The sequence below is a fragment of the Meleagris gallopavo genome, chromosome 2 (assembly GCF_905368555.1).
Source record: "Meleagris gallopavo chromosome 2, MGAL_WU_HG_1.1, whole genome shotgun sequence".
NCBI classification, from domain to species: Eukaryota; Metazoa; Chordata; class Aves; order Galliformes; family Phasianidae; genus Meleagris; species Meleagris gallopavo.
Genome location: NC_139405.1, coordinates 56,597,360 through 56,736,229, shown reverse-complemented (window position 1 = coordinate 56,736,229; position 138,870 = coordinate 56,597,360). Strand labels below are relative to the sequence as shown.

The 138,870-nt window shown below is 39.4% G+C and overlaps 2 protein-coding genes across 4 annotated transcripts; one reads left to right on the top strand and one right to left on the bottom strand.

Moving 5' to 3' along the window:
• The first annotated feature begins 18,557 nt into the window (after positions 1 to 18,557).
• Positions 18,558 to 94,963, top strand: AKAP7 (A-kinase anchoring protein 7). Of its 3 annotated transcripts, none has more exons than XM_085217290.1 (8): positions 18,558 to 19,185; positions 22,957 to 23,112; positions 24,082 to 24,227; positions 27,603 to 27,739; positions 31,406 to 31,566; positions 42,234 to 42,346; positions 52,241 to 52,385; positions 53,792 to 61,701. In XM_085217290.1, the coding sequence occupies exons 1-8, from the start codon at positions 18,612 to 18,614 to the stop codon at positions 53,839 to 53,841; spliced, it is 1,482 nt and encodes a 493-aa protein (XP_085073416.1). In that variant the 5' UTR covers positions 18,558 to 18,611; the 3' UTR covers positions 53,842 to 61,701. The 3 variants fall into 3 exon arrangements, with proteins under 3 accessions (XP_085073416.1, XP_085073414.1, XP_085073413.1); XM_085217288.1 differs by lacking the exon at positions 53,792 to 61,701 and adding an exon at positions 92,739 to 93,799 and having other exon boundaries at positions 18,560 to 19,185; XM_085217287.1 differs by lacking the exon at positions 53,792 to 61,701 and adding an exon at positions 93,672 to 94,963 and having other exon boundaries at positions 18,569 to 19,185.
• On the bottom strand, positions 46,724 to 49,621 carry MSH5 (mutS homolog 5). The gene is made up of 2 exons (XM_085218498.1): positions 49,611 to 49,621; positions 46,724 to 49,154 (listed from the first exon to the last, which is right to left on the bottom strand). Exons 1-2 carry the CDS (start codon positions 49,619 to 49,621, stop codon positions 46,724 to 46,726), a joined length of 2,442 nt encoding a protein of 813 aa, XP_085074624.1.
• Positions 94,964 to 138,870: the final 43,907 nt, after the last annotated feature.

Genomic DNA, 138,870 nt, shown 5'->3' with positions numbered 1-138,870 from the left:
AGGCCGTTTTTTGGCATAAAATAATCCCACCATGTGTAGTAATGACCTTGCTGAGACGTCTGTTATATCTTGCATCAAAAATAATGAACACTTTAATTTTCAGTGAATTTAAAATCTGCTTGATATAAAGTCAGAAGTCTCATACTCTTTTATTTTCCAATATGATTTATTTGTTCTGTTTCTCAAAAGAAAGAAATGTCACCTAATATCAATACTGGGCCCAGTTATTCAGGTTCAAATTCTTTAATGTTGCACTTTTATAGTATTTAATTAGAATAGTTACTGTAATAATATTTTGTCATGACACTAATTTTGATTATTATCTATGTTACATTTAGCACTATTTAAGTTTCATACAAGTTAAAGCACCCTTCATTGTTGACGTGGGATTGAGTGCACCCTATTAGTACAAGCTGAGTGATAAGGATAGAGTACGGCTCTGCTGAAAAGAACTTGGGAGTAATGGTGGATGGCAGCTGGACATGAGCCAGAAATGTGCCCTCCCAGCCCAGAAAGCCAACCATATCCTGGACTGCACCAAAACAAGTGTGGCCAGCATGGTGAAGGAGGTGATCCTGCTCCTCTGCTTTACACTGATAAGGCCTCACATGGAGTACTGCATCCAAATGTGGAGTCCACAGTAGAAGAGGGACATAGACCTCTTGGAGAGCATCCAAAGGAGGGCCACAAAAATGTTCCAGGGGATGGAACACCTCTCCTATGAGGACAGGCAGAGAGAGCTGGGGCTGTTCAGTCTGGAGAAAAAAAGGCTCTGGGGAGACCTGAGAGCAGTCCTTCAGTATTTGAAGGGGGGTTTTAAGAAAGAAGGAGACAGACTGTTTAGCAGGATCTGTGGTGACAGGACAATGGGAAATGGTTTCAAACTAAAGGAGAGGAGATTTAGACTGGATATAAGGAAGAAGTTTTTTACAGTAAGGGTGATGAGGCACTGGCACTGGTTTCCCAGAGATATGATGGATGCCCCATCCCTGGAAACATTCAAGGTCAGGATTGATGGGGCTCTGAGCAGCCTGATTGAGCTGTAGGTGTACTTGTTCATTGCAGGGGGGTTGGACTGGGTGTCCTTTAAGAGTCCCTTCCAAATGAAACAATTTTATGATGCTATGATTCTAAAAACTGATGTGCCTAGTTTGATCGTTAGTGGGAGATATGGTCACCCTGTATGCAGCTTCAGATGCTCCTGGCAGGGACTCTTCCTGTTGAGAAGAGAGCAGGTGAGCTCACAGTGAGGTGCAGCCCTGGGGCAAGGGATTCTCCTTGGATGCCCTCCTGGTCCTTAATCCACAAAATCAACTAATCTGCACTGGAGCCACCCTGCATTATTGTGGATTAGTGAAGTTCTGCTATATCATATAACATATCTGAGCATTGTTTGCAGAGCCTATGGAATATAATCCATGTTAAGCATTACAGACCATAACCTCATGTGCTGTTAACTTTCTTTAGTACAGGTATAAAAAATACAGGTGTGAAAATAGGTATCTACTGCTTTACAGCAGAGTTTTACATAGCCTACTGCATGCATACCTTTCTGCCAACATTTTTCATAAGCTTGCAAAAGGAAGACCCAGTGTCTCATGGCATATTCATCTGTAGATTTGCATGCTGGCAACCTCTCACAAATTGAATGGGAGGTGCTCAGGGACTTGCCTAGTGTCCCCTTTATCCTCTTCTAGTTTCTTGGCACCAACTGAGCAAGGTGAGTCATTCTGTCTCTTTGAACAAGACCAGTAAGTCTCTGTTCTACAGGAGACTTGGCAGTTTTTGCTTCCTCTCCTCAGGCTTCAGTCACCTTGGTTTTATAAGATCTACAAATTGTCCTGCGTCAAGTGTGGCTGTTAACAGGTAGCCCTGACTAATCCTGATTGGATGACAAGGTCCCATGGAATGGGAGAGCACCTATGCCTTGGAAAAAGGGTAACTAAACTGGTAACAACATGTTGAGACACACGCAAATTGTTCTGTGTGAGTTGTGAACACTTGTATCATAAATCTTCCTAAGTTCTCCTCCCTTAAGAGGAGAAAATATTAAAACGGGTGTTGTTGGGGGAGAACACATCCATCTGCTCTTCTGGGGCCCAACCAGGGCACCCACCCCTATGAAACTCTGTTCCCATTACACTTGCTCAGAGTCACCTACCCCATCTGAAGCTTTTGCCTTTTGAAGTCATTGTACTTGTTGAAGCATTTTTGCTGTTGACTTGAAGTAATCTCAGAGAGGCTTCTGTGACTTGCAACTCTAAATAAACAGCCTGTTAAATTTTGTACTGGTGTTTCTGAGTAAATACCCAACAAATGGAACTGTAAATCAGCTGCAAGTATGACTATGGCATACTCTAAAAATCATAGACTACTTCAGAAGCATAGCAAGATCTCTTCACAAAACGCACAGAGAATTACGATGTGAACAGACTATGTATCTTTGACATGTTAGCTCAATAACCCAAACTTCCCTCAGGCAAGTTGCCTGTGTGTCCGAACAGCACACATCTGTTCTTTTCCACAGCTTGTTTACATGTCCTTCTTTCTCATGTGCATGTGCCATTGTCATTCTTAAGAAAAAACGGTTTTTATATTTCTAATGCATAACTCACAAATGCATGCTGCAACAGCAGTACGTGCTGAATGCTGTTATTTTACAATTTATGACCTAATGTTTGTTTTTCAATATTCTAGTGTATATTAGGAATAACTTTGTGAAGTCATTCAAGGTTAAAATCAAGCCTTCTGGCTGCAGCTGACTGGGCAGCAGCATGAAATACTGCATTGCATGGTAATGTAACTAATGAATCTACAATGATATATAGAATCATAGAATCATAGAATCACAGGGTTGGAAAGGACCTACAAGATCATCCAGTCCAACTGTCTTTCCATTACCATTGCTACCGCAAGCCACTAAACCATATGTCATAGCTCCTCCTGTGATGCAGCGCAAGTGATTTAGGATAGGAGAAAAAATTTACTGAAGTTATCAGTTTAACAGTGGCATCCAAAAGATTATCTTGTTTTTACTGAGCATACTAAGAGGAAGAGTACATATTGAATCAAAAAGATACATTGTTATTTTAAAAATAATGACTATATCTGCAGTTTTCTATTCTCAAATGTTAGACAGTCTGATTCCCAAAAATCGGTTCAGTAATACTGAAAAAATAATCCTGAATCGGTAAGATCTGTGAAGGCTACCATCTTTGCCATATTAGTACAATGTTGTGCAAATATTAGGACAATTAAGATGCTCACTTTTCCCTAAGGTTCAAGTAAAACATTGCTGCTGTTTGAAAATTGATGGTAGAGCATTCCAGTTCTAAGAAAGGGATTACGAATCTTCCTGCTTCACATGATTGTGTGTTTTGTCTTTACTATTTGAAGTGTTCTACAATTAATAAGCCAGAAAAGCTGAAGTGGATTGTTTGTTCCTCTACTGAAATGACAATCAGTGCTATCAAAACAAAGCACTCCCCATAGCACTTGTTTACATGATTTGTCTGCTTGCTTATCGTATTTGAGTGCTGCCTCAGTCTCTTTCTCCAGTCTCAATTGACAGCCTGGAGCACCCTGTGGTTTCTCATAAAAGCCTGATAAAAGCAAAACCAAAGAGAAAAGTTCTTTTTTTCTACTACTTTTAATATAGAAATTACAAGAATAAAGCTTTTGAAAAAAGCTCATGAAAGTCCATGACATTAGGAATGGGCACATCTGACATCTTATTTTTGTGAAATGCATCCAATAGTTTAACAGTGCATTGTTCAGAGAGGAAACCAAGTGTTTTCAAGGTATAAAAACATTCCCCAAAATATGCCAGTATATGGATTTGATATAGGAAATAAGTTTATGCTGATTCATCTGTTGAATTGAGAAAATCTTAAACTTGGCAGAAGATTGGTATGGAATTAAAAATCAAACACTAAGAAACTCATTGAGATAATTAGTCTACTTCTTAGGCTCCTTTTCTCTTTGTGGAGTAACTCAGCTGTGCATATTTCCCTCCTTTTTGTAATAGTCCTAGAGAAGCAAAAATCTTTATGTAGGTTTCTATATACACTATTGCATAAGCTTATGTTGATCTCCGATAATTGTAAAAGGAATTAGTTCCTCTGGATAAAACCTTCTGTTCATTAGCACTGAATGGTATTTATCAGCCCTTTTCCTGTTTAGATCATTTGTTCAGTGTTTATATGTTTAAAAACACTCAATTGGTTGGAATCGTATCTGCCGCTTCCCATCAAAAGAGTGATGGCAGTAGCTGTGGGTCTAAATCTCAAAGCACCAATCTGTAGACTTCCTAAGTGATTAGTACAGCGTATTATCGCTCTCCGCCATCTGGCTATCTAATATGGAAACGATATTAAAGGAATCAGAAGACTTACAGATGCTTCAACACTTTGGGCTTAAAGTGCTTCACAGCAAAAAGGCATTTAAAACAAGAGATACTCTTAAACATAAAATATTTATTCCTATTTGCAGAGAAACTGCCGTCCTTCAGCTTAATAACTTCCAAGTACATACAGCCATACATACACAAGCCAAGATAATACAGCTTAGCATATAGGTGCAGGCAGCATGTTTAACATGCTGGCAGTGAAATCTGTTTAAATTAAGAGTCTCACCATGTTTTCGATGCCACTACAATTACTTGATGTGTTGGATGGATTTTGAGGCTTTGATTCGTCTGTGCTTTAAAGGTTTTGAAGTTAAAAGCTTTGCATAAAGCTACATTATAGAATGGCAACAAATTTCTACGTTAAATCCTCACAATTCAAAACATAAAAAACTCTTGTAATTCACTGTACTGTATATCTTTGTGTATAAAAATATCCCTTTATAAGGAAGAACAAAAGATACGCTTCTCCACTCCAGGAACATTACATGGAATAAAGAGCCTCTGAAAACCTCCGAAGCACAGAATGCAAGCTTGTGCTGCCAGACAAAAGTGAAAGCCTATCCTGTTTTCTCTCTCCCTGATGTAGTTGCTGTGTCAGATGAGGGCATCAGGGCAGATTCAAAAGTCAGAATGAAAAAGGGAACCAGCGCAGAGAGAGGATGAAGAGTGGAGAATTCAGCTCTGAGAACACCTAGGTTTTCCTTTTGCAAGCTTGGCTTTAGGCTTTCGAATTCCTTTGTTTTGCAGAACTGCAAATAAAGGAGGTAATTAAAAATAGGCTATCATGTTCCATCCATTCATAGGTGTTGTGCTCCAGGGTATTGGGAGCCTGATATCCGCTGAAGAGGGAAGCAGAAAAAGGAGAGTTCTTTTCTCCTGTTTCCTGCAAGCTATTTAGGAAATTATTTCTCAATTTCTTTTTCAATTGCTTTATTTTGACCTCATAATGAAAACCGAATAGATTCTTGGCATTGCCAGAGAATTCTGAGCTAGTGAGCTCTCGGTTGTATGTCAGAAAAGCTCAGTAGCTGCTAATGGGAGAACAACGAACACTGCTGAGCAGCACAAGCAATAGATCCTGGTCCAGTAAAGACCTGCGTCTTTTGTTCCCTAAAGCTGCTTCCCTGCTGCAGTGATCTCGAGTCCCCTCTGGGAGGGGGACACAGGCTGTGGATAACTGGGGAATGGAGGCAGCTGACTTCTGCCCACCTTCCCCCCTGCTGGAAAATCATTCCCCTTTCTCCTCTAACCAAGTGGTTTTGTTGTGTTTGTTGGTTTTTGTTGTTGTTGTTGTTGTTTTTTGTAGTTGTTGTTTTGCAAAGCTTGTAAGACGTTAATTGTCTTTAAGATCACTATCCTCTTGCACATATGGCTGAAATTTGTCACTGACTTCAAAAGCTAAAGGGCGATGGCTGGCAGTTCAGTGACAGAAGCCTAAGGAAACTGGGCGAATAAACCCCTTCCAATGTGTGGGTTTTTTATATCTTATATTCTCAGCACTTTTGACCTCAGAACATCCACAATTCTCTGATGTTGCCCAGAATAGACAAGGAGTGTAATAAGTGAAAAGCTAACAAGCACCATCTCCTTACCCAAAATGTCCCCCTCTCTTACTTCTCAATATACCATGAGAAGAATACAGCATTTTTTTCCCATTGTGTACAAGCAACATTACACATGAAGTCTGTGGATCCATGTACTATTGCCTTTGGGCAGTAAAGACAGCTCCAATCAAGATAATTTATCTGCTCCATTCAACATGCCTGCTCCTGATCTGATCAGCTCCACCCTGTGTTTTGCATCCACATCAGCTCTGTCAACAGATGTGGCTGCAGAACCTGGTGCCAGGTGGCTTGCTGAAATTACCAGAACTGGAAAAAATGAAATTAAAAAAAATAAATCCTTTAACGTATTGTTAATCTAAATTATTCCAGTGTTCTCCCACTCATCTCTTCAGTGGTTTAGAGACAAACCTGCATAGCTGCAGTGTGGAAAGGAGGTAGGAGATCAGCTTTAAACTGAGTCTGCCACCAAAAGGCAAGTAATTCTGAGATATCCCTGAAGTGTGAAATTCCGTCCTGGCTTGAAGATACTAGAAAGTTTGTCTTGAATTGCCAAACAGATAGAATTTCATCTTGTGCAGCCACAGGGCAAGGGCAAGAATCCAGGCCTTACCGACATCAGGAGTGAAATATCCAATGAATTCAACATCTTGGCACTGATTAAACTCTAAGATCTGTGACTCTTTTTGTGCTAGAGTAGCAGCAAAACCTGGGAAACATTATCCGTGAGCAATATCTCTCCTGCCACCACAAATTCCAATCATAACTAAGCAAAAAGGATTATTAAAGCACAAAAATACAAATTTAATATTGCCCCAGACTTAGTTGTCCTGAACTTGTAGAAAATGACTAAGGATACAAATGACTTTTAATTTTACTGTACCTACACTTCCACTCATAGTTTATACAACTATTTTATGTAAATATTTAAATTTTTATTCTGAGATTTTTTTTAAACCAGTGTTAATGAACACAGGTTGTGATCTGCTTTACGAAATTTTAATATTAAAAGTGCAGAGAGGTAAGAAAACTATAATTTCATCCAGTTTGGCAGTATTACAAATATAATTTTCAGATATCTGAGAAAGAAGAGGAGGATCTGGGAGAATATACAGAGAGAGAGAAGGATAATTGTCAGCCTCAGTGCTCAGTGTTCAGCCAGTTCCCACTGACCTTCCGTGTGCCAGTTCATAATGTACAGGACCTGTTCATCAAGTCCTTATTCTGACAAAAATTCCTCTTCCCTGAGAAAGTACACCATGAGCAATCAGTTGCCATGAAAACTTGGTAACAGTGTAAATGCAGTGTAATGTAAAAGCTAGCGTAATACAGCTTTTGATAAGGAAAAATACATTTTCCTAACAATGTATTTCGTCATTTTGTCTTCTGATTTATAAGCAGACATGAAGACAAGAAACTATAATAAGCTGAGTTAAATGCATTTGTGCTAAACATCTATTTATTGCTGGATACATACAGTATATGGCTGAAAGCAGGAACACAGCAGCAACAATGTTTTTCTTTTTCTTTTTCTTTTTCTTTTTCTTTTTCTTTTTCTTTTTCTTTTTCTTTTTCTTTTTCTTTTTCTTTTTCTTTTTCTTTTTCTTTTTCTTTTTTTTTTCTTTTTCTTTTTTTTCTATCGTAAGGGGATGGTATTTTTGGCTATTCCAAAAGCTGCCATGTCTGCTCACTGTGCTAGTAGTGTTCCTCAGAGGAACACTTCAGCAAGAAGCAAGGGCATTTAACTATCTTTTTCCAGCAAGAAGAGAATCACAGAAAAATATTTGTGCCCAACAGAATCACTGTCAGCGTACGCCCCTTTGATCTTCAAAGAACTGATTAAGTATTCCAGTGTACTCACAGTACAGGGAATAGACACATTTTCTTTCTTTGTTTTTTTTTTTTTTTAATGGTAGAAATCAGAAAAAGAATATAAAATTGTTGCTTTCAAAAAAGCAAACTCAAAGAAAATAAAAAAGATATTATTTATATAATACCTTCTGATATATATAATATTACATATATATTTCATATAGCATTTCATCCTGGGCTTCCACTAACATAGCTGTCATCCAAGGTGTTATCTTGTGCAATTAAACAATATAATTCTTATCACTACAAGATGCAATGATTCACTCAGAAATCAATATTAGCAAATATAACACAGAAAATTTCTCAGGTAATAATAATTTTAAAGATTCAGAAACCTGCTTTTTTAGAAATATGTGCATTTTGTGACAAAATCAGATTCTTGCAGATTCTTTTTGAAGTGCTGTAATAATAATTTAAAATTAGATTTTAAAATGGATTTTTACACAATGATATTATCTTTTCTGTCAAGTCTTGAACAGATGGTAACTATCACATGAGAAGTTTCTTGTCCATCTCTTTCATTTCGTTTCAGAGTTTTGGAGTTTTCATTTTATTTTTAAAGCAAACAAACTCCATCTGAGATAGACCAGGACATATACAGGCAAGCTGTAAGACAAGTGTTAAACAGCTTAGAAGATTGTCTTAGTATTACTAGCTCAGCAGTTGTAAGGATTATTGTTGCTGTTGTTCAGGTTTGTTTTTTTGTTGGTGGTGTTTTTTTTTTCTTTTTTCTTTTTCTGGTGACATCAATAGCAAATAACAGTTTAAAGGAGAACAGCAAAGTAGTTTTGCTGTTTTTGGCAGCAAAGTTTTCCAGTATGTAAGAGGGAACATATTTGTACCCTGCGAGGAACCACAATACATTCATCCAGATGTACAGATGCAATAACCCAGCTGTGCAACTTCCAGCACCCAATGCCAGTTGTTAAGATCTAGGCTGTATTTCTCATGAGTTATACATGTGTTACTGGAAAGTCTTGTCCAGAAATTAACTTCCAACCATTTCAGAAAAAGAAATCAACCTTCTCAGTATTAAAAAAAAGATAATTAATGTAAGTGTCAAACATCAGAAGTGAAAATTACAACACCCAAGTCTCATTTGCTAAAATACGGATGAGTAAACTGTGTATATATCTAAAAAGATAGGTGATATCTAAAAAGATAGATGACATTACTGATGTTGAAATTCTAAAAGAAATACCTTTCTGAAGACTTTCTAGATGACTACAAAGGGGAATTAAATTGCATTTGCCATGGCAATAAAGATTTTGCACCACTATTGACACATAAATTGAAGATCTGGATGAGAATTTAAACAATAAGTAGTACAATACTTATACAATACTACTACAATTGTAGTGTACAATAACAAGACTCTCTTAGGTAAAATGTTAATTTCTGCATAACACATCCTACAACACAGATTGATGTGAAAGCTTTGAGAGAGAGTCTTGAGACAAACATGTTGCCTATTTGTTAGGAACTAACTGACGGGCAAAAAACTGTGGCCCTGGTGGTTGGGAAAAAATAAGAGTATAAGGAGGGTGGAAGAACTAACTCTCTTTAATAATGTTGCACGCGGGCTGAAAGCCAGACATCAACAGGCAGGTGTCAAAGACAGGCTGAGACCTCAATTTGATCCTTTGTTTTCTTCCTTAGAAAGAAACAAAACACGTGAAGAAGCAAAGGACTGGGGAGTGACTTCAATAACAATGGTAACTTGTGCTTTAGATGAAGGAAGGCAAGGGTGAAGGGTAGACAGAAAGGTACAGATGAGTAAGATAAATCCCCCAAAGGTAATGCTGAAAAAAAGTGGGGAATTGTGAGTGAATGTTGCTGTGAAAAGCAAGAGAGACAAGACTTCAGCAGGAGAAGTCTGGCTGCATGATTTGAAAGGAGTCGGCAAGCCACTGAGGATAATGATTGGGTCTTGTCTCTGGAACTTGGGTCATTTGAGAACTGGGTGAAAACGTTTTCAGCCATATGGCAGAAACTGAACTGTACAACATGCAATTTTAGCAAAATTCAGATGGTGAATGTAAACAGCATGTTAGCTGAGACCAGAGCTGAATGAGTAAAACACATCTAGCAACACAAAAACACATTGACTTATTATCAAAGGGACAAAGACCCTGAGGCTAAGGGTTCTCACAGGAAGTCAGTAGGCTGTATTCACTTGCTCTCTCTTGCTCTGAAAACTCCCAATTTATCCTTCTAATGACATAGATATGACAAGTCAACTGTCATTAGTGGTAATTCCCATGAGTCTCTGGAGTCTTCCAAATACAGCACATAATCGGGAACATATGCTCTATATCCACACGTAGATTTCACCAATGCACAACTCAACTTTTCCTTTGTTAGTTCAGCTTGCCTTTTTCCCTCCATGTTCTTCTAATGGTCCTGCTCTTCTTCACATGAAGGAACAGGTCCTGGCTGTACTATGCCTCAACAGAAAACAAGACTTCTTCTACTGAATGGTCCTCAAGTGAGGGATCCCATCATTGCTTCCAAATTGCCCCGAAAGTATAATGCAATTTTTTCTAGGTAGATTTTACTCACTTTGCAAATTTCCATGCAGCAGACATGTCTCAGCCAGCCACAGTGTGAGGAATAGTCTTCCTAATACTGTAGGCACTGTTTATACTGGTTTTGGATGGCACAGTTAATTTTTTTTTCAGAGTAGCTCACATAGTGCTATGTATTGCATTTGTGATGAGAAATAGTGTTGATAACACACCAGTGTTTTATTTGTTGCTAACACAGAGCCAAGGTCTTTGCTGCTTCCCACTGCTCTGCCAGCGATGAGGCTCAGAGCACAGAAGCGCTGGAAAAGGGACACAGCAAGAACCAAAGGGACATTCCCTATCGTGTGATGTGCTTCACGAGAAAAGCTGGGGGAAAGGAAGATGGGAATGAGGGGACTTTCAGAGTGATGTGTCTTCCTAGTAATGGCTAGGCCTGATGGGTCCTGCTTTCCTTGGAGTGACTGAACCCCCACCTGCTGATAGGGAGTAAAGAATGAATTCCTTACCTTGCTTTGTTTGTGTGTGCAGCTTTGCTTTACCTGGTAAACTGTCTTCATCCCAGTCTATGAGTTTTCTCACTTTTACCTTTCTGGTACTCTCTTCCATCCCACATGCGGAAAGTGAGTGAGTGGTTTTGTGGTGCTGAGCTGCCTGATGGAGTTAAACCATAGTGCTGTTGCACCAGGACACAACAGAGAGACAACTTCTTGTTACACAGTATTATTTGTTTGCTATTTTCAATGTTCATATTATTTGCAACATTGATGCTAATCTGTTTTGCTCAAAATGATTATAAAGCTTTCAGGAAACAACAGAAATCAGAGAGAGAGCAGCCATATTGCAATGCTTTCTTGTATGGTGATTTATCATACATTTGATCAAAACTGAATGGATGCATAGCTCATATGGAAATATGTTGAGCTGAGTACAAATTATGTGTGAGATTGCATTGTTTCTCCGGCTATCCTCCAAAGGCAGAGGTCTTGACAGGATGCATTTTAATGTATGCTTGAGCTCTTGCCTTTCAGTATTCAAAATAGATTTGAATTATTTTTAAGTTGTACATTGATTTTCATGCATAGAATTGAGTTTGGCAAATTCTGCTCTTGAAATGAAACTGATTAAAATAAGGCTTTCTTTTCCTTCTTCATGGGTGCAAGTTCTTGTAATATGACCAAATAGCTGTTGTGATCAGACTAGAGGAAATACAGCTTTTAAGGAGACTGAGGAGATATTTTTCCTCATACTCTCTTCACCTGATACTAACTCTATCAAACATTTGTGAACTCACTTTCACAGACACATGCAAAAGGACGCAGTACTGACTTATGGGTTGAGATTGTATACCTGATAAAGTGACCCAGATCTGGTCCTGGGCAGAGACATGCTGAAAATACTGCTCCAGTTTGGACTCAAAGCCAGATTTACCAGAGAAAATTTGATGTTTTCTATACATTTTCAGATCTTGCAATGCATTTTAGTATGGTCAATAAGAATTCAAAATCGCTCAGCAAAGGCTGTAGGATTTAACAAGATTGTAGGAGATTTAATGCACAAGGTGGAAAATTAAAATCCATTTCTTCCCATTAACTAGAATGCATCTAGGTGTTTGGGTTTGTTTGTTGTTTTTTTTCCTTAAATGTTTTTCAGGCCTTTTCATAACACTAGATGAGTTAAGTCTTTCACTTAAGCTAAGTTAAAATAATGACTGTAAAATGTGGGAGTTTTGAATTGGTTCACCTTTGTGACTTGTGCATTAAACCTTAAGCCTCCTGTAGAGGATCAGTAACTCTCATCATTAGTAAAGAGCTGGCAGTCACCTGGGGAGCAGTACATCCAGTAACTGCAAGGGAGTTCAGTGACAGAAACTGGATGCCAGGTCCAGGTGTGAGTGGCAGCTAAAACAACGTTAGAACTGAGCCCTCTCACTTCTTAGGTCAGGGATCCTTTTCTCTTTCTGACAGTAAGTTACTGTTTCCCTGAATAGCTCACAGGAAAGGTATTTTGAACAACAGTTGTTTTGTGGTTTTTTTTTCTTTTTTTTTCTTTTTTCTTTTTTGTTTTATTCATCTAGTTAAATATAAACAAACATCTTAAGAGACTGCTGATGTGAAAGCAGTGGGTGGGATTTTTTTGTGCAGCTAGCCTCAGCCACACCAGGGGTAAATCAACTTCAAAATTCACATGAAACACAAAACAACACTACTCAATTATTTCTTCCTACATAGGCTCTGACTTGGAGGAGTCCCAAAGCCTACACTGCCTCAAGTTTTCAGAGTGCTTGAGCTTTGCAACATTGGCAGTAGTCTTCATTGGGTTCTTCCAAACGAGCCTGGCTTAGTGTCACATCCCAAAAACATTTGCTTTGACATGAGTGTTTCCACTTAGAAAGTAAATGCTGAATTTAATTGTCTCCAAGAGGCTTTGCCAGAAACTGAAATACTAAGTCAAAGCACAAAGATTTTTTCCTAATTCTAAACCAGCTTATCACAAAATGTACGTCTGGATTCATTACACCCAACTCGTGCCTTTTAACTGATATGCTCAGCAGGATGCCTGCCTAGTTGTTCTGGCCATCTGTGCCATCTGTGGAGAAAGAAGAGTGTCTCTAGAACAGCTCTTAGGCATGCACCAGAAATGCCTCTGGACTAAGAGTGATGATCTCTATGTCACAAGGGGCTGCACTATGCGCTGGCAACAAGAAACTCATTTTTTTTAATTGGACTTTGTGCTCAGTAAACATGCATGAAAGCTACTGCCTCTATTCCACAGAATACCTTACAAAAAGTCTACAGATAAAAAGGGAAAAAAAGATACAATGCCACTCACAAAGCCTGCACAGTGGTGACAAATACATAGGGTGTTTGTGTAATACTTGGAGCCTGGGAAGGTAAGGAAGTCAGGGATGAAAGAGAAGTTTGTGGCTGAGGAGAGGGACAGACAGATGAGCAAGAAGGGAGTAGAGAGAAAGAAACACAATAGATAGGCAGCTGAGAATCAAGATTTTTCAGTTTAGTCAGTAAATACATATTTCCCCCACCCACATTAGGAATAATATGCATTTTGGATTCAGAACTGCATTCTTTACTTGCCTAAGACTCCCAGTAAAGTGTCTTTTGCTCAAGGAATGCAGGATCTAGTGTCTCGGCTGTGTGACTTCCTCATGGCTTTTGGCAATATTCACTGCATTTAAAATCAAACTTTTAAAACAATGGGCAGTGTCTTCTTTTTAGATTAAACACTTTCTGTCTGCACACTTTTCTTAAGTTTCTATTTCAGTCAGAAAATAAGAGCAACTCCAGAGACTTTGGACCAAACTTAACTTGACCTCTTGAGCTAAAAAGTCCACTAGGTTTATTAAAGGCTCCAAAAGAGAAATGTGTTTTTATTTCAATGTATACATCTGTGGAAGTTTCCTATCAAACTGAATATTGTCTTCACTTTGCAGACTGTCATTAGTGGTCTCCATTGCACAAAACCTTTTGCATAAATCTGAATGAAGAGTAAGAGAAACAAGATTGTACCTATCAAATCATTTATTTTCTGATTTGCAGTTACATCTGTGTGTGCATAAATATTTAATGATAGTAAAATATAAATCAGTAGACGCATTCCATAACATTATTTGTATTATGGTTACCTTGTATTTTTGAAACTAAACTTCTGTATATCTAATTGTGTGATAGAATTTGTATTTCTGAGACAGATAAAGAAAAGAATAGCTTCTTTTAATCTGATGCTGGAGCAACACAGGGAAAACTGGTTTTGTCAGTAATAGCATGACAGGTCTGCTGCAGAATGAGAATTTACTCAGATGACTTCTTGTGGATTTTATTTTGGGCTGAGGAGTGAAAGAAGAATTAGATTAGGAAAGCATGCTCTGTACCCTCTGCTTCAAGTATTTAAGAGGAAACATTAAAACTAGCCAGTGAGATACAATGAGCAAGGCAATTGGATAAACAACTGACTTTTTTTTTTTCAGGGAACAATATACAAAAATACAACTTTATTTTTTTTCAGGGAACAAGAGCTGTAGAAGGAACAAGGATAACTAGAATTGCTTAGCAACTGGTAGCCTTTTAACAGGGGCTATTAGTCTTCTCTGCATCCCTACCCAATTCCCCATCCATGAAGGAATGCAATTTATAAGCGAACTGAAAATGATGTAGTAGAACCCTGAAAGAGATCTGTAAGATATCTGTGTCCACGAGAGGTTAGGTATGTCCTAAGCCAGTCTCTCTGCACTCAGTACAACTAATGGGAAATGGTTCTAAGTTGAGGGAGGGAAGATTTAGGTTGGATGTCAGGGGGAAGTTCTTTCCTATGAGAGTGGTGAGGTGCTGGAACAGGCTGCCCAGAGAGGTTGTGGATGCCCCGTCCCTGGAGGTGTTAAAGGCCAGATTGGATGGGGCCCTGGGCAGCCTGGTCTAGTATTAAATGGGAAGGTTGGAGATTCATGATCCTTGAGGTCTCTTCCGACCTTTGCTATTCTGTGGTTCTGTGATTCTGTAATCCAGGAGTTAAGTCTAGCTCTCTCAGAGGTGTGTATCTTCTTCCACTTGCACTAAGGGGTATATGTCTTCCTGCAAATATGACCTTGTCATTTCAGTCTGATCCAGCGAAGCAAAATTAAATGAATATTTTAGTCAGCTCCTAAATAGACACATCTAATACAAATTTATTTTTGCTTCTTGGAGATGTTCTTCCTGCTGCTTTTGTTATTGTAAAGCCCTAAAGGCCTCAGAAGGATTTCCTCTCTTTTGGCTGTTTGGAGCTGTGCTAAAAGAAGGCTGGGAAGATGTGCAGGCAAGTACAACACTGCAATCTTTATACAGAAAAAGGGTTTGATTGAAGTTGTAAAGAAATTTTGTGTAAGACTAAATCTATAAAGCATAGCTACTTTCAGAAATACACTACAGCAAGGCAATCTGGTTGAAGTTCAGGCTAGAGTTTACACCCTAATAATAATGTTCAGTGTGAAGCTCATCCAAGTGTGTAAAAAATGTCAGGGACCTAAACTAATGCAGAAATGCATCCGGATGCTTTTGCCAGAAACATCTGACCTAGATGCAAGATTTTACATTTGTCCTCGTTTAACTTCAAGAAGCACCTGTTGTCCCACTTCTCCAGCCAGCTGAGGTCCTCCCAAATGTGTGCCAGACCTCCAGCTGGTCTCTCTCAGCTCTGAGTGCTAGAGCTTCACACACACTGGTTTCTCGGGCAGAAAGGGACAGCCTTCGCCACCACACCGTCCTGCATGTTCTATCCCACCATCTATCACCACTCTCTGCCAGTACATCTGGGACAATTCTCTCCCAGTTTATATCTTTCAGTAACCCAGTCTAAAGCCCTCCTTAGGTGGCCAGCAAACCTGCTGGCAAAGGCATTCATGCCCCACTTTGATAGGTGAATCCTCTGTTTGCTCAACATTGATGCTCAGAGTCCTGCCATCATAAAAGCCTAGAGGTACCTGCAAGTGCTCAGAACAATACATCAACATTAATAGCACTTGAGTGTGTCGATTGACCTTTACCAGGTGATTCTCTTAACAGGTCACCACCCAGATGGTAACAAGTAAGGAACTGCAGATCTAGATAATCAGCTGATTTTTCATCTGATTCTGTTCCCTTCTCTAATAACGTACATAAACTACCATGTCAACAGATCATGCAAATATCCATATATGTAACTTTGATATTAATCTTCATGTTATATGTAAAACGTAGTTTCTATTCATTAAGTGCATAAGTACACAACATCACTGTGGTTTTCATCCTTTTGTTCAGTTATTGATGTAACTCTAGCATTTTGCTTTTTGATCTTTCCATTAAGTTACTTTAATCCAGGCACTTTTGTCCATCTATCATTTTCCAGTATCTGTAGTTCTGCAACTTATGTTTTTCTTTGTTCCTATGGAAAGTCTCTTTATTACTATTAGATCACAGTCTGTTCTTCACTTGTGAGAAAACAAGTTGCTCTATCAGCAGTGGCTGTAACAAAACCTTGTTTCATATCAGTTACGTCCTCCCATCTTATCACAATAGCCAAAGCTTCCCCTATAGTCTTGATGCCCTCCCATTACAATATTCTCAACTCCCTCCCACATCCTATACAATATCTCAATATCCTCTTTCAATATTTAGGCCTCCCTGAAATGCATTTTGTTCCTACCCCTTTATTTCCTAACCTCCCACAAGTGAATCACATCCTGAATACTCATGGCTCCCACATCTCTCTTGTTTGACTAAGATAAGAGATTATATGTGCAGATAAAATGTGCTGTGACCTATCATCTCATGGCCAAGCTGTCACTGTTTCAGGGAAAAACATATGCAGAGCACTATCTCTTCATTTGGGATCTAAATGAAGCTCTTTTCTCCCAGAACACTCATTTTCAGGAAAGGTGTGGGAATATCACGCCTCTGAATCTTCTTACTCTCTACTAAATTTGATTTAAATTAAATGATGGATTAAGAGACAGACAGGTGAGAGGCTAATAGGTACAGGCAGTGTGGCTGTACACAAATCCATCTGTAGAACTGCCTGTGCGTCCTCTTTCCGCTAACATCACTCAGCTGTCATATGAGTTCTGATTTTCTCTCCTCAAGGGGACAACTGTGCCACTGTGAGGTTAATTAGAAACTCTCCTTAATAAAGACAAGGCCACAGAAAACTGATAAAACTTTGGCATTAGCCCAAACCTAAGCATTTGCAACAACATACATATTGGCTTGCGTCAGATGGGCACCAGGTCAGTGACAACTACGTAACTTTTGTTGTCTTTAGTCAGGCAGAAAAATCAGCTTTCTAGTCCTCTCTTGAACATCTTCCTTCAAACCACTTTTATGACTTGTAGGGATGATTTATGATATCAGCTAATCTTACAGCCCCTAGTAAATGCATTTTTAATTTTTCACTTCCCCGCAACCTGTATACTCGGGCACACCATGAACCTAAAGAATACATCTCCATAATAGTACTAGGCTGGTGGCTAGAGAACAGATATAATTTTAGGTTCATCCACAGTAAATTGTTTTATATTGTTATGACGACTGCTAAATATTTATTTATCTAGTATTGCATAAGATTCTTCTGTCAACTGTACAAACAAATCTTGTATCTCGCTGAAGATTTCTTCAAACCACCTAATGAGTTGACTGGGAGCTGCTTCAGATCAAACATTATTGTGTTTTACATTCACATTTCTACACATACATGTAATTAAAAACAAACAAACAAAAAAATCCCTCTCTTCGTATTTGATCTGTAACCTTATGCAAATTTTTATTTTAAGTATTTCACTCATTAGTGCTAAACACACCAGAAAGAGGTGACCATGTATGTATTGAGACTTCTTAATGACAGCTGATACTCAGACAAAACACATAGCAAAAAACAGTGCCAGTAGCCTTATGCTCAGACTTCCCCCAGATTCCTCAGGACTTGGATTTCTGTGTCACATGAAATGGCCACAAGCTGTACTAGAGGAGGTTTAGATTAGACATAAGGAAAAACTTCTTCTCTCAGAGAGTATCCAGACACTGGAATGGCCTACCCAGGGAGGTGGTGGAGTCACCATCCCTGGTAGTGTTCAAGAGGCGTCTGGATGAGGAGCTACAAAATATGGTTTAGTAGCTTGTGGTAGCAATAGTAGTGGGAGGATGGTTGGACTAGATGATCTTGCAGGTCCTTTCCAACCTTGTGATTCTATGATTCTATGACATCCAGTCTGTGGTTTCCATAAGACTATGCAGACCTAACAAAAATACTGTGTGAAAGACGTTAAGGACAAACACAGCGTGAAATGGGTCAAAACAGTTGTAAAGCATTTTCAAGCAGATTTTATCTGCGATGAAGAAAAGGTACAGACAGGTCGAGTACAGAAATCCACGCAACTTTCACCAGTCTCTCATCTTCGAATCTCCCACACATCTCTCTGTGCTACTTCCTTCCTGCTATGGCCATCTTTTTGTTTTCCCTCTCCTCCACCCACACTCCCTTCAAAAGTGAAAGTAAGAACCTGTATTTACATATACACAGTATGACATACATACACAGTCAGTCTCTCCAAATCCTGTCTGTATACACAGACATAACTGCAATAAATACAAGGCAGGATTTGGTTTGGCATCATCCACAGAATATAGCGCCAGAGTTTTGTTCCCAAGGGGCAAAAAGTCTTTATTCAAGCAGGAAAATAGAGCCATACACTGCTCACTTCAGAGGAGCAGCCTCCCACCTATGCCCCAGAGGCAGATTCCCAGCAGGAGGCTGTGCAGTCGCAGCTGGGGCATTATTGCCCCAGTAAGAGTGCTCTGCTGTCTCATAAAAAAAAACGAACAGCTGCTTACAGCAAGACTACAGCTAATAGACAGAAAATTATCCATCCGCACAGTGCAGGCCGAAGGCACAGACGATGGTTCGAACAGCACCAGCCCCGCCCGCCTCCCGCCATGCCTCGGGCCGGCCGTGCGGTGCGCGTTGGGAGCTGTAGTCCCGCGCCTGCGGCCCCGTGCCCCCTCGCTCGTCGGGCCGAAGGGCGCGGAGCCTGCTTCCGGGCCGCGGTGTCCCGGCGGGCAGCCTCGCTCGTCCCACCCGGAGATGCAGCGTGCGCTGCGCCGGCTGCTCCCCTCGCTCTGCTCGGCGTGGCCTGCGGCTCTCCTCGCCCCGCGCCCTCTCCTCGCCCCGCGCCCTCTCCTCGCCCCGCGCCCCCTTCTCGCCCCGCGCGCGGGTCCCATGGCGCTTCCGCCGGCGGCAGCAGAGGCGGGGGGCGGCGAGGAGCCCGCCATCGCAGCCGACTCGACTCCAAAGCACGGTGAGGGGACCGGGCCCTGGGGGGGCCGGGCAGCGGGCGGGGCCGAGCAAGCGCGCCGCGGGGGCGGGCGAGCGGGCGCGCGGCAGCTGCGGTCACGGGGCAACGGTGAGCGGTTTTGTGAGCGCTCAGTGTAAGCCTAATCGGGCTTGCGCTTTCTGGCTGTGCGAAGTGCTACACCTGTCCCTTTCTGGCTTGTTATTTAAAGGAGATTTCTTTAGCTGGGTCAGTTCGAGGCTGACCCTGTTTAATAATATATTTATTGACGATCTGAACGAGGGAATTGAATGCACCCTCAGTAAATTTGCAGGTGTCAACAAGTTGGAAGGAAGTGTCAATCTATCTGGGGGTAGGAAGGCCTTACAAAGGGGTGTGGACAGACTGGATCACTGGGCTGAGGCCACTGAGATGAAGTTTGGGAAGACAAAGTGCTGTTTCCCACACTTTGGGTGGAGCAATCCCCTGCAACATTACAGTCTTGGGGCAGAGTGGCTGAAAGACTGTGTGGAGGAAATGGACCTGGGGGTGTTGATCGATGCTGAATATGAGCCAGCAGTGTGCCCAGGTGGCCAAGAAGGCCAATGGCATCCTGGCTTGTACCAGAAATAGCGCAGCCAGCAGGAGCAGGGAGGTGATCGTCCCCTGTACTCAGCACTGGTGAGGCCGCACCTCAAGTAGTGTTCAGTTTTGGACCCCTCACTATAATAAAAGTCATCAAGGTCCTGGAGCACGTCCAGAGAGGGTCAAGGTGAGTGGTCTGAAGCACAAGGGTTATGGGGAGTGGTTGAGAGAACTGGAATTGTTTAGTCTGGAGAAGAGGAGGCTCAGGGAAGACCTGAGAATCATATAATGGCTTGGATTGGAAGGGACCTCAAGCATCAAGTTCCAACCCTCCTGTTATATGCAGAATTGCCAACCTCTAGATGAAGTACTAGATCAAGTTGCCAAAGGCCCTATCCAGCCTGACCTTAAACATTTCCAGGGATGAGGCACCCAGAACCTCTCTAGGCAGTGCGTTCCAGCGCCTCACCACTCTCTCCATGAAAAACTTCCCCCAATGTCTAATCTAAATCTCCCCTCTTTGGTTTCAGACCATTCCCCATTGTCCTATCACTGTCTACTCTTGTAAAAAGTTTATTTCCCTCGTGTTTATAAACTCCCTTTAAAAATTGGAAGGCCACAATCAGGTCTCCCCCGCAGCCTACTCTTTTCCAGGCTGAACAAGCTCAGTTCCTTCAGCTTATCTTCATTGAATAGGTGCTCCCGCCCTTGGATCATCCTGTATAGACCTTGTTGCTCTCTACAACTATTTGAAGGGAAGTTGTGGTGAAGTGAGGGTTGGCCTCTTCTCCTGTGAAACTAGAAATTGAACTAGAGAGAATGGCCTCAAGTTGCACCATGGGAGGTTCAGACTGAAGATTAGGAATTATTTAAGAGTGGTCAAGTGCTGGAACAGGCTGCCCAGCGAAGTGGTGCAGTTACTGTTTCTGGAGGTGTTCAAGAAATGTGTAAATACAGTACTTTCAAACCTGTTAGTGGGCATAGTGGTTATGGGTTGATGGTTAGACTAGATGATCTTAGTGGTCATTTCCAACCTTTCTGATTCTACAGTTCTCTGGGTATGTGAAGCTTGTGCCAGTAGTAGGGGCTCAGAAAGCCTAGAGAGCCATTTCCACAGCAGCAATAGATTCAGCCCAGGTTGGATGGGGTTTTAAAGCCTATCCAGTTCCAACCCCAATCATTATTTGTTACTATTCATGGAAAACAGCAGCCACAGACCTAGTCTTGAGTGGTTTTTGATGTTCAGGTGTAAAATAATCGAAAACTGTTTCTCCTGCAACTAAGCGTGAAGAGAGGAGGCCTGAGAAAGGAGTACAATGAGAGTGTTTTTCCTTACTTTTGTGTTCTCTATGACATGTAGCTTATTTTGTTTTGTTTTCTTCTTTTTTTCTGCAGGAACAGGTGGCTCATCTTCATGAACAGCAGTGACTGCTTAATGATAGCTCAGTAATCGCTCTAGGGCAAATATAGGAATAGCATAGATGCCTTTTCATATATGAAATTCATGCAGTTAAGAATAAAGTTTATCCTTCAGTAGTTTAGTGTTTAGTGGACAAGGAGTTGCTGTGGAAGCTCTTCCAGTTACATAGGTCTCAGATTATCAACATTTTGCCAGGAAGTTGGAAAGTCCTGTTTTCACGTTACTTTAGTGACTAGGATACAAATCTTGGATTTTGTTGGTGATTTCCTTAATGTTTAATTCAGGAAAAGGTGGGATAGAGTTTTTGATCGGGATCTCGATATGCAGAGTTGAGAAGCAGTGCCTGTGTTTGGGAAGGGATGTCGCTAATAGGCTGTGCCCCTGCTCTGCCCACCTGCTGCTGTTCAGCACATACTGTGCTTTGTGTCTACAGCGCAGAAGGAGGGCATAATCTGCAATACACACTCCTCAGATTTAGGTGAATCCTTGTTCCGCAGCTGATGCTACCGTACCAAATTCCTCTTGCTCTTAATGGTTTTGCATTTCTGAATCTTGTTGACAACTTTTCTGCCCCAGCTGTCCTTGTTTGTCAGATTCATGGGTTTTTGTTTTGTCCTTTTGTGACCATTTTAAAACGTGAAAATGTTATGTTCTGTATGCTGGTGGATCACCAGCACATAAGCTTAACTCTAAATGTTAGGTAATAAATTTATTGTTGCTTTAACATCTCTTTGTCATACATAGTTCTTTATTGTCTACGGAAGGAACAAGCAGCCACTCCAAACAGTTTGTTTCTTTTTATTAGCCTTTGGCATAAACGTAGGTGTCAGACCACAACCACATAGTGATTTACACCTCCCAGCCTTAGGCTGGAGTTAGCATGTAACCAGATTCTTCTTTTGCTTATCATCCCAATAGCCCAGACTGGCTCTATACTGTTGATTTTACACATGTAGCATAGCTTTGCATGCCACAGTAGCATAATATGCACTTGTGCTGCCAGTTTTTCCCCTTGGGCCAGATTTGGACTATCTGTACTGGTCACAAGAGAAGCTTTCAAAGTGTGTTGTCTGTCATAATGAGCTGTCCTGGGATAAACTGCAATTCTGACACAAGGCTTCTTCCACTACAGTAATCCCATTGTGGAGCTGTCCCAAGAGAATATTTCTGGATGTCTAGTTGTGTGTACATTCTCTGTAGCTAGAGGAGATACTGATGTTTCATTTTTTACGGTGTAGTTTAATACACATATTACACTGTGTGGGAGATGCAGGACTAGAATAATCATCTCGCTCCTGCATGATGAAGTCAGCTGAGATCTCTTTGTTTTATGTGAATTTGTAGGATTCCCTTTCTGCTCCTTCATGCCACATTTTCAGCGTGTTTGTTTACATTGGAAATAATTTTCTAGTGTTTATCTGCACAGAATTTCACATACCATTACTCTTATCCAGAGTGAACTGTACGTGATATATGAAGACTTGTATCGTTTTATACTTGGTCAGAACTGTCCTTTTTGCTTCTAACTGCATTTACTTAGAATGGATCAAAACCATAACTTATTAAATGTAGAAGGCTAGACTCTCTTTTTATGCTGTTTCACATAAAGTGTTGAAGTATTTTTACTGATCTGTTATCAAGGAAGAAGAGTAGCATTCTTAAAAGAGATTCATGTCATTATTTATTTGCTGAGAAGTAGATAAATTTATGCTTTGTATATTGCTTATGTATAATGTCATGTAGGTCTTTATACTGAAAACTCATACCCAGTGTGTTATTTAAATATATTACAGATGGGCTGGAAAATATGCAGCAAAAGAAGAAAATTATTAAAGGAAATAAAAAAAGGACACAAGAGGGAAAAAAGCCATGTCCTCCTGCTGACTCAGTAGATTCTCTGATGGCAGAAATGCCATTTGCTGATACAGATATTGAAGATGAATTTGCTAGTAAGTGTATTTAAATGGAAATAGTGTAAAAGAATAGACATATTCTGCACACAGCTCCTGATCCTATCTGTTGGAATGCACAGGTAGGCTGGGCATGTGGAGTACAGTCTCCCTGCAAACAGAACCAAGTCCAGCAGTTTATTAGTCCTCAGTCCTGTAGATATTTGAGCGTTTTAAAAATATGTTTTGTGATTAATTGAAGCAATGAGCCACAACGTAATGATGTCTCATATACGTCTATTCACATTACTATATATGAGCTGCCAAAGTGATGGCTTCTATGAGCTGTCTTCCAGATGTGTATTTTCCCAGCAGGTGGCTAGAAGTGCACTTGTTATTGAACAGTGGGGAGGGGCTGCAAACGAAATAAGCTGCAAGAAGAGTAATTCATGATACACACAAAAACTGAGAATATGCACTTTTTTTTTTCTTAAATGTTGGAAGGGGTCTTTGAGAAGGGAAAAGATGAGAGACTAGACTTAAATTTTCTTCTGTCTGGGTTTGGTCCACAAACTGTGGGTTGGCCACTCCTAGTCTACCACAACCTTCTCCTTTAATAATCCCACATATCTTGTTTTATATTGTAAAATGCAGTATGTGGGGAATTGCTCTGAACTCACGTCCATGCTGAAGTTGCTGGCCTAGTGCACTGCAACAATTTGGCTAAATGAAACACAGCTGTAGTTTGGAAGCCATGTATGTATGTTAACAGCTTATAAACCCTGCGTGGATGTACTGTTAGTTCAAGTATGGTACTCCACTTGTGTGGCTGTGTTAATGGAGGCTGGAGTAGGATCCCAGACGGACAGTTCAGTGCACGAGCAGATCAGATGCCTGGGAAGATGTGGTCCAGTCAGCTGACTGAAGTGATATTAAGGATTACTGGGTATGATATTAACTATATCTTTGTTCTGATTTGTCTATATGCTGAAAGTATTTTCTATTTTCTTTTTTTTTTTTTTTTTGCAGTGCATACAACCTCTGAAATAAACATGGAAAAGAAAAGGAAGAGGATTACTGGAAAGGAAGTTCCAGAAGACAGGGAGAGAAAGAAGAAAAAGAAAAAACAGTACCAGCCAAATTATTTCATTTCTCTTCCAATTACTAATCCAGAGGTGATATTCTTTATTACAGTAATTCGGTATAACTAGAATTATTTCAGCAGCTGCATGTGTTTGTAAGAAGAGCAGTGTTTGAGCTTGAACAAGCTCATTTTTTCAGGTATTTTTAGAAGAACATTAGCAGCCTATTCTATCAGTTAATGTTTTTAACTAACATCTTTGTGAATAAAATTACTCATCTGGGAAAGACTAAAGAAAGGTTATCTTTTTATTCTCTCTTGCAAAACTCATATTATTTTGATTGAAACTGCCTTAATTTCTCCCTCTGCACTGTTTCAGTGTTGCTTATTTTGTCATTCACATGGAATAAGGAAGAAAGACGTTCCATTTAATAGGAAAATCACTGCAATATTTCTAGCTCTCCATATACACGGGATTTTAAATTTGGATCTGTTGCTGTTTTAATTTTACATTTTGAAGTTTTTAAAGTTTCCCATAAAACTGATTACCTTGTTTAAAATTCAGACAAGCTACTGCTTTAGTAAGCTGTTGAAATGGATTCAAGAAGTGCAGCAAAGTCTTCAAAACTTATTCTCCTGCAATTAGTACGTGTTTAATTTAACAGTAACATACCTCTCAGGTGAATTTTAACTCATTTTACATCTGTCTGTTTTCGTGAAAGTCAAAAATGGAGAGAATCTGCAATGAAAATAATGTAAGCTAGTTTTGGAAATTACAGTGCAGTCTTTGATTCTTCAGAAAATGTTATGTGGAGATGGCAGAAACCCTCCCTTTTCAGGATAGTTTTACGATAGCCTGACAACCATTGCTGATCTTTTATGCCATCCTGCTCTGAAATATCTTTTCTTCCTGTCTCTTCCATGATTTAACAACAACAATTAATGTAGGAGTTATATAATCTGATAATTGAGAACTACTGCTCACAGTTGTTACTGAATTGCTGATGGAGTGGAAAAATCTTAACTAAACATGCTTCTTTCTTAATATGCTGTCTATTTGATCTTCTTTCATTTACGGAGGTAATGGGACAAATGTATTAGATCTCAGAGCATTTAGGAATTCCAAGACTCTACTAGAAAGTTTTGTTAACACTTGCCTCGGATGTAGAGTTGTTATCAAAGTAGAAAATACATGTTGGAATTTGTTTAGGCAACAGTAGCCAAAATTCAGACTTCAGACATCTGGTTTCTTGATAGCTGGCGGGGATCTGGTAATTACTAGTAGTATTTCAGTTAGCAATCAGAGGTCTTCCTTTTGTGAGAATTTAATTTTATTCCAGTGAAGTGTTTTAGGCATAATTGCTCTTTCTTCATATTTTATATAGTATTTTGAACTTTACACAAAGAACCATTTTGTAGTAAGGGTTGTTTCTGAAACACGTAATGAACTGTTCTCTCAGAAGTCAAACATTTTCCTTGCTTTCATTTTAATGAAGTAAAACGTGCTGTTCCATTCATTTTGGATTTATATTGAATTCGTATTTTTAACTGTGCAAAAAATGGTTAAATAGATGATTATTGTACCTGATAAAACTTATCTTTCACCTGATGCGTTAGCACTGGCTAGATTAATCCCTGAGGGTCTTTTAGTCTTGATTATAATGGCAATAAGCTGTTAAGTTTTTAAAGCTACTTCCCAGTAGTGCTCAGTAAACAAAACTAAGTTACTTTATTACTCTTTGGAATAAGGTATTCTAAGTAATGGGAGAGGCTACATTGAAATCAATATTTGAGTCCTTATTCAGAGGGAATTTTTAAAAATAATTTGAGAGGGGAACAGTTGGGACAGACACCTCTTTAAGTTGGGAAATCTCAAGTTACATGAAATTGTCAGTGTGGTATGATAGCTAAAGGGGGAACTGGTGGTAGTGCAAGGAGAGTTAAGGACATAAGCAGGAAAGGACTGGGATGCACTACTCAGAAAACAATACAGGTGAGGCAGAGTGAGGTTTTGCCTTCTAATCCGAATGCTGAACAGTGCTGATCTTCATCAGCGCTAGGGTATGGCTTAAATTTCTCCTGCATCTGAAACTACAATAAGTGTGTCATATAGCTAGGATAAGTTCTGACACACGAAAGAAATGATCTTATTACAACATGATATATAATCGGAGTGTTGGTGTGATTTTATTCAATGTGTTACGCTACTAAAAACACTTCTGGTTTTGTAGATTCTGAATATCACTTTTTTCCTGGCAAATGGTTTTTACTTTTCTTTATCGTTACCATTCTCCCTAGAGTTGATCCCATTCAGTTATAATTTTTTTTTTCTTTTAATGGGTATGGTGCTTTATGTTCTAAATACATAAATAAAGAAGGAGCTACTAAATGTATTAGGTTAAACTACTGCATGGCAAAACCTACCTTAACAATGTGAGTCACAAAAGTACTGCTTGTTCCCATTACATTTTGCTGTTTCAGGAAATGTATATGTTCATTATAACTAAATACAGCTATTTTAAGCCTCATAGCTACTTCTGCTCATTATAAAAGTCAATACATATAGTATGTTTGTTAAACGTTCACCAGCGAGTTTCAAATAAAAATCAGATTGATGGTTTCTACATGCTTCTTTTAGACTATGTACACCAAAGCTGATTTGTCTTTGCTTACTGTGGCTTAAAGAAATAACTCATTTTGCCAGTTAGTCAAGGTTATTGGATTTGATTTACTCATAGACTCAAGCATTCCTGCATGTTTTTTTAAATTACTGCAATACAACAGCTATCTTAATTGCAAGCACAGTAAACAATTTGGATACAATTTATAAAGCATAGATTTTTCACTGGAGAAAAATACAAATCAGATACTTTTAAAGAAGACTGATGGTGTTAGACCTGCCGAAATGTTACAGAAATTCATTGAAATTTTTGAAGAAAATATGTACACTGTACTTTCTTTTGGACATGAAGATCAGAATTATAAGTTGGGTATCTCCACACACACAAATATACATATCAGAATATTCTCTGTTTAAAATAGGCCTGATCCTCCAGAGACCTCTTCCACTTTCCAGATGCTTGTCTGTACGTAGCACATACACACTCAACAGACAGTAGAGAAATTCACTAAAGAAGTCTCTGATCTGGGCCACTGTCAGTGTACAACAATCTGCATGACCTCAAGCTGCTCTAGGAATCTTAGGGAAACCAGGTTCTATTCTGATGTGATGGGGAGTGTCCACTTCTTTGTTAATCACTGCATTTGTATTTGCTTTGAGCTTACTCAGATCAGCTTGCATAGCTTTGTTGCAGGATAAAAGTTCCTTCTGCAAGAATGATTTCTACATAAACATTTGACTTCAGTTTGTGTGCTTTCTTGTTCAGCTGCATTATTTCTTGTTCAGCTGCATTATGGGATGCAGTAACTGTATTGGCTAACCATTGTTTCTATGTCTCTGTCTTCCCAGATTGCTGGCAACGTTCGGGCTGTCCAAGATGCAATAATACAGAAGGATGACAGGCTTTCCAAAGCAATGGTTCACTGTGGTTCATTGCATGTCACAATGTTAGTGATGCATTTATCCAGCAAAGAAGAAATTAGCATGTAGGTATTTTGGAAATGTAGTTTTGTTGGTGGAGTTTGCAAATAGAAAGAATAATGGATGCATTTTGTAAGCCCTAAGTTACTGGAGTTACTGAACATTTAATTCATGTTGCTCTTAAATTGCTAATTTAATATTAGTTATTTGCATACCATGCTCCTTCATGAGCTCTGCCCAAAGTACACCTTTTCCTTGAATTTTTCCACAGCATATGCTGAACTTATATGCAAAAATCTCATGTTTGTTAAAGTAGTTATTTCAAAACTGTGTTTTGGTTGTAGGGAATTTTGAACAGATTAACAGGAGCTTTCAGATTTTCATAGCTCAGGAAGTGTTACAGGCCAAGTTAGTAATAGTCAATGAAAAACTGCAATGAAATAAGCCTTAGCTGCAAGGTACAGTCTCATGCAGTTAGTTTTTTATGCCTCTAAATGCCTCCAGAATATATTCACACTGAAAGAGAGGTGTTTATATTGCCTTATATTCCTTCAGGTAAATAGCTGAATGTTTGATCATATAGAAGGCATAAAAGTTGTGGAAAAGCATGTGTATAATACAAAGACATATGTATGTAAGTGTTATATGCGACTTTGCTGTATGAAAATGGAATTGTTTGGTTTGGCGGCATTTGCTCTTATCAGATGTTGTATAGCTCTCAGGCAAGCCTACTTCAAGGTACAAGTTCAGTGGTTAGTGTGAAGTTCTTAATATGAATACGACTCAAGTCAATACAGCTGTAATTTACAAATGTTTAGAATAGTATTTTGCGTGTCTAGCTGTAATTGTGACTTGAAATGAAAATGTGTTTCACAGTCCTGCTTTGCATGGACTTTTTTGGCAGCTTCTACATAGACGTGGTGTCTAGTAGCTTACATATATATGCTGTCTCTATATATGCACACCGTATTTGCAAAAATAAAATAGCTGACAACTGATGTTAATTAAAATGTGATAAATAGCCTGCTGGTATTATACAAACATCTGGGAATCCTTCAGAGTTTACATATCAATGTTGTGAATCACTCATGAATCAAAATTCATTATAGTCTTATAATTCTGTTAGAAAAAAAAAAAGCCCCACTTTTTCCATCTCCCCAAGAGGAGGTCTTTCAGGGAGCTTCCATCATCTATATATCTTAATCATCTTAAAAGCCATGCAGTCCATACACTGAATTATCTGGATCAGTAACTAACAAGTGCAGTGAGATATTGCTTGAGTTACGGTAACACAATTACTAAACAATATGTCTATTAAGTGTGTGTGGTAAATCACTTTTATCCCCAAAAGATTTTGCTTTTGAAGTACAGATGGCTCATGAGAAAGAATTCAAGGTAGAAAGTGACAGCAAGTAGTGGACTGTATTTTGCTGAAAACACAATGCTTACAAATAATGAGATACCAGTGTGTCTAAATCAGTTGCCCTGCTTGTTTTTCACCCTTGTTTCCTTGAGTGCTGTAATACTAAATCCTTGAAGCCTCCATGTTCTTACCTCTCCTCTTGTGAAGTTATCTGTTTGTAGCCTTCCTCCTTCAACACTCTGAAAAGAGAGAGGTAGCTAACCAGGAGCAGAAAGGAAAGCAAAGTATCCTAGATCTGCTGGACTCCTCCTCCATGTTCCTTTTGTCTCCTGGAGTAGATACACCTGCTCTGGTTGATGAGGAAACTGTGGTGGCACCTGAGAACTGTTGAAAACAGTGAGAACAAGGTTATTATTGAAGGCATTTAAGTATGAACTTTTTAAAAAAGGAGCATGAGAGGTTATCTCAAAGGCAAATATACTTTGTCATTAATAATTTTTTACAGTCCTAAACTGTATATTAAAACAAATATTGCCAAACTCAGTATCCTTAGCCACACCTTGAACTCCTCTCAGCTGTCTGATAGCCACCTGGGCACTTGCTTATGGAGTTCTTTTCTGCCTCTCCCAGCAGAACTCCACAGTCCAGGAACACAGGATCTGTTCTCTAGTCAGCAGCTTCCCCAGTGATTCTCCCCTTTCCTGTCCAGGTGCTTCCTGCAGCTATCTAGCTCAGCTGTCCTCAGGTATTCTAGGTTGCATTTTCTATTGTATGGGATTCTTATTTTTTCTTGTAACTGATGTTTTCTTTTTAACAATCTGTGAGGACTTGGAGACAGAAAAGTTGCATTTTCTTTTCATCACCAATTTTTATACCACATTACTGGAAAGAAATCAAGATCTAGACTGGCAAAAGAACCTGTGTGTAATATTGAGTGACAGTAATAACTCAAACTGCAACTAGTGATCTGGGCAGCTAAGAGTTCACAGATCCATAAGTTTGGATCCATTAAGTTATTCAGATCTCTACGCTATCATGTATTGCCTCAGTCTATACAGAAATGAAATGTGTTGAATGCTACTTGAAGTCCAAATGTAAGACTGTTCTAAACATAACATTCAATTGAGCATGACATGGAAATGGAAGATCTGTATTTTAAGCTTCTCTTTGTACAGGAATCCAGACCTGCAATTTGCATAGGAGCTTTCTAACAGATATGGAGGCCAAATTGCAGCCTAAATACACTTTACATTTAAGACTGTATAAAACCAAGAACGTGAGATTTAAAATAATGTAAAGAAAGCAAGCACTCCCTATTACATGACAAAAAATCCTTGATTGAAATCAAGTAACTTTCTTAACCTGGCCTTTGTTTCAATTAATTGCATAGTTCTCAATACTCCATCTTATTAAGCACACTGGAAAAAGTGTGTAGAAATGCTTGTATAGTTTGTACAGGCATAAAAAATACAGACATGTCAGAAATCATGCTGATGCCTTTCATCCAGCTGCTGTAAAAAGAGTAAAATAAAGTCTTGAGAGTTTTTATCCTGTTACTGCCATCTAGCGTTTATAAAGCCAACACTGGTTTAGTGAAAACTTCCAATTCTAGAACTAAAGAGCACAAGAGATCTTTAGAAGACATTAAGAATATAGGGTTCTTCTTGATTGTGAATAATTTCAAAACAGAAGCGATTCAAAACAAATATTTCATGTTCTCATACAAGTACCTAATAGGGCTCATTAAAATGATTAGAAGGTTGAGTGTTGCTGCTGTTAAATTACATGTGGCTTATTTGTGCATGCTACTTCTGTCTTTTAAAGTAAGCATTGGTTTTGGTGATACTTATTTTCCTGTCTGCTCTAGTGAGCTTAATAGTAATTTCCATATAATTTTATATTACATATAAAATGTCACTAACATCTGTTTATACTTTTAAGTAACATTCTGTAGCAAGTTTGAAGGAATCAGAATCTAAGAGTGTCCCATTCAGATAGCAGGGCATGAACAAAAGTAAATTACTTCAAGAATAGAAAACAACATGCTTCTCAATCATCTTAAATGCAATGCATAGAATAATAGAGACACTGTCATCTTAATATCTAGTCATTCAGGTGAATTCTGTTCAGGAATTACACCTGTGGCTGCCTGCCTTACTGTTTCTACAGTTTTACAGCAGGATGTGTGAACTAGTTTGCCATTACAAAATAGTGAGAACGCTGACTGCACTGATAGTAAGTAGTGCAGAAATATCTGAATAAATAGTACATTAGTACTAAAAATGCTTTTGATATTTTTGTATAGAGATTAATAATATATAAACAATATTAAAATATTTGACTATGACATTTTCTTTCCCCTTGACAGAGCAATTGGTGCTCTTTCTGACAGCAAGGATTTTGTAGAAGACCTCCTAAAAGGAAGAACTGTGGATTTGTCTTTTCAAGGAATTGATCATTTCAAAAATGAAGTTGGATTTGTGCAGTTGGCAGAAAATGATCATACAGCTATACTTTCAGAAATAGCAGGTACAACTTGTGAATATAATCTTAAGTGCTTTAAGGACTTTCTAGCAACCTTATGAAGCGAGCCTTACCTAGATTGTAGCAGAGCACAAATGTGAGTAAGCTGGTACTAATTTAGTCAATAGCGACTTACCTTTAACTGCTATTCTTACACAATTGATTTCTCAACATATCTGAAAGGGACTTTATTTACTGTGCCATTCTCTGACATCTTTTTACTTAGCATATATAAAAAGCACAGCACAAGTTTATAGATGGATAAAGACTCTACCTTGTTTTGGTTCAAACACTGCGTTGTTTCTCAGCTGATATGCACTTTATCTGACTTGCAAAGTTGCATAGTTGTCTTTAGTGTTCATGCTGAACAGTACTGAGAGTTGGTGGTATTTGTTCCTCTTCTATGGTCTGGGAGTCTTTAAGTTTTGTGTTTCCTCTGTGCAATATGTATCACTCTTAAATCTCACTATGTGCTTGTGTATAACTGCACGTACACACAGAATTGTATACATACTTACATATATTTATATAGAAGTATATACATAAAATCGAGACTTTCTCTCCACCTCTGGAGGATAAAGGGAAATCAGAACATGATTGATCTACCAAAGGAATCAAATTAGAGTCCATGCAGCTTTAGCCTGAGGTTTTTTTTTTGGAGGGCTTGTGGAACCAGTCTGTGGCTCGTTCAGTGTTAACTGCCTTTGTGTAACAATTATGAAATTACTGAAAAATGTTGCAGGCACACACTATTACACACGTGTACCTGCACGAGCAATTCAAGAGCATAACTCTCAGTTAACAGTAGAACTAAGGCCACTGTCTTTGTCAGACTCAAACATATCTAAAATAGAGTTCTCAAGTCAGCAGGAATATACAAATTAAAAGTCATAACTGTCAGCTAAGAAACAGCAAAGAAAATAAGGTACAGTGGAGATTTTTTTCTGTCTACAAGGCTATACTTAAACTATGTTGTTTACAGATACTAAATAAAAATTCTCAGCAAACATTACTAATTCATCAGTGTCCTTTAAAGCACTTTAAAACAATCCCAGCAATTCCAGCTATTCCCTGAAAAGACACTTTTTAAAAGAGTTCTGCAGTATTGATGAATTATCTTTTGTGCTTTGAGGAATCTGAAGTCATTCTACTTTCTTAATGATGCAAAAACCCATATGGAACATTTTGCAGAACAGCAAAGACTGCTGCTGTCACAAAATCTCTTGTGTAGTCCAGAATGAATAAAAAATAGAGAAAGTCTTTATTAATACAGCGCTTTCTCTAGCAACTCATTAATTCATTTCTTATATGCCTTAACAAAATGTTTAGCATTTTTTATGTTTTTTTCATCACATCGACAAATAATAAGAAAGTTGAAATACCGGTCATCAAAACTGCAGCTCTCGTGTTCAGTGGCTCACTGACATAATCTTTTATTTGCAAATAATAAAATGCTTCCCTTATCATCAGAATTGTGTTCTGGTGCATCCTGGCACATTTTTGAGTTTGGAATATTTAGAACACAATCTTTTGAATTAAAATTGAGTACATTTCACATTTTCCAAATTTCTGTTTAATGTTTTTCTACGCTTTCTTGACCCTGATATCTTTTGTTTGAGAGCATCATATTTTTGGAATATGTTCTTTCCCTCTCTAGTATGGTCACTGTATTCCAGTCAATTATTGACCTTCAGCTGGTATCATATCCATTAAAAAGAACAGATGAGTATTTTGCTTACATTAACTTCTGGAAATGATTATAGTACCTTTCATCACTTTGGTTGTGTTGGATGCTTCACCTAACAAGTTGCATGGTGAAGTTTTCAAAGTGCCTTTTGATGCTCAGATTATCAACAAAATTAAAGTTGGAAAAAAAAGTTGAATTAAAATGATCACATTTCATCTATTGTTGTTTTCTCTGTATGGTGGAGATAAATTTTGGTGCACTCCTCCACTCAGATACCATGTAGTAGTTTCTGGACTGTACTTGAAACAATAACCATACCTTCTAATACAAAGAAGCGTTTTAGCAGAAATACACGTTGAGTTTTTCCATAATAAGTCTCATATATACATTCAAAAATAAGCTGTATGTCAAAAATATGCCTTGTATGCCTGCTCTGTGGATGGTATCCTGAGTATACAATTTAGGAAGACAGCTGCAAGAGAAAATACTGGGAACTCTTTGCTGGACTTCTGTGACTCAGAATCTGTACATGTATACTGTTGTGCAGCTACACATTTGACATAAGACAACTGTTGAAAATGAATTTTTCAATTTTTGAGAGCTGCATTCTCTCCAAACATAGCTTGTCTGTAATACAAGTTGGGTCTCTGCTTTCCCTTACTTGAAAAAGAGAAGGCACTAGAGAGACCTCATTGCAGCCTTCCAGTACTTGAAGAGAGCATATAAACAGGAGGGAGAATGGCTGTTTACAAGGGGGGATTGTGATAGGACAAGGGGGAATGGTCTTAAACTGAGACAAAGGAGGTTTAGGTTAAATCTTAGGAGGAAGTTTTTCACAGAGAGGGTGGTGATACACTGGAACAGGTTGCCCAAGGAGGTTGTGGATGCCCCATCCCTGGAGGCATTCAAGGCCAGGCTGGATGTGGCTCTGGGCAGCCTGGTCTGCTGGTTGGCAACCCTGCATATAGCAGGGGGGTTGAAACTAGATAATCATAGTGGTCCTTTTCAACCCAGGCCATTCTATGATTCCCTGGAAATAGCTTTAAAACTGAAGCTTGCAAAAACAACAACAACAACAACTTCCATTGTTGTTTGAAGAATGTTAATGATTCTGTTGTTGTCTGTGGAAGAGTAAACTTCTGCAGCTGGTTTGATTTCTGGCAAGATCTAAGCTTAGTTTCTTACAGAGTTACTGTTGTGTTCCTTCCAAGTTGTATGTGGTTTCTACTGCACTCTTAAGGTGAACTCTGATTTCACCTGTTATTTTGTATTCTCGAAGATGTTGAAAGAGGATTATCAATAACAACAGAAAATGCATTAAGTTCACATTAGCTTCCTTTAAGACACTGTTCCATAAATTACAGTGAAGTTTAATACTAATAACATCTGAATATACTGAAGTACCATTATGGCAAGTTCCATGTCTAGTAACACTAATGTAAACAGAAGTTTAGTAGAGAAAAAAGTTTATAGTAAAGTTTATAAAAAGTTTTTAGTATACAGTTTATAGGTTTATAGTTTCACGTTTACGGATAAATGGTGTCAGTTGCATTCTGGTCACCAGAGGGAGCCTGAATTCCATCGACAAGAATTACTGATGTTTTTGCAGTTGACTGTTTCTATTGCTTTTGATCCTTTGTTTTTCAAAGAAATGTTGAATTATCCTAATTACATTAAAATGTTTAATCCAATGTTTTAGAACTTTTTAATGTAATTAGACTAGGAAAACAAGTAGTATGCCTAACTACTCTAACTTTAGTTTCCTAAAAATGACATTTAGTCTAATTTCTCTATGCTAGTTTTTATAACATTCACCACTAGAGAGAGGAATGGAAAGGCAGTCACAGTCTGTTTCTCTAAGTGCATTGCAGCTTTACTCAAGCATAACATAGCATTACAACTGTGCCAAAGCAGTCTGGCTCCCTGCTGTGCTGTGGGATTCTGCAATCACACAGTGAATTCAGCTGTGATTAAACCAACCTTTTTTTCCTTTGCCAGGTAATTTTAACCTTTACAATTTGGCAGTGTAGTTTGCTGAAATGCTACATGACTGTCAGCACAAAGGACAGGAGTGGTGGCTGACCTGGGGCTAGAGAGCAGGAGCCTCTTTAAAGATTATGTAACCACATATTTGTCATCTGTCTTAGGGTGATTTACATTGCCCTGACTTCAGAGAGCCTAAAGAAATACTTCAATTCAGTTAATTTGGTTCACTTAGCTTCCAGATGGATGAAGCTAAGATAAATACATTTTGTCTCTTGTCAGTTATTTTTAAACCACGCTGTATGATGTAAAAATCATGAACTCGAAACTGTTGTAGTTTTTCATTAAAATAACAATTTGTAAAAAGTAAACAAAAAGCTGCTAGTTCAAATCCCTAAGAACTCTATTTAAGATACACTACTGGGGTAGGTTAGGCTTTTCTTCCAGTCCCTGTATCTGTGTTAGTTACTGTTCCTATGAATGCATGTGCTTCCAATCATTGTTTTTCCACAAACTCATAAGAGGTAAACAACAAGGAAGAAAAACAAACAAAAAGGAATAAATCTGGGATGTTGTTGGCCTGTGTAGAAACTTGGCTCATGCACAGCACAAAGAAAAGCATGCTCTAAAGTTCAAATTAACTGGCAGATTGATCTTTCTTTTTTTCTTAAAAAATATAAAGTATGTATGTATTGGCTGATATAGATTATAATGTGATTAGTACACCCATCAGAAAAAAAAAAATGGTTTTGCTGATTTCCTTGCAAGAGCCAAGATACCTGGTAGTAGACTTGAGCATTGTTCATGTCTTTTGATGTGATGTAGCTTTCTGCATGCAGCCTTTTCTAATTAAGCCTTTTGGTACTACTAGTTTTCATTTTAGGCCCTTTGAGTAAACAAATGCTGTCAAAAGAGGCAAACATTTTAATGAAAATAAACAATAACTATTAAAGCTTAGCACCAGTTAATTTTTTGAGTTTGTACTCCAGTAGGTAATCGTTATTGAACACTAACAAAGTATCATGCTCAAGATCTTACTATTCATTAGTGAATGTTTAATGCTGTGACCAGCAAAAGAGGCTAAAGGGGATATGAGGAGCACTGGACTGGGATGGGGGCCTGGCTTTGTACTGCAGTGCCTCTCACCCTTCAATTCACTGCACTTACACTCAGGTGGGGTCTTAAAATTCAGGACCAGCTGCATGGCAGGAGACAGAATAGAAAAAAAAACATCTAGACTGCTGAGAAAAATGCAAAAATATGATTTGACTCTATAATGAGGGCATTTTCAGGGAAGTACAGAGAGGGCAGATGTAAGGGATTCTTTTGTCATGGTGACAAACATTTAGGAAGTAATGGGATGAATTAAAAGCACTATAGGAACTAAGTTCCCTCAAGAACTCATGTTGAACCTTCACATTATTGTTGTCTTATCAGGCTTACCTTATATACTGCATCTGTGCACAAAGTGTGGATTTCTTGATCCAGGTGCTCTCTTGATCTTAATGAATGAACACATTTGTCTCATATATGTGTGTGGGTAATGATGGAGACAGAACAACCCACAGTTACTACCGATACATGTCCGAAATAACTATATAGCTCACTGCTGCATGATAGCAGTGTGGTGGCAGCTCACTGTGGAAAAGCATAAGTAACCATGAAAGAACTGTTGGGAAATAACCTAGACTATGTCTTGCCTGCTGGTACAGTGCAAAGCTGCCTATATTGTAGAGAAATGCTGAGCATTGTGAGGGTGACAGAGCACTGGAACAGGCTGCCCAGGGAGGTTGTGGAGTCTCCTTCTCTGGAGATATTCAAGTCTCGCCTGGACGCCTACCTGTGCGACCTGGTGTAGGGAACCTGCTTTGGCAGGGGGGTTGGTTTCGATGATCTCTAGAGGTCCCTTCCAACCCCTACAATTCTGTGATTTTGTGATGTCATGCTCGATACTATTGTGAAAGTAAGGATGACATGAAGACCTTATCTGTAACACCCAAACCTTTGCTAAGTGGTAGCCAACAAAATATTTTCCTAAAATAACAACTAGGAACTTAAGAAAAATTTACATTACTTTCTGTTAAATTTATAATTGTAAGTGTAATTTAACAATTCTCAGCTTTTCATGTCTTCAGTCTTAAGTGGATAATCAAGAATACTTCTACTAAATCTTCTAATTTGGGGAATGTGGTTTAGAAAAAAGCAGAAATTAATAAACTGGAACAAAATCTATGTACATGTTTTATGTATTCAGTAAAATATTGGAAAAGAAGAAGGCTATTATGGATTATTATTCAATATACAATTGTAGCAATCAGACAGATCAATACAATGGGAAAGGTGTTACATCAAAGGTGTGATGGTAAAAGGACCTGCATGTTAGAAAGGTGCTATAAGAAAAGAAGATTACTTACCTGCATCAGAAGATTCCAGGATCACAGGAGAAAGCTTCACCAAGAAAGGATCTCCAAGAAGAAATCCTTCCACCATGGCAGTCAGCCCTTAAATGAGGTCTAAGAGAGGTGCAGCCAGTCTCCACTCCTTCCAGTCACACAGGTGAATTGCCTTCACCTGTGCTCCCAGGGCTGACCAGGTCCTTTCCCCACGTGATCAATCAGTGGTTCAGGCTGTGACCCAACAGTTCAGATACAACAGTTTTTCTGTGAATCATTCTGTATCGATCTAGCTGTGGATTTTTTGAGCCTTTCCAGTTTATAGCTGTTCTGGACATGTTTCATGTATCGCATTTCAGGTATAATTATGGGAAAACAGTTGTCTAATGAATTCGGCTACATCCAATATAAAAGGCACAGATGATATTCAGTAATTTTGACATTGTAAAAATAACGCACAAAATGATATTGCAGAGTACTTCAAACTGCATGAAAGATGGTCTGAAAGCTGTCCAAAAATTTGTTCTAGGAAGTCACTGAGCTTGCAAATATAGCCTTTACCTTTTGAGGGTATACTTTGAAGCTGCAAATACTGGTCACCCTGAAATTAATAAGGGAAAATACAGATCCTCTTAGTTTTTCAGTCCAGCTAGTAATGGCATGTATGAGGGAAAGATGGTAGATGCTCAGACCCATGTGCTTTGTCTGTCTATCATTCTTGTCACTGACCTCTGCTTGCTTTCAGTTCAGGCAATCCTCATCATGAAGTTTAACCTTCACATACTTGTTCATTCTTCAAATCCCCTTCCATAAAGTCCCTTAAGCCTGGAATTTTTTCTGCCCACAACATCCATGCTTCCTTTCCCCATTCTTTTAAAACCCTCCTTATGATCACTTCTTCAGAGGGCCGCATAGATATTAGTAACATTACATTATCTTCTACTCTTCCTGTGCTCTCAGAATCACATTTTGCTTTGTTTCTTTCTTTCCCCTCCATCTCCTCAGATTTCTTTCTATTTTCATTATCTTTGAGGAAAGGAACATTATGGTAATGATATTTGTAAGTCACTTTCACCTGTAAAATGTCAAAGTGTACTGCAAAACCATACAACTGAAGTTATTTGTAGTGCCAATAAGTGTGGCCAATCTCTTGAGCCTGTAATAGTTATATAATGATCTATCCCACAGCAAAGCTGTGTGAGGAGGTTATGTCTGATCACCGAGGGAACACGTATGGGCACACACATACACATGTAATGTAAATAGATCAAATTTAAAACTGCAGTCTCTCTCCAAAGTTGTTTTCTACTTTACAGCAGTTTTTCTTTGTGTTTTTTTCTTTTTTAGAATCGCTAGATAGGAAAAAAAGATGATTTTGAAAAGATTATTAGAAACAAAATTATAAATATGTTTATTTAGCACAAAATGAAGACACCCATGCTATGTGGCTGCTGTTTGGCATTATAAAGTGTAGGTTCCTTACTGTCCCACTGTAACACACATTTATAGTACCATCATAATCATTCTACCTTGTTGAAAACACCGTGTTTTAAATCCCACGATTGGCTAAACCACTGCTGTGACACTGTGCTCTTAGAGGAGTTAGGGACATATCTCTGTAGGTGCACATCTTCATCACCACAGATCTTAATTGCACAGAGGAGGGATAAGACATGGTGGCAGAAGAGTTGAGCTTCATAGGAGAAAAAAAAAGACTACAATCCATGAGACTATCACAGGGTAGCATGAACTTGTTTTTAATAAGACTAATCCTTTGCTGGAGTATCAAAGTCAAGGAGTCCCCAGATGATGCTGTTCAGAGAACCAAATAAAGGAAGCAGAAAATGGGTTTGTTACCAACCATTTCAGTTTTAAATTAGTCTAACACTTTACTCAGCATTTACTCAGCTTACCAACATCAGAAAATAAGCTGGCCATTGGAAGCCAAGAAATACATGCACAGCATTAATAAATGACTTAATTTGAACTTCTGCATCTCAATTTGAATAAGCAGGAAACATTTATTTAGTCATCTGTTTTGATATGTTAATCTGTTGTTCATGAATTCTTGTGTGCACAGCTGCATAATAGCTTAGCAGGGATTCAGGGCAAACATAGAACTGTTTCCCACAGGCAGAAAACAATACAGGTAGGTAAGCTGATTTTGTGTATAGCCTCATATCTAAAGCTATCGACAGATAGTAGATGCATAGATCTATAGTTTATTTGTAGCTCTGTATGGAAGTTATGCCTGTGGATACATACGTGCACACATTTGGATGGAGAGAGAGGGAAGAGTGGAGGAAGGGGATGGAAGGAAATAGGAACAAACTGAAATGTAGGAGATTTGGTCTGAATGTGGGAAAACACTTCTCTACTGAGCACTGTCACAGGATGTCCAGAGAGGCTGTGGAACCTCCTCCTTGGCAATGTGGACCTGGGCAGCCTGCTCTGGGTGGCCCTGCTTGAGGGGTCAGACCAGTTGGGCCCAGAGGTCCCTGCCAACCTCAGCCATTCTATGACTCTGTAATGTTTGCATATATACGTATATATACACACACATGCACTTTTATATAATCTTCTCATGTAACTAGAGGAATTAAATGAGAAAAGCATAGTGATTGTCCAACATAATACCATGAGTTTGTTTCACTTGTGGGAAGGAAGTCTAGAACAGATTTTTGTACCTCATCTCTTGGGCTGCATCATACCTCCACCTCCTCCTCTATTTACATGCAGCATGTGAATACATCCTGCAGAAAGAGAGATTTTGAAACCCTGGCACTTACTTTAAAATTAAATTTTGTTGCCTTTCTCATCTCTGTTTTCTCAATGTTTATTACCAAAGTTGTAATTAAAAATGTTTGCTTTACTCCATTGGCTGAGTAGTATTGTAGTAATTGCAAGAAATAAATTTAGATGGTAAATAAGTGGAGATTCAAAAACCACAGTGAAACCAAATTTAAGTTTACTGACTACCACAGGGCAAGTGACTGTTTATACCGATTGTTACCTGTGTTTTGAACAGTGTACTGTTGATTTGCATGAATTTATTTGGCTATGGACAAAAGCGGCTTCAGTACTGACAATTCACATTGTTGCCCAGCCAAATCTTCTCTCCAGCTGTCCAGTTTTCCACCAGAGATCCAATTCTAGCTTCAACAAAAAACTAAAGAACTTCATGGGGTCTCTAGAACCTTTTGTCTCTGTTCAAATGAAATATGTCAGCCTTCCAGTTTTAAGACATCTTATACAGAACTGTATTTTTAGAACTCTTCTAATGTGAAGTCATGCACAAGCTTGTAAAATCTCTTCTTCTATGTGATTTCAAAGTACCTCACAAATATTTACTATAGCAAACAATCAGAAAGGTAAGAGTAACTATTAGAAGAATGTGTGAACTGGCAGACTCGTGCTAGCCAGCTTTATATGCCTCAATTTTGGTTTGTTGGGCCTTTCCTTTTTTCATCTAGCCTTGCTTTTCACTTCCCAGTGTAATGCATTTCCTTCCAAGGAGAAGAATAATGCACTGGATCTTTCTGATACAGCTTAAGCATTTCACCAAGAAGTAATTCACGTTACTTCAAATACATGATTATATTAAGAGTAGATGAAATTCAGCTGATAGAATTTTTTTTTTCCTATTTTGATTTTAGCTCAAGGATAGAGTGTGTCATCTAGATTTACAGCAAGTGAAAAATTTGAAGTTGTATTTGCAAAGAAAAAAAAATGTTAGCAGTTTTTCTGTTTTTCAGTAATAAGAATATTCTGTTTGCCAGTATTATTTTTTTTTTGCCACAGGTTTTATCTATTTCATCTGAACTTTCAAAATTACAACAGATATTTTTCATTTCTACAATGAAATCTATCATCTACAATTCTGTGATTCTGTGATTGATAGTATTTCAGTTTAAAAATAAAGCCTAATTCAAAAATTACACTGAAATTTATTTCCAGGAAACAAAACATTATATTGGGCAGATTAGCTGTGATATGGTAAGCTAGGTCTGTGTAGTAGAGCTGCTTTGACCTTTGTGGTAGACAAATGTGATTAGGAAAAGAACTTCAGAGACAACAGTGAAGCCTAAAAAAGTAGAATAATAAGAATGTAACTTCAGTATACTTAGCATGTCTTCTAGCTCTGCCACATAAATTCAGTGACAGACTTTATAGCTTCCAACTTCAGGATTCCTTTAGTCTAAGAGGGATATTACCCAAATAGAGGAAATAGGACTTATCACAGAAAAATGTTTTTAAAGACAGAAAATTTTGTTCTTTGTTTATAGTCTTCCTGGAGTTTGCAAAACTTTTCATTGAGAACTCCTGGACTGTTTTAATCTGATGCCAAAAGAAAGCAGCACTGATTGCTATTTAATTGCCATTATCTTACTAATGCCAAATTTGCGGCCCATATTAATTGCAAATGCAAGAAGATTTTCATATGAAACAGTGAATATCTTTGAAGTTGTGTAGAAACCTCTCTGCCTTTTGGTACTTTTTTTTTTTTTTTAATATTGGCAAGGTTGTGACTCATACTACAGTTGGAAACACACTTTTAAGCATTCTGTGGTTTAATTTCTGAGTTGCTCTACATTTTCTTCCCCCCTCAGAAACTATGAGGAAGATATTTCAAGAAAAGGGCATCTTGGCAGGAGAAGAAAGAGCTTTTAAGCCCCATCTGACCTTTATGAAGTTGTCAAAATCAACACAGCTACGTAAGCAGGTGAGCTCACATTTCAGATAGCTCAGCAGCAATCTAGAAAGTTTAATTTGTAGATGAACGAAGGAGTTGTTTATGCTATAGCATCATAGTTTTACATCTTTGTAGCTGGCTGAAGAGGTAAGACTTCAAAATACTGGTATGTTAGAAGGAATAATTAGTACATCTACTGTGTAAAAAGTAGTCCTATATTGTACTGTAGGTTAATACTCTTGATATTTGTATTACAGTAAACTCATAGCCTGTTTTCTTTTGTGAAACTATGCAAAGCAAAAAGATGGAATTATTTGTTCAAAATTACAGAATTAGTTCTAGGGTGTAGATCACATAGTTGGAAATGCTGTCACAGTATTTATATGCTGCTTCTGTGGATATTGTTTGGTTACTCTGTGGGAGAAAATAAGTAAATAAGGGAATTTATATGTTGATTTTGCATGATATGCAGGCTTGCATTTCTTTTGATTGAATATGTTTTGCTGAATTTTACAGTAGTGATAACATGCAGCATTATATTCTCTTGCAGGTATCTATTTCTTGCCCATTTATTAGCTTTTTGACAAGAAAAAATAGACAAATATAGAAGTAAGCTACAATAGATATAATGAGAAATATAGAGAAGCAATAATAGGATATCTAGCTTTTTATTGCACACTAACTTAACAGTAATTTGTTATTAAGATAAGATGTATTTCCATAAAATTTCTTTGCTGGCATTGCAGTAAAATGCTTTATGTAACCTTTCAATATTGACTCGGAAAGTAATTTTCAGAAGAAATATTTTCTAAAAATAAGGATCAAAGTACATAGTATAATTATTGTCTGTTGATTTAGCAAGCATTAAAGTATTTTATTCCTTAGAAAAAAACCTATAAAATCTGAAAGGTGAAGATCTTAATTAAGGAATATTCTGAAATCAGCTGGAAGATGGAATGAGTTCTGAGATGCATTAAGTAGCTTCAGGGCCATAATGCATAGTTGCTCTGAAGCGAGATAAGGACTTGTCTGCAGGTTGTAGGTGGTGTGTTGTAACTCATAAAATTGTAGGCTGAAGCTTTTGCTTGTATTAACAGCTGCTTTTTAAAACATTCTAAAAATCCACAGCTTTGGCAGAATATCAGCTATTCATCAATGTAACTGTTTTGTTAAAACATCTCAGATAATCAAGGTGCTTTTTTGCCAGTCTGCTTTTTTGTTTTTGTTTTTTTTTTAATACATTCATCTACCTTGCATGAAGTATTGGCCAGGATACATATTTTCTGTGTTCTGATATTCACAGCTACTGACAGAACCGGGTCGGTGTCATTTCAAATCATCTTCCTTAGTCCTCCATAATACTGGATAATACACATAGTATTCTAAAGATGCACTGTTTAGAAAGATATTATGTATTAAAGATCTGTAAATTATCAGGAATTTTTGTCAGTCAATCCACTGTCTGGCATTAGCATCAGTCTTCTCTATCATTTTTAGTTTAATTGTGTCCATATATTTAGTAAGATAGTTTCACTGCATTTCCTGACAACAATAAATAACAACATGAAACACAGAAATTCTATCTATTTTGTAGTACTTCTTAACATAATGCTTGATTGCATTTTCAGATCATATAACAGCATGAAAAACAAGAAATGGAGAGTAGATGACGATGGCATGAGAAAGCATATAAAAGAGTAAACAGAACAAAGTAGTTGACTTTAGTTCACAGCTACAGCTTCAAAAATATATTAATATTTTTTAAAATGTGAGATTTCTAATTTGAATCAGTAGTTTAAACCATTCTCCATATGACATCTAAATTCCACCAACATTTCCTTTTATAAAAATAATTTTAAATATCTTTTTACATTTTGTGACTTATGTATCTTCTGAGAAGATTTGAACTTTCCAAAGTTGTCACAGGTATTTACAATTTAAAAAAGCTGGTGAGTTCAAAATGAAGAAAAATCTCAAGAAAACAGCTTTCCACTTTGAAGTCACAACATTAAGCTAAAAATAGACAAAATGATAAATGTTAAATGTTTGAAAAAAACAAAAAAACCCAAAACCACAACCTTGGAAATAGAAATTAGAAAAGGATAACATTCCAGATAGAGTGGATAATGAAAGAGCTGTCTGAGTGCCCTCTCAGCTTCTCAGGTTAAAGAACCTTCTTAACTGCTCAGAAGTGGAGAAGCTCATTCTTCATATTCAGCTTGACAATACTGAAATCAAATGTGCCATGGAAAACTTCCCCCGATTAAGCAGACACAATGTGTCTTTGGGTGCCCTTTGGAATGAGACAAAGGGAGATAATTTACTTGCATGTGCCTAGTTGTTTTCACAGCTGACTTGGATGGTAAGAATACTGGGTTAGTATCATTATCTTCTGTACAAAGAACAACTGAAACACAGTGAAAGGAGTGACTGAGTTTTGCACTTAAAAATAACATTTCTATTCCTGCTCCCCTCACCATCCTGCTACATTGCTGTCGGTCAGTCACAACCCCTCTGTTTTTCTTTCATCTGCTATTTATTTCAGGGAGCGTTGTGAGGCGCACCTGATAAATGCTGTATAATATTCAGAGATCCTTTAGTACATACTGCTGCCTGAACTGCAAATATGATGAAATGAATTTTGTTAGTGGATGACTGAAAATTACATTGCTCAGATAGCATCTGCTTAATTAAAAAGCTGTATATCCTTAGTCCAGGCATAGGTTGACAGGAAAGTATTCCAAAACTATAATTTAAGAGTATCTGATATGTGATTTTCCTCTATGCAGCACATATTTTGAATGCAATATATATAATTAATAAAAGAGAATGTATTTGTGAGAAAAATCTGTAAACAACACTTGTAAGTATAGTACGTGGCCTGTTCACTGCTATCATTCAACTTCAGTGTAATACCTCCAAGATGTTAGATATTATTTTGCAGGCAGTATTATTATGATTATACTGAAAGTAGCCGCAACCGCACAGTTTGGTCATTTACTCTTGTATTTTTAATGTAATTTTTGTTAAACTTTTGTCACTATCCTAGTTTCATTTTGTAGTTTTTATTTTGTAGTATCATAAATGCACATCATAAAAAGCGGAAATTCTGCACTGAGCCTGCACTGAACCATCTCTGATTTCAGATCTTTTTGGTGAACACTCACGTTCACCTTCTTGCTGTCGTCAGTGAAAATACCAAACAGATAAAATGTTCAGTATCTATGTTTAGTACCTAAATGTTAGTAATTATGAATATAACTTTTTTCCGCATATAATTTTTTTCTCTTGGATTACTGATAGTGGAATCTCAGCTTCCTGAAATCAAGAGCTGAAGAGAGATCCAATATATCTGCTGATTCTCTCTGATTAGCAATACTGTTAGCGGTTACAGACAATCAGTTATCTAATGTATTTTCTGTCTTAGATAACTTAGAAAAGGCAATTTTATGCTATTGCAGAGAAGGTTATTACTTCTGTGGTAGTTACATATCATGGCTCCTCTTTATTCACTTGTTCATGTATATGTGTTGCATACTCAGTGATCAGATGCTGGGTTCAGAGTCGATCCTTGGCACTGACAGAAGTGAAATGGACTTCCTTTGCTCTGGTATTAATCTTTTAAGTTTTACTCAATAGTTGAAAAAAATGCTGCTCCTGTCTTATATGCCTAGTATATTTTACCATTTCCTGGACTTGTCATTTTGTTTTTGTACTCACAAAGCATAGTTATGTACTCTTACTCTGCAGGAGAGTGATTATGAATAAAACCAAAGCGTTTCCCCTCTAGTTAGATCCCATTGATTCTGATTCCCATTCTTTTCATATCAGCTCTTGGAATCTCCCTGCCTTTATGGCCAGAAATTCGGCTTTATTAAATGTCACAGAGCTCATTAAATCCCTCTATATTTCCATTAACCAGTGTCTACTTTAGTGGTTTGTACTGTAACAATGTGATCTGTTGATCTGGGAGTCCAAGGCACATACTTTTATGTGATCCTTTGATGATGATCCTAAAATGACTGAAATGATTACTTCAACAGTACACAAAACAATAAACACTTTGTTTTTATAGTGCCATGAGACCAGCAGAACTATTTTGATTTTTCTACAGTATTTTTTCAGCCTGAGAATCTAACAGTAAGGGCTCAAAATGCATGATCCAACAGTTGGAAGAGGTTCTTAAATTGTCCTCTTTCAGTCTTCCTGCTTTCATATCATGCACCATACAGGGATATATAACTTCCATACTGACTTTAAACAAGAATAAGAAATGACATACACTACAGTTATTAAAAGTGAAATGTAGTGTGAGGCATTAGTCACAGTCATTATTGTTGAAATTACAAAACCACCCTACTGAACATGACAGATACCTTGTAATATATGCTTTTAGACATAGCCATGCTATAGAATTGAGGCTGCAGAGGGCAACACCTCTTTATGCATGAACTCTTCTAAGTTCACATTAGGATCATCAAGGTCTAGGCTAAGAAACTTTTCAACAACAGCCTTGCATTTTTCCATCTGGTCTCCTTTTGAAGGATGATCAATACGTTTGATAGCTTTTCCATTGCGAATCAGTTCTGATACTTCCAGTCCTCTTTCAATAATTTTGGCAGGCATTCCAGCTAGTGCAGCAATGTTGGCAGCATGACTAACAGTGGATACTCCTTGTTTGATCTGATAGAAAAACACCAACTCATCTCCATCTTGGTGAGTCTCCATGGTCAGGTATTCCAGAAGAGGTGTGTCAGGCAAAAGTTCCAGCTGCATTAAGCTGTGAAAATTAGTGGACACAAAGACCTGCGGACACTGGGTTCCTTGATTGATCCAGTACTTCAGCACAGCAGCCAGAAGGGCCAGGCCGTCCAGTGTGTTGGTCCCTTTGCCAAACTCATCAATAAGTACCAACGACCTCTCTGTGGCATTGTTTACTGCCTTGGCAACCTGGTTAAGATCAATCATGAATGTGGAGAGTCCTACAGAAACTGATTCCCTAGTGTGGATTCTTGTGTAAATCCCATCGATTGCTCCGATCTCTGCCTCTGCTGCAGGCACGTAACTGCCGATTAGACCCATAAATATTATAAGACCTACTTGCTTTAAGTAGACGCTCTTTCCAGATGAGTTGGGCCCAGTGATTATCTTTATTCGTCTGGTAGCCTCACCACTGTTCACAGGATTAGCCACAAAAGTCTTTGCACATAGTTCCATCAGTGGATGTCTTCCGTCCTTGATGTGGAAGCCATGGCGCTGAGTAAAGCGTGGCCGGCAGTAGGAGTTCTCCCGGGCCATCACTGCCAAAGCCAACAGCACATCCAGGTGTGCAGTATACTCAATCACGCTGTTAAGCACTTCAGACCTCTCCAAGATCTTTGCCTGCAGCTGGTGCATAATAAGTGTTTCTTGGTCTCTTATCTCACAGTGCAAGTCACCCAGTAGGCTGTCTAGCTCCTTAGTTCTAGCACTTCTGTAGTGCAGTTTATCCTCTGACAAGAACATAAAGTCCAAGCCTTCAATTTCAAAGTCACTTTTATCCACCATACTCGGTAGCCGTGGAATGGAGAGAAGGAACCCAATCAAAGGAATGTAGATCACACAACAGGAAGGAATATGGTTGTCCAACGTTTCCAGTTCTTTTTGTGCCACTTCTGTAAGAAAGTCTGATAGACCCATTAGCCTTCGCTTCTTTTCATCAATGGTGGGATCCACGTTGGGTCTAACAGTGAAGCGATTTTGTGAGATGCTGCCTTCAAAGTCCACCACTTTGCTGATGAGACTAGCAATGTATTGCAGATCATCAGTGAAGACGCGTGAAATAATCTGAAAGAGTTCAATACTATGGGGCAGAGAGCGACATGTGTCTCTAAGGCACAGTGCATTGCACACTGTCTTATAGAGTGCTTGCCAGTCACTAACTTTTGTATGGGATAGAGTCATTCTTTTTAGAATAAGAGGCACATTTTTTATATTCCTGAGGCAATCTTGAAGGGTAAGGACTGTTTCATGGTTCTGAGCCAACAGGAAGAAGTGGATAACATCCAGCCGTTTGTTTAGCTCTGTCAAGTTCCGAGTAGGTCGCGTAAGCCATAGCCTCAAAAGTTTTTCTCCCCGTTTGCACCTACAGCGATTTAAAATTCCAAATAAACTGAATCCTTCTTTTAATCCACTAGAAAGCTTATACACTGAAGGATGGATATCACTTTTAAAAATCTGTAGAACACTGTAAGTGTCTTGGTCTATATTCACAGTTTCTGACAGCACAAACTTTCTAAAGGCCAAAACAGGAACTGCAATACCACTTTCTTCCAGTTCAACTCCAACCCTTCTCCTGTCCAGGTACTTAAGGAGCCCCCCTAGTGCTCTTATCATGAGTGGGCTCTCAAAAGGGATGACTGAGGACAAATAAAGAATTTTTTCTGTTGCAGTCATATGAGATGGGATAAATGGAAATTGTCTAGATAGGATTCGTTGCTTGCTGACTTCTAGGCCAAAATCTATGTTAGGAAACAGGACAATTTCTATTTTTCCTTTATCGCTATCACTGTCTGCTAGGTTGGTCAGGAAATTGGCAATATTCTGATCCTGTTTTGCACTTGTCACTATGCATTTAGGATGAACTTCCCCAGTCACTTTTTGCAGTAGCTCGAGGCCTTCACTATCAGGTGTGTCAGGCATGAAGTAAACTGAGCAATCTTCTGTATCATAGTAAGTAACTGCAAACTCCCCTGCATACCACAAGACAGACATATGTATCTCAGAACACTCTTGCTCCTCTTGTTCAGGCACAAGCAGTGGTGGCAAGGGGCAACTCATGGCTGATGTGGCACTCATTCTGTTGGAGAACAAAATCCCTGACTGGATGCAGTCCAGTGCAACCTGCTGCAGGCTACTGCTTTGAGCCACGGGGCAGACGGGTGATTGCTAGAGGTCCTACCCAACCTCAGCAACTCAGACCTGCACCCAGCATTTCTGTGAAGTGAGCCGTACAGCTTTACCGTATGTAAGCACAGATGCCCATAAATACAGTAGCGTACTTGTGTGTATGTACATGCATACAAAACCATCTGCCCGCAGAGGTACAGGAGGCCCACCCCGCTGACCACAGCGCCTTGCAAAGACACAGCCACATAGACTGGTCAGCTGGGCCTACTTGGTATTTATGCACCTCCTTCTTCACACAGTGCCAATTTCTGTGCCAGCAGATGAATGTTTGCTGTCAGGGTCAGCCAGTCTCCCCTACAGAAGCCACAGTAACAGCCAACTCTCTGCCTCCAGTTCCTCTCCTTACCCTCCAGTCATCCCCCTCGCTCACTGGTGGACAGCTCGCTGCGGCCGTGCGAAGGCCGCGACTTCCACCTCGGCCCCCTTCCTCCTTCCCTTCGCCGGGCAGGAGCCTGGCTCCCGGCCTGTCAGGGAGGCCCTGCGCCGGGGCCGAACCCCTCCACCCAGCCCGCAGCGCCGCCTCTGACCGCCGCGATGCCAGCCCGGCCCTCGGCCGGCGGCGGTCTGTGCTGTGGGCCCTTCGTACGGCCGCGTGCCCCACCAGCCTCAACTCACTGTGGCACTGCTTCAGGGGCCGGGTGTTTTCTTCTTCCCCACCCAGCATCCAAGTATAGCATGTCTTCGTAATCGAGTGTCTGTAGCTTTCCCATGTGGGAACAGCTCCTCTTCTCCACTGCTCCAGACACGTTTGTATAAATGAGCCGTGACCTTCCCATGTACCTGCATTGTTTCATCCTTTTGCCATTAGCGCCTCATTGCAGCTATCACAGGCAGGGCTCCATCAACTGCTCCAACTTACTACAAATATCATTCAGTTTTCCAAATATCTTCCAGGAGTGTGTCAACAGCAAAACTCAATTCCTGACCATTTAGCATTTGATTCACTCATGACTAATCTGTTTTTGACAAGCACCATCCCAGCCCCTTTTGAATGCTGTTTCTTACTGGAGCATGATGATCTTGATCTCTGCCCTGGATCCCTCCCTCATTTTCTTCACCAAATACTTGAGGCTTCACATTTTGACTAGCATTCTCCTGGCTGAAAAGGTCTTGCTTTAAATTACTGATGGGAGACTAAGTGTATTTCAAAGAACTGTCAGCCAGAGAACACCGACTGATGATTTAGTTTCAAAATAATCTTAGTACCTAAGAAGTAATTTAGCCATAGAATATAGTATCTTAAATAATGAGTGAGTTTGGAATACACTTATACTTGCAAGGAGATTGTGTACCTTAGATAGAAAACATCCACCACTAGATGTCATCATTTCAGAGATTAAGGAACTGGAAAGACATTTTTTACCTGGTTGAACAAGACTTAACAATGATAGAACCAAATGTGCAGGTACTTAGAGAAACAAGGTTCTTCTGAAGTGAATCTTTATCGAAGTAAAAACTCAGTAGAAATGCCTCCAGTGAGCACATATTGCATGCGAGTAGCTGTGAAGGAATCACAAGAAATGAGTATGTGCATTGCTTAGACAAACAGATGTTGTATAAAGGTATGTGGAGGGAGAGAGCATCTATCTTTTTGGGGGCATCTGATGGAGGACCTTTTTAGTGTGGATGGGGATAATAAGAAAAGGAGGAAGCCAAAAACAGTGGCATATGGAGACACATGCCTGACTAACGTGATTAAGGAGACAGCAACAAGAGTTAAACCTAGTCAGTCAGAGTGATTGCTATGAGCGTGTGGAGTGTGGGAATGCTTATTTCCATCAGATTGTCAAGTGGGGTGATAAGGGGAAGAGGGAAGCCATAAACAAAATGTGTAGAGATACAAAGCTGTCAGGCAAATGTAACACAGGCAAAACCAAGAAACAAATCTTGCCAATGACACTAATTGGTGGACTGCTGGGGAAGTACAGGCAAAATAGGACATTGCAACTCTTGGTTTGTGTAAACCTTGAGGGTCCAGGATGTTAAAGGGGTTGGTGAGACTACAAACTAATGGAGGAACGTACTGGGAAAAGGGATATTGGAGAAACAAAGGAGAGACAAAATAGAGTGTAAAAAATCATGTAAAACAGCACTTGCTTGACCACTGGAGGCTGTCCTGTTTTATTAAATCCCCTCTTAACCAGCTGTCTGCATAATCTCACTCCCAGTCCTGTGTGTGTGCTGCAAGGATAAGGGGCCAGCTACTGGGGGAACTGGTGTGTGTGAATTTGGAGTTAGGGCAGTGTGTGAGTTCCTCAGGCCTGCTGTGTCAGTGGCTGAAGCCAGTGGAGTCTCAGTGCCAGATGCTGAGGTGACTGGGGTCTGTTTGCTGTCTCCCCTATCTGTGGGTACCGTTGCACTAGTGTCTGCTGGGGCACTCTCAGTGACCAGTCACGTGTATGTCCTCTATACTTCTGCCTGTGTCTGGCAGTACGTGCTCAGCTTTCCTATGAGTGGCACCTGCACAGAGGACAGCAGCAAGTACATCCATCACAGAGCCTGTGTCCCCATAGCGCCGATCTGTTAGAAAACAAAACAAAACAACAGAAAAAACAGTACATATTTTCCCGTTTGATGACTTTGAAAACAAAAAAACTGCTCTTGACAAACATTTGAGATTTTTCTCTGTAATAACTTGCCTGTCGCTGATATGTACAGTTAAGTATTCCATGAAGACTCTTGCAAACCATTTGAAATTAAAGCACTTGCAGAGTTGTGTATGTTACATGACTGAAGAAGAATGAGTAGAAAGGAGGTGTAATGACATTTTTAATCCTTTGTTTAAGTTCGGCAGTAGATAACTGCTTAGCTGAAACAGAATATTTGGCATAGCATTGTTTCAGTACTCTTTTTTCATTTTGAAGCAAATTTCCATTCTAACAATACCTCTGGTTAAAATGACAACTATAGGCATTAAATGTGAAAGTTCAGTCTTCTAGCAGAATCTGTAATTGAACTTTATATTGATATTTAAAGGTGAAAAAAATTGACTCAAGTCTTTACGAAGATTATAAAAGCCATTATTTTGGAAATGAAATCCTGCATCGCTTCGATCTTTGCTCTATGTTGAAAAAAAAGCAACCCAGTGGCTATTACTATTGTGAGTCCTCTGTTTTTCTTGGTAAGTACATCTTCATTTTTCTCTTTTATTAATGATGTCTATAATTTATCTATATGAAAAGCCATTATTTCTGCAGTGTATGTTAGGAAATTTTTGTAATAATATGCATGGAGTCTGACAGAAGTCTGTCCTTCAAGTCTTGGCTCTCCAGGTATACTGTATAGTGCTTCTTGATGACAGCTAAAGCTCGTGGTTAACTATCCATCCCCAATTCCATTTCTTATTCTAAAATGAGCGAGAGCTCATCTCTCTTTTGACTACAAAGGCAGCGTGTATTACCAAATTTGATTAGACACAGTCATTATAGATGATTAATGATAAGTGAAATGTCTCTGGTATGGGAGAGATGTGACTTCACTTATTCATATATAGAGAGAATTTAAATGGTGTAACAGATTTAATAACTTCTCAGAGTATCATCAACTCTTCTGACGTTGTACAGATACCTTGTGTAGAACATTACAGTGCCAGAAATTAAATTTGTGTACTCCTGCTTTATTTGAACTTTCACTCAGTAGTTATTCTAGGCTTGACTTCTAATTTTTGCCACAAATCATATATAGCTGGCATTTCAGATGGTATGCACAGAAGGTCTATGCACTGAGAGTCTATGGGATAAAGGCTCTATCATAAACCCACTTAATTCCCACTAGCTGATGGTAGAGATGGTTGAGACTACTGTTAGTCATATTAAGAACATGAATTAAAATAGACTTTAGTGGAATATTTTAAAAATTTTTAGGATATTTACTTAAATACAGTCAACCCTTTTAACCTGGGTATGTATTGTGTAATTTATTATCTTGAAAGACACCATTCCCAAAGTTCAGAGATCTTTAATGGGATGACAGGCTAGTAGTCATACAGTAAAATTAAAATTTTTAATATTAATTGTAATTTTTTTTCCCTTTCCTAATTAGGCAGGATCTTTATATGTGCTGTGTCAGAAGTGAATCTTAAAAGAGGTTTATAACAGGGAACAGATCATGGTATTAGAAGGTCAACTTATGTTTTTTCTTTGTACACCTTTGATTTTATATTTTGGGTCATGTCAATTTTAATGTAGTGGTGTTGGAAGACATGGGATACTGATATTCATGCCAAAAGCTCATGTGAAGACTTAACTTTGGATTTTTCCTTTAGAAATAGAAATTCAGAAATGGAGCAAAACTTTGTTTTGCATGTTGTTAATGAGCAGTGGTTCCTTTTCAACAAGAATATGGACAGTCTTAAATGTTAATAAATTAAAGTCTTCACTTTGACATACTCAAGGAAAAAGAGAACATCTGTTCTTGTGTGGTTCCTCTAACAAGAAGAAAGAAATATAAAAAATCTTTTACAGGTGTCCTCAGCAACAAAATGCTTACTTAAAGACTATGATAAACTAATTCTCGTATACATTACAGCATTTTCCACAGTTCTCATAATAAGCAGAAATATTCTTAACAAAAATTGACCAGAGGGATATCAACAAGCAAGTCAGTGGGTATAACCTTTCCAACTTAAAAGAATCCTAGCTTTATTAATAAAAATATTCATGACCAAGGAATGATGGAATCCTCAGAAAGAGAGAATAAAACGTACTTCAGGGAAGTCTTTCAAGACCATTGTCATCCCTTCTAGCTCACTAGAAACATCTTCATTTTAGACAGTTTTAAAGGAGAGTCATGACTTAATCTTTAAGGACTCAGAAATCTTAAAAAGAAGAAAAATTCTACTTATTCTGAAGATGCATCCTGAAAGACTAAGAAATCACAAAAAGATGGGAACTTCACAAAGGTAATGTGTCCATTCATCCTCAAATTCTGCAAAATCCTAAAAGGCACGATGAGCAAAAAATAAAAGGAAAACTGCTGACACAGGCATCTTTTCTGTCTGAGCTGATTTCAGTGGAAAGCTACAACATTCTAAGGCTTGAAATGGACAGAAATACATGGGATTAATTCATTATACTCCATTTTTTTCCCTAACAAATACTATTCTTTCATCATCATAAAAACTACACTGGGTTTGTATGCCTCATCTGCTGTTTGTCACCTATTCTTCAACATCTGAAGTTGTTCATACTTAATGCTATGTCAAAACTAACTGTAGTGGAGAAGACAAAGGGTGTTTATGAGCAGTTACTACCATCTCTTAAGTTTCTGTTGTTTGGAGCAGATTTGCATAAACACTGCTACTAAAAGGTAGTGTTGTTTCCAGTACCCTATGTAAGGTGTAGGGGGTAACTTGCTTTGTGCCTTGTGGTACCTTGTTTTCCTATTCTCCAACACTGATGGTGGGAGTGCTTACTGGACCTCAGATCTGTTTTGAGGAATTATTATTAAATACTTACACAGTACTTTCAGCATGCCAGTCACTTTCCAAATGCTAAATATTATTTTGTGTTAATGGTTTTGTTTGCATTTAGGCCATCTTTATTTAGATTTACTGTTACAAAACAAATAGAAAATACTGCCTGTGGTACAGATTAAAAAAAAATAGGATGGCTCTTTAAATTAGTGACAACATTACTGCAAAATCCAGATCAGTCAAAACCAAAATTAGATTTATTTATACATTTCTCTTTCTCTCTTAATATATATAATATTTTTTACTTGTCTTGTGGATGTTTTATAGCTATATCTATGTGTATATATATCTCTAATATCTGCACATATGTTTGCACATCCAATTAGGTACTTATATATATTCAAATACTTAGAAAAAGAGAAAGTAAAGATTATTTACCATTGTACAACATTTTTCATTTGGATTAAAATAAGGCTCAACTACTCTCAAATATACTTCAGAATGTTTTGGAATATGTATCTGATTAAGGAATGTGGTAAATGGCTCATTACAGATAAAAGCTCTTTAGAAGTATATTTGGTAGATATTGACAATATTATTTTGGAGCATTTATTTAAATCTCTGTGCTTCTTGAACTTTTTGTGTTAGCAGCATTTGAGAATGCTAAAATGAGATAGACTTTCAGCTTTTGAGTGTGAGTCCCATTAAATGTTTTTTAACAGTCATCAATCAACTGATATTCAAAGCAAGAATCAGATGCTTCTTTGGCTGTAGTAACTGAATTGTGGTGTGATAATGCAAAAGAATTTATGGGAAGTGTAATTTTCACAGTCTGAACAGAATTCTCTGAATTGTTGTTATATGAATACTACATCTAGCTTTCTCTAGCCGTCATATTTGGATAGATGTTCTTCAATGACATGACATTAAGAAAATGGAGCTTTCTGATCCCCATTTTCCTCAGACCCTCAGAGGGTCAGTACATCTTTCCAAAATGTATGCATCTTGTTTTTCTAGTTTTATGTACATTCTAAAGGCAATAGTAGAGGAAAAACAGCTATATTTGAACAGAGTTTAAATTCTTTGTTGTTTAATTTCAGGGAAGGAGAAACTATTTTAATGAAATTTGAAAAACTCAATATTTTGAATATTTTTAAATGTTTTAAAATATTATTTGAATAGGGGCTTTAGTAAACACAGCTAGCTACAGCATTCAAGTGAACATGGGAGGGAGTCAATGCAGTTCTATCAATACATCAGAAAGAGAAAAAATAAAAAATTACTTATTACAGACAAGAGTTGTACCCAGCCCTAATTCTTCCTGTGTATGGGCACTCAAGCACAAGTTTTTCCTCAAAGTGCTCAGAAAATACAAAGGCAGTATTTACTTTTTGCTACTTAGAGTTCGGCCAAATTTCAAGTTTACTCATCTAATAAGATGAAAAGATCTAAAAAAAGGTCAGATGTAATGCTAGAAGAGAAACACAAATCGATACACAAATAAGGGCTGCATACTGGCATTGCTATTGCTACAAAATGCCACAACACGTACCAGCTTGGTAGCTGCACATTTTAAAAATGTTTAAAAATAGAGGAAGCATTAAAGCTTGATATAGATAAAGACAGAGGTGGAACACCTGCTGAGATGTAACAATATGCACAGCAGGTGAACAAGCTTTGGTGGTGTGTTACAGAGAAACATCCAATATCTTTAGCGTAGCCTATAGATACATGCACCAGATTTCTCTGCATCTGCATGCCAGCCCCACAGGGTATGTATTCAGAAGTTAGAATTTGACATAACAGTAACAACTGGGTTGAAGCTTCATTCTCAAAGCAGAGATCAGTTTAGTGTTTAAAGCAAATAAAACAACAAGCCAACAAAAAGTGCTTCTTCAGACAACTCACTGTGACACCTGTTGTACGTCACCATATCTGAAAGAACAGTGAATGTTGGAATGAGGTGAGCTTCTCAATATGTACTCCCGTAGCTGAATGATGGGTCAGTTCTTTATGTCACAGTAGAGATGTTCAGTAGACCATCTGGCTATCAAAGGGATCATTATTAAATTTTCTTATGTTAAACATGACTTTGATGTTAAGTATCCTGCTTAAATATTTTTCAGGATCTGTATATTAAGATTTTTTGTAGATTTTTGTTTTAAAGAAAATGTATTTATAGTAATAAAAAATAAAATTGAATTATATATACATCAAAGGAAGCTTTCACATGCCAGGCTGTATTTATCCTGTAAACTGTGGCAAGGTTCTCCTGAGTGGCTGGTAATAAGGTTAAATATGAGACTTCCTATGTGTTATCTTTGAGACAGAAGATCCTCAACAGTAGTCTGTTCTTTGGTGGAAACCACTCAGCTCTTACTTTCTGCCCAACTAGAACACATGTTGGGACTGTGGTTAAAGTACTGTTAGGGCTCTGCTTAACCCTTGAAATCTAGCAGTAGCAATCCGGAAAGTGAAATAGCAGACGACAACCATTTAGTTGTTGTAGATAAAAGTGTAAGAATATGGTAAAAGAATGCTCTGTTCTCAAATAATTCTTCCAACAGGTGGGTTTTTAAACAGCAGAGCATTGGTGTGTCAGTCTCCATTTCTCTGGAACTTACGTACAAGGCAGGTGTGCACTCTGCTTTCTGCAGTCTCTCTGAAGTGGGAGACACCTGCAGACAGTCATTCATCCCATCCTAAAATGCACGTCAGATAGGCAAGAGCTAATAGGTATCTAATATAGGTAAGAAGTGGATCTACGATAACCCCATTTAAACAGTTGTTAGTATTTGTTAATTAGTTTGCTTGTTAATTATATAGATACAAAAATAGATTCTCAACTAAAGGATGCATTATATTTGTAAGGTTTGTGTTTGAGGGAGATCAATAACCTTACAAGCAGAACACGTTACAAACAAAACATATTCTTGCAGACTGCTGTTCTTAGGCTATCGGAATTGTTTAAGTAACTTTTTTAATAGCCTCGATTTAGGATGTAGTGGTGCACCTTATGCTTCCATATTACATTTTACAGTGCTAGCCAGGCAGCTGGTTTGACCTGACTGTGAATGATTTTATTCATATAGCAATTAAACATTTTCTCACATTGGAAACAGCAGTGGTAAACAAGTAAATGTTGGTTTGATCATCCAGATCCTACATCCTTTAAAACGATGCATGTCTTTTGTTGATTTCTTTTACTCTCCATAATTGCATGGCATTGAATCACTTCTAAAATTCTGAATCATTCTTTGAATTTGCCTGTTATCTGTCCTACTCCTTGTTCTATAATTTCAGAATATTCCTATTCATATTGTTTCACTTTTTAATTTTTCTTTCCTTGATGATCTATTTATAGGCTAGCTTCTAATTTCTCTACGGTATTAGGATGTGATTAACCATTCTTGTGTTTCTTGCATATCTCTGGCACACTTCCTAAATTTTAATTAGTAGCAACAGTCATGGATAAAAATATCTTGGGCAGCTTCACAGGGGCTATTTCTTAACATTTGTAATTAGTAATTCATTCACTGTTTGTGATGAGTTCATCCACAGCTGCTACAGTTTTATGCATACAATATGCTAAATAGCTCTTTGCCTACATATAAAGCAACAGCTACTGTGGGTTAATCTGTAAAGTCTTTCTTAAAAGCACTATTTGTTTGCAGTGTCATGTCATCAAATACTGATGTATAAGAGGGATTCCTTTAAATGTGGCAGAGAAACACTCACATTTCAGTTTATAACCTAAAAGCCAGGTTCTTTATGGACAGTGGATAGAAAGTGGTGATCCAGTAGTTTCATACACATCAGATATTTTCTGTTCATTGCTGAGAATGGAGCGGTCCCCTAGTCATTCATTTTTTCTTGTCTTACATTAAAACTTGATGTATGCTCCCTTTAGGTTTAGTGATATATGTCATACACTGTACAGTTACTCCTTTATTGATAACTTTATGCTATTGAAAATAAATTTAATCATTAGCACGGCATTTTTCATAATGATAGAGCACTTTTATGTTAACTTTTTGATACCAGTTATAAATTAAAAGCTATAGTGATAAATACTCTGTGTAAATAGAGAAGGTAGCAAGTTGGCTGAAATGAAATTAATCATTGTAAATATGATTTGAAAAGATTTTCATTTCAGAATGACATTTAATTGCTTCAAGGGCAACTTCTAATGTCCCAACTTTCAGCTCTAACACTGGCAAATGTGTAAGAAACTTCTCATTAGAAAGTGACAGAGAGTCTTAAATACAGGAGTGTGATGCTTGGTGTTCAATCATGCATTTCCTAATACTCAAAGTAAGTAAAACCTCATCATCTTCCATGATTGTTATTTGTGAATCCATGATTACATATTATTTACTTTGTATGGAGCAGTTTTTGCAATTTTCTTTTAAAGATATTGAATTAAAATTCTAGGGCTGTCTGAAGTCTAAATGCTGGTATTTGTCCTTCTATTTTCCAACAAAAAGATGTTTGAAGTAGAGATGTTTCATGCTAGTGCTGTTATCAGCAGTCGAAGCAGCAAAAATAAGATTTCCCACAAATAGCTTTCAAAATTATCTGCAGACAAAGGAAGAAAATTGATGAAGTAAACCTGAAGGAAAGTACAAAAGTGTATTTCAGATCAATGAGAATGTGACTCATAGTGAAAATTTTGTTGAGTAAATAAATAGAAGGCAACTGATTTTTCATCACATAGGCTAACATGCTGTAAAGTACAATTTAAAACTACCGATCATCTTTTTTGTATGTTAACTATTTTTACTTTACAGACATTTTTCCTTAGGCAGACGTTGGTTTCCAAACAGCTGATTTATTCTTAAATTTAATGCATTTTAAATAGATTGCAAATATGTAACATATTAAAGTCAAGATATGTTAAATGCCTGCAATAAATAAACTGCCTAAGTTGTGAGGAGTAAATAAAATATTTAGCATTCTTTCATTGAATATACCATTAGAAAATAATAATTTTTTACTATTACAGTTTTCCAAGCTAGAAAATCACATCTTGTTCATTCACATTTATTCTATAGTTGTAACATCAGTAGGAAGCTATATTTGACTTACTGTTATTTAATTAAGCTCTTCTGCAATACCTGCATGGAGTGCTTTTTACTAATTCAAAGGGCGTACATTAAGAGGGAAAACAGTATTCTGTTCTTACAGTGTCAGTATTTTTCAATTGTTCTGACTAACTGTCCACAGCCTACTAATTATAGCAGAAAGTACTTGCTGACCAAAGACTGTTTAAAAAACTTTGTAATTTTAAAATCACTTATTCAGGGAAACAGTGGAAATGCATTTTAATACCCAGTTAGTGTTTTCATAGCTTGTTGATTTATTTAAAGATGTTTAAGTCAGAATGCCTACATACTGAGCTTTGTTGCTTTAATCAAGAGAACAAACAAAAGTCTTCTTTACATATAAAACTGTTCCTGATTAAATACACATGGAAAATGGGTCAAGCTGAACAGGAACAAAGCACTCTTATTCCAAAATAAGAGTGTTCACATATGGAATTGACCAGAAATGGCACTCTGTATTTTAAAATGCCCAACCAGTGTTAATCTGTCTTATCTATCAAATGCAGGAAAGCTCTGTATACTTTTCCTTCTGCGTTTTTATCTATCGTATTGGAAACACAAAGCACTGCATGTTAAAATTTACATCACTTAATTAGGACATATACAACCCTTGGCAGAAAAGGAGACATATTGGTACATATTTATTATTAGAAATGTTATTTTTAATACTGTATTGCAGTTGTATGGGATCAATGTGAAGAAATCATTTCCAGGATAAAATCTTTGCTTTTTATAGGTTTTTATAGGTTATTTGTGAAGAGATATATGGCTATTCTTTGGTGAAAAAAAAAAGAAGTATACTAGAAGCATAAATATAAAATTAAAGAGACAAACAAAAACTTATGATTGTTACGATGTGACCATATAAACACATAAAAGCAAGTGAAAGTAATAATTATTTTACATGGCAAATATAGCTGCTTCTCATAGGTGTACTTTTTTAGAAGCAAAGTTGAATTCTTTGTAGTCTTTATCGCTAGTCAATTCAGTTTTTTCAGTATTGCAATTATCTTCTCTGACAAGTTAGCCAAGATGCGTAGATGTTAATCTCCAAATCTCTCAACTGCTCTCCATAATCTGGATTAGCTGTTACCTCAGTCATTTCTATCATCTAATTCTTTTGCAGTCATCTAGTTATCTAGTCTCAGCTTCTCATGTGATTCTGTTTCTATGTGTATTTTTTTCCTTTTGAGACATATGCAGAACACCTTGATAATCTTTCTTTGTAATTCATTACTTGGATTGGTTTGAATGTAGATAAGTACACTGGTATATTGGTTATATATTTTTGTTAACTAGGATGTTTTCTTAACTAGGATAGTTTTTCTTAACTAGGAAGGTCATGAAGAGATTTTTTTTCTCCAAATGGGATTTAAAATATTATAACACATTTTTTTCTATATAGACAGCACAAACCTATTTCAAAGTAAACCTAACTATGTAATTTGAAATACAGATGTGTAAATACCAAGGCTTTGTTTAGTTTTAAATTTGTAAATATGTTCCTGCTGAAGGACAGTCTGAATTTTTGTTGCTTCTCTGTATTATCATGCCTTATTTTTTTATTTACATTACCAATTTGTGCAGTGAAGCTGTGATTATTCAAGTTGCTTATTAGGAAAAAAGATTTTTTTAAAAACTGAGTTCTTTCTGATTTTTCATGTCCTTTCATTTCTAAACTCTTCAATCACTTTCTGTCCTTTTTTCCCCATGTCTTTCACATTTTGGGATTTCATGTGGTACAAGGCCAGTAATGGTGAGGCATACATAATGAAATTTCAGGAAAATAATTATTTTGGGAAAAAAAAACTCTGTAGTACAGTAGAGTTGAAGGTCAAAATTACAGAGTACAGTGCAGTAGTCAAGTAAAAATATTTCTGAAAGTTTCGATCCTACTTAGCATCCCTCTTTATTAGATGAGTTGCAGCTCTTAAATGCATGAAATTAATCAGCTGCTGATATTTAGTAAGTTCACTTTTTATGGATGTAACTATTATGACAATTGCTTTTTTATTTGAGCTCTTTAGTTTTTTGTTGATTACTTTAACGGAAGAATTAATTTAATTTAATGGAAGGTGTTGCATTCTGTCATACACATACATTCTTCAGTGTACAATTACATAGAGCCAGACTAATCATGGAGACCTTCAACATCAGGCTGGACAGGGCTCTGTGCAACCTGATCAAGCTGTAGGTATCCCTGTTCACTTGGGGGAGTTGGACTAGATGGCCTTTAAAGGTCCCTCCCAACTCAAACAATTTTATGAAATTCAAATTCAATGGTCCACCAGTGCAACTATATTAAAAACTTTGTGCTATTAGTGCACTTATATTAGCAATTCTCTCTGCAGACTCTATCTTAAGGGCTGTTCTCCAAACAGATTTTCATTCCTGGTCCAGTCTTGCGTGCAATGAAATATAACCCATGGACTGAATGAATGTTATCGACTCGACTGAAGTGTGCATTTGATAGGTGTGTTATGTTGATAAGTCCTGTTACTCTGTGTTATAGAAGAAGTGTGTTATATGTCTATGTATAAACAAAATTTACAGTTCAAAGAAAGGAATATCTTTTGCAGACATTTGGTCCCAAAATGAGATGCTTCCATTTCTAGGCTGTTCAAAATGAACATGAGTATATTACCACACGAGTGCTTGACTATAGTAGTATGTACATATTTTTATTCTATTTGCAGACATATCAGTCAAAATGCTCTGTTTGGTCTTCTCTAATTTTAGTGGTATTCATTCATTAAAGACAAATTATCAACATATAAGGTTGATGAGTGTGTGTATGTGTGTGTATTCCCATATTTGTGTATGTGCACATGCATGCATGTCTATATACCATAATGCAGCTATTTATTTAACTAAAATTGCCTTTAAGCAGCTCTTTTCTCTCTAGAAACCTTTTAACCAACTGAGCCTCCAAATTGGTGTGTTCGTATGGAGAGAGTTACAAAAAGCACAAAAGAAATGCATTTGAATAAGCGTGCAGTTTTATGCATTCTTTGACTGTTGGACTGTTATGGTCCTTGACATACCAAAGCTGCTTCCTACAATTGCATGGATTACAGATTACCCACTACATGCAGGCTTCGGACTGAGTAAAGCCCAGATGTTCTTTCTCACATGTACAGTTAGTACATGATTCATTAAAATGTTCTTGAAATTGAAAACAGTTCAGAGCTTCCTAGACTGTCATGTTTGTGAATGTCCATTTAAAAAATTATCTTTTGTATGTGAGCTTACTTTTTAAGCTATGCTTTATTTTGCATTCTTGCTTAAAAGCTTCTTTAGCACATTAATGAAAAGTTCATGTTTAGCATTGTAAGTAAAATAAATACATAAATCCTATCAATTAGTGCAGAACAGTATTTTTAAAATAAATATCAATACCAAAGGTGTAACCAGTGATCTCCTCCACAAGATTTTTGTTTCTAGGATAAATGCAGTTTTAGTTTCTACAGTACACAAAAAATTTATGCAAATAAATAGTATCCAGAGCAAAGGAAACCACTTTAGTTTTTATAAAGCTTGACTACATTTTATAAAGAAGTATTTTCAATAGACTGAGGGAGAAGAGATTTGTTATTTTGCTTAATGGATATTGTATGTTCTTGTTTTGACAGTAAGTACAGAATCCCTTTCCTTTTTTTCTTATCTTTATAAATACCACTGTGTTATTTGAGTGAAGAAATATGTAGGAATGTCTGCTCGGTTGCTTATAATGTCTATATAGGTGTCTCAGTCACAGCTCCCAGTGCTTGAATTCTTTTTTAAGAATTAAGATATTTTTCTCAAAATTACATCATTTTTCTACAAATAAAATAGGTGTGTATGAAAGTGTACGTCCAAATGACCTCTAGAGGTCCCTTCCAATCTCAGCCATTCTGCAGTTCTGTAATTTGGTGATAACAGGAATCTGCCTATGACTAACCAAAAGGAGTTCCATTCGCAGCTACCCAAGAAAGCAAAAGCTAGCTGGCTTTCCGAGATCTCCTTTGCTTTCTATTCAGAGTGAATTTTCTGCTTTGGTGTCAAAGAAACTATGGAGCAGAATATCATAAGAAATGAGTTGGTGTTACTGCCTCTCTGGATCTTTTACCAGAGACTATCTCGCACATTTCTTTGTGATAATGAATCCAATAGATTAACACACAGGCAGTGTGACAACTGCAGTACTCTCGCAGTGCAGTAAAAAGACATTTTGCCTGCAGGCAGTAGTCAAAGCCCTGGCAGTGGTGGAGGTCTGGTTGTTGGGAAGATGAAGCTGCTTTCTCCCTCACTGGTGTGGAGGAAGCTAGAACTCAGCTGAGAACATTCAGAAGTTGAGACTTCTTTTTTGGAAAACCATGAGATGAAAGGTCTTACATGTTTCAAAGGAAGGGGTGTCAAAGGTTAATCCTTTCTTTTCCAAATATTTCTTTCTTTATACTCTGAACAGATTAAGGTGTGCAGTTTACTAAAGTTTACAGCTGTTAGATTTCAGTGAACTCGTATTGTCTAATTTCATAGACTTGTACACATTGAGTCTCATGAGGGAGTCACATGAATCTCATGTGACTTGCTCTGCCCTTAAAGCGGGAGGGATTTGCTCCCCCTACCCCCAGCTAGGCGTTCAGGGACATGAAAGTTGTCAGAAGCCTGACTGCCAGTGAAATCTGAAGCAAAGAGCTTGCTGAGTTCATCAGTCTGTTGAAATCAGTTCTCCCTTCTTATTTATCAGAGGGGCTACACTTTTCTCGGTCTGTCTCTTCTGACCAGTGAACTTGTAGGACCTGTTGTTATTTTTTACATCCTTTGCCAAGTTCAGTTCCACCTGCACTTTGGTTTTCCTGATCCCATTCCCGCATGTTCAGACATCGTCGCTGTATTCTTCCCAGGGTGCATGTCTCTGCTTCCACCAATTGTACATCTCCTTCTTTTCCCTCAGTTTGACCAGCAGGTCAAACTCAGCTATGCTGGTTTCCTGCCTCCTCTGCTTGATTTCTTCTGCTGGGGGACGGAGAGCTCCTGTGCTCTCAGAAAGGTGTCTTTTAAAGAGCTACCAGCTCTGTTCCATTTCTGTTCCCTAAGGACAATTTCCCAGGGGATCTTATCCAGTAATTCCTTAAACAGCCTGAAGGTTCTCTGCGGAAGCTCAGGGTCCTGACTGCTCTTTGCCAGGCCCATGTTCCTCAAAATCACAAATTTGACCAGGGTATGGTAACTACAGTTCAAACTGCCTCCAATCTTAACTTCTTTAATGATCTCCTCTGCAGTGGTGAGCACGGGTTCAGTAATACTCTGGTAGTCTGCCCATTACCTGGGACCAGGAAGTTATCCTCAACACACTCTAGGAGTCTGCTGGATTGTTTGCACTGTGCCATGTTGCTTTCCTAGCAGATATCTGGGTTGTGTGAAATCCCTCATCAGGATGAGAGTTTGTGATCACGATGCCCTCTTGTAGCTGAAGCAAGAAGGCCTTGTCAATGCAGCAGAGAACATCACACTGTGCCATGTTGATACTGCATTTTATTTTGAATGTGGAAAGTTGGCATGTTTGAATGCAGTCAAGATAAGGAAATTCAAGAGCATCTAACAACTTGGTAGCCAAGTTTTCCTGTTCATTAAAATATGTATTTTTAAATGCTAAATGTAATCAGGAAAACAACGCAAATACTCAAAACACCATTTGGACAAAAAAAAAAAAAAAAATCAGAACTCCTCTAAAAAAATACAATGTTAATTTGTTGGAAATGAAGGTGTACTAGTTTAGATATTCGAATATAGTCATTTAGAATCTCACCACTGTTTTTTAAATTTGTTTAATTTCTACTCACAGAAGAAAAAAATCTTTTTACTTTACTAAGATATGTTAAAAGGAAGGGAACATTTTTATTTTCTCCTTAATTTTTTTTAGTATGCTCACAGTCAGGTTAACTCCTAGTTAACCATCAGTGAACAATGATAGCTGTCTCTACTTACTGCTAGGTAAGGTATACCACTTACTCCCTTATTATCCTCAGCTGTGTTAGAAGGAAAAAGTTCACAGGTGCAAGCATTTTTGCCCTAAATTAAATTTCAGTGTTGTTTCACATTGCATTTGGTAATTTTTATTAAGCTAAAAGATTCAATTTTTTGTTTGTTTGTTTGTTGTGGTTTTGGTGTTTTTTTTCTGTGTCTGTAACTAGTGTATCCTTCACTCAAATTGAGCCAATAGGAGTTCTGGATTAAAGGAATGCTTGAAAGTACTCAGAGGCTCAGGCCTGTAAAGTGAGCCTTGGAAAGAGCCTGAAGTATGAGGTGTGCCTTCCCCCAGCTTTTCACACTGTCATACTCACAGGGCTTATCTACACATTTCCTTTATCAAGGGGAACATTCACGTATGCTGGAGTTCTCTAGGAAGCCCATCTCATACACCTACCCTCTGCTTAGGCAAAATCACTGCCAGAACTGGTGTGATGCATTAGGGCACGCATCACAGATAGACATGTTCACTGCAAAAAAGAGTGCTGTCTGTACTCCTGAATTTGAGGTTTTCACCCAGAAGAGCTCAAACAAACATGGCTCCAAATGCATTCCTGAGGGTAAGCAATCTGGGCAGTTGGCAGATTTGGTCTTGAGCCTCGCCTTCAGGTTACACTTAAAATAGAAGTCAGGCATATCAGTGGCTGAGTTTTCAGCCTTTGTGGAAAAGGTACAGTATGTTCAGCAAGTCAAAGTCTGAGAAGCAGTAATTTACAGTGAATAAAAGCAAGATTCTCTCTCTAGAAGGCAGTGTTGTAAAACACATATTAGTGGTGAGACTTCCCTGGAAGTATGTATTTTAATGTAGTTTAAAAAAGCAAAGCTAAAATACTTCTATTTTAGAATGCAAATGCCAACACAGTATCTTTTTTTCCCTGTAGCAGATGTTTCTAGGGATATACTTAAACCATAAGAATATGAAAATCAAACACGTTAAAATCAATTTGGTTTAGTCATTTAAGCTTTTTCTCTGTAAAAAAAATCAAATGGAACTATTTTCAGAAGGGCACAATGGAAATTTTGATAGAATTATACACTGCATTATAAACCAAGTGGCAAATAAATGGGAGCATAGTCTGCAGTGTTAAGTGCAGCAGGAAAATGTTTGCATTTCAGGAAGTCCAACAGAAGGCATGTAGTTGTAAAGGCTTCCTCATTTGTTTCTGCTTTTTTCTACTTGACAGAGATTGTAGTCTTGAACTGATAGATGCTCAGAAAACAACTCCTGACAGTGGTAGACCATCTGATACATATACACACGTAGAGAGAGATACCCATGCTTGGGAATAGCTTAGGTTCTGAGTGCAGAAATAGTTTTAAATTCAAATGCTCATCAGCTTTTCTTCCTCAACCGCTTCTTCCGTAATTTGCATGACCTGCATAATCCAAAAAGAAAGCTTTGCTACGTTCCTTCTGGATGAATGTGGACAGTATTCAGAAGCATTAAGAAGGCTGAAATTATCTTTGCCTGGAATTAATACCTTTATATTTTTCTTTGTCTGCTCTGAAAGAGACACTTTCTGAGATAAAAAATCATAATTTCTCATTGGTAAAGGCCAATGCTTGCTGGTTCTCTACCAGCTCAACTTGGCTAGTCTAGGCAGGCATCCTTGTTAAGAGCGGTACCTTGCCATTCCTTGCCTGGAGAAAAGCCACCCATTAGCTACAGCCCCAAGGACCCTCCAGCTTCTCTGCCTCTCAACAGAACAGATACCCGTGTACTGTGGGGCTTGTTTGCTTTTTCTAATGCTGTGGCTGCTCAGGCCTCATGTGACTACAATTGTTATAATTAGATATCCAGTCACATTTCTGTGCCTGTGACAGCTTTATGTATCTCACCAAAATTTCAAGAAGTGTCAAAACAGAATGAACTAAAGCTGGCAAAGCACTGATTTATGATCAGTCACACTTTTGGCAGTGAATATGTGCTCAAATACGTAAACGGACCATACCCAGCTGTGAAGGTGCCTTCACTTCATGGTCCCTGCTCTCACCTGCGCATTGCAGCACCACAGGCTGATCTGGACAGAGCCCTCCTTGAATCCCCTTTCATCAGATGATTTTAAGTGAGATCACACAGCATATGTGGGAAAACCAGGGTATCAGGCCCATGGGTTCACAAAAGGCAGGTCCTGCTTGACCAAGCTGATCTCCTTCTGTGATCAAATGACCTGCCTGATGGATGAAGGGAAGGCTGTTGATGTAGTCTACCTAGACTTCAGCAAACCTTTGACACTGTCTCCCACTGTATTCTCCTGGCAGACTGTGGCTTGGACAAGTACACTCTTTGGTGGGTAAAGAACTAGCTGGAGGGCTGGGCCCAGAGAGTGGCGGTGAATGGAGTTAAATTCACTGATCACGAGTGGTGTTCCCCAGGGATCGGTACTGGGGCCTGTCCTGTTCAGTATCTTTATGGATGACCTGGATGAGGGCATTGAGTTCACCCTCATTAAGTTTGCAGATGACACCAAGTTGTCAATCTGCCTGGGTGTAGGAAGGCTCAACAGAGGGATCTGGATAGGCTCGATCACTGGGCTGAGGCCACTGGTCCTGCACTTTGGCTACAACAAGCTCATGTAACAGTGCAGGCTTGGAGCAGAGTGTCTGGAAGACTGTGTGGAAAAAATGGACCTGGGGGTGTCGGTCAACACTGAGCTGAATATGGACTAGCAGTTTGCCAACATGGCCAAGAAGGCCAAGAGCATCCTGGCTTGTATCAGAAAGCAGGAGCAGGGAGGTGATCATCCCCCTGTACTCAGGTATGGTGAGGCCGCACCTTGAGTACTGTGTTCAGTTTTGGACCCGTCAGTGTAAGAAGGATATTGAGGCCTTAAAGCAGGTTCAGAGAAGGGCAATGAAGCTGGTGAGGAATCTGAAGCACAAGTATTATGGGGAGCAGCTGCGAGAACTGGGATTGTTTAGTCTGGAGAAGAGGAGGCTCAGGGGAGACCTTATTGCTCTCTGCAACTACCTGAAAGGAGCTTGTGGCAAAGGGGGAGTCAGCCTTTTCTTCCAGGTAACTAGCAATAGGACAACAAAGAGTGGCCTCAAGTTCTGCTGGAGAAGGTTCTGTTTGGGTATTAGGAAAAAATTCTTCTCCAAAAGAGTGGTCAGGTGCTATAGAAAAGGCCCAGGAAGACGGCTGAGTTACCATGCCTGGAGGTGTTCAAGAAACATTAAGATGTGGTTTTAAGAGACATGCTTTACTGGGGAAATATTGGTGGTAGATGGACGGTTGGACTACATGATTTCGGAGGTCTTTTTTAACATTGGTGATTCTGTGATTTTGTTATTCTATTTCTTTTCTATATTTGCATTTGTGATTATGTGCTTTGTTAGGTTTGTCTGAAAGATGGCTTATATATGAAAGAGATCTGTCACTAGTTGTGACTGTTCCAAAATTGATATTGTCAACCTAACATCTCTGAATTGCCAGGACTGCTTAGAAAGAGAAGAGCAACCAGAAGAGAACTGGTTGCTACACGTTTTAAGTATTTTATGCTTCATGTGCTGCTTTGTATAACATTATCCAAAAGATGACAGCACCCCAAGTTCTCTATTCATTCAAATATTGCATAGATGAGATGTATAGGAGATTGTGCCTGCATAAAAATGATAAATGTATGCTATTGTTTGCTGTATTACTCAAATGTTTCTGATTTTTTTTTTAACTTTTCCTAATGCAGAAGATTTATTTTCCTGCATAAAATATTGCCTGTGTCCCTGTTTTGATCCTGAACAGTATGGAAGGACCTGCTGGCTCTTAGACATAGCCTCTGTGCTTTGATGACTGGCTTCACGAATGCCCTGTAGTATTCATGTTTAATTCACTTGCATAGCAGAATGTGGGTCATGTTCGTTCTTTCTGCTCTTGATTGGGCTGACAGCATCTCCTCAGATGAGGGCACTGCACAGCTGAAGAGAATTCCTGTGAATGTAGAACTTGCAGTATGAGATGAACTTTCACAAGACGTGGGCATCCGCAGCACTAATGCCCGCAACGCTGTGAATATTTCTCACCTCCGCCCGGGCTCGGGCCGGGGGTGGAGCCGTATGATGGGGGCGGGCCAATGGGCGGAGGCTCCCGCTCCCCGTTCGTCCCTCCGCCCACTCCGTGCCGCGGCCGCCGGCAGCGGGAGCCGAGCGGGCGGGAGGCGGCGGAGCTCTCTTCGGTCCGCGCCCAGTCGAGCTTCGAGGGGCGCGGGGAGCGCTGCGGACTGCTGCCATGGGGCAGCTCTGCTGCTTTCCCTTCTCGAGAGGCGAGGAGAAGATCAGTAAGTGCCGCTGGGCGTGCTGCCGTATCGGAGAGTTTAAAACAGAGGAGAGCCGGCTGGAATTCCGCGGGTGGGATTTGTTCCTTTCTGAATAGGTGTTGACAGATTGGACAGTATTTCTGCTAAGTAGATTATGATTTCTTTGTAATACAGCTGAGTAATTACATCTGATTGTATTCGCGTTCTGGCAAACCATCTCCATAGGCAGAAGCAGTCTAAGTGAACGTTTCAGTATTCCTTGTTAGCAGCATTTAACAAGCGAGGTGCAGAGCAGGACGCAGAGGTCCCACTGCTGCAAGCGTGGCGCAAGGCTGGCGGTGCTCCCCGCACCAGGCGGGCTATTACTGCAGGGCAGGGGACTGATGGCTGGCAGAACCCAACTGTCCTCTTTGTGTGGGTGCTGTGGGAGCCCACACAGCGTTCAGCTGACATACAAGAGGATGGCAGCATAGTGTGTGTCCAGCTAGCACGTCCGAGTGACCAACAGGCACAGCACTTCTTTTTGGTTTTTGGCTGAACAAACCCATGTTGGATAGGAGGAAGTGATTCTGATTGCTTTACCCTAGGCTAATTTGCTGGAGTGTTGTTTCTACTCAATTATGTGCTGGAAATTGTGTTTGTCCTAAGTGTGGTTACAAAATAATATTCTCACTCTTGACTTGCTGTTGGATGAAATATTTGCAACCTTTCTTCTAGAGGATGTAGCCAAATTTCTGTCACGCTTCTCCTGAAATCAGTTTTAACTGAATTCACATAATACATTGGCCATAAGCTAGAGAATCCCCTTTTATAGATCTGGTTTGTATTCATTTTTGTTCCTCAGGAGGCTGTCCAGGCATAAATAAAATCAGAGGAGGTATCATCAGTCAAAATCATGTGTACACCACCGATGCCATATATCTGGAAGGCAGCCTGAAGGAGTCTGCTGTTCATAGGTGTCTTTCCTTTACAGATCATGGAATGAGGATAACTGTTATAAATTTTGCATGGGGAATATGACTGTGAACGTTTTATACTTCAGAACTCTTTTTTATCATATAGCAAGTATAGTTTTCCTTTGTGTGAGAAGCAAGTTGCTAGTGCTCCTCATTTCTAATGCACAGAGTGGAGGGGCACAAACAGCAGTAGCAAGTGTGCTTTGAGGCTGTTGTGCTGACAGAGAACCAAAGATACACGAGGGGTGGGTCCTCCTGCATCCTAGTGCTCTCAATCCTCTCACACTGCCACACTCTGTGCTTTCTCTCAGGCATTCCTTGTCATGCACCAGCTTTCCTCTTATGGGTTCTGTGAGCAGCACACAGTGTGTATAGCACTTAGCATGATATGACCTGAAGCCGCTTGTGATCTGACAGTGGTGTTTGGGGACTGCACTGTGGCAAAATGAGAAGGGCATTGGAAGGGTAGGCTTTGGGCCTGCAGTGTCTTATGTGGGCAGCACGTGGCCAGGGGAGGGGGAAATAGGCATTGTTATAGGGCACAGCTGTGGGGAACTGAAGCAGGGAGGTCTGGTGATGGCTGAGATAAGAGTGTGGTGTCTGATGCGGAGATAAAAACACAGAGGCAGCACCACTCTTTGTGTGGGAAGGAGGTTGGAAAGAGAGGGGTAGCGGAAGTGTTTGACAGGGGTAATAAGTATTGGGCTTTGCCTTCAGCCCAGCACAGCCTGGTAAAGAGGGAGAAGGAAGGAGCCAGAGCTGTCCCTATGTGTGCCAGCACTGATTCTCATGTCCCATGGCTTTGAGCCCAGCGTGCCATGTGTTGCCCTGCCCTCCATAGCTGCTGTGTCAGCGGTTGCTGCCTTGATCACTGCTCTGTGACAGCCCTGCCTGGCACTACAGGCATATGAGGGGAGGGAGGGAATGGCATTCATGTATGTTTGTTATCTTCTGTCTTGCTATTGTGATGGCCTTTAAACTGATTGCACTGGGAAATTAACCTGGGCTTTTTATTGCCCCTGTGACAGTCACAATCGCCTGGTTGTTTCGCACTAGAAACAAGGCACACTCTGACTCAAGGTGAGCTTTGGCAGGAATCAGCCACTCGCCATGCTCCTTGTGTCAGTCACAGAAAAGATGAAAATTCCCAAAATTTGCTGTTGTCTTCCCATCGACTTGTTTCAGCTGTTATTCCTCAGGTTAAACCAGCTGACAAATGCCAGTGATTAAATTGCTATGAGCTGTGTTAGTCAGAGTGTTCTGAGGTATTCACATACGGTATATAGTTCATATCAGTTCTCTTCAAATGCAGATACAGCCTTGCAAAACATTTAGCCAGGGTTACTGGTTACTGTAAGATGTTAAGAATGGCTGTTCTGGCACATCTGAATGGTCCTTCTCCCCAGCATCACAAGCACAGGGAGTCCAGTAAGACCACTGGAAAAGGGCAGGTGCAAGGATGTGCTTCCTCAGAGTCAAGCTCAAGTGCTCTAGTTAGTTATCCTAACAGTTTATTTTGCCTAGTGCTAAATGGGCAGTTTTCCTGCTACACTTGAGAGAAATCAATACACTGAAGGTGCCTGGGGGATCGAAGAGCTATGGTGTTCTTCAGAGGAGTGGAAAAAATGTCTGTCCTCACCACTGGCTGAGGGACAGCAGGACAAGCAAAAGCATGGACTGCTGTAGGTGATGCATGTTGGGCCTGTGCAACCTATTCCTGCCACTGTCTCAGGGAAAAATCTTGTAACCACGGCAAGGCTCAGAGACCCCGTTGGGATGGAGGCATACCACACAGCATCTCCAAATGCTGCCTTCATGTCTACTCTACGCATCCTTTGCTGAGTCCTTTGCCAAACAACTCTTTAAAAATAACTCATGTCCTAGATAGCTTTTCTTACCTTTTAGGTACTTAAAGAGAGGCAGTATTGATACTACTCTCCTGATATGCAGGAGATCCCTCAGGTTCCTCTAAATTTGAAGAAAGCTTGGCTTGTGAATGGAAATAGTCATTTTAGAAATAACGAAATTTTGTATAAAATGTACAAAGAATTTTTTCTAAGTGAGAGTTATTAGGGTGGGAATTAATTCATTTTAAAATCAATCAAATGAAAGCAAGTTATTTCTGCCCTCATTCAACAATGTTAAGTCCGAGTGAGGTTGGTAGGCCATCAAAATTTGGCTTCCTACTCCTAAGAAGAGACTTCTCAAAAAAGTGTAAATTCCAAAAATATACTATGAAGTATATTATATATGTGTGCGTGTGGTCTACAAATTCTTGATATTTCTGTGGTCATGAGGGACTTCCCTCCATGATAACTCTGGAGTTAGACCCGGGATTGGTTTGTCTATGTTAGTGTTAAACGTGTTAGGTTTTTCTGTTTCATTTTCTCTCTATTAATACATGCTTCAGTGTCCATTAGGAATTAACTACAGTAAATGCGTGAAGCTAAAAGTACCACCTCATTGTTTTCAATACATTTATTCCTTTCTTCCTTTGACTGAATTTTACTTGAAGTGTATCTTCAGTACATGCTGAGAAATTACTTAATCGTGTGTTTATTTGATAAGTTCATAAACACACACTACATTCAAAACATATGGTACCGTGGTGGCTATACTGTGGTGGCTCAGGATTACCATACATATGTATGTTTGCATGTGATGCTTTTTTCTGTGTGTGTGGTATAAAAGAGAGCGTTTTATGAAATATGTTAGCTCATTTGCTACCTGGTTTGAGTCTTTCATGAATTAGTATGATTAAAAAAAAAAAAAAAGAGAGACTTGTAAATATTGAATATATACAAAATTAGATATCAGAGAATTAGTGATATGAACATCACAGTAGAATATGAAACTTATTTGCACTGTAAAAGTTGAAATTTGCATCCTGGCAGGGCAGAGCATAACAATTTGAGCATTTGTGTTTTGATTTAACGAGATCAAGCATTTAGTGCATAGTAGCTGTCAAACAGTAAATTGTTACTGATGTAGATGTAGATGGAATATAATACCTCAAAATAGATGTGGAAGTAAGTAAATTAACACAGGGACTGGGGCTGCATACTGTCTAGGCAGGAACAAGGGAAGCTGAAACACACAGCTTGGCCAGCAAAACTCAATCTTGCTCTTTTGGGTTTGACCCAAAACTGCCAAAATACATCAAACTAGGGATTGGTTTTCCAGAGTAAACGAAAGGTCAGTGGACAAAATGCGATCATTTTATTTGAGTAATTTTTGAATTAATTTTGAAAATTCTGAAATTTATGATTGTAAATCAGTGAGTTGACAAAACTTTTAATGTGTTGGAGAGGGGTTGAATTATTTTGTGTTTGTACTATGTCCACATAAAAGATGCATTGTCCAGCCTTCTGTCATGAGAGGCAGGACAGGTTTGCCTACCACAAACACTAAGTCAGTCTTTGTTGTTAAACAGTCCTTGTATGCTTGCCAAGCTGTCTAACTGGTTTCCGATACTAGTATCTGCTTGTCCAGCAGGCACATGTATTGGTGCATGACCTTTTCACTTTATTTTTCTGAGATTTTAACTCCTGGCTGCTCAATGTGATGGCCATTCAGATACCAGGAAGGCCCTACAGTTTTCCTATCTTCTTCCCTATATCTGAAAACACGCACTCATTATCTGAGCTTGGTAAATCTTCCATTCTCCAGTGCTTCTATTCTTTCCGGTCTTGACATTGTTTCTAGGCAATATTGTTTCAACTCCTACATGTCTGTTCACCTGCACACTGAAGATATGTGCAAACAAAGTTATGCATGATGTGGATAAAGAAACAAACAATTCGAAGGAGAGATATGTGTGTTCCTCAAAATGACAGCTTGAATAATAATTAGGTGTTATTAATCTTTTTTTCTCACTCATAGAGTTTCTGAGGTTTCTAACATTACTTCCATTTTCTGCTGGAAGAAAATGGGCACAAGAGACAATGATCCCACAGACTTTCTCAAACAGTAAAGAAATATGGTGCAATGCTGAAAAATGTGTCATGATTGTGTCGTTAGTTCCTTTAGGATTTGGTGGCCCCATCCAAAACTAATTGCTCAATATTTATAAGTCAAAGTTGAAAAGTACACAAATCTCTCCTGCTGCCAGTGATGTTAGGCTTAGTGATCAAGGCAGTAAGCCTAAACAAGGCTTGGTGATATCCAAGACTGTCATTTGTGTTTGTGAAGTATGATTATGGATACTTGTTTGTCAAATCTTGGGATTCACGTTGGTTTAGAAAATAATTCCTGCAGTAATGGAGGAATTGTACTTATCAATGAAGAAAAAGAGAAAGCAGAGATTTAGAGAAAGTCTGGGAGGTAAAGTAGGGGAGTTAATTGTACTGATAAGTTCAGCTTCATTGCAAGGTGTCCCGGAGGGGTTGATAGAAGAACAAGCTTTCAAATAGGAGGAAGCAGACTTGAAAACAAAAAACCCCCCAAAACAAATAAAGCACTAACAACATATATGCCTACTTATGGCCTCAAAAACAGAAAAGTGTAGTTATCTTGAAAAGAATAAAAATAAAGGTGACTGCAAAATTGGGGATTGTAGAATGACATTAGATGTATCCTTATGCCTTTATGCAGGCCTCCCTCAAACTGAAATGTCCCTACATTGTATTCAATTAAAATTATTTATTCCTTTAGAAAGTAGCCCTGCAAGGTACGAACACGTTGCTGAATTTTTTTTTCTAGTATCTATAGTTGTTTCAGCTATATTTGACATTTTATTGGAAAGAGAAAATCTATTTGTTTCTCTCCCTTTATGTTTAATAGAAAGATAAGTAAAAATTTAGTCCTATAAGCATAAGTGTCCTATGGTAAGAAATTGACCTTTTGAATTCAATTTTTGTGTCAATTTTTTATTTGAGAATAAGGAATTCTGGAGCACAGAACTATATTAGTTTCTGAATTAGGCTACATTTTCCTGTTTCATAAAGACACAGCAGACTGTCTTATTTTATAGTGTGTTAGACTGCAGATGTTGGGATCCCTTCCCATTTCTGTCAGGATGTTTTATGTTAAATGAATTACAGCTAGGAATTCTGGACATGAATCAAGTCAAGTGCGATTGCCTTGCTATTGAATTATGTTACTGGGGGTGGAGGGAGGTGGAGCAGCGGTGTTTATTACAGAGTTTATTTAGAAATATGGCAGAAGTGCTGCTTTCCTGAGTGGAAACACGAGCAAAGGCAGGAAGTTCTTAGGTACATAATCTAAAAAAGTCCAGGGTAATTTGTAACTGCTTTTAAATACTTTAAATTATGGATTTGGTTAGAAGTCAAACCTTTCATGTAACATGTACTTACATATCAAATGAAAATGTGTATGAAGCCTAAGGCCTTGTGTGGAAGTGCTTAGGACCACTGTGATCCATTTCTGCTGAACACTGAGAAACTTATCTTTATTAAAGGAGTCATCATATGTATACTAAAGGAGTCCATCAGAAAAGGGGTGGCCAGCAGGGACAGGGAGGTGATTGTCCCCTTCTACTCTGCTCTTGTGAGGCCCCGTCTGGAGTACTGTGTCCAAGTCTAGAGTTCCCAGTACAAGAAAGACAGAGAGCTATTGGAGAGGGTCCAGAGGAGAGCCATGAAGATGATCAGGGGGCTGGAGCACCTCCTCTACGAAGACAGGCTGAGGGAGCTGGGCTTGTTCAGCCTGGAGAAAAGAAGGCTATGGGGTGACTTTATAACAGCCTTTCAATACCTAAAGGGAGCCTACAAACAGGAGGGGAATCAACTCTTTGAAACAGGTAGATAACTGCAGGACAAGGGGAAATGATTCTAAGTTAAGGGAGGGAAGATTTAGGTTGGATGTCAGGGGGATGTTCTTTACAGAGAGAGTGGTGAGGTGCTGGAACAGGCTGCCCAGAGAGGTTGTGGATGACCCATCCTTAGAGGTGTTAAAGGCCAGTTTGGGTGGGGCCCTGGGCAGCCTGGTCTAGTATTGAATGGGGAGGTTGGTGGCCCTGCATGTGACGGGGGTTGGAGATTCATGATCCTTGAGGTCCCTTCCGACCTTGACCATTCTGTGTGATTCTGAGTTAAAGAATTACCTCCAAGAAGTTAGGAAGAGTTTTCTGTTGTAATAAAGAGAAGACCAGTGTGATCTAATTGGTGTAGGTGACTAGTTCAGTGGTGGGACACATACTAACATTTCTCCTTGATCACAATGAGAAGAGATAAAAAAGGATGAAAGTAATAAGAAAATTCAGAAGAACCTGATGGAAAACTTTGAGATAGAGTGCTAAAATGTCATGTTAGTATATTTGAAACTTTTATGAACTCAAGGGTCTAATTTTCAAAAAGTGTATGATCGGAGAATCAACCACCAAGTGACTCAGTAGAGCAAGATGAGACAAGTGCTGAGATCACTGAGTGCCACAATCTGTTACTGCAATACCTTGGTTGTTTCTTTCTTCCATCAACCTCACTGGGAGCCTGCTCCAGAAAATGTCTGTTCTGATGGTGAAGACCCTTTCAAAACTTCCCTTCTGGATTTATTTGTGGCCAGTTTGTTGCAATCTGTTGTACGAGCATTGACCATTAGCTTAAGCATCTAAGGGTAAATAGTTTAATATCATTTTATAATAAGCACAATTGTCAAATCATTGCTGTGAATAAGTGGTCAAAATAAGGACATTTTTGACTTTTGAGTGACGCACATGATTTTGCATAAATCTTTGCATAAATTCCTTGTATAGTGTTGAAATAATATGTTTGATTTCCGTACTGAGGCCAAGAGCCTCTATTTGCAAGCTACTTTTCATGTGAAACCCTCCACAACTGTTAGCTTCCAAAAATCTGTTTAAATTACTGGCAGAGTGGAGTGTAATGTAACGATGCCTTTAATGCTCCCCTTTGTTGTGATTATATTCGTCTTGGCCCAGATGTAGGAATTGTGTGATCCTTGGGATGCCCAAATTTCGGATAAGACCATGGAGTTGAAAACTGGACACATATTTGGTAATCCTGCCAGTGCTTTGTAGTGGATTGCTGGAAGCTGCCTTCTCTTACAGTGAGTTCCAGTAAGAAATACATGGTTATGTGCAGCGCTTATTAACAACACATTTTAATATTGTTGTTACCATTTAATGTTGATAGAAACAAAGCTGTTAGCCTGGCAGTTGTTAAGTAAGCAAACAGTAGTGGCTGTAAGGTCATAAAACCCCATTCTCTTTTAAATTCAGAAGTGCTGACAGAATTGTTTGCTGATCCCATGTGGTTATTGTTGCCAGTATTGTAGATCATACCGTGGTGATGTATGCTGCATATACTGTTCCATAGCAGAGCAGATTATGTGAGCCATCTTTTAAAGCAAAATCACCTCAGTGAAGTAAAATACTTCTCCGTTACTGATCAAAACTAACCCATCTAGTTTTTCTTCAATTGAATTAAGGACTTCTCCAAACCTGTGGGGCAGATGATGGTAAGAACCAGGTAGGTATAACTTCTTCCAGTGTAGGACTGTATCAAGTAAAAAATACCTTTCTGTTACATCAGAAATATATGGGCTCAGTCTTGCAACGTACCTTGCCTCGATCCTTGGTGAACATGTACATACAATAGTGCTGTCATATTGCTGCCGGGAGCGATGTTGGGAGGAACAAGTAGCTGAAACTTTCCTTGCAGGGGAAAGGATTGGAAGTGTAGACATTACGGTCTTTCTTGGTTGACTCGGCAATGTTTGTATTGGTAATCATGTTTAGGTATAACTCCCTTAGCACAATGAAAAGGATTTTACTTTGTCTAAAATACTATGCTTTGCTTCAGTGCAGGCTGATCTGCTAATACTCACAGATAAAATATAAAACTATTAGCTGTGAGGTCTCCTCCTTGGTGATCTTCAGAAGCCACAGGGATGTGTTACTGGGCACGCTGCTCTGGGTGGCCCAGGTAAGCAGGAATTGGACCAGATGGTGCCTGCTGACCTGAAAAGTTCTGTGATTCTGAGATAGGCATCAGATGGGACTCAAATGGAGAGAACAACTGGTTGTAGTCCTAATGCTTTTGGGGAAGTGCAACAAGAATAGTTAGAAGGACAAATCTCTGAGAGGGGTTTGTGGACTGTGCATCTTTCTCTTGCCATTCCTCTCGGTTTTATTGCTTCATGGCTGCTGCCTCAAAAATAAAGTGCTGTACTTCTCCTGGCTTAAAATGTTCTGTAAGGGTATCATACCTGTCTTTCACAAGAAGTTTATCTTCACATTTGTATGCTTCCCCATTTTCTTTGTATCTTCCAAACCATAATTCTCTGAGAATTCCAGAACCGAGTTTATTGAGAAAGAAATCATAGTTATGCTAGTCTGGGAATGTTAAAAGTCATGAAAGAAAAAAGCAGTGAATGAATCAAGTTCATGTAACATTTCTGCCATGAAGAGCATTCTGTGATCCATTTATGTATTTTAAGGTAAAATAATCTATTTCATTATACAAGAACAAGTTCTTCATTGTTTAGTCGTTAGTGCTGCAGTGGATAACTCAATTTTGAGATTTTTTTCATTAGTAAAGATGAGAGATTACATTGACATTGTTTTGTTTATGGGAACTGAGCCTATGATCTGAGTTAGCCAATACAGAGATTACCACTGTTGGAACTACTTAGTGTACCCATCAGCCTAACAGTGGATAGGGGAAAATGAACTATTTATTACATTATAACTGTATAGCTCTTTCTGGGCAGAAATTCAGCATAGTAAGAGACTATGGAGTATTGCTGCACTGTAAAGAACAGGAAAGAGAATCTTCTGTCAAGGAGAAGGACCTTCCCTAATGCTTATTTTACTGCAGGTTGATGCAGTGCATTAATTCTGTCACTTGTTTTCTTGTGTTTGCTCTCTATTTCAAAATTTATGCTCAAGTAATTTTTTAGCACACTTTGCTACAGGGTCAGGCAGTCCAAATGGAGAGGTAATGCACTGGAAACTTGCTTATGTGGAGATATTTCTCACCATGACATTGGACACATGTTTTGTTTATTGTTTCTGGTATTTCATTCAAAGAACTGCACGAATGGAAGAGCAGATTGCAAAATAAAAATAGTGTGTTCTCTGTCTACTGAGCACACTTAGCACTCCTTCAATTAAATTGATTGGCAAGGAGGAAACTTTTGTAGATGCAGAATTGAGCTTTAAATTTCTTTGGTTGAAGATGTCAGTTTAAATTCCATCCACTGTAGGTCACTTCCTTGCCTGGCTGGGCAGCAGGCAGAGAGTGCCTAAGAATATATCCAAAACGTTCTGTATGGCAGTCTAGAGAGAAGGAAGCTTTACAGTAGTTTGCAATGTGAGCAAATTCTGCTGAGGTATATTTCAAGCAGCCCTGGGCATTTCTGTGGGTTAGCAGCTGCCATGGCAGATTACAGCTGGCAATTGCATTTAATATTCCAAATTATGCTGCTGCTTGATTCAAAACACCAGAACAGTAGCACAGACCAAAGAATGGTGAATATCATCTTTCCTGGGGCAAAATCTTTCAACTGCAATTAGTTTGAGTATAGTAGATCTCCCACAAAGTTAGAATAAAAACTTGAATAGAAAATAAATATTTTTTTAATTATACTGGAATGGATAATAGCCTTTCACCAAATAATAAGTTGTTAACCAGTATCTGTCAATTGGCAGGGTAGCATAAATAACAATTCACAGTGCTTTTGCCTGCAAACTTTTGTACAATAAAAATGATAGCTTTTTACTAGTGACAAAATCTCATTAAAAAAATTGCCAATGTACATTAAAATTCCCAGTTAGTTAATAATGATATATTCATTTAAAATAATAATTTCAGTAATATACTATTCAGATATTTCAGTGCTCGGGAGCTGTCTAAGAGGACACTTAGGCTGAAGTATTTCGTTAGAAGCAAGCTAAGTGTTTAGGGGTATTTGCTAAACATGCAAGTGAATCTGTCTCACAAAAGTGAGACAGATTATCTGGGGCGTGAATAAAGTGGTAGTGAAAATGTCAAGTGAAATCCTTGGCAGCTGTAAGTAAGAATAGTGCTGGTTTATACCTATCTAGGACCTGGCCTGCCAAGTGTCATGGCTGTGACAGTCTGCTGGCAGTCCCTGGAGTTAAGGACTGCAGCAAGATGGATGGGAATATCAGCAAGACCATGTAGAAGTGGCCTTCTATAAATAGTATCATGAGGGCTAGTTCAGATGGCAAACCAGCAAAGTGCCAGCTTCATCTGGAATCTACTTCATAGCAAGAAGAGGAGGACAGGTTAAAAATACTGTTCTTTCAGCCTCAGGCAGACAATGTCAGACTCCCTTTGAAGAAGACTGGTGTCCTGCTCACAGCTGCTGGAGGAGACTTCCTGCACAATTTCTTCAAGTGAGAGGCCAGCAAATCTGTAAGGAGAATAAGGCCACTTTAAGTGTTCTGCATATACACTGTCGTCCTTAAGCAGTTTGTTTATTGCTATCCCATATCCTCTTGGGTTTGAAAGGGAATATAAAGGACAGCAAAGTAAACAAATACAAGTATGTTTTAGGTAAACTTCAATAATTGTCCTCTATGCAGGTGTTCCATTTAAGCAGAGAAAGCATTGTGTTGAGTTTCTGGTACTTCAAGTGTGCTGGTCAAACAGTGTTGCTGATCAGTGATAGAATGTGTTCTGTATCTACCACGTATACACTTACATAGGAGATATTCTGTCTTTTAAGCTATTAAGATGATTTTAAGATAATCTTAGTAAGACCAGTGCTGCAACAAAAGGAAGACGAGGCAAGACAGAGTGCTCAGAGCTGTTCTTGCTTCTCACTAATGTATTATTGAATAAAGCAAAGGCTATGACATTATCTTTGTATTGATTTCCCTAAGTGTAAATGAGACACTGTTGCTATCACAGATAGTATTAGAAGCTGCCTTATGTTGCCTGTGAACATAAGACAGCATCCAAATAGCCTCTTCTAAGGGAACTCCCCTTAGTACTGTTTCTCATATTCATATTAATTATCACATACTCCTTTCTCAACTTACTGAGCTGTATGTATGCTCTGGTATGGTGCCTTTCCCCTTGCTGTACAAATTGAAAAAAAGAACTTGTGCCACTTGCAGCTCGCCAAACAAAAGAAGGAGCAGTGTGTTTTCTCAAGTCCTGTCAGACCTGCCCTGAAAAGTAGTGTCAGAGAGCCTCAAGGGATATGAGTGTTATCTCTGTGTTTCCTTGTGTCTGAAGATTAAATCAGAAGTGCTGCAGAAGGATCTCATCATCGTGGAAGAGGAAATTGGCTGTGTTGTACCCGCAGCTTTATTGGAGTCTCAAGCCAAATCCTGTCTCTGTCAGTTGCATTATGAGCTGCTGCTGCACTACATTATGTGTTCTTGGTAATATTGGTTGCTTTTGCTGGTAAATCTGTAGAGTATGCTACAGATTTGGCCCTGGAGGAAAAAACACTTTTGGAAATAACGCATGGCAGTGCCCAGGAGCTTGCATCCTTCAGTCACTGTGGTGGTGTGGGCCCAAGCTGGCTTCTGCTAGCAGGCCTCAGTGCCAGAGAGCAAATGGTGGCACTGTGCGGCTCACCTGTGCCAACACAGTTGTGTGTGTCTGAATCAAACACTGGGATGTGGGAATTATTTTCACGTTGTTCTGATGGTTTGTCTAATAGCAAAGGAGAACCTAAGCTGTATTTTCCTTCTTCGCTCAGAAATGAGATGTGAGCAAACCCAAATTATGGCCAGGCAAGAAATGTGATGTGCTGAACATTGAATACTGTTCTCTCTGATCAGATACAAACAGCTACCTCAATTTGCAAAACTCATTTGCTTCTGCTGTTGTATTGCTATATGACAGGTCATGCTGTAGCCTGGTCCCCACGAGCTCAGGGCGAAGTCAGTCACAGCACACAAATCCTAACATATGGAGAAAAGCATGTGTTGTAGAACACAGCCACACTTGGTAGGGGAAAAGTGTTAAAAGACCATTATGTAGTGGTTGTCTACTCCTTCCTAACCTGATGTCTTAAATGGACTTTTTTTTTTTCCCCATCTTAATTGTAATGCTTAATGCTAGCTAATTGTGTGGTTTGTTTTCTAGTGGAGAGTGGTATTCTTGGAAGCAGCGAGGCGTGCTTTAACCTTTAATCCAGAAAATGTTGAAATATTAAATATTAAAAAAAAAAACTGGTCTGCAGTGTCTCTCTTGAAGATGCCATATAATTAAAAAAGAGAAAACAACTTACTTGCTTCATTTTGGCTTATTAGGAAATATAATCTGGGCAAGTAGTCCAACAGTCAGACTTGACATTTCCATTCTGACCTGGAATGACAGAAAGGCTGTACTCTGCCTTCTTTTGGAAAAAGGTTTCATCCATAGAAAATATTCACCTTTGGAAAGAAAAAAAAAAAAAAAAAAAAAAAGCCCAAAGCTTCTCTTTTTCCCCTTTAGCAAGATAATACATCACTATGCCTACTGCTGCATTTTAGCATAAAAGTAAATGCATGTGGTGCAAATTAAGTCTGCCCTGGGAAGATCAGAATCACTTCTGTCCAGGAAGCTCCAGAGGCACAAAGCAGGACTGAGCAGGGTACCCCTCTGTGTGAGGAGTGCTCACATGGAACAAGTCAGAAGGGTTGCTTTTTCACCAGAAGATAATGCTTCAAAAGCAACATGGCAACCCAAGAGCTTCAATTCCAGAAAATGGCTGGGGAACTGTGGAGCTACAAACCCAGAAGGCAGGAGGAGGTTAATTTGATTAAGCAACTGTTAAGATAGCACAGGATTACTTCTATTACATCATGCATAATAGGAACAAGAGGGAACATTTTGTATATATTTTGGGGAAAGCTTTCTTCCAGTGACAGATGCTGGGCTGCTGAGCAGACTCTACATTTTGCAATATTGTGACTGGGATTTTCAGATGAATGCAGACAAACAAAGCAGACAAGGCAAACAAAGGTCCTTGGTCCAGTGAGGTGGTCCTTTAGATAATACTGGGTTGTTACTTCTTGTTAAACGCTAGGCAAAAGAGAAAATAAGGAATCTTGTAAATTATTGTACTAAGTGTACTGCTGTATTGTTCAGCAGCTAGTCATTATTGGTTTAGTACTATTTCTAATCATTTTTGCTATTCCTAGGATTTGGGTAAAACTGTATTTTCTGTTCCTTTAAGCTTGAATGGTGAAACTAGGAGAAGAAACTGAGATTTAGGGAGAATTCTGGGTGTCGGAGAGGTGTTACGTATGCTCTGGAAGAAAGGGATATGCAGTTACTCTGCATTTATTAAAGGAAAATGGACTGGATGTCACAGGTGTTGTTTAAAATTTACCCTCTACCAAAGGAAATGTTTTGAGTATAGACTAAGTCCCGGGGCCTTTACCTGGAATTGTGACATGTTGATGCATTGATGCACTTGTGGCATTTCCAAACTCTTGCAATGGGTGGTTCTTTTAGACCTGTAGTTCTGATGTTAGCATATACAGCTGAACTTCTGTCAGGCCCATAACCCAGCGTGGAACTCTCATGAACCTTAAGAATGCTGTTTTAAATTGGTATAGAGAAAATTTGCTCCTTATTTTGAATCTTGTCTGGATTCCAATCCCCAAAGTCTCAAAATCCTCCATTAGCTTTATCATTCCTGCTGATGGCTTAATCCCTTTGAATATCTTCCCATCTCAGGTGGAATCCACCTGGCCACTTGCTTCATTTCCTGTGAGTTAAAATACTGAGACATGGATAATTCATTTACTCTCACTGGAGAACTTGTATCCTCTCACTAAGAGAAATGTATTATGTCATGGTCTATTATGGTGTTACTCATTCCGTTTCACATCGTAGCAATAATTTTTTAAATGGCATTTTATTCAATTTTCCACTTTAGTACAAAGCACAAGCATTGAACAAAGCCGTATTAAGTATCAGGCATAGGTTTTGCAGCACTTCTGAGGCTGAGAGGAAACAGCAAATGAGAAACATGTTTTTCTGTCTTTAAAATCCATTACCACTCAGTGTAGACTAATGCAATCATAAAAGTTTCTCTCTCTTCCTCTCTTTTTTCCGCTCTCCCTTTACTTTTCACAAACACATCAGTAATAGAACGCGAGAGGTTTTTTTCAGCACAAAAAAAAGTTCTTGTAGTATAATGTGAGACTGATGTGAGTTCCAGGGATGGAACACCCTTCTCAAGTCTGGGGTTATCTTTTTTGTTACTGAGAAATCTATGAAATGAGAAATATGCATACAGGTGTTGAAAGACCTGATCCTCTGTTTTAGTGAAGTAAATATTACTTTCTGTTGCCTCCGCCTTGTGTGCTCTGTTCACCCGCCATGGGTGTGTGCACTTACAAATGGACTGAAACATAAGGAGACAGGGCCTTGAACAACAAGGACAGAGGGCTTGGTACACCGCAGCCCAGGCTGCCTGGGGCACTGCCTGTAATGCAGTGTGATGAGTAACACTAATACTAACTCTCACAAATGCTTTGAAAGATGAATTTATTTCCCTGGGACCTTTTTTTGAGCCATAATCTCTATACTAGGCCTAAAATAAGAAGAGATTATAGGATCAGATTTTGGATGAAAACTTGTTATGTGGTAAAATGTGTCCAAGTATAAGCTCCCACATCAGTGATGTATCCAAGTGTAAACTTTAACATCAGTGACAGAACAGCTGGATTGTTGTGCTGCTGCACCCAGGCTATGAGGACAGGCTGATCTTCAGGTGCTCTGAACGACTACTACTGGTGCAGGAAATCCCAAAACTGTTCTTAAGGGGAAACATAACCATCTTCTTCCTAATACTCATCTTATGGAAATTCACTTAGCCTTTCTAGTCAAAAATAGATGTGGAAAATACAGAGGCAAAGCGAACTGTTGAAGCAAATGCATTGCTTTACCAGAACTAAAGAAAAAAGTACTGCTTTATTTTTTCAAGGCTAGTTCTGAGTGTAGTGAAGAAAAATGCAAAAACACTTTTTAGGTTGAATATCAAACCCTTATTTCCTTTACCTTGAGTTGGCAGAAGACTATAAAAAACATTGCTTTAAAATAAGAGGAGATGAAGAGGCAAAGATGAAACTCCAGATTAGAACTATTTAACCTGACAGAAATATAGGACCAGGACTAGCGTAAATAAGCAGTTCTCTATTGATGCTAAGAGGGCAAGATTATAATTATTAGGACACTAAAGAGTTGGGAATACTGTGTAGTTAGAGAAAATAAAATTTGAGAATGGACAACAGAGTGGAAAGAGAACAGAATTTTAAGGCATGTTTGTGAGCAACCTGTTGTGGTGCAAAGTGTAAACTGGTAAAAGTTGTGATGGTTAGTTCAGTTTATGTCATTGCTGACGTTTTTTAGATTTCTTTCATAGAAATGCCACTGGGGTAGACTTTGCCTCACTGACTATAAGGAAGTAGAAATATGGGGGAAAGAGAGAGTATTCTTTTGCTGCAGAGTGCATTTTTGGAGCTGTAGTGAAACTTGTGAAGGAAATGTTACTATTATGTTGAGAATATTGATTATATTCTTAAGGTGTTTTATGTTGTTTGACAAAGAAAATGTTTTTACAGCTATCTCATTTTTAGCATTGGGAGGCTGTGAACAGTAAGGCCCTCTGGCTTAAACAAATAATCAAAACTCAGTGATTCTTGATTTTTAACAGTAATACAGACTCTAGAATAAAATCTTGTTTGATTATTAAATGCTTGTTGATGAACTTAAGATATATGTACCATCAAACATAAAAAAAAAAAAAAAAAGTGTTACCTTCTAATACGCTTTTTTTTTTTTTAACTTAATCGGATTGGTTTGTTTGAAAGGTTGATTGCATAAAATTTAGTTTTATGATATAGTAATCTTCCTTTTTTTTTTTTTAAATGAAGTGGTATCTCTACACTATGTTCTGACAACACTTTCTGGATTCTTGTGAATTAGGTTATCTGTTAGCAAACTGTGATCATACCTTAGGATTATTAACTACTAGTTTTTAACTGCAGCAACTCTGATTTTGTATAGCCTTGATGACCGGAACCCTATGACAGATCAATCATTTAAAACCAAATGATTTTCTGAATTATTTGCTTAACAAACTAGACCTTTTTTTTTTTTTTTTTTCCTTTTGGAAAGCTCGTAACTGACATTGTATCTTTCAGTGCTTGCAGGAGAAAGGATAGGTTTAGCAGAGCATGTTCTGTGTTTCTCCACTTGTAAATAGAGGTGGTCAGAAATCTTAGATCACTGAGCTTTGAAGGATTTTGTCTGAAACAAAACAAACTTTTGCCAAGTTAACTAAGCCTCCAAATTGAAGGCAGCCTGCAGATATTCTTGCTTTCATCATAAAAACTGGCAAAAGCATCATATTCCCCGAACAGCTGCAATAGCCTGAATTTCCTCTGCACTTGAAATTCATAATTGTTATGGTTTTATTTTATTGTAGGCTAAATCACATAAATTAACACACTAGAAACCCATGCATTCAGCATGAAGGGTTAGTGTTGCTTTGTTAGGCAGTTTTGTGTATACAGAAAGACATTCTTAAAACCAAACAAGTTTTTACATGTTCAAGGTGAGCTAAACTAGTATATTACACGCTTAGCCTTCTTTATGGGAACATGCAGTAATGCAGTAATCTTACTGCAATGTCATAACAACATTGTAATTTCACCCTTCCTCTCATTGCTTTATTTGTGCCAATTTCTTAAGTGACCACTGGAGACATTTCATGAAAGCCCTTCCTAATTAACCAGGAATTGTTTAGGGTTGCGATTTTCCTGCTGATGATTATTGTGTTGATTAGATATAGGCGTAAGCTCGTTTGTGTTCATTTCTTCAAAACCACGATCTCGACTTTGCTGGATCACTTTCAGTTTGCTACAAGGATAGGAAGCATACAGTCCAGTGAGTGGTACTGTAGCCTGTAATTCAGCTCATTATGGACTGTGGGCTCTGCCTTAGCGGGATGAAGGTGGTGGTATTTTTTTAATGCTGTTGTTCTGTTAGTATATGTGGCCTACCAAATTTATCTGAAAGTCCTCAGCAAAGAGAATGTAAAGCATGTTGGTGTGATACCAAGGACACCGCAGTTCTTTGTGCAAGCATGGGAATCTCATTCCCACTAAAGTCAACGAGATTTACTTTAATTTTGAATTAGATTCTGCAGGCACAAAGGTATATCACAGCAGGAACGAGATACTTCCATGGGTCGTAGCAGGGCTTGGCAGCCTTGCAGTAGTCTACATCTGCCTGGGTACTGTGAGTGTAGATCTTCTGGTAACACAGGGATAGAGAACCATGGTAAAGACACAAACACTGAAGTCACAAACTGTATGGATTCACATGGCTGAAATCTGTCTGACTTTGCCTTTATCGACCTTTTTCTGTTAGCTCCAACCCTGTTATAGAAATCATTGATAGTCATCTGCTGAAGTTCCTTAGTCCATCAGTAATATGGGTGGTTGTCTCTTCCCTTCCAATCTCACCACTGTGTGGTAGCGAATCCTTTGCCTCTGTACCAGGGGAGCGTAATCAATTAACTGATGGTGTGTGATTATTAAGACTTAGAGTGGACTCCTCAGTCATTGCAGGATCGCATGCAGAAAGAGATTCTTTTGCTGAAGTACAAAGTTTTGTGCATATGCAACAGCAACTTGGCTCACTATTTGGGTGTCAGCAAGAGGCATAGTGTAAGTAGAAAAATGGTATTTTCTAGCAGTCAGGAGGAATTTCATAAAGTTTAGTTTTTGAAAGGGTGCCAGAATCCTTTCTGGGTTTTCTTGTTTCCAGATTTTCTAAAGTGTGTTAGAAATTGATGAACTAATGGGAGACACAGGCATTTCTATTACCACAGATGTCCTCAGGGCATTCATTGCCTGTAACCTCTGTTCTCAGAAAACAGACTTTCCAGTTTGTCTCATCCACCTATGTGAATTACCAGCAGTCTCCTTTATAATTTACCCTGTGTTGGCATTATTCTTCTGTGATGAAAGTTTGTTGAAAGCAAAAACAAAATGCGGTGTGTTAAGGCTATAAAGCAAGGACTGCAGAAGTTTGTCTTAGAATGTAGCTGTTTAAAGCCTGTAAAACTGTTTTTTCCTGTAAAATGAAATACACAGCTGGCTCTTTCAGTGAAATGTCCTGCAAAAATGGACAAGATAAACAGGATTGATCCAAGTGACTGTTCTGCCTCTCTCCAAACCTGAAATACTCACTTAGGTAGTATCTAACTCAGGCTGGATCAGGAGTGCAGCATCTGATTTGTTCCAAGGCTATCTTTCAAAATTCAGTTAATGGTCTTGTAAAAATGTCAGGGAGTGTTGAATTGGAGAGTAAACCTAGTCCCACAGAGTTATTCAGCAGTGAGTTTGAATCTACACTTAGATTTCGTTTCAGAACTCCTATTCACGTCCGTAACTGCAGCAGCATGTTGTGGGATCATAAATCTTTTGTTTGAATAATTCTCTGCACTTGATAATTCCCTTTTGAAAAAAAAGTGTGGTCATTTCAGGACAACAGGCTTGCTTCCGTTTTAGTAAATAATAAAAAGGATGCATGCATTGAGTCATATTCACAGACTAAGAATTTGTTTTCATCTTCCAAAAATTATCAAACTCTGGGGTAAAATGGAGGCTTTGTTTCATTTCTATTCTAAGCCATATACAAGATAGGAAACATTTTTTTATTCGTAGGCACAGGAATAAATCAGCGGTATAGTCCATAGTAACAGACGTTAGTATAGATGTAAATACAGTGCACGTGGTATATCTGTTCCCTTTTTCAGATATCTCTCAGATTGGAGATTACAGTCAAAGTAATGCTGAATTTTTAAACCTCCCTTTTGAATCTAAAATGTGCATAAGAGCAATGACTTTTTGCTGATATTCAGAAAATGACAGTCTACACTAAGGAACATTTGCCTGCAAGCAACAAATGCAGCATGGAGAAAAATACATGGAGTAGACTTATACATAAAAATTTAAGTAAATAAAAATGATCAATACCTGTTGTTATTGACTGACCTATTTCATTTTGTTAATGGTCTTGAATAGAAATGCTGCTAGAGTACACAGCTGCCTTGCCAATGAACGTCAGTACTGTGCACACACATACACGAAGTGCTATTTAGGGAATCTGAAAATGTAAAGAGATGAAATGAGTGAATCATATAGCCCCATGTGCCAGGCCACTGAAGTGTCTGGAAGATAAATCTAGGCTTTCTCTTGATACTGGGGTGTGCACACACCATACATCAGCCAGATCTTATGGCAGTCTTCCCAGTGGGAGTGCAGGACTTAAGGAGTACTACAGACTGTTGGTGAGCCATGAGCATCTCAAAATATTAAAAATATATAAAATTTTAAAAGCAGTTCTGTGGCTTTCTAGAGTGTACTTCTAGAAGGCTCATTTTAGGTATTTTAGATCTTTTTACATATTTGAGAAATTACACAGCAAACCATCTACTTGCATCTAGATGCATATATATATATATATAATTATTTGTGAACTCAAAACCTATGTAGAAGTGACAACTGTTCTATAAGAATGCGGGAAATATTTGTGGGAGAGCAGCTCTGTCCATTTCAACAGTGTAGAATTAAATACAAAAAAATACATAACATACTATAAGTAAAATGACTCCGAATAAATGTAATCACAACTGTTTTATGTTATCTGGAGGCCTCCGTTGCTGACTACTCATATTCTGCATATTAAATGCTATTAGGTCAAGTGCCAGGGCTGCTGAGCACCTATTCCCATTGATTTTGTTTATAGAGTTCCTTGGACAGATCATTAGAGCTGTGTGAGTAACAATTTCTGTGATTCAGTGGCAGTTCTGAGAAATAAAAAACTCTTAACTGGAAAGCAGTTTTTTTTTTTCTAGTGAATAAATAGACTGTGACAACCAAAACATTTTGTTTCGGTTCTGAGCATCTTTAATAAAAGCAGAGGAAATTTGAAATCAAAGGGTTGCATTCAGAGGAGCCTGAGGGATCATCTCATAGAAATTGAGAGGAGATGCTGCTTAGTATATCGTAGGTCTCCAAAGAGATAAGAGCCTGAATTAAGTCCCTCCTCTAAGTACGTTAAAGGATAGACTTAAACCCAGGGAATGCAGTTAGTGGAAGAGCATGGTAACTGACGTGCCAGAGGGTACGTAGGCATCGGAGTGGCTTTGGGAAGGGTATCTATGACTCATATGTTAACCTGAAATGTTTCTTCCTGGAACTGCAAAATCTGTTTTTAATGTCTTATTTTTGTTATTTCTCATTTAACTTCTTTTTTTTTTTTTTCCCCCACAGATGCCTTTCTGAATATTTTTTCAGGGTATTTCCCAACTTTTTACAAACCTAATGAAATGTTTTGCACAGATCTAGTCTGATCACTCTTCAGCTCGAGACCCCAGTTCTTTCAGTCCCACTGTAACAGCACCATATTAACTTTATAAACAGAACTGGAGGACATTGGTCTGTCTTGCTGTTCCAGAGCAGGATGTTCATGCTAATAGCTAACAAAGGCTTTGCCTCTGGAAATGGAGGCTTTTGTGTACCTCTCCCTCTCGAATTCCCTTATGAACTGTGTTTTATCACTGAAATTGCTCACAGGTTGTACAGTCCCCTAGCAAGACTAATGAAAGCCTTTTATAACTATAATCTATATGTGCTGGCAAACTTGAATAAATTTACATATCTGAAGGAGAACAAGTTTATGTAATTGAACAGTGCAAAGCTTTGTACTGGGAACATACAATAGTATCTCTTTCACCAGATGCGTGTGACTAAGCAGCCTCTTATTACTGGTTACAGAACGTGTACTCCAGAAAAGGACATTAAAAATATGACTTTTAAATGTACATGCAGGGAAACAGTTGTTTGCCTAGGGCAAGAAATTGCAAAGTGGCAAGTGCAGATTATACAGCCAGTGGAAATTGGACAATAAATTGCATTTCTCCTGGATTTCATTTTTCATCAAAGGAGGATGCTGTAGTAGGCTGCATAAGTCATTAGGAAAATGATTCATGGAAAAGTATAATTTCAAAATACATGTAATATGTAAATCCTCATTATGTGTTCAGTTACATGGTTGTGTGTGTTTACTCCTGTGAACTCAATGTGGGGAAATGCCAGCTTCTTGCTTTTATCAGTAGATACCTATGAATAGAGTTGGCACTTACATCAGCGACAGAACTTTCGATCAGAAGACAGAAGGGTGAACCGAGAGGGGGGAAATGGTTTTACCGTGTTTTGTGCTGGATTTTAAAAGAAAAGTAGTAATAACAGTAGTATCTTCTAACCTGCTCTTAGGCAAATACTTTAATATTCTTTTCCCATGAGAAACTTGCATTTTAAGCAGTGAATTAAAAGGTAGGCATTTTCAAATTTATTAACCAAACTCATGAAACGGGGGCAGCTAGACTTAAGAATTTTACTAAAATGTAAATCAGTTGTGTGCCCAATAGGCCCGTGTTATTACTGACCATAAGAAATGAAATTTGCACACTTCTAAGCTGAGTGGGTGTTGTTAATGTTAGCCAGTGGCTTACAGGACTGTTACAATAAAGATGAGAAATGAAATACTTTTAGTATGAAGTACTTTTAATCTTCATGAAACACTTGATTCAGAGCTCCTGGAGGGGGAAATTATTTTTACAGTCAGGAAGAGGCAGACTTAGAACTGTCTAATAACTTGAAATCTAGATGTCCAGCTCAGCCAGAGGCTCCTCCTGATGCAATTCCAGCTGCTCTTTCCATGGAAATGAATTCCTTCTCTTATCTGTTGTGACACATAGGTGAAAAGCACGCGGCAGAGCCGGATGACGCAGAGCTCGTGAGCCTCAGCAAAAGGCTGGTGGAGAATGCAGTGCTCAAGGCTGTACAGCAGTATTTAGAAGAAACACAAAACAAAGCCAGACAGACTGATGGGAGCCCTTTGAAAGCTGAGGAAGCTGCTAGTGGCACTAAGAATGAGAGCAACAATGACAACAGCAAGTGAGCACTGTGCAAAAGCCTGGGAGCAAGTATCCCACCAAGAATAACAGCAAAAACGTGTCCCAGCTCCCTGCTGAAACTTGCTGAGCGGTGCTGGGTGACAGGCACTCTGCTCTGAGAGGCTCTTATCAGAAGTTTGTTCTAAATCGAGGGACACTGCCTGCTGGTCTAGTAAGCGCTTGCATTGCTGAAAATCTATTGATTGCTGAAAAGGACAAGAATGGTGAAACAGCTCCAGTCTCCATGGGCTCTTAATACCAAGAGTCCCTTCCTTGCTTTTGAAGAGAAACTGAGCTCTCTGTGTTTGCCTTCTGGATCATAAGGAATGGGCACGAAGAGGCCTTTCCACAAGTGGAAACAATGCCCTGTGCACAGCCTGGCACTGCCATAGGGCTGCTCGCTGGATGCAAGAGCACGTGCTGTTGCAAAGTCAGCAGCAGGCATCCCAAGCTAAAAATTACCACTACCAGTACTCGTCGCAGATACTATTACACAGTATGTAACATAGCAGGAGTTTCTCTGAAATGTGACACCTTTCTGTTCTGTATTTTTGGTAACTGTTGTTGATGCAAACAGTGTGTTTTCTCTTGACGGAGTACCTTTTTATTAAAAAAAAATGGGGAAAAAGCACTTAACACTGTCCAAAACAGATACGATTGGTCTCTGTCTCTGTACGTTAATGATTCTAAGTGACATTAGTTATTATAAAATGTTATATTGTTCTTCTTGTCTAGGAAAGAGCCATGAAGCAGACTTTGTAAAGGAAGCTTTGCACAGAGAAACACGGGCCCTGTTATCCAGGCTGAGTCAAATAAAGGAGCTGTTATCCACGCCTGAGGTCCGCATGAAAATTAGAAAAGAACTGTTTGAAGATGGGCACAACCCTAACAATAAATGGAAAGTTATATCAACTCTGGATCTCCAAATGAATGATTGTAAATTGCTGTGCTAGAAGACCCTCATCAGGTTGTTTGAAGATGAAAAATATTTCAAGAAATTTTCCTTTCTCTTTTCATCTTTTTTTTTATAGAAAATACAAATGGGTGTAAATGGCTCATGAAGAATAATGCAGAAGTACTTGCACAGAAGTATTGTAGTTCATCATTAAATACAACCACTCCTCAGCACTGCTTTGAAACACACTTGAATGTGCAGGTATACATTGTGGTTCCAAAGTGGAAAACTACTGGTTTCAAATAAATCTGAACAAACACTGTGCCCTTCCTTTATCATTGCAGATACTTCTGACTTTTCTCATGGATTTTTTTCTCTAGCAATGATATATGGATATTTAAAAAAAATGGATGCTTTTAAATACTTTAAAATGTGTATTTGAAAAAAGGTCTTTTAATTCTCTGCCTTTTATATGTGTACCAACGTTTTGGGTTAGCACTGTCTATTTTTAATTGTTTTTTTAAAAAACAGCACTTGAATATGTGTGTAGATGCTGATATGCTGTTTCTGCAGATGTTTACACTACCACAAGAATGTTTCAAATTTCAGAATAAAATTCAGGCTCCACTAATGTCAATGGGAAAGTGTTGTTGGCTTTAATGGAGTCAGGATGCTGCAATTAAGATCTTCTGAAATTAATAATATTCCTTGATGGTATTTGCCTTTTCTTTTTTAGAACAGTGTTTTATGTATTCGGGTTGTGATGTTTCTTCCATCTCTGCCTTCTGCTGCCTGGGGTTGTGTGTCAGTTTGCTTTTCCTCCCATATACCCTCAAGATTCAGAAGAGCTTTGGATGTACAATGCGGGAGTAGGTCCAATATTTGCATTTTTTATAAACATTGTTTAAAATTGCCTCTGATGATAAAAGCTATTTAATACATGTTGTGATTGGTATTGGTTTTGTGCTGTTAAAACAGCTGTGTGCATATTCTTCATTGATATCAAGCACTGATCATTTATCTCATGTTTCATGGCTTACATTCTTTTCCCTCATTGAGTATATAACAGTGTATTCTGAAATGTCATACATTTCTCAAACCACGCTCACAATAAAGTATTTCTTCCTTTGCACTGTGTATGTTTTCACCTATTTCCAAATAGACTTTAATAAAATGAAGTGCTTTGCAAGTAATGAAAGTGACAGAACCATTGCTCATATGAATCACCTCCACCAAGCTGGCTATGGGTGTTGAGCCAAAACACTGATCTGGAGTCTGAGTGCTGAAATCATGTGAAGAAATTCATGCAGATAAGCTAATCCCAAGTCATTGCTGTTTCAAGAAGACACCAGTTACCACATTGCCTTCCTTTAAATGCTAATTTCATTGAAAAGTTTCCAAGGCAAGATTTTAAATGATAAAACTTTAAAATGGGGTTCAGGTGATGTGGGTTTAGATTTAAGGAGGTACTGCTACAACTTCCTTCAGGTTCACATCCAATCTTCAAAAAGTTAAGTTTGAATTTAACAAGTGGTCTCAAATATAATTTAAAAAAAAAAAAAAAAAAAAAACATTTTGGCATCCTACTGGATATAAAAATCCAAACTTTCACAAGTGAGTCCTATCATTTTCTGCACTGTGCTTCTCTGAGCCCAGCATGTTCTTTTATTCTACAGGATGCCTAAAACTGGAGAGAGAAGCTGTAACTGCTGTATCTCTGTATAAAATCTTCTTGGTCATATCAAACTGATTTGACATCTGATACGTATTGTCAACAACTACTTCATTTGGAGATATCTATTTACTATGGCATCAAGTAATTTAAATACAACTTACGTATGGCAACACAAAGCAGGAAAACAGAAAACTGTATGGTATCTGAGTCTCAGATTGTCAACTCCCTTTCATCCACACAAGTAATTGCCATGAATAAGTGCCTTTTTGTATCATTGTGCACGGCAGACATAATCCACTAATTTCAAGTAAAGCTGTAGAAATTAATGTTTCAGTGAAGCTATGTCCAGACACTTTGATAGGTGATCTGATAGTTAGAGACTCTACACGTTTACAGTACTTAAGGCCATCATCAAGAATAGAAGTTGAAAAAGTAAATCTTAGGGGACTTAATGGCCACCTGGTGTCGTTTGGGGTGCCCTGGTGTAGGGGATATGATAAACGAACTCTGTGGAGATGTGTTCTGGATCAGGAATGGCTGGAGGCCACCCCAGAGCATCTAAGAGACACTGATGTCTATATCAAAGTAACTGGACCCCACCCTTGATTTTCAGGTGTTTTGGCCCATGAAAGTAAACAGGGCTTTTGTTTCAAAAGCATTTCAAAAGCTTTTCCAACCTGAGTGATTCTATGATTCTATGATTGTTTCTTTTAAAATTCTTTCTTTTTGGTTTTGTTTTGTTTTACGAGATTCCACTACTAATTTACTCAAAATTGAGCTTGAAATAGGGTTAAAAACAACAACAACAAAAAAAACCTACATGTTTTGGTTTGATTTCAGAGTTTGTTTTGTTTTGTTTTGTTTGTTTGTTTGACTGGTTGGTTGTGTTTGGTTTTTGTTTGTTTGTTTGTTTTTGTTTGTTTGTTTGTTTTTTGTAGCACTGGCAGTGGAGTGAACACTTTAGAGTGTAGGTGCACAGAGACCGAACCTCGTGTAGAAAGGTGTAAAGCTCTGAGCAGCAGAACAGCATGTGCCAGAAGAAATATGTTGCCTTCCTCCTATATCTTCAGACAACAATTCTGATTTTTATTAAGTGCTTCTTTGGAAGAATGTCTTGAGGTAATGATGCACAGGTGTCTCACTCCAAATTATAGGAGGGAGAGGAGGTTCTTTGATGTCTGTATACCCGGCATGAGATTAAGAAACAACAGTTCAAATGTTGGTCTGACCAGTTTATTACAAATCTTAATCACAGAGATGGGGAAGAGGAGGACAGACACTATTATGAATTAGGGTGATGGGGAAGGGAAGAAGGGTGATAGAAAAGATAGGGAAGAAGCAAGAAGCCTTTATAGGAAGCAAGAGGGAGATAGTCACCTCCATGGATCCAGCGTGGTTTGTAGTTCAGTGATTAATCTTCAGTAGTGGTGGGTTGTCGAGTGTTGGTGTTGCTTTGATGACGACGGTGACCACGGCGATTATAGCAACTTTTCAATGGTAGTACCAACTTATTTATAAGTCCAAAGTAGCTGAGTCAACTCTCTTTGAAGTGACAGCTCAAATCCAAAGTGATTGAGTCAGCTCTCCTTGGAGTGGCAGCTTCTGGCTCTGGGATCTCAGCAGAAATTCCTTTGTTCCCATCTTCCAGGCCTTGCCAGCAGATAAGAGGGAGCAGGAAGGCACTAACTTGCCTTCACAGGATACTATGGTATCACCCCCCAGTCTCCCATAGCAAGCTGGAGTTATTTGGTCACGGGCCAGATCTTCTGCCAGTAAACAGTCCTGAGCACTTTCTTCCAAAGGCAAACAGCTCCAAAGAAATGCTTTCAAATGTAAAATTGTCCACACAGTGATGTTGATTGCCACAGGGCAACACCCATCACTCATCTCCTAGACAAGTCAGTCTTACCACAAGGAATACCTCAGGAAGCAAGCTTTGAGCCAAAACCAAAGAGGGATTCATACAACAGGTTATTCTGGGAAAGTGTTGGCATTAAAAACAGGTGGTGCAAGTGTGTCCACGTTCTGTTTTCAGTTCTAGTTCACGCTCCACACTATTTCTGTACTGCTGGCTATGGAGATGTTTTTGATGGTTCCAAAGCAGCTTCCAAGTCTGTCTGGATCTCTTTGAGTTGCTGTGACCCTCTGAGGAACTGTGTCTGATATCAACGCTTGATCCAAGTAGAAGCCATACTTTTGATATCTCAACAACCCATGCCATAGATTGTCTGCACTGTTGAACTGAGGTGTTAGGGGTTGAAGGAGTAATGAGAGAGATCAGTAAATCAGTAACTCAAATTGGCAAGGGATCCACAAAGATTGTCGTGTCTGACTCCTGAAATCATGTCTAAGTCCTGATAACAGACATGAATTCACTGATGTGGGAGAGAGACTATTTTAGAAAGAATGACTCAAAGCATAGGTGAACATGGCATGAAGATGCTCAGTCTGGAAGGAGACTCACACAGCAGATAATGTGCAGGAAGCTGCTGGGAGACCATTTAGTGGTGCTTTTGTGTTGACAGAGGGTGATGCAAATCTAAACAGGGACTGGAACATCAGGTCAGGCACTGAGTATCCAGATACACAGATGCTGGAATCTACTTTGGATAATACACTGTATCTAGTGGTAGAGTTATTGAACTTTAATGCTTTCAGTGGTAAAAATGCTTCTTAAGGTTATGCAACTTGGGAGTTAGGATCTAAGAGATATCATTTTTTGAATTTATGGACGTTCATTATTTTTGACTGCACACTTCTGTGTATACTATTTCAACCTAAAGGCCACATTGGGTCAGTGAGCAGTCAAGGTGTGTGAGCCACGCTTTGTTCTAGTGACGAGAATGATACCATTCCATTTTTATGTCAATCTAGAGATGTGACGTATGTCTTCTCATTAGAATTCTGATTTTGTGAAGGTCCTGAGGAGATACAACAGATTTCTACAACCAGCCAGCAGGAAAAACAAAAACATTGAAGTCACCACATTGTAAATTGAACTTCAGTAGAAATACACATGCATATTTTAAATTCAGTTGTGCCTAGGAATATGCTGGTGAAATTAAGTTTAAATTGACAGTTTTTCTCTGCAGACGAGACACCAGCTGCAGAGGCAGAGCTGGCCCAATGGAAGCCAGGAGTGGATCCCATGGCCTCAGAGGGAGCCGGGTTGCTGGATACCTGTGGCTGCACTGCTCCTCATTTGAGGTTTTGTTTAGTACGGTCTCCTCAAAGCAGCTCTTTATCTATGCATGCCCCCTGTCTCTCCAGCTTTTAATAACATGTTGTCTGAGTCTTAGAAAAGGAGAAGCTAAACTGGCAATTCCCCTCTGCAGAGGAGGGGAAAAGTGACACTGAAATTCCAAAAAAGTTTGTGTCTTTGCCACTTCCAATCTGGGAGGGGAGCAGAGGAGGCTGTCTGCTGAAGTCTTGCTCTACAGGTGGCTGCTGTTGGATCCTAAGGCAGCAGGGACAGCCTAAAACCACTGGATGAAAACAGCTTCCAAGGGATGCACATCCCAGAAGCCAGCCATAGGTGGTTCAGCTGCTGGTCAGATGAAGCAACGGTTTTTCAGCCTTGTGGAAATTGTTCCCAGCCAGGCTCACCTGGTGGCCTCATATGTGAGCACCTTTTGGAATTTCAGTTCCTCCGTGAGGTTTCATATAATCATAAAGCTTCATGTATGAGCATGGTGGGAACTTTGCTTGCAAAGAACTCCTCATACTAATAGCAAGTATAATGGTTCTTTAGAAATGATTTGTACTTTCAGTTAAGCAAAATCATCAAATTGGCCTGGCTTCAGAGGCCAAGAGTCACACCGTTCCTATGGGAAAGGAAACTAACTGAACTCAGTAAATAAGAGCACATGAATGCTGGTGTGTGTTTAACTCCACCACTCCTTTGATCAATACAATTTCTGGATAAGCAAGTTCTCAGCGTGCACTCATCCTCTCATTTATATTCTCCTTGAGTTAAGTCTTCATAATGAGAACATTTGTGCAGAATGAAAATCAGTCCTGAGAGACAGCCAGGCTGAGAAGTAAAACACACTCATAGTGGATCAGTAATTAGAACAGTATATAGGAAAAACGAAAGGGATATGGCTGCCATTCCTGGCATAGCAAAGGGGGCATGCTGGCATTGATATACAAGTGTTGGCACAGCAAGTCTGACTGCTGGGCCCTGCTTTCCGCTCCCACTGTGTTTGGGTTTTGTTTAACAATTCTCGGATTCAAAATGCAGCAACTGGAATGGGGAACTACCTTTTCCAAGGGCCAGTCTTCATTACTGGAAATTAAAGTCTCCTTTTCAGTTAATCAGAAGTGGAGAATTAAAGTAGTTAAAAGGGGTTGATTAAGAAACAAACAGTGAAGATTTCAGCAGAAGCTTATTTGAAATAAAAGTTTTTCTTTCAGATAAGAAAGGGATGTTTTGAGGTCGGAGCTTACTCTGGAGATTCTGGGTTTTGAGGAAAATTGCAACTGTGAATTAAAGTCACGGAAAGCATTGCACTTCTGGAATCCCTTTTTTATTCTTTTTTATTTAACCACACAGATAACTTCAGACACTGAAACACTCAGAAGAGAAGAAGAAATAACAGATACTGACATGATTTGACTTCAGTCATAACTCAGACAACCAGAATGTAACAGAAAAACAAAGTCAGGATAAAAAGCCATCAGCTGCCAGCAAAAGAGCTGTCAGAGTAAAGGAGCTTTGATGAGTGAAAATGTTCAGAAGAATAAGTGGTGAAATGAAGAAAACTGACAGTGTTCTCTGCATCTGGTCAGCTGAGGGGGGCACACCTGCATTTGTCACTCAGATGCACTGTAGAGGCAAATGTCACTGTTTCTGGTCACGTTTTCCAATCAAGTATATCACAGAGAAAAAGCTAAATGATCACCTTGGTGTGAAATACCTCTCTGGAAGAATACTGTAGTGAAGTGAAATGAGGGATCCTCTGGGTAAACCCCTAAGAGGAGACAAAGTAGTCTGAGGCTGAATCTGTACACTCAAGTAAAGGATCTCTGGAGAAGCAAAGAAGGAGGATGTGCTATTGAAACTTTTACTAAGTCTTTTTTTTTCCATAATGTAGGTCCACTGAAGCTCTGTGTCTGGAACTCGAAGCCAAGTCCCTAAATGTTCACAGGTAGCTATGCAGTCTCGCTGTGAATGATCTTACAGTCCTAAGGTTTCTGTGTTCCCAGCCATCAGGGCAGCAGCACAGAGCAGAGCAGTAACAAACCTCTCTTCTTTGGGAGCATATTTATAACCAAATGCTTACAAGTGGATGTGCATCAAGTTGCCAGTTGTGTCACATTATGCTTGTAATGTACATATAAGAATATAAGAGGAAATGAAATGTCTGTTCTTTGTGTAGGTAGGTAAATTGGCAATCACTACAAAACCAGGCAAATATGATAACTACATAAATTAAAAGACCATTATGATATAAAATGAGATGCATTACTGCACCTGGTTGCAGTGAATGACTGCTAAAAAAGGGTCTGGGTATAGAACTGTCAGACCAATGTACCTAAAGAATAATACTGCAGAGATGAAGACAAAGTTTCAGAAGTGTAGACAGGAAAAAGAAAAAACTGATTAATTCTTAAATAAATACAGATATTTATTATTTCACCCTTCCTGGCAAATCTTCAAGTGCAAGACAGGTATCTAAAAACTGTTGTCCCATTATATGAAAAATATAAAAAATCTCTATGGAAACATAACTGAAGCTGCTTTTAGTATTAAATTTGAGCATACATATAGAACTACTGTTCATCAAACTAATGTTTATTGTAACTTATCTAACATTCTCTTTACACGTGTACCCTATAATTTTTTAGAACTATAAGAAGGGAGCTACAATACAGAGGACACCCACTTCACTTGTATCTTAAAGGAAGGTTAAAAAAGGACATGAAGTTACGACTGTTTTGAGAGACATCATTTAATATTATACTAGGTACTTCTTGTATTTTCAGTATATGAAGATTTATTACTTTCAAAATAACACAGATTAAACATATTACTGGACATAACTGGATTTAGTGAGTCCCACTAAAGAAGGCATGTGTGAATAACCCCTAGATCAGTTTGTGTTATTTTGTCTTGTTATTATTGTATAATTTCAAATTAATGGAAGACCACTTATATCCATGGTCACAATGGGGATTCTCCTTCATAATTACTGGCTGAGCTTTTGGCTCATTTACTCATGTAGCATTTCTGGATCACTGATGTGAATTAATAATTTATATAAGATAATAATTTACACTAGGGGATCTGATGGAGTAACAGAGCCTGTAGGCTGCAGGATCAAAGTGAAGATCTTTGCTGTAGTCATTTAACCTACCAAGGTCATGAAGAGAGAATAAAGGGCCTGTATAGGCCTCCTGCCTTTGTGGAGAGGAGAAAAGATGTGTCCTATCACGCTGAGCGAGCAACCTACTCCAGCAGCACAGGATGACTAGGGCTGAGAAGGTGAACACAAATAGATCGTAACTCAACACTTTTCTTTTGCCTCACTTTGGACATCTTCAACCGGTCACAAAGAGGTTTTGCCAATGGCCATGCAGGCATGGGGCAGGTGAGGGGTCTCCACTGCTGCCAACAGGATCCTGTATCTCCCCATACCATGTGTTGTACAACAGCTCAGTCTGGTTGTAAGCAGCTTCTTATCCAGCAGGAGAGCCAAAAAGACACCTCAGAGGAAAGCCAGCCACACTTGGACCTGCATGCAGGTGTGTGGCCCAGCCTGAGGTTCAGCACCCACACCTGGGCCAGCCATGCCAAGCCATGGAGTCAGGGGAAGGTCACAGCCTGCATCATGGGGCCTCATCCCTCTGCTCCTGCCTCACAGGACATCTGTGGCTGCATAGCAGCCAGTGGTGTAGCCAGGCCCAGGGCACTAAGCAGAGCTGTTCCTGCTACCAGCAGGCATTTCACCAAACACTGTGTTAACTAATACATGAGTGTATTAACATTACTATTAATATTCCAAGCTCCAATTGGTCCTTGCAAGAATTAGGAAAAGGAGGTTTCAGAGCACTGGTAACATTTGTTAATCATTATCCTTTGAAGAAATCCCTTAGCGTTTTGCTCTGCCAAAATGCTGGGTGCTTCTCTACCCCATTTCTTTGCCAAAGAGAAGATTCCTTCTGCTGCAGCTGGCCCCAGGAGATTGGCTGTGATGGCACAGGAGACATGTGGACAAAATCAGTCAGAAGCCCTGAGGGATGGACGTTGATCACACACAAAAATCTCCATATTGTATGTAGTCCACTTTGTGCCCTATGTTGTTCAGCAGTCACCATGCAAGGTCCCTCTGATGGGACTACATGGAAATGCTCATATGCAGCTGCTCTATGTAATCCATCCCTGACTGTCTCTGTTATTTCTGTGTGTAGATCTGTATAAGAACAGTTTAAAAATAAATACATGAGCCCAGCACGGCCTGCAGTGAACGTCTTCCCCTGGCTGACTTGCTCTGCCCCATTCTAAAGAAGCTTTGTATCCTACCAGTACATACCCTGAAAATCATACAAATGAATTAAGAAACTTTAAAAAAAGCCATTTTGTAAGTCAGAGAGAGAAAAGCTTACCAATGGGTCAGTAGCTATCCAGATATTTTATTAATCATGTGAGCAGATATGTCATTAGGATAGTGCACAAAGCACAGGCCCAACAGTCTCACCTCATGATTTCTGCTGAGACTCGTATGTGGCCACGCATGATACTACCTTCACATCCTCACTTGTGTTCCCTTTACTTTCCCCTGCAGTGACAGAGGCCTTTACAAGAAGAAAAGTGCAGGTACCAGGGGGTGTTTCCTTCCCACCCCTCTCTAGGAGGGAGAAAAAGAAGCTCATATTGGCAGCACACCCAAAAACTAAACAAACGTGGGCTAGGAAACAACAAAGTCAGCAAAACTGATTTCAAATCAAAGCAAGCTTCAAAAGGGTCTTCTATCTCTCAGGTTTCTGCATTGAGAGAAAGGGTATAGGAGCAAAATCCCAGACTTGAACCTGGAAATATTTCTTTGGCAGTTTTTTATAGGCTGGACTGCTGATTGAACAATAGAGAATTTTTAGCAGTAGTAGCAGTAGTGGTCTAATCAGACTATTTTAGAGTAGTACTTAAAAACTGCCACTGCCACCCAAGCAAGGTAATTTCACCCAACAGTCTGCAGGAAAAATGTGTCCAGGTTGGGGCATTTAACAAAAACAAAAGTAGTTTTAGGGTAACAGTAAACACTTCTGTTCTGAACCTCCACAGCAGACACAGTTAAACAATGGAGAAGTGGACTTGCAAACATCTTAAAAAATTCATTCTACAAGTGACATTACTGTTTTATGAGTTCAAAAATCACTGTGCACAAAATTATGTGTGAATAATCAGCCCAGCTCCTACGACAAACAAAATATTGGGGAAACGTCACATTTTTAGTCTGCTTGAGGAAAGGTTTTTTTCTTCATTTTTGAGTTTCCTTGCCAAAAGCATTTCAGAGGCAAGTGAGAATATGATTTTACCCCTACCCTAACTGGTATTCTGCACATCAAGTTCTCATGCAAAAACACGCTGTTTCAAACCACAAGTTTTTCAAACACACTTTTCTCATGCAAATGTAATAACTGAGTTAAAGCAGAAATCCACCTGTGACAATAGACTGCAGTAGCTGCTTAAGTACTGGCAGTTGAGTGCTTCTTTCCCTTGCAGATCCTCCCAGTTTCCAGCAATCAGCCTTTCAGGGATTTCAAGGGTGGGAGCTTTTGTCTGGAGCTGGAGGATTTGATTACGTCTGATTACAAAAAGTGGAAATGAAAAGACATAAGGAGAGAATAATAAAAGACAGTTGGAGTCATAAGGGAATTAACGAGCTAGAGACAAACGCAATTCTGTTTAACAGTGATGAATTGAGTATTATTTGGTATTGTCCTAATTCTCATCAAAGTAGAGATTTGCTGCAAAATGCTGATGAGCATGGTTTGGGAACGTATTCTATAAACACATCCCCACAGCATATGTAGGAAATGGCAAAACACATATTATATCACAGTCCTTAGCACCACATAGCAAGCCTTGCCCAAAGCATTTAAATACTTAAACTGTCAGCTGTCTTTTTTATTACCATGCTGGATCAGAAATGTTTGGCTCTTGCGTAAGGGAGATGACATAGCAGCAAGCTGGTGGGCAGCTCTGGTTTTCTAACAGGGGAGTGCAAATCCTTGCCACCCGGCCAACTGAGAGGCCATGGCCACTGGCTGAGAAGCAGTCACATTGTTCTGCCTGGAGTGGATGAGGTACTATTAGCAACCTCTCTCTGTCACAGGTAAGAAGTTTGGGTAATTTATACCCTCTCAGGTCTAATGCATTTCAGCTAGGCTGGAGGATCAAATGCAGTATGTTAGACAGAACAGCTAGCATAGAGCGGATTTTTGGCTGCAGATGTATTTTGAAAGACAATGTTCTTACAGCACTGTTAGGTCAGGAGAAATGTCACATGAAAGCTAATTGTAATTGAAATTCAGGCCTGATGCACTTTTGTTTTTCCACTTGGTTTGGGGGTGGAATAGCATTACCAGAGCTAGCAGAAGAGTCTGATTCTTCTTTACATACCAGATCTGCTAAATGGAGAGAAGGTATTATTGAGTAGGTATTATTCATATTCCTTTCCTCTTATGTGCCTTTCCTATTCAAGTTCTTTTAAATTATTATTATCTGTTTCAAACACTTGGCAAGCGGCTAGGGACATATTATTCTTTGGTGCTTCAACAGCTGAGGCCCTTTCAGTAAACTGTGTTACAATGAGTAGCATCAGAAGAAGCTGGCAGGAATGAGCCTCAAAATAAATGTAGGAAGGGGTTTGTCGTGCAACAGATAATTGACCTATAGAAACCACTGCAGAAGGCTCTTGTTAATGGAAAATTTTTATGTGGCTCAAGGGGCCTTCTGGAGGAGTACTTGGAAGGGAAATCTGCTGTGGATTGATGCAGAAACCATCTCCAATTCAGTAAAGCTGCAACAGTAAAATTAGCTGGGAGGTGGGAGGGTTTTGATGGAAGAAAGATAATTCATATTCTTACTCCTTTTCTACTTCTTTCTGGGTATCTGCCAGCCTTGGATATGGGGTATTAACTCTCTAGACCCTTGGTCTGATTTTTCTTAACTTCTTACTCCTATCAAATGTCGAGAGTGTCAGTAATGAAGAATACAGTGCAGTGGTTCCATTTCTTCTAAAATATTAAATTACTCAATATGTTTTTAAAAACAAAAAAAATATTTAACTTTTTAAATCAATAACTTTGTAAAAGCTGTGAGCTTTGTTACCCATACTTCTTGGGGTTTGGAAAGTTGTTGTACTATAAATTTGAAAATCTACAGGGAAAAAGAAAAAAAAAATAAATACCAAACTGCAAATAGATTACTTGTAAAAATATAATTGTAGACTCGGTAAATTTAGAATAGCCTATTGGAGGTGATAATATGTATGTGCAGTTTTCTCTTCTAAAGCCTGAGGGGATTTTCACGCCTCAGTAGGATCTTTCCCACTACAGGCACAAAGAATTATCCTTCTTCATCCTTTTCCACTTATTTTGATTTAGAGCTCTTTACTAACATGAGTAAGCTACTCGCTGTTTCTCTTTTATTTGGGAACGTAACCAAACACATCAATAACGAGGGCTCCATTCCCAGAGGAAGCTTTTCCTTCCTCTGTTCCCTATTCTACAATTTCAGTGAGAAAGCGAGCCACCATCATCTTGGTGGTTATTTTCAGTAGATCTGTCATTCCTTGTACCGCAAAGTCCAGCACTGGACCTTGCACTACAGGTGTATCCTCACTAGATCTGAGTAGAGGAAACATTCATAGCAATACCAAGATGATTTTCCTGGTTAATAGGTAATTTAGAGGACCTTATTGTGGCTGTGTAATTAGAGTTGGTTTTCCTTCATTCAGTAATTTATAGTTATCAGGATTGAATTTCATTAACCACTGCATTGTCTACTGATGTTCTCTCAAAATCCTTTTACAACTCTTTATAACTTAACTTTGACTACTGTGAATAATTCAGTATCACCAGAAAACTTTTCCTCCTGATACTTCATATGTTTTTTTATGTTCAGTTACAGACATTTTATGGAGTTATACAGCTATTTGATTTTCTATTTGCTGATTTTTATATGCATAATTTCCTAGTTTCTTTAAGGCTCTATGAGGAGATACATTATTAAAGTGATTTGGTGATTACCTTCTTTCTTAACTGTGTTTGTTGACACTTCAAACAACTCCAACAGATCTTACTCTAAAAGTAATTCCCTTTATAACTTACATATTTATCTATAAAAGCACTAATCCTAATTTTTAATACGCTTTACTATTAATCTGCTCCATACAGGAGGCAGATTTAAATTCCTGTAATTTACAAAATTCCCCTGGAGTATATTATGAAATACTGAAATCACATTTACTATTTTCCAGTCATTGGGATCTGAGGTAATTTAAGCAGTGGAGTGGAGGAGCGTTCAACAGCTTGGTCATTTCAAACCATTCTAGGTCTGAGTCAAGCAGAAATGATTCACACTCACGTAGCTGGTTTTCACAGTGATTGTTGCGCTGCACTGCTCTGGGAAATCTCAGAGGGAAAAAAGGTGCCACGCTGCAAATTTCATCGCCGGTAGATAGGCAACACCTCATCTAGCTGCAGATGAGCACAATTTTCATTTATATTTTACTTTCAACTCTAGGATTTTTTTTTTATTTATTAGACTACTTGTAAAGACTCAACAGCAAGCAGTAAGAACAGGAACCTGTTGCCAGCAGCTCTGAATGATTATACAACATGCTTCCAGTAGAAAGGCTTCAGTGGCCTTGGTGTCAACTTGGTGTCAAAATATATTGTGAAAGCTGGGTTGGATCCTTAATCAATACAACTTTTACAAAACTGATATGGATTCGTTAGTTTTGCTGTATGAGAAGCTCAAATAGCTGAGGTCATATGCAGCTACCGACTTCAGCTCACAAGAAAGAAAACCTTGGGATGTATTTTTATAAAGTTTTTTGGCATCTTTTTTTTTTTTTTTTTTTTTTTTTTTTTTAAATGAACACCTGAAAGGGAAGTCTTTATTTAGGGAAAATCTGCTCACGCTTTTTTTTTTCCTTTATTTCCCCCTCCAAAAAAAAGTCTTCTCTTTCAGATGAACAGTTCGATTGATCAGAGCTGCCAAGCAGGGTGAGCTCGTCTTCAGCCTGTGAATAAAAAGAGAGCTACCAGTGAAAGCCAAATTGGATGTGCTTCCCCTTTCATCCTTTGCTAAGGCTCATGAAGGTGAAATTAGGCAACAGTCAGACAGCACTTCATTGCGTGAGGGAGAATATGAGGAATCTTCCAAGCATTTACAATAGCTCTGATCTACACTCATTTCCCCATGACTGTATTCAGACTTCGACAATTTGAGAGACAGAAAATAAGGATGAGAAAGAGAGAATTTAAAAAAAAAGAAAACACCACATACTGAAGGTACATAGTTAATACTGTTTCATACAAGAAGATTTATTTTGGCCTTCAAAAAGAAAGCTATTTTCAATTTTCTGTCCTGCTGAAGCTATTTTGCACTATTAAATTCCACAGGAATTATTTTTGCTGTGAAAGCATTGTCTTAGTTGCAGTGATTCTATAATTCAGTTACAAAATTAATATAGCTAGAATAGAATAAACACTGAGCTTCTAATATCAGATAATCTCTCCAGACATTCTATTTCTTTAAGGGGCAAGCTGCTACATCCTCACAAGGAACCTCTCGTAGGATCCCCTTCTGGTATCCCCAGACATAGAACCAAGAATCACCCCATCGTTTACTTCTTTCTGCATCTGCAAAGTATAGTGGCAATGCTGCCTGCTATTTTGGCAGTACAAAAAACAAAAACAAAACAACCACCAACTTGAAAGATTCTGCACTAATTTCAACTGGAATAGGGCCAGTTTTCTTCATAGTGGCTGATATTTTATGTATTTAGGATGAGAATAAGGTTGGTAACACACTGGTGTTTTAGCTGTTGCTGAGCTGTGCTGCATAAAGCCAAGGATGTTTCAGTTTCTTTTATTGTCCTGCCAGCAAGGAGCCAGAGGTGCACAAGATGCTGGAAGAGGACACTGCCCGGACAGCTGACCTAAACTGGCCAAGGGAATGTTCCTTACCATGTAAGAGTTAGTCAGGAGAGCTGCTTCTTCTTGGGAACTGGCTGACATAAACCGATGAGTGGTGAGCAATTGCTTTATGCAACATTTGCTTTGTACATTCTTTTATCATTGCTATTAATGTTAATACTTTTCCCTTCCTTTTCTGTCTTATTAGGCTGTCTGTATCACAACCAATGTGTTCTACCTTTTTCTTCAATATTCTCCATCCTACTGCAATGCACTGAGCAAATGGCTGAGTGGTGGCCAGCTGTCTGACAGGTTAAACCTGAGTCCAGGTGCCACCAGCTTTCTGAGGGTTGTGGCAGGAGTAACAGATGCAATAATTCATTGAAGTTTTATTTTTGAATGCAAATCTCGGCACTGGAGCAGATCTTTGGCATATGTCAGTGTAGTTTTATTGGCAAAAGTTTATTCTATATCAGTACAAGCTTCCCTGAAAATGTACTTTTAGGATTATTCTTTCCACACTCACAGAGAAACAGATCTATCCAACAGATTTTTATTATTATTATTATTTTTAATATTGAGACATGCTCCACAGTGTACTGTTCCTCATCTACAAGAGTAAAAGTGTTGAACTTCAGTTTGTGGAGTGTGGTTGTCTTTGTGTTCAAAATAATTTCTAAACAAATGCAATAGTCTTATGCCTCGAGATATCACAAATGCCATTAATTAGAAATCCTGGAAAGTCTGCTTAGAGTTAACAATAGTGATTGGATAAGCAACTAACTGAAGTCCTATTTCTTGTGGCTGGAGTAGTTGAAAGTTTTCCTTATTGTCACTGGGGTTTTCCATTTCTGTTTGAGCTGAAAATACTTTGCAAATAGTTTAACTTCAAGTCTTAACAGCACCTGAGAGAGGGGAAAAATATTAAAAACAAAAGTAAAACTTCTGTAACTTTTTGGCAAGCTGCTTTTTTTGAAATGAACATCTGAAGAGGAAGCTTCTTGGAAAACCTGCTTTCACATTTCTTCTCTTGGTATGGTAGTTTTCACTCAAAGAAATGATAAAAATTTGATAAACAAACAGAAGATCTTCATGGGTTTTTGAAGATGTAAGTCTTTGTTCTGTTATAATACTCTTAATATATCTCTGTCACTTTGTATGCTGTATGAGTCCTCTTCTGACCTTGTAAATTGAGTTTTAGATGTACGCTTAACTGCAGTCCTCATTTGTAATGCCAGAGGCAATTTAATTGTTCAATACTTTCATTAGTCTGCTATTGATCAGTTCCTTTTCTTCCCCACTGTGCAGAGAAAGGTGCATTTCCTCTTGCTACTTACAATTTAACAAACTCTCTTACTGTTTCTATGGCATTTTGATAATATTTGACACTAATCTTGCCTAGGGGCACTTAAAGCAACATTTTATTTAAAACAACCTTCTAAGCAATTTTACCTAGCTTGGCAAGCTTTTTTTCTTCTGAGCTCTTAGTAAATCTCTTATCCTCTGTGCCTCTCTCCCAGCATCTATTAAACCAAATGCTGGGGTGGGAAGGGAGAGGCTTTCCTCAGGCAGTTGAAGGCATTTATTGGCTAATGCTGTTAGTTAATGGGTGATGGTATGCCCTCTGAAGCTGATCTCCAGCCTATACTGGGAAGAAGCACACCCTAATAGGCTGTGGGTGTCATTAGCTATGATATTGGGATGTACAAACTCTTAAATCACTCAGGTTTTTCAGCACTTCAGTACTCATGACAAGCTGTAGGACTGTCTAGGGTTCCTCTAATTTCTGCTATCCTCCCTCACTCTACAAAATGAGGGCTCAAAAGCCACCATGATGAAGACAAGCCAATGCAGTGTGGCTTATCACCTGCCCAACTCCAGAGGCTGTACACAGCAAGCGCTCAGTGCCAAAACACTCATGGAATCATAGAATGGCTTGGGCTGGTAGAGATCTCAAAGCCTACCCAGCCCCAACCCTGTACCATGCCCTATTCTCTGATAGACTAAAGAAGTTTTCTGTGTCTTTTATTTTGCACCTGGAAAGATACATGCTGTAATCATTGTATGACAGCTGAAATGGACTGAACAGCAATGATTCTTCATTATTATTTCCCATTATCATTTTTCCTAGGGTTCATATTGAGGCATATTATGTTATTCATGCTGACAGTCTTTTAAAAACTATCAGCACTGTTATCACCCTTCTCCATCCTCTGGAACTTCTTTGCTGTAAATTGAGAAAAGATTTCTTTGCAAATCCCCTTAAGGTGGGAATAGATTAGTTACATCTACTGAACTCGTGATTTTTTTGTTTTTTTTTCCTGAATATTTTTAACTTTCTCATGAGTTTCTGGTGGTGTCCTAATAGGGTCCGGGTAGCTTACATTATTTCCAAATACAGAGTAAAATCTATTTTGAACATGAAAGTTTTTAAAATTATTCATAGAAATGAAATGGTTAGTTAATTATTAATGGTACTCACAGGCCTGTGCAACCACTTCAGTTACTAATTCCCACTGGTTTTTAGTACTAGGTGAGAAATTTGGAAGCAGATAGGGAATTAAAGTAAAATCATCTGTCTTGCTTGGTGCCATCAATAGTGTCTGTGTCACTTTGAGCAGCAGAGCCAGCACAGGCCTCTTTCTTAGCAGTCTGACAAGAAACAAGAGGAACCTCAGAGCAATCAGCACAATCATAGAATCATCAGTTGGAAAAGACCTATAAGATCACCTAGTCCAACCATCAACCTGTCACCACCATGCCCACTAAACCATGTCCCTAAGTGCTGTGTCCACCCTTTTTCTGAACACCTCCAGGGACGGGGACTCCACCACCTCCCTGGGCAGCCTGTGCCAGGCTCACAACTCTTTCTGAGACAAAATTGTTCCTAATATCCAGCCTGAACTTCCTCTGGCACACCTTAAGACCATTAATTCTCATCCTATCTATTGTATCAATTTCTAATAAATTTTCTTTTAAAACTTCATAAGAGTGTAAGATTATGTTGTAACTAATGGATCCCATCCACAAGTACACGCACTGATGTGTCCTTGCAGACATAGCCCCCTCTCTTTGAGCCCTCCAGTTTGGCTGAACATGAGGCAGGTTCTGGGTACCTTGGAAACAAAGTTGGCTTTGTGGCTCACTTGTTCAGGTGTGGCTCCGCAGCTGCTAACCTAGCGGTGGCACATGTCCTAGCAGACCTACCAGTCTGTAGCACATACCTTCGTTGTGCTGTCTCAGTCCTGCTTCAGCCACTTACCTGGGCTGAAGTACTTTTTTGGCTCTACTGGTAAAGATCTAACCCAGGATATGTTATGGCATAATTCATAATTCAGCTTTTTCTTTGATAATGGTATCAGTCTGGACTCAGTGTAGGGACTGATAAAATGAAGAGAACCGATTGGTAGTAGAAGGCCTTTGGGCTTTTAACAATTTCATTCATATCTGAAGATCGTATTTAGCAACATCAAAGGAGAGGCAGATCTTTGAATATGCATATCTTTGATGGATCAAACCATTGCTATAGGCATCAGAAGGAAAATACTGCAAGTACAGTAAGTTTCAGGAACATTGTGCAGATGGTTCCCTTTGGATTACTTTTTTCCTGGTCTGTTTTACCATTAGAAAATTAGAGAAAGCTTGCCCAATATTTATACAACTGTATTAGCTGAATAGTGCATATAGTAATATAAGCTTTTTCAGTTGGTTTCCAGTAATCAAAATACACAGAAACCCAATTTTTGTAATCTTTTACTAATGTGGTTTCTCTCCTAAACAGAAAAAGAAAATAAATTTTGCCAGTAGCAATCCCAGCCCCTTCTGTGAGCAGATGACACCAAAGACAGAAAATGCACAGAACTCCCGGAGAACGGAGAAGCCCTAAGAAAACTTTTCCTGTGCTGCCCATGGATAGCTAGCTTTATGCTAACACTATGAAAAAGTCTCAGCCGCATTTCCTGTAAGCAATAACAAGATCAATGTTTGTAATCTGCAGTGGAACAGCAATGATAGCGCAAAAGCTTTACATACTCTTAAATATTTATCTAAGTAACTGTGGATGAGTAACCATCTTGCTGGTCACCTATTTAGCTTTTCAAGGAGCAGAGACCTGTTTCAAATAATGTGTTTTGAAGATTTGCAGCTAATCTGCAGATCTGAGCTCTGACCTTGGGATTATGACATACCGATGCTTTCCTATCAGTCACAACACCTTGGGAATGCTTTGTGTGGTTTCACTATGGTTACAGTGATTTCCAAAATTAAGTTTTGGATAGAACTCTTAAGTTCTGAATATGCCATTTTTTTGCATCAAATACATCTCTCTCCTGAAGTGTGGTAGGAGTTCTCAAATGGAGCCCACAGAGCGTGTGAGTCTTGCTTTCTAATGCCTGAAAATTGTGAAATCTTCAGAGAAATACTTAGATGAAGCCATTGGCTGACTGTGTAACAAAAATTGTGACGAGACCCCTATACAAGGGAAGATCTGAGCTTGGTGCTCGCTGGCTCCAGCTGATGCCTGGCCCCTTTGGTGATGCAGCACAAGAGATTTCTGCTGCATAACTCTGTCCATCCTGCTTGAAACTGTCAGATTCCCACTGCTCATGAACCTTGGCTACATGGGTCATGTTTATGACAAGAAGAGGACTCGTGCTTGTCATACTGCCCTTTCCTCCTGAGCTCCCTTCATCTCCTCACGCTGGAGCACAAACCCAGGTGACATTTCCCAGAACAAACATGCCTGACTTCTATCCCTGTTCCTCTGCACACTGCATGCTTTCAGCCTAGCTGCACAAGCCCCTCATGCTACTGCATTACCACAGCCTCCTGCATGGTGAGTAGCAGCACAAGGCAGCCCACATTGCAGTATTTGTTTTTTTTCTAGCATTAAGTGTGATAGGGACCATCAGCTGTTTCCTAGCAATTGCTTCATCATTAATGCCAGATGTTGCCTTTGTTGCTCACTAACTGCAGAACCATCTGAGGGAGCAGAGTATGTGCTGAGGAGGAGTTGAGGGCATCATAGTGTCATAATTGCAGTATAAGATCCAGGTATGAGAACAGCAAAATAATAAATACCAAATTGGAAAGTACAAAAAAACATTGTTTAGGAGACTCTCTATGAGATCATTTGTCTTTCCTCATCTTGTCTTTCAGCAGGAACAGTTCTGCTGAAAGTTTCCACAAAAATCTTCCCTTCACAAGCTACAGGTTCCCAGGGCACTTACTGTCCAGGAAAGTGATCATAAATAAATAAAGAAAAACCTCTAATTCATATACATGAGGATCTTATATTCACCCTCAGAACAGGGACAGGAACTTCTATAGGCAAGCACTATGAATATCTCCAGCTTTTTTGGTAAGTTTGTCTCCAGTGTGATTTTACTCGAGCCTGAGACAAAATTGAAGTCAGTGCTCATCACATTGCTTCTGCATTTGTCATGGCCCAAAGGGGAAAAAATGGCACAGACCACTTTGAAAGTCAGATCCAAAATCCTTTTAAAACCTGTCACTTTAAATTGGAGCTATCAGTAAAGAGAATTAACATTTGTTGAGACAAATTTACAGCTTTCAGAGTCTGCTTTGCTCCAGGATGTCTGTTGCAGTGTTGCATTTCCTCACATTTGGAGTGTGCCCCCTCAGCACTGAGGTGGCTACAGACAGCTGTGAATGAGAAGGGTGAGGAGGGGTAGAGCAGAATGTGGGGTATCTGCAGGAGCTGAACAAGTTGAGTTCTTCACTCAGATGCCAGGCAGCACAGGATGTTTCCTCTTCATTGTACTGTAAATATTAAAAAGCGCTCACTCCCTATCAGATACTCACCACTCACCAATGCCTTTTTTACCTCTTGCCTCCTGACTTTGGGAACTGTAACATTTTACCCTCTTTAGAAGACACATCTTGTTGATTTATCAGTGACACCAGTCCTGTTGCTCCTCACCAGTATGTCCACAATTTCACAGCAAGCAACCAAGAAAATAATGACTTTCAGATCGTTCATAGCTCTGCAGCACACTGGAGGAGTAATACCACAAAAGGGCAAACTGTACAAGGTGGCCCCGCTGGGTTTCTCAAGCTCGACCTGGGGCTCACTACTGGTAGCTCTCCTCATGCTCCCTGCTGTGGTGCCTGCACAGCCCACCCCATCTCTGTGTGAGGGGATTGGGGCGGGGGCCAGAGTCCCCCCTACATCAACCCTGCAGCAAGGCTTCCCCTGCAGGGGAGTCATAGATCATAGAATCATTTGGTTTGGAAGGGACTCTTAAAAGACCATCTAGCCCAACTCCTCTGCAATGAACAGGGACACCTACAGATACATCAGGTTGCTCATTGAAAGTGTTTCCCCTTCATTTGTTCAGATTAGGCTGCTTGGCTTGACAACCTAATTTTTGGCTGAATCACATTTTAAATACGTGATTACCAAATCTACAGCTGAATGGTATTCTTAGTTCACTCTAGACCTTCTCACATAGAAGCAATTTGTATTTCATTCAGAGTAGAAGACATGGTGTATATGCAACAAAGCTGCTGGAGGCAGGCTGAGAAAACATAAATGAGCTTCATTTCTGTTCCTTTCAGGTTGCTTCCTGAACAATCTCTTCAGTTCTTATTTACTGTAATCAGCTTCCATCTGATGGCAATTTGTAGGTAATTGTGCACTACAGTTTGTTCAATATTCACAGCAAAACTGCATCCTTCTGAAACCTGAAGTAAATCTCTGCAAATGCTTGAGCTCCAGAAAGATGAAAAGGTCTCAGCCCAGGACACTCATTGTGCTGCTCCAGAAAAAGTACAGGGGCAGAACACACGGGCACCAGGGGCACAAAGCAGCTTTTTACACTAAGATTATTGCAAAGACAAAGAATTTCAAAACAAGCTGAGATCTAGTACTCTCCATGCCCTTAAGACTGCCCCAGGGTGGGTTGCAGGGCTTCAGCATTGCCTGGTACAGCCAGGGAGAGTAGGGAAGGCCTCCTAAGGAAAGCTTTTATTCCTGGCGGCAGTAGGTGAGTGTGACATTAGTTTGAGCTCTGCTGGGTCAATAAAATCACCCAGGTCCTCATGCTTCTGGCTTCTCTCCGATCATGACTGAATAGCTCATTGACCTTGTTTTGGCTGTTCTCATGGCACAGCCCTTTTTGAACTGATAGGGTCCTTTTCTGGAACAGGAATGATGTATTGGTGTTTGTAAAGAGCTGTGTAAATTTATGGCACTACTTAAGTGCTGAACAATAACAAATGTAGCAAAGGTCAACACAGCTGCCAGCCTCAGCGTGGCTGTGAGAGATAAGCCTGGCATGAAAAAGCTGTTCATTTTACACTGAGACAGCAGCAGCCTCCCAGGCAGACTCGGGGGATGCTGTCCTGAGAAGAAATGGAGCAGTGGTATGAACACAGCCTTTGCAGGGACTGAGCAGCACGGGCACATCTAGGCAGTGGGTGCAGTCCAGAAGAGGCCTTCTCTACTGTCACTGGTGGAAGTTGTAATAGACTCAATTGGTTTAAGATTTTGGGGAAGGCTGTGACCCAATTGTTCTCTGCCTCCACCTAATAGGTACTTACTTTCTGTGTTTCCTGGAGCACAGTTCTCTCTCGGCATTTGGGAGACAACTGGGGAGAGAAAATTCTGTGTGATAAGCCTGGAGCAAGACTGATTATATTTTGAATTAAACTTTCTTATCAGACAGATCAGCTGTTGCCTCTGTCCATTTCTGGTGAATAGGCTCCTTTGCTTTGCAGCCAGCAGTGTTTTAAAGCTCCTTTAACAACCAAAATGCCTAGATCCTTGCACAAACAAACCAACAAAGCCGGTTTGTGTGAAGTCAAATTCTCCACGGAAGTCTGCACACTCTGCCACTGAGAGGCGTATATGAAAGCTGCTTTGGAATAGCTAAACCCATTTAAATCCATTAAACGGCTTCACAATTAAATTTGCATGCAGCCAGGGCCTGCTCCTTCTCTCCTCGGTAGCAGGGGGCCAAGCCGTCTGGAGAACATCAGTTCCACGTTTCAGTGCCTCAGTCTGTCACCTTGGCCTCCACCAGCCAACTTGGTGAGGCAAACCTGGCTGCACCCAGCTGCTGCTTTCCCACACACCAGCATCCTGATGGTGAAGGCAATGCAGATGCAGGTGGATGCCCAGCCTATCTCAAAGGAGGCTTGTCAGCCACCCAGCAAGCGAAGCCAGTGGAGGCTTTGACTGCACCAGGTGAATCCCCAGAGGCTGCAGGTCTGTGCTTAGGCAGGGCCCAAAGAGATGGCAGGACCTGGGAGCCTTTGGATAGGGGATCTTTCCCAGACAGGCTGTGGGAAGAGGTCACTGCGGCTGAAGCAGCTTTGTGTGGTGGGAAAGTGACAGGGAAAATTCAAAGGAAGTGGAGCATGAATAAAAGGCCAGATGTTGACTCTCATAGCACCTTCAGCAATCACTGCTCCTCATTAGAGGACTAATGATGCCAGGAGTCTCACATGGCAGCTCTCTGCAGTAAGAGCCAGAGCAGAAACGAGCACTGCCATGCAGATTTAGGGTCCCAACCATCTTTGGGTGCAGAGGATCTTTATCAAAATGGACGGCTGCTACAGATGGATAAATTGCCATGGATATGTCTGTCAGGGTTAGAAAAATCACATCTTTCCACAGCCACACAGAAATCCCCCTTGTTAGGCATGTGTCTTTGCTTTCAAACATGGGCCAGTGCTATATGTAACAGCAGCTGTGTGCTCCCAAAATAATTCCTTGCCACCGGGTTGCAGGGAGACAAAATCAGGCAGCCCGACTCACTTCTTCCTCCCTCTGCTCCAGCCCCGGGGAGTCACTGTGTGCTGATACCAGCCACAGCAGCCGTGAAGAGCCTGAGGCTTTAATCAGTTTCTGATTGAATCTTGTTGCCTGATTCCTGTCGCAGGGCAGGGACACCCCCCTTTCCTGAAAGTCATTCAGGGAAATGCTGAGCGGGTGTTCTTTTCCGGCTGTTCATAGTAGGCTGTTCAAGGTTTCATTCAGGGGAGAAAAATAAACATGGTTTTAGTCTGAAAAACACTAATGAGTAAGGAAAATTCAGTGACGCACCCTGTATTCAAAGAATATGTGGATTTTAAAATCTTAATGTCTTTTTTAAAATACGTCTTTTTTTTTTTTTTCTTCAGAAATATGAATTACCTAGTTTGATGTACCCAGTATTTTTCAGAAAGCATTTTATGCATTTATCTGAGGACATTAGAGTGCTGCTGCTCTCTGTAAGGTAAGCAGTGTTTCCTTCACTCTCTTAAGTGCCCTTTGCCTATATGTATTGCAAGTCCTGCTGTTCCAAGTGGATGTGAACAGACATCTAGGTCTGGCTGCTAAATTCATGCCATGTTAACAGTTTGGACGGTTTGTGCTGCAAAATAATCATAGAATCGTGGAACCATAGAATAATTTGAGTTGGAAGAGACCCTTAAGGACCATCTAGTCCAACCTCCCTGCTGTGAACAGGGACACTTACAGCTAGATCAGGGTGCTCAGAGCCCCCTCCAACCTGACACTGAATGTGTCCAGGGGCATCCACCACCTCTATAGGCAAACTGTTCTTGTGCCTCACCACTCTTAGTATAAAAAAAAAAAACAAACAAACAACAACAAAAAAAACTTCTTTCTTAAATCCAATCTGATTAATCTAACATGATATAATGCTTATGTTTTGTGGAGTGAGCTGTTCTGCTAACCCTATGAGAGCAGCTCTCTCCTTGTTTGGGCTTCCAGGGGAGCAATCAGCTGGGAGGTGATGGATGAGGAGGAGCACAGGTTAGGAGCAGCCAGTAGTGATAGAGCTGGCCCACAGCTATGAGCCTTGGGTGAGCTGGGAGCAGCTGTAGGGAAGGAATTAAAACTTCTGATTGATTGTACGTGGCCCCACAGACTCAGTTCATTGCTGAAGACTGGCTCTTTTACCACAGGGACGAATGCAGGACCTTCACTGGCCTCAGGTATGACCAATGTAGATGTTTTGTGTTTCTTTTCCCACTGTGAGACAATAATACACCTGCTTCTCAGTTCTGTATTTCCAAATATTTCTAAGAGATCTTTCTTGAGCATTTTCTTGTAACAAGATCAGAAATATGTGAGGGATCTTTCTTGATCTCCATTTCCTGCTCCTTCTTTTTTAGCTCAGCATATAAGGCGGTTTGTTTTTGGTTTTGTTTTATTTGTCTGTTTTTTGTTTTGAATGGTTTCAATACAATTATTATAGCACTCAAGTGCTGGAGCTTCTCATTCACGTAGCTTAAAGCATACATTGCTGAGGAGCAAGGATGTCATGGTGGAGGTATTCATTTTCTTTCAATAAACCAGAAGAAGGATTATTAATACTCCAGCTGCTTGAGACTGTTGCCAGAACATGCAGTTTTAGCAGAAGAGAGTAAAGAGTGTGTGCTTGCAAGTGTATTTGCAGCTTTGCTCCTCAAATTCTTCAGGCATGGAAATATTACATGTCTAATAAAGTGGCAATTAAAAAAGAAACAGTCCTTATTTGTTCCTTTGGCAGTGAGAATAATTCTAGATGATTTTCATCCCACTCTTTGCAGAGTCCACTGCAGTGCTAGATGAATTTCTCAAGTCTTTCCAATAGCCTCAGGGGAATGAGCCTCATGTCCACTGGGTGGACCACTCTGAGTGGTTGGTGTTTAACTGCCTCTTGAGAAGTAATAATGCTGCTACTGCAGATACAATTTGCAGGATGTATTACCAAAAAGATGCAAAAAACTACTCCTAGGCTTCGCAAATTGGTACGCTAGGGATTTCTGCTGGGATGGGGAGGGGTCAGTTTACACTTCAAACACTGAAGTGTGCCCTTGGACACATTTGCAGAGCTCCTTCAGAAGTTAATAAGGACCATGAAATTTAAGAAGATACAATTTAGCTTAACTGTGTCCTTCTAACTACACTACTTATATGGCTAATCCGTTTTAATGTGCTAACCCAGTTTTGAAATGAGTTTCTGAATGCTTGAGCTGAGGCATCCTAAGGAGAAGAGGATGTTGGGAAGCATCTCCCAAATTCTCTTAAAACAAGAAATTAGATTCCAACAAAATAAATCCCAAATCTCTGGAATATTCTAACACTGGGAATAGGGTTTATGTATCCAAAAATTTTCTTCTTTTTTTTTTTTCCTTTTTTCTATCTAAGCTACTTTATTCAAGAAAAGATTAACTCTACTCTTATTGTGTCTAAGAGTAAGCTGTTTTTTTTTTGTTGTTGTTGTTGTTGTTTTAAGTGACACATCTCTAAAATACTCCAGAGTTTAAGTCCCAAGCTGTGGCTGGAGTGAAATGGAAGGAAGGTTTCTTTCTTTCTTTCTTTTTTTTTTTTTTTAAAGCAAATGTTTGACCCCTTCCTTGTTAGCAGATTTTTAGCATCAATAGAAATCTAAAATAAGTTCAGAACAATAAAAAGAGCAATGTAAAATGATGACTGAAGTCATCATCAAAGCAGATTCCTTTGTCCTGCTTTGTTCTTGAAATGGGTTTATGTGGCATTAGTGTGGGTACTACAGAAACTCATGGAGGAGGCATTACAAAACCAGGGCAGAAACAGGAGCATGAACTCTTTTTCCTTTACTTTTGAAAAAGATCAGATCAGAGAAAATATTTTAAAGGTAACTTTTGTTGTTGTTTTCTTTTAGACTTTTTTTTTTTTTTTTTTTTTTTTTTTAACTGAGATGATTATGCACCATTCATTCCTCCTCTTCGCCTCCGTCTTTTTCTGCCTTGGTTCCTGGGGGGCTGAAAAGCTGCTGCTGCCAAAACCTTCAATTAAGAGGATGCAGAACAGCTCTTGCAGCCTTCCAGGTGGTATGGGGAAGTGGGGAGAAACAAAAGAAAGCATCATTTCAAAAGTCTAGTCAGAAATAAAAGGGCTTGGATGCCTGAGCAACCTTTCTGGCTCCCAGTTTCCTAAGCTGCACCTTCCTGCTCATGTTCACCAGAAGCTCTGTTGTTCTTGCTACAGTTTGGCATCTCCTTCCCTTTAAGTACAAGGACCACCACTGAGATTGCCTCCGTACTCTCACAGAACAGAACTGCATGATGCTGTAGGATTTTGAGCATAGCGCTGGTGAATTTTGCCTTGCACCACTTTAAAGCCTGAGATAGATGGGTGTGATGGCAATGATGAGGTTAGAATTTGTGTCAGAAATAAAATCACTAATTTTTGTATTTCTACCTCTAAATGAATTCTTGTCATTTTATGCCAGGCCAGTCAGAATACATGCAATAAAGAAAAAAAAAAAAGGGGGGGGGGGGGGGACAGGGACGGGGACTTCTGGATATTAAACCTGTATAAAAGCAAGTACTTCAGTTAAAGGAACATAATAGGAGAGGAAATCTTTTTCACATTTTTAGAGAGGTCAGACGTTCACTCTTCCTGTTGACGATGAGTACAGATGAGTAGGTGTGCCATATAGATGGGAAAAATAGTTCTCATTTGTACAGAGATAACTGACCATTGAGTTTCAGTAAGCTCTGTGCTCAGTCTTATCTTCATGGGGCTCGCTCCTACTTGTGTACCCATGAAAAGATCGTATCTTCCTAGTGCAGCTTGCTAGCTCATCCATGGTCGTGCGATCGACTCATAGTGGTTTCCTCTGTGCGAAGTCAATAAAATTTTTTCAGCTCTATAAAGCTCGGAGGCTAAAGTTGCATCTATTATTCTAAAAAGGGGGATAGCAGGGGCAAAGTATGTAGGGTATATAATACAGTGTTTGACAAAAAGGCACTTAACGAGTTTGTTATAAACCTGGTGGACCTTGGTGTGACTGGAGTACCTTAGTAACATGGAAGGGAAATTGTGATAATTTTTGTCAAAGCCAAAGAGAGAAGTCTGGCCATTTCACTTCAATCACTCAGATAGATATAGTAAAGTTGATTTTTCCCTTAGAAACCAGCTTTCTAGCAGATCCGAACACTAAGCTCACTGATTAACTATTGTCATGCAAAAATTCTAGTTCATGTTTGTTTAGTCTGGTATATCAGTATCTAGTATTGCATTTCAGTGAAGAGCTGTAAAATATAAATACATTTTAAAAAAAATAGAATAATAAAAAAAATACATAAAAGTGTAAACAAGAGCTTATTATCTCAGAGGGAAACACAGTAGGAGATATGACTTTTAAGAAAGATAACAGAGGATTCTGTTCTGCATAGCAGACTAATTGATCATCCTAATACAAAGAGGAGTAAGTAAAATCCTTTGCTGTTGGCTACCTTTTGCACTCAGCACCCTTAGCTGCACTTTTCCCGGTTCCCTGGCCTCATCCAGATGATACACATCATTATATTGATTTGTTTTACCTTTTCTCTTTATCTGGCTTTCTATAGCCAGATAAGTCACTGTGTACTTGGCACCACAGAGCATCTTCATGGTTCTCCACCCTCCTCCCCAGTTTAATAGTAGATATGTAGCACCAGATGCAATGGTGGCACAGCACTGGGCACCGCCTGGCAGCAGCTGGTCAGACCTGACCTACCCTCATGCTCCTTTGCCAAATCAGGTGCTTTCAGCTTGCAGATTGTGTGCAAAGGGAGGATGCTACTGCTTGAACTGCGAAATGTTTTCCCAGGCCATGAGAAAAGATTATTTTGTTTTTAATTTCTTAATGTTGTGATATATGCCTCTGCTTTTCTGGACTCTGCACTGCAGATCTATGAAATCCATTGCAGTACTGACCTTGATGTGATCCAACATGCTCCAACCAGGAGGAATAGCTACTGCTCAGAAACATTAATTTCTGTGGTTTGCAACATTTGACTGCTGTAGGAAATACTCATTGTTGCTGCAGAGTATTAGCTTACTGAATAAAGGAAATTAAGGCAATGGATAGAAGAAATCCCACTGTGCTTTAATAATCCCATGGCTCAGAAAAGCCACCTGAATCTTGTGATTAAAATACTGACGAGCCTAGTGAATTAATGCTGTGATAGCGGAGTGTTGCTTTTGAGCAGTTAGCTTGACTGCTGGGTCTGGTGTATTTACAGTGGGCTAATCCCCAGACTTACAAATGAAACTGAATTCCCTGGGGCAGCGTATGCATGTGATGCCAAATGGACTGGAAAAAACTGGACCTAGGAAGACACACACAGCTCTTATTTACTTCTCCAGGTATGAAAAGTTTGCAGCCAGCATGGTCAGCAGGGCTCCTATTGGCCGGCATCCATTGCTATGTGTTATGAAGACAGAGATGGAAAAAGCTTCAGAATAAGCAAAACTTGAATTGACACCAGTCTGAAGCCTGTATTGGTGTCTCCAGCACAGCGAACCAGCTTCTCATGGGAGAACTGGACCGCGTCCAAGCCAGGCTTCAATAACACGGGAAATGGAACGAGGGATAAGAAAGAAAACAGTGCTGAGAGCAGACTGCAGAAGACAGATCATCAGATAGTGTAAATTCTGCTGGTACCGTGGATGTTAATGGCTCAACAGGACATTTTCCTCCTCCAGACCCAGCCAGAACTTCTTTTACAGTAAGTTCTTTCTTACTGTTCAGTCACACAGCTGAATAATAATGTGGAAGTGGAATTAGAAGTTTTCCATGGGAAAAATTAAAAAGCAGCTTTTTGATGGGCCTTGTTTCTACACAGGCAGTCCATAAGATATTCAATTTTTAAGGCATACCCTGGGACAAAGAAGAAAAACAAAAAAAACTTTAGATCACACATAGGATGCAAAAAATTCAAGAAAAATCCTTTCAGATTATGACTACCTGGTCCTCCCTCATGCCATCTTTCCCTCCCCCCTTCTCTATCTCTCCCCCCCAAAAAATTAGAAAATCAGATTTCTGGTGCTTGTTTCTCCCATGCACTGTCACAAATATTCTATTACTTTAAATGAACCAGAGCTGTAACTTCAGGAGCAGATCTACAAAACTTGTATCATGCCACATGCATGCACCAGATGGTTCAAAATGCAGCAGCATGAGGCAGTTGTCAAAACCAAGGAGCTGCTTGTCTTTTTCATTTGTGTTTTTGAATCTGAAAGGGTGACCAAAAAGCAAAATTTGGTGCAGGGAACTCATGACAATGACTTCACGTAAGGAAAGGAAGCTTGGCATATCCATCTTCATGTGCAGCTAGGGAAAATCACAGCTCTATTGCAAGATGTATGTGAAGTCTTTGTATATTTCTGGATGTAAAGTGCCATTTATTCAGAGTGTTCCCAGTCAGTGCTCATCTTGCCTGATGACATGCTTTTGCATAATGGAAATGATTCCAAAACATTCTTGAAAGAAGAGCATCCCCCGTTGTGAACTACTCAGCTCACTGATTCAGGCAAATTCCAAGCACCTGAGGAAAGAGACACAATTCAGTTTGCTGCCTCTGTTTTCTCCCTCCTGACATTTGTGTTGACTTAGGGCACTTCAAGGTTACCCACCGTTACATGAACAAGAAGCTGCGTTTTGCATCAGGAACCTCTAAAGTTCAACATTCAAAAGAAGTATGGATAAGCCAATTAAAAAAAAAAAAAAAAAAAAGCCTTTAAAAAGGTCAATAAACTGCTTCTAGGCAGCTAGTAGTAGAAATTTAACCATGATTATTTTTTCACCATGAATTATTAACACATGCCATAAAAATTCTATCAGCAGAGGACAAATAGGGTATTCTGAGAGAATTTTGAGTTTGATATTTTCAGCTAGAAACCAACAAGAAATGTCCTCTTCAATGACAGCTGTTAAAGCACAGCCAACCATAAAAGCAGTGGAAGTTTAACACTCTTACTGTTACCTCAAAATCCAACAGAGGGAGAGGCCGAGACATGTCTGTCCCCCAATTTACTAGTGGCAGAGATTATCATCTTACCATTGCAACCAAGAAATAAGATTTAGGGAACTAATCATGCTACTTCACTATAAAAGCATTTAAAAATAATTTTCTAAAATACTGCAAGAATACACCTCTGTCACAGACTAAAGTTTTTAGTTTTACAAATTTAATTCTCATCATAAATATTTCTGTGAGGGGAAAAAAAAAAAGCATATTTCCTGGAAAATTATTTCAATACATGTTGTCTAAACTTCAAAATCAACAGCAGTGGTCCTACCTGACCTTGTCATTTTCTAATGGGCTCAATGACACAGCCATTAGCTTCATCTTGGTACAGAAATTTAGAGAGTTCATGTGCAGTGAACTTTATGTTCTGTAATATATCCAGGTTGTCTGACATTAGGGCAACATATAAGTGGTTCTAAGACTAAACTGGAGTAATTAAGGAAAGAGGGAGTCCTTGCTCCAGTATATGAAGGAGTCTGTCCCCCACAGATAACACTGTGAATCTTTCCCTGCCAGTCACGGCCTGGGTGTAACCTGGCTTCCCAAGGACGCAGCTTTCCTAGCTCCCAGTTGAAAAAAGTCCTAACCTAGCCTGAACGGCACGTTGAAGACGAAAGAATGGGAGACAACAAAAATACTGCCTTGCCTGCTCTTTCGTTCCTGTAATTTTTCCAAATTCCAGCACTGTCTTCAGTTCTCAAAGCTATTGATTTTCTGCACCAATCATTATCTTGTCCATCCAGGCAGAGATTATTCTTCAGAAAAGAGGAGTGAAAAGATGGGCTGTAATTGAAGGCAGCTGCCTCCATAGCCCCTCAGGTGCTGTGGATTCAGTCAACATTCCTGGTTAGATATTAGATTTTAATGGGCCTGGACAGCAATGAAAAGCGTGGATATGGATATTGGGTGAGGTCATTAGTTCTCTTTTCCTGCAGGGTTCAGCTCTAAATTCGTGATCAGTTACAGAATCACTCCTGAGGTACACCACAGGATTCAGCCTGCAAATGGTAAGAAAAAGCTTTGGACCTGCACTGTGCCAGACCTCTTCCTAGTTCATGCTCCTGGGTAATAATGTCCCCTCAAAGAAACTTGGCACAAGCATTACTGATAGAGAAAAACAAAGCCTTTGGCACTTAAAATAACCTTGGGGCTGAATTCCACTATCTGGGCATGGGAGGCTGCATGTTCAAACTGTGGTGGGGGCTATCTGCTCGGGGTCCTAGTGGGCCTGGTAGTCTAGCAGAGATCTGAGAGAAACATCTCTATAAACTTGCACAGGGAATAATGGCGGTCAGGTTTCCCATGAAGGCTACTACAAACACACACAAAAAGCATAAGAGCAAAGAGAAGGGTGCATGTTTGGATCTTTGGCGTTTGGGTTGGTCTTATGGCTAGGGTCAAGGGATAGGCGGATGGCAGGGGGATGTGAGGCAATGTAAGAAGAAAGCCAGCTGAGAGCTAGGGGCCTGTCCTCTTCTCAGAGCAGGGGCTGGTTCCCAGCCCAACCAGATGAGGACTACTGGGAAGGCACAAAAATTATTCCCTCTGAGGACTGCAGAGATGGAGAGGCTATCTGATTGTGTTAGTCTTGGCTTTCCAGTTGCTTGAACTGGGGGTAGGTCTCTGCAGGCTGTAGCTGAGCTATGTCAGATGGGGGCTTTAGGCTTATGGTGAGAAATAAAAAGTATTTCCAGAAGAGGGATGGGCAGGTCTCCTTCTTCAGGATAAAGTGAATAATGAAGGGGCTTGATGTTTTGGGACACAAGGATTATTGTCATAACATTAGTCAAACAAAAAATCAGAAGAGCATACCTTCATGTTTTTCACATTGTTTTGAATTAAGTGTTTTCAGAATAGTTAGAACTGATGAGTATATCAAGTAAAAAAAAACCCCAACCACACATCTGTGTGTTGTACAGGCTGACCATACTGTGAATGTAATTAAAAGCTCAGCTCCTGCTGCTTAAGTGATTGTGATACAAGCAGCATTAGAGCGGTTAGCAGAGGTGTCTAGGGCAGGGAATTTCTAAAGGCATTTGCTGTATTCTTGTCAGGAATAACAACAGGAGTGGGACAACATGCTAAGTTGAGACAGTACAGTGATGAGCTGCTCTGGTGTGGAGGAGAACACCACCACATGTGAAGTAGACACCCGTGGTCTCTGGTGGGGAAGGGGGAGAAAGGTTTTCACCTTCATCTCGTCCTCTTTTAAATTTATTTTTATGTGTTTTATAGTGTTCATATTATATTAGTAAATTGACATAAATATAATGTAAAAGTAAACATATACAAACATATTGGGTGTGCTTGCTCAAAAGATTATACTGATAAATGTGTGCAGTCAAAAATACTTGGGCACCACTGGTCTAACATGTCCACCAAAAAAGGTCTAGGGAAGGAAATATTAAACTCCTATCTCTCAGTTACTATTAGGTCTCTAACAAAATAACCACACACTTGAAGCAGATATGGAACTGAAACCCAAGTCCTCATTAAGGTACCAACTTGCTGCCATGTCTACAACTACCACGATGTCTCCAGTGGAGATATCAATTCTGTTCCATTGCATGTGGAAGTTTACAAATGAACTGAAGAAAGGACACAATTTGGGGCTAGGTTCAGCTGCCCCATAAGGTCTTTTCCTGCCATGGTGCAGGCACAGGCCAGAGCTCCAGGCTGGCTGCTCTGCCGTCACACGTGGAAACAACCCAGCAGGAAGCATAAAATATGAGATCCTTACGATGGCATGAGCAGCATCCATATTTTATAATAAATGTTACGGAAATAGGCATGTATGTTGCTGCTGACAAGTCTATGATGTCCATAACTGATGTTGCAACGGGCCATTAATTGCATGATTTACACCCTCTGAAATGTGCGTCAGGTGCTGGAGGCATTTTGTGTGAGGAATGAAGGAAAAACGAAAACAAGAACAAAAGGCACACATCTAAACTTGAAAGACACTTGAGAAAACTTCCAGCTAACACTTGAGATTAAAAATTGATAAATGTATCGCCAGGGGGAGCAGAGGCTGTTCTCAGCTGGGAGCAGAGCAGCAGGGGTGGGGGCAGCCACCGGTGAGTCACAGTCAGAGCCTTCCCAAACCCACAGTGGCAGTGGGAAAGCAACCAGTTTGGGTTTATGTTTGTATGGATAACTGTGGCAGCGGGCTCCATTATGAAATAGTGCTTGCAGCACTGCAGTGCTGTGTCTCGCTGGCCCCTTCACCACTATTTAATAATTCCTCCATCTCTTCCTACAGCAGTACTGAAGGGATTTATTTAGGTATCTGTGATGTGTCAGTCTGTGTCAGTAATTCTCTCCCAGCTGAGAAGAATTTATATCTCTGTGAAATACATTTTCACACTTTTCCTGATGAAAGCTCTTTGCTTTTCTGCTTTCCAGGTGGAAAAACTGAGTGTAATTCCATTAACTTGGGTAGAATTAAGCCAATTATCACTAGTTCATGAGTTTGCCTTGTGTATTTTTCACTCTGACTCCACATCTCACAACCGCTGCTGCTATGCATTCATCACATTTATGATTTTGTTATCAGATGGATCTCCACATGGAGATTCGTTTCACTCCTCTCTCATTCCTCCTTCCCCAACAGATGAAATGCATATGAACTTCAGTGCCTGATTTATGCATCTTAATCTCTATATGGAGCCAGAAAACCGTAGTCACATTTGTGAATCTCTCAAGATGATGCAGAAGAACCAGAAGTGTGCTGCCTAATTTCATAGGACTTAAATCTTTAGTCACCATGTTTAATTTGAGAAAGAAAAGGTCTTTACCTAGTTGTTAATTTTTTCATTCATAATGAAAGCCACAGGAACATCTCACAGTCCTGCCTAGAAGAATTCAATTAAAGCTTTTCAGTGGAAGTAGATGATGCTTACAGTACAAAAATAGACTGTTTCTAGTCAGCAGGATTAAAGGAAAGAAAAGCTCAGCAAGAATGAAGTTGCATTGCAGAGTTATCTCTATCTAGGCAGCAGGCTAATTTCCATAAATGAAAGAAAAAACTCTTTTCTCATCCCTGACTTACAGGTCAAAGAATCATTTTGAAATTCCTTTATCTTCCCTTTCATTTCCTTAATTCCCTCTCTTCCTACTCTCTTGCTCTATATTTGTGAACTGAAGGACAACAAAGCGTAGAAAAACTGGCTGAAATTTTATAGTATTTTTGGCTGTCTATATGATAGTGCATTTTGCAGGAGCAAATTTAACAGAGGAAATGTCATTTGACAGCACTACCAATTGCAAGCCATGCTCTGCAAGTGACTCCCTTGAGCCACCACTATCTTTGCCCAGCCAGCAGCTGAAAATAACCTGTCCATGGCAGCTTCAAAAGCAAGGATTAGCTTTGAGCCAGATACATGAGTTGCTCTGAAATTAATGCCTCCTACTTATTTCTGTGGAAACTACAGCAGATTGCAAGGAGCATGATAACGTTATTTGATAAGGCATATTCTCAGCTGCAAAATACTATTTTTCAACATAGTCACCACCATTAGCCATGCATTTTTTCCAGCGATGATCAAGAGCCTTCATGTCATGCTCATAAAAATCAGCATGGCCATCTGGAACACAGCTTTACGTCGCTGTTGCCTCTGCTGAAATGCACCACCCACACCTCACTGTGCTCACATCCACTATTTGGTCCCCTTAAATGTTTAGCAAGTGTCAATGAATGTCGGTAAGAGTGATTTTTTTCTGCATGAAGGAATTCAATTACACATCTTTAATGGAATATTGGTGGGAAGTTTCAACCCCTACTGCCATATCACCAACACCCACCTCTACACTGTGGACCAACATAATAAAATAGGAGGCATTACTTTCTGAGCAGCCCTGGTATATTAAGGGCAAGTACTTTCTTGGGTTAGCTCAGACACCTATTTCAATAAGCTGTACAGTAAATGACCCAGTACAAGGCACTGCTTTGATGAGAAAGCTCTATGACTACGCTCACATTGCTTGGCTGAATGTTTTGCTCTGAAATAACTTAAGGCTGACTTAACGGTCGGTTAGCATCAGAAGAGGTGTCTTTATCCTCCCTCAGCCACTTTTCAGTCTGCCAATGGCTTTACGTTGTTGCCATGCCCCTCAAGCTGGTACCAGTGTTATGTGGCCTGGCAAAATATGATAATGTATATATGTGTCCCATGTGGATGACAATTTAGGAGAAATATCTATGAACAGAACATAATGACTCACATATCTTCTAAATTCCAGTAATAAATCTATTTATCCACAAGGCTTGCTATCTAAATAACTTATTTAATTAATATATTACTGGTTTGTGAAGCTGGCATGTTTTTCAACTAAATTAATAGCAGATTTTCCTGGACTCTGCTTCATTAATCTATTTAGGGATGGTACTTAGCACCAAGGAAAGGCAAAAAAAGAGAAAATCATCCAAGCAACCTGGATGGCTGATTATTTCTCAGTGTGTTTGTTTACAGCTCAGCGCAACCTCCATGCAGCCTTCAAATGCAGCTCCAAGCAGTTGAGCAGGGGGCAAGGACACAGGCAGTGCCAGCTCTTTCACTTTCATGGCTTTCCATCCTCCCACCACCCTGGTAAAGCCATAAGCTGGGTTAGCGCCACTGCAACTTTTGGCTCTGCGTTTTTTTGCACTTCTGCCTCCACCATGCGAGGGGGCAGAGTGGTGCACAGGGAGCTGCAGCACTACAGCTATGTGGGAGCCAGTGAGCAGAACTCAAAGGGCTGGGCACCCCTCAGGGACTGACACGTGGCACACCTCAGGGACCACACTCACTGCAAGCCCTCCAGACAGAGAGGGAAGACTCATTCTGCTTTTGCTGATTAACATCAATGTTTAACATTGAAACAGTTGAAGGGATTTATATATAGCACTCAAACTTCTGCACATGTGCACAATTTTCACTCAGTGCTTGTAATGAAATTCCAGCAAGGTTATCAAGGGCTTTCTATGCATATTCAGCTGTGATTGACTCACTGCTCCTGGGAGTCTAGAAAAAAAAACAACGCATGTGGCAGTTTTCTTTACTCTTTACTTTAAAAATGCTTACAGACTCCTCTGCATGTTTGCATCAGTGTGATTGAAGATGAATGCAAAAAAGGCTTTATTCTTATGCTAGATCTCACCACTATTAAAACACCACTCACTTGCTCTGCGATGAAAGAGGACAACCTGGCAGATTTATAGTTTAAGCTCCCAGTAACAAGCGTGTTTAAGCGTAACAGTTGTAAATTCTGTTTTATCCCTGTTAATTTTATCTGTGCTGTCAAATAAATAATAAATCCTGATTTTGTATTTGAAGCCTTAAATGATGACAGGATTTGCTACTAAGTTTGCTTGTGCTGCCAAAGTGAAAAGTTATGCTTTACACTCCATAGCTTAATTCCCATTGAAGCCCCCTCACCAAAGCCTTTCAGAGGCCCAATGCAGACTTCATATTGCTTCAGTTACGGAATCTTCCTAAGGCCGTAAAGATAATCAGATGCAAACTCAGGCAAAGAGCTGGGTGCCCTGGTCTTATCCCTCAATAATACACCTCCCAAGGTGGAAAGAGATGTGTCCTTTCCACAAGGTAGAATAACTGCATCCAGAGTGAGTGTTTTCTGGCTTCAAGAGAGAAGCAGAGTGAAGCTTGGGCACTGCCTTCTGTTCTGTTCAAGTCACAGAGAAACTGGCACCACCCCAGCTGTGAGTGACACGCAGACTACCAGCCTTTCCTTCACAAATGTAAGTTTTGCTTTGGCTGACATCTATGACAAGAAAGCCCTGATGCTTCAAAGCAGTGAGTCTCCAGGGTCGAGTTTAGTGCCTTTTAACAGTCACAAAATATTTGTCTTCAGCTTAATTTTTTTTCCGACTCTTTCCAAAGAGCAGCCGGTATTTTCTTTTGGAGAACATTTGGGCTTACAATAGGGAAGGCAGAACAGACTTGGGTAGGAAAGAAAGCACAGAACACAGAAAGTAGGTGGCAGAGATGGATAAGTAAAGGCCAGGGCCAGAGGGAGAAAGGTATGAAGGAAATCAGTGTGGTATTTAACTCTGTAATACTGTTGCCTGGTTGTGTTGATTCAGGCAGATATAAGACTATTAAAACCTTATTCAGTGTTTAGAGACCTCTCCCACACCACCCCCAGAGCTTTTTCCTTTCTTCCTGGAACAAGCTCTGTAAATATCTTCCTCTCCTCACACAGAAACTGCTCTCTGTTATGCTTTCTGGGCTTCTGTGAGGTGAAATTCAGCATTCTGAGCCATAGTTTCTTCAGGAATGAAGTCAGCAGCCCCTTCCCTTTGGTGTTTGCAGAGCGGTAGGGCAGAAGAAGCCAACAGTGGCAGGACAAGTACCCACAGGTCTTCTGCGAAGCATCTTTTGGGTCCCATGTGTAGGCCAATGAGTTTTCAAAACAAGCCTTGGCTGTGCTGGGCTTAAAGTGTGTGGGCACTGGTGCGCTATTCAGACAGCAGGCCCAGCCTGATAAAATGGCTGCAGGAGAAACAATGCCAGATGCACTTCTCTAGTGCTTCCCTGGTAGCAGTGAGGGCTGGGCACAGCCAGACTCAGCTGGCTGCTGTCGAGCTGGAGCAGGGCATTCTCACTGCCTATTATTCTCTGACATGGATATTTCCCTTGGACAATCCTATAGGTTACAGTTTCTTCTTCATTTACTTTTTTTCACAAGCTTCATTTCTTTGTGTTAAATGGATGCTGAGGCTGTGAGATCAGAAATGCTGCTGCCACTGTTTTCTTGGCTGATCTTCTGTGACACAAAAGCTGGAGGACTGCTTGGATTCAGTCTTTGTTATACACTTGCTCAGACTTTCAGAAAATCTCATCCAGGCCAAATAGGGCACAGGCTGGCCAGGCTTTGTGAATGCAGTGTCCAGCCAGCCGACATCTACGCTCAAGGCATAAAGCATTAACGTAGCTGTTTCCTCTGTGTAAAAGCATAAATCAATCTGCACAACTTTGCCCTGTTTCTTGTCAGAATGATTAAAGACTTACCATATCTTCAAGATTTTCCCACTGCCTCACTCTGGTATCTTTGGTTGTAACTGGGCAAACATGCTGACACATGCTGAACATTTAAAACTTGCCTGGGTGGGAGAGGAGGAGAGAAAACAAGGAGTGGAACTGAAAGATGGAGGGATATCCCCAGTTGCAGGGACTTTGCTATCTCTGGGAAACCTGTGAAAAAATATCCTATATCTAGCCAGATCTATTTTCCAGTTTTTGAGTTTGTTTGTTATCTTGAATACTGACTATCAACTTGCAATTCCTGGTATTTAAAAAAGGGAACAGGTCCCTGTCAAACATACTTTGAATAAACAAAATAAGCTAAATCCCGTGGTTGCTTTCTCAAGAGACATGTGCTCCAGTCCATCAAAAACTTCTTTGTCTTTTTCCTGATTCTTCTCCAATTTCAGTGTCTACCTTGAATTTGTAGGCATCAGACCTGACAAACATTTTAGCAGCAACCTCCCTGTAGGTGTAACACAAATTTCTGTTACTTTAGCTTTGTACTTTGAGTTTAAGCTCTCAGGAGAGAGCGAAGGCAACATCAGGTGGTTTTGTCATCATCATCAGTAAAGCTCAAATTCAACAGATGATGCACCCAAACCACCAGACCCTCCCTCAGTCCTCCCCAGTACAACATGTGCAGTCCTTGTAAATATATACCTTCATTATAGGCCAGGTCTCAAACGCTCTTTGCTTGTTTCTCATCTACTTTCAGATACATACTGTTCTGTATTAGAGGTCTGTTTTCTTCATAATGAATTAATCTCTTTTTATTTTATTTTATTTTATTTTATTTATTTTATTTTATTATTTTATTTTATTGAGTTGGACTCAATGATCCTTATGGGTACATTCCAAATTGGAGTATTCTATGATTCCATGATTTTATGATTATTTTATTTTAATTTGCAGACTATTGGATTTCTCTAGGGTGTTAGGGAAGAGTTTCAAACAATGTAATGCTTAAATTTGATCTCTGTGGGAATCAGTAGAAATGCAACCATTAAAACAGAAATCCGCACTACGTTTTGAGACCTACTAACCAGTTTTTAATCCACTCTGCTTCTTAATCAAATGCCATGCTGTACCACATCAAACACCTTGCAGAGTCTATTACAACAGCCCCAGTAAGGTTTTGCACTCAATCTCATAATATTATCAACAGATAAGAAGTTAGTTTTTCATAATTGAACTCCGTTCAGAATTAAATATACTACTTCCTCTTAACTATTTTATTAGTTCACTCCCTTATCAGCAGCAAAGTGTTTTACCCAGGATAAGTTTCAGTTTATCAAGCTTATAATGGCATAGACTGCTCTATTTATTTTGTTTGAGAAAATTGGTAGACGTGGCTATTTTTTTTCCTACGGTGCAGCAGTAGATGTTTATCCGAATTATGACATGACCTCGGTTAGTCTATTTTGGGAATATCTGAGCCACAAATCAGTTTGTGAGACATCAGCCTTACAAATATGTTCTGGTCCACTGCACAGCTCCTGCATTTTTCCCGTGCTGAAAATTTTAGAAATAAAATGTATCTCCCTCTGGCTTCAGATGAGGCTTATTCAGGATAAAATAAGTGGAAACAGTCATCTGATGCCAGGAGAGCAGGGGCAGGGTGTGGAGGCTGCCAGAGCATGGGGAGGATGTGGCTGAGGGTCCCTGTGGGGCAGCACTGCTTTTGGGGCTCTGTATCCCCAGAGCTGAACCTGCCTGCAGACATCAGGGAGGGACCTTATGATGCTTATCGGTCTCTTCCAGTTTGGGATATTCTATGATTCTATAATCTTTTCTATGGTTCTTCTGCTGTTTAGCACTCCTCTCTTTAGGGAAGAATCCAGGCACACTCACACATCAAATGTGAAGATGCTGATGGCCATAAGGCTACAATACCATTCCTAATGTGACGACTCTTAATGCACCATATATTACTTTGTCTGAACCTGTAACTGGACAGAGGTTATGTCCTGGAGCAAGTCTGCAGCCTGCTTGAGATCTGTCTGCAGTGATGCTGCTGTTTTTCTATTTTTAGTTTCCTCGAGAAGATTTTGATGTGCATTACAGTTGCAATAGGAGGGGGCTTCTATAGAGGCTGAAACCAAGAGCAATAGCTTTGATGAAGCTGTGAGCCTCTGTACATTTTCACTTTTAAAATGTGGAGCAGAGCTGTAGCTGGTACAAATCAGGACAGACGATGTGTCTTCAATGGACTGGTCCCTGGTGACTTATGTTGCACAAGCAAAAAAGTGAGAAATTGTTCTCTGATTAATTCAAAATATGTGTGTGTAAAGAATGGGATACATTCTTTCTACAGAAATAATTGAATAATATATCTGATATAATAAATGTGTCCTTCTGACTTTCACAGGCAAGCAAAAAACAAAATCAACTATTTCATTAAAACAATTTGGCACAAGATCAGAAATGGTTAGGTCCTTGCAGTAGTGCTCAAGACCTTGTCCCAGTTTCCCTCTTTCCTCTTCCACCTGCTCTTTCAGTAACTGCTGAATATCTGTAAAATAAGGACAGTATTGGAAAATCAGATGCATTTTTTTAAATAAAGCAGCAATTTTAAATTCCCTATGTGAATAAATATTCCATATGTTGCCTGAATCTTTTATGACATGAATTCTGAAAAACAACTTAAACAGCCTTCTCTGTGGTTTTGGAACTGGGTCAGGAAACTCGCACAGGGAATTTTTAATGAGGAAGGCAGCCTCTCAGCTCTGGGTTACTGGTTCAAACGTGAATCAGGTTAGTAGGGACCAGAATTTGTTACTGCAGCTGAGGAAGTTAAACCCAAATCTCAGCCCAGATATCTACACTGCTAGGGGTGATAAAAATATGATGAGTACAAAAGCCCATTGCAGGATACAACCTGGCTTATGACAGTTGCTGAATTTCCTTTCTCTGAATGCTGCCTTTTAGCCCATGCCCTAGCTTGGGCATTGCTCTCCTGTGTCCTTCATTCTATTCAAAATCCACTCTTTTACCTCTGGTTTAAGGGGACCGTGAGCTCAGTCAGCTCAAGGATAATGAAATAAATCCTTTTCTCAAGGGTTATCTTGGTGCAGCTAAAAAGAACATCAGTTAGCAGAAGATGGGAGTGCATATTTTTATGAAGTTGTAATTCTTCACTGTTGACAAAAGTACCAGGCTTGGTGTTGTCTTAATCAGTACTGGAAGCCTATTTTTGACACTTGCATAAACTTTCTGTGCCAAATTTTTCTGTATTTTCCCCCATTTTATAAAGATTTACCCTTCCTTTCTTCATTTTTTTCCTTTCTTCTCCATCCATATTCTTTTTTTTTTTTTTTTTCCCTTTTTCAGCTTTCCCAGCCTCATTTCTCTGGTCTCTCCAATTCTAAAGTACAAAATTGCCAGTATGGTCTGATTCCTTTCACCAATTTCTTGTCTGTGTCATACTACCCTTATTGCTATTCTGAGCTCACCCATCAAACTGTATGAATATTTTTTTCTCCTGCCTTTTAGGCACTGACCACAGTCATTCTCCTTGCCTACATCCTTCACTCCAGCCTTTCTTAATGCTCCTAGGCCATCTCCAACACCTTCATGTCCCACATAACCTCAGCCAAGGAACATTGGAACAGACATGGAAATAACATGAGCTGCCCAAGGCGTGGCTCTACAGCAGCATCCCAAAGCGTGAGGGAAGCATGTCAGAATCACACTGCTGTGATGCATTTTCTTCTTATTTCTCCTGTCCTCAAGGTGGGTGAGTGTACTGATAAAAACAGGTGAGCACACTTACTGCATGTGGCTCCCTCATCAAACCAAATGACTTGTATTGTCTCTGTATCCTCCTGGAATGCTTCCTCCAGGTCCACCACTTCCATGACAATGAGGAAAATATTGCCAAGTCAATGGTCAAGTACAGATGGGGAAATCAACACCTGGTTTGTGCAGTTAAGTCTTTTTACTATGAAGGATCATTAAATACATAAAAAATAATCCTTCACACATTAGACACGACTACAAATAGACAGAGGACAGATTAAGGGCTGCACGCCATTCTATCTGGCTGATTTATATATGTTACAAAGCCCTATAAAAATCAGTAGTAAAACTTTCAGGCTGTAGTAGACAGCCTTGCAGTCCACTCACAAAACTCATTTTCTGGTTGTTCAGCTTCTGGGATGAGAAGACTGCCAAATAAAATGATACCCATCAGATTTAAACACTTCCCTTATCTGTTGTTTGTTTGGTTGGTTTGTTTGTTTGTTGTTTTTTTTTTGTGGAAGTAGCAAGATGGATCTAAGTAGTATAGTGGGACAATCAGTAAAGAATATTTTTTTCCAGGATGGAAAAGAAGACAGGGCATCTTTGAGACAACACAGCCAGAAGGAGTCGTTGCCTCCAGTACCTAGCCTAGTCATTAGGAAGCAAGTAATATGACAATCTTCATGCATATATTGAGACTTTGATTATTCCCTAAATATTCAAAGGTTACATTTTTTGTGTGCTGAAGGAAGGCTGTGAATTACACTGGAGGAAGAATTACTGCAAAATAGAACTATCAAGGACAAAAAATAATAAAAAATAAAAAATAATAATTATTAATTTCTTGTAGTTATTTCTCTGGTCTGCTGAAGAGCAAAAATTAGATATACTTACACATAATGTTTTTTGAGAACACTATGGTTAATAAAAGGCTGTGAAGTCTTGGATCTACTCATTTCAGAGTACTTCTTAAATTTAAATAAGCTATACTCCAAGAAAAGCAAAATGTTGGGTATGAAGAGATTATTTCTGGAGCTCAATAAGGAGTGCAGTTGACAGTTTTCTGCTTGTGAGGGCTTTTTGGCACAAAACTAGTATTATTGAAGCTTAGGGGAAAAAAACAAACAAACAAAAATAACAGCAGTATATAATAGCATACTCAGAGAGAAGACAGTTGATAACTATCAAACTGCTGTTTTCAGAGACCTGGAAATAACACAAGAGGGAAGGAGACTGCCAAGGTCATTGAACTGCAGATCCCAATAACTGCATCAGGTGATCCTCTTCTTAAGTGTTTTCTTCTAAACCTAGTCAATTTCAGAACAAATACACACATTGACCATTCTCTGTTTATTGTCTCTCCATTACTCCAGGCAAAATTACAATAAGACACATATATCCAACTCTTCTGTGTATCATGATCTGACACGCATTGAAGCTGAAGTGCTGGGAGTGGGAAGAAATGCCCTGGAGAGCAATTAATCAGAAACAGGTGCTGGAACAGGCTGCCCAGAGAGGTTATGGATGCCCTGTCCCTGGAGGTGTTCAAGGCCAGATTGAATGGGGCCCTGGGCAGCTTGGTCTAGTATTGAATGGGGAGGTGGGTGGCCCTGCCTGTGGCAGGGGGGTTGGAGATTCATGATTCTTGATGTCCTTTCCAATCAGGGCCATTCTGTGATTCTGTGAAACAGCCTTTTGTCAACTTCTCTGTCATGAAAAAGTGTAAGGGAGAACACTGGATTGATCTTGCCCTTCGTTAAAATCCCTGTATTTTTAGTTCATACATACCTTCCTAACAAGGAGAAATCTGTTTGTATTCAGTAAGGATCTATCTACTGCAAGCAGGTATTTAATGACAAGAGAGATGCTTTCCTAAAGTTTAGCTCTCTGGATGTGTCACCCAGCTCTGTAATACTTAGTTACATGAATGATTTTGTGACAGCAACTAGTCAGACACCGTGATTCCAAATGTGGAGCTATTACACTTTATTTTGGCTCACCCAAATGTTGCTATTTTCATTGAAGATTTTTTTTTTTTCCCCAGCTCTGAAGAGCTCCAAATTTCTGTTCCCAGAAAAGGCCTTGCAATCTGATAAGTACAAGTGATTTGTTTCGCTACCGATCAGGCTAAACATGCAGTTTTGTCCTTTGTGTTCTGACAACGAAGGCATTGTGCTAGCACATGGCTCCTTGCCACCAAGGAAAGAAAAAACAGAGAGAGTCCAGCTCCAGTGCCCTGTGTGTGGCTGAATGCAGTGCAAGCCTGATCAGTGCTTCCTGGCACTCTGGGGCACCTTGCCATGCCGGACATCAATGCGTATCACAACATACACGCTAGTTGTTTTTACTTTTTTTTAAGCCAGACATATTCCTACCTCATAGAGAGGAAAGGAAGGGGTAACAAGTGATGAAAAGTCAGACTGGAGTAAAAAGATATTGAGAAAATGGGGGGGGAAAAAGGAATAATAAAGAGGAAAAATGCAGAAATTTTGCCTATGTCCTATGTCCTCCCGTTCTCCAGGGGGTGTAGGATTCAAGGACCTTCCTGGAACATAGTCTTTAAATCATGCTGTTACTGTGTGAGGCCTCCTGAAAAGTTTTTAAATGCCATTTTTAAGTGCAATTAGAGTTTTCTTCCTCGGTATTCCT

What these genes read in the sequence shown, in the direction of transcription:
- AKAP7 (XM_085217287.1), top strand. Translation starts at nt 18,612, where the DNA reads ATGCCCCAGAGGCAGATTCCCAGCAGGAGGCTGTGCAGTCGCAGCTGG. An exon ending in AGCAAAGAAGAAATTAGCAT is followed by an intron (nt 27,740 to 31,405) that starts GTAGGTATTTTG and finishes TCCCCTTGACAG; the next exon opens with AGCAATTGGTGCTCTTTCTG. An exon ending in TATACTTTCAGAAATAGCAG is followed by an intron (nt 31,567 to 42,233) that starts GTACAACTTGTG and finishes TTCCCCCCTCAG; the next exon opens with AAACTATGAGGAAGATATTT.